The sequence below is a fragment of the Paramormyrops kingsleyae genome, chromosome 18 (assembly GCF_048594095.1).
Source record: "Paramormyrops kingsleyae isolate MSU_618 chromosome 18, PKINGS_0.4, whole genome shotgun sequence".
NCBI lineage: Eukaryota > Metazoa > Chordata > Actinopteri > Osteoglossiformes > Mormyridae > Paramormyrops > Paramormyrops kingsleyae.
Genome location: NC_132814.1, coordinates 22,501,376 through 22,645,554, shown reverse-complemented (window position 1 = coordinate 22,645,554; position 144,179 = coordinate 22,501,376). Strand labels below are relative to the sequence as shown.

At 43.7% G+C, this 144,179-nt stretch overlaps 6 protein-coding genes and 1 long non-coding RNA gene across 10 annotated transcripts; 5 read left to right on the top strand and 2 right to left on the bottom strand.

Moving 5' to 3' along the window:
• Positions 1-27,998: 27,998 nt before the first annotated feature.
• Positions 27,999-34,478, top strand: LOC111855219 (uncharacterized). The gene is made up of 3 exons (XR_002840828.2): positions 27,999-28,044; positions 28,682-28,770; positions 34,052-34,478. It is a non-coding gene; the product is annotated as an uncharacterized lncRNA (long non-coding RNA).
• Positions 34,479-37,761: 3,283 nt separating this feature from the next.
• On the top strand, positions 37,762-61,669 carry LOC111855300 (monocarboxylate transporter 1-like). 2 transcript variants are annotated; one of them, XM_023834190.2, is made up of 5 exons: positions 37,762-37,900; positions 52,654-52,910; positions 57,163-57,306; positions 57,504-58,310; positions 58,765-61,669. In XM_023834190.2, exons 2-5 carry the CDS (start codon positions 52,694-52,696, stop codon positions 59,022-59,024), a joined length of 1,428 nt encoding a protein of 475 aa, XP_023689958.1. In that variant the 5' UTR covers positions 37,762-37,900; positions 52,654-52,693; the 3' UTR covers positions 59,025-61,669. The 2 variants fall into 2 exon arrangements, with proteins under 2 accessions (XP_023689958.1, XP_023689960.1); XM_023834192.2 differs by lacking the exon at positions 37,762-37,900 and adding an exon at positions 48,867-49,095.
• Positions 61,670-62,842: 1,173 nt separating this feature from the next.
• ap4b1 (adaptor related protein complex 4 subunit beta 1) lies at positions 62,843-71,639 on the top strand. 3 transcript variants are annotated; one of them, XM_023834017.2, is made up of 11 exons: positions 62,843-62,994; positions 63,305-63,436; positions 64,493-64,717; positions 65,256-65,386; positions 66,422-66,569; positions 67,227-67,723; positions 69,114-69,197; positions 69,289-69,392; positions 69,921-70,128; positions 70,369-70,665; positions 70,815-71,639. In XM_023834017.2, exons 2-11 carry the CDS (start codon positions 63,324-63,326, stop codon positions 71,240-71,242), a joined length of 2,235 nt encoding a protein of 744 aa, XP_023689785.2. In that variant the 5' UTR covers positions 62,843-62,994; positions 63,305-63,323; the 3' UTR covers positions 71,243-71,639. The 3 variants fall into 3 exon arrangements, with proteins under 3 accessions (XP_023689785.2, XP_023689784.2, XP_023689786.2); XM_023834016.2 differs by having other exon boundaries at positions 62,856-62,906; XM_023834018.2 differs by lacking the exons at positions 62,843-62,994; positions 63,305-63,436 and having other exon boundaries at positions 64,540-64,679.
• A 3,952-nt stretch (positions 71,640-75,591) lies between these two features.
• On the top strand, positions 75,592-90,361 carry LOC111855285 (alpha-1,3-mannosyl-glycoprotein 4-beta-N-acetylglucosaminyltransferase C-like). The gene is made up of 5 exons (XM_023834154.2): positions 75,592-75,605; positions 84,482-84,594; positions 86,058-86,178; positions 86,591-86,744; positions 89,057-90,361. Exons 3-5 carry the CDS (start codon positions 86,077-86,079, stop codon positions 90,193-90,195), a joined length of 1,395 nt encoding a protein of 464 aa, XP_023689922.2. The 5' UTR covers positions 75,592-75,605; positions 84,482-84,594; positions 86,058-86,076; the 3' UTR covers positions 90,196-90,361.
• LOC111855286 (uncharacterized) lies at positions 83,932-105,949 on the bottom strand. Its single transcript, XM_023834155.2, has 6 exons — positions 105,845-105,949; positions 104,320-104,918; positions 103,500-103,658; positions 100,823-100,978; positions 91,535-91,670; positions 83,932-84,569 (listed from the first exon to the last, which is right to left on the bottom strand). The coding sequence occupies exons 1-6, from the start codon at positions 105,847-105,849 to the stop codon at positions 84,512-84,514; spliced, it is 1,113 nt and encodes a 370-aa protein (XP_023689923.2). The 5' UTR covers positions 105,850-105,949; the 3' UTR covers positions 83,932-84,511.
• Positions 105,950-116,985: 11,036 nt separating this feature from the next.
• Positions 116,986-124,262, top strand: LOC111855209 (mitochondrial glutamate carrier 1-like). Its single transcript, XM_023834010.2, has 9 exons — positions 116,986-117,090; positions 117,558-117,683; positions 118,019-118,074; positions 119,963-120,053; positions 120,584-120,702; positions 120,789-120,981; positions 121,055-121,209; positions 121,434-121,509; positions 121,833-124,262. The coding sequence occupies exons 1-9, from the start codon at positions 117,071-117,073 to the stop codon at positions 121,990-121,992; spliced, it is 996 nt and encodes a 331-aa protein (XP_023689778.1). The 5' UTR covers positions 116,986-117,070; the 3' UTR covers positions 121,993-124,262.
• A 1,599-nt stretch (positions 124,263-125,861) lies between these two features.
• LOC111855310 (CD9 antigen-like) lies at positions 125,862-141,170 on the bottom strand. The gene is made up of 8 exons (XM_023834225.2): positions 140,954-141,170; positions 134,741-134,843; positions 131,128-131,225; positions 130,926-131,000; positions 130,615-130,665; positions 128,481-128,525; positions 127,772-127,855; positions 125,862-127,399 (listed from the first exon to the last, which is right to left on the bottom strand). Exons 1-8 carry the CDS (start codon positions 141,020-141,022, stop codon positions 127,334-127,336), a joined length of 591 nt encoding a protein of 196 aa, XP_023689993.1. The 5' UTR covers positions 141,023-141,170; the 3' UTR covers positions 125,862-127,333.
• Positions 141,171-144,179: the final 3,009 nt, after the last annotated feature.

The window sequence follows — 144,179 nt, the reverse complement described above, 5'->3', positions numbered from 1 at the left end:
GTTTAAGCAATATTCCAGTTATCTGTTTGTTCAGCTGATATGAATTATTAAGCAGCATAAACAATGAAGCCGCTCATTTACCCATCAAGTACAAAATGTTTCTTTAAAATTTAGTTTCATTGGCTTGTTTCATGAGTCCACCCACCGTAACATGAACAAAAACAATTCGGAAATATAAAAGCATATTTCCCAAAGTAACCACATAATCAGCAATTCTGTCTTGCCTGATCAGTTATGAGTTCAACTGGAAAAAACACTTCTCCTCCAGTTCTGCAACTGAGGACCATGGATGCTGATGCGGTTTTATGGGAAACAGGACTTTTTTTCATGATTGAAGCACTAAAATTACATATAACGGGAAATTTCAACAAGGGCTCAATCAAAGTTTCTCCTGAGGAATTAACGGCATGATTGTTCCTTTTATTTTTGTTTACGTTTCCAGATAGTGAATGCATTACTTTTTGTGGGGGTTGCTGATGGCATGAGGGCGTGGAAGCAGCAGCTCCCCGATTTTAATTTTCAGTTTTATCCCATTGGCCTGTTTGACCGCCTTCCTGCCAATAATATCACCCCCTGCTGGAGATACAGTGGAAGTACAACACTGCCTCTTTCATCACCCAGAGGTGAACCGATCCTGGCATCCATCATTATTTTTTCAACTTCATCTTCATCCATGTGTTCTTTGCAATGAGCCACAGCTGGGGGTGTGTGTGTGGGGGTGGGGGAGGGGGGCGGTGGGCTGCTGCCCTGACCAGCAGAGCTCCACCCACCTGCACTGGGCATATGGTCCCCTGGCAACCCTGGGGAAAAGGTGCATGCACATAAACAGTGTTGCCATGGAGACCCACACGGATGAAGGAACAGCAGGGTTGCCATAGAGATACAATACGTGCCTATATATTTACAGTATATAAACAGCAGTGGTGTCTGCAGATGCTCCACAGACGTACAGTGCAGTTGTGTCAGGACTATAACAGCGGATCGGAGATTCACACACTGCTGGGTATTTCGCGGGGGTGTTCAAACAGGGCCGGGCCTGTTAAAGCCCACTTGCGCCCCCCCTGGCTGCACCTCGCTCGCTGACACAAGCCAGCCCATACTCTGAGAAGCCCCCCGATAGCATCTACCGCAGCTAATGGATGGCAGGGTGAGGGAGGAGACGCGGGACACAGTCAGGCCTGCTGTTTATAGTGTTTGACATGGCAGGTCCTCTGTAAACCGCAGTATCGAGCGTCCGTGCCCAGCCACACCGTGGGAGACAGACTCCCTAGCCGATATGGCAGCAGAGGAGCGGCGGCGTTTAATAATGCAAGGCCCGGGGCAATCCGGAGGCGCCAAGTGGATGCATCTGACCCACTAGCTTAAGAGTAGCGCCGCTTAGCATAGAACAGCTATCGGTTTGCTTGCTAAATGCAGAGGAGTCCCCAAGACTGCTAGGGGAATGGTGTGTGGTTCATCGGACTAGCACTCTGTGACTGTGAGTGGAAGGTCACGGGTTCAAATCCTAGGCTTGCCAGACTAGTCACATCACACTTTTGCAGAGGCGATATTCCAGGAGGGTTGCGTGATGATTGTCTGAGCCTGTCCTCAGACTCCAAGTGTGTGTTTGTCTCTAAAAGTAGAGTATGATGGGATATGTGAAAAACTAACACATTCTAGTGTACCTGTACTGCAAATAAAGTGTCACCTCATTTTAGGCTACAGCAGAGTCACTTTCAGGTTACTTACAGAGATTAGCTGGAATGGCTTTCAGTCAGACTGAGGGACGTTGCCAGTCTGCTTGGGGCAACCAAGGTTTCTTTTACCTTCCCTTTTAAGTACCAGGCATTTAATTTGAGGGGCATGTAAAACTGACATGTTGTTCAAGGATTGCTAATCAACCTCAGATCTGTCAGGTTTAATGTAAGCAGGGCGGGGGCCTCACTGCCAGCGAGGAGGAGTGAGTCTCCCGGCCATTTCACTGGATGCCAAGGACATCAAAGTCATTCCAGCAGCCTCATAGCTGGCTTCATTTTCCCTTTCCGGATCTATCCGTAGCTTCGGAGTTTGCCGCTAATTGACTGCGCCGTACAGACAGGATCACAGTTATTAGTAAACCTGGGAGAGAACTCACTGGAGACAAGGCCAGGGTTCTTTAAGTTATTAATTAAGGGCATTAAAAATAACAAGACTGCATGTCTTACATTCTTATATGGCACAAAATGTCAGACATACATTTGTTGATTGCATGTTTGCTATTTGCAATAAATAGTAGTGGATTATTTGCTTCAGCTGAGAGCATGGAGTGTGTGTGTGTGTGTGTGTGTGTATGTGTTTGTGTGCGTGTGGATAAAGTTTATATTTCATTGTGGGGACCAAAGCTAAAAATCTAAAAATGCCAGACATCCTGTATTTTGCTTGGTTACGTATGGTTAAGGTTAGGGCTGGGTAGGGGTTAAGGTCTTCATGTTGTGATTAGAAATGAATGGCGAGTCCCCACAAAGAGATAATTGCAAACCTGTGTGTGTATATATGTGTGTGGTGGTGGTGGTGGTGGTGGTGGGGGCGGGGGGTTATGTATATATTACATTGTGGAAACCAAATGTCCCCCTATTTTGACATTGTGGGGACACATAATCTGTGTGTATGTTATAGGTGGCATATTTATGTTTCATATAAAATCTGAAGTCGCTTTGAGAATTCTTTGATGCATCAGATTCCTTTTTTTTTCCACTGACTCCTGTTGCTTTTTTTATTCAGGAATAAATTAATCTTTGGTGTCTTTTTATGGGCTGTGATAAAAGTGAAGAGTAGCCCTACTAAAGCCTTTACTTAATGTCAGAATGTGAAATATATATTATGTTTAACTGTTGTTCTGCTCAGACACACAGTTGTCTGAGGTGTTTTACCCAATGCGGTTGTCATGCAAGCTGCCTGTGTGTGTGTGTGTGTGTGTGTGTGTGTGTGTGTGTGTGTGTGTGGGTGTGTGTTCATTTCCTGTTTACAGCGGAGAACAAGCCGCTGATCCTGAACCTAAGTGGATCTGACAGCTACCGCTCACGTCAGACCTGAGCCATCTCCGATTCTCTCCTAGGCACAGGTGATAATTGGCAGAGGCGCATATAATGCGCCGAATCTTCTATGAGCGCAAAATGCTAAACAGCCCATAGGGCTGAAATCCTGACTTCCTTCTCAAACTCTGGAAAACGAGACACACACCGGTGGCAATTACACAAGTGACCCGGCGTCTCTAGAATGGAGGAAAGCGTTAAATCCTTCCTGCTATTGTCAGGAAACATCACCGTCAGCTGCCCGTGCTGCGTTCCCCGGGTATGACCTACAGGTCGGGGTTGGCATGCCAGCAGCATGTTTCAGAGCACAAATGTGAATGTTTTCTGTGTAGGTGAAAAAAAAAGGGAGATGGAAAAAAGATCAAAAAACACAAAAGGAGGTTAAGGTTACAGGTGACAGTGCAGGAGACTCTGCCTTACATGGCAATGCACTGATTCCATACTAATGACATCAAAGTAAGAGGGATGGATGGATAGATGGATGGATGGATGGATGGATGGAAGATTATGTGTACATCACAGTAAGGAAAACTGTGTAGTGGCAATTACTTGGCTTTAGATAGATAGATAGATAGATAGATAGATAGATAGATAGATAGATAGATTGATAGATAGATACTTCATTAACCCTGATGGAAACTTCAGGGTTCAATTAGACTGGTGGACTCAGGCCTATCATCCTGTCGGAGTGCGAGTGTGAGATATCTCACCACGCTTCCCATGGGGGGTGGCGTCTGAACCTTGTGGTCCCACTCAGGGTGACCCAGGTCCGGCCCTCGGGTGAGAAGGCGGTTCGGTGCCGTGCTGGGTGGCCGTCCTCTCCCACTTCCTCGACCTCGTTAAATTATGCAGCCGGTCTGGCGCCTTCTCAGACCCCCGAATCTCCCCCCCGGCCTCACGCAGCCACTTCAAATGGCCTTTTTTTTTTTTACCCAAAAGGCTGTGCGCTGAATCCCCGCCGGAGGTACCTGGAGAGAGGAGGCTGCACGGAAGCGAAAAGCAGCCGGGGAGGGAATGGAATGAGCAGGCAGGGGCTGGGAATGTGGTTTGCCTTTACTTAAAAAAGTTTGCATGACTTCCATTTGAGAACAACCTGAGGGGAGGGCTGGGGGGGGGGGGGGGGGGGGGCGACCCGCATAGCCACATAATCCCACCACTAGCTTATTATCTGGAAACCGGAATTTCCTGGCAATTTATTGACCATTAGCCTCCATGCAGCCCTAAAGCCCATTCACCAGGTCCGGCCAGTGCTACATTAACCTGCAATCCCTCACAATTTAAAAGCAGCCCGTTTCTGGATATTTTCGATTTTGGGTGCACTTCAGAGCATAAACATTATTTGGGCGACTTACAAAAAAAAAAAAGCTAATGATTTGTCATGGTTGTTATCCAGATAATGTATATGGATTTAGGATCTATAATTCACGGGAACCTTCCTTGACCTTTTCAGTGTGAAGGAGATCTACTCTTCCACCATGCAAAAATCATAGAGAAGAAATATTTTAAGTAACAGTTTGTCATCAGTTCCAGTTCTAAAAGTGTGGTGTCATTCTTGAGAAGGCCAGAAGTATGTCTATGTTATATTATATTGTCTGAAATTGCTGTGAGAATTCTTTGACCCCTTGATGCATCAGAATCTTTTTTTTTTTCACTGACTTGTGTTCATTTTTTTCAGGAATAAATTAATCTACGGTGTCTTTTTAGGGACCGTGATCAAAGTGAAGAGGAGACCTAGTAAAGCCTTATGGTCTCATTGTCTGAATACATATATTATGTTTAACTGTTGTTCTCCTCAGACATACTCAAGATATCAGGGATTTTTATTGATTGATAGATGGATACAAGGGGGCAGTGACGGTGTTTTCCGCCACTTAAACCATTTGCCTGATGCCCCCTATTGGCCACAAACAGTCACTACACTTGGGATGGAGCTTTAAAGAGATACATGGCACCTGAATCCACGTCGAAACGGCCAATGACACGCCTTTACGGTCCATTGTGGCAAATGAGCGCTAATCTGCATGTCTGACTTTGACGAATGAGCAAGAATCCTCCTAGGTGTTTCAGCCCTCAGAGAGGCACTGTGATATGCGATAAGGCACGGGCAATTACCAGCCCCGATTCTGCGCTGTAATTTAGACCGGATGGGCTTAGCTTAAAGAGAGCACCTTAAAACCCAGAAAGACACCAAACACCGAAGATCCGATCCTCCCTCCAGGAATAGCCTAGCACTGGGCGAGTCATGTGTAGATTTATTTTGGGAAAAGCCTTTTTTGTTTTCCCCATATGAGTCGCTTATACTGCCTAACAGGGTTAGATCTGTCAGTACAGTGAATGTGTTTAATAGTACCTCATTTGGTGTCTGGGGGTTGGTGTCTGGACTGATTGGTACCGTGAGTTCTAGGTGTTTCCAGGCTGCTGGGGGAGACCCCCAGACAGATGCTTTCCCCCCATCTCCGCACCCCAGCCCAGATGTTCCTCACTGTGCCAAGGGGACACACGGAGGAGCGCCACCTTGCTGCCCAGTGGGGAGTCGCAGTGGTGCTGCATGCGGGAGTCTAATTAAGCTATTAGTCACATAATGGAGCACAATGGTGGCACGTCGATGGCATCTGCTCACCACGGCCGATGTACACGTGCGATGCCCATTAATGCATAGCCACAATGGTGAAAATGTGTTTTATTTTATTTGCTTGTGGGATTGTCATAGTTATTTTTCCTAAAAAGATATTATTTGGTAGCTATTATGCAGATGTGATTATCTAGCGGTGAAAATGCACTTACTGTATTTACTCCCTGGACAGTAGGGGGCAGCGGTGGGATTGTGGAAAGCATGTGAGATATAGCGTACGCCGCGCCGCTAATAGTTTCCTCTCATTTTTCTTCAGGATTCCAAACAGCGAAGCTACGTCAGTCTGACCATTTATCCCCTGTTATCAGGACCCTAATATCTGTCATGTCGGGCAGCCAACGTGGGACAAATGTAATCCCAACAGGGAGGGGGCTGGGTCGTGTTCCAACATGCAGGTAATGTAGGGGCGGGGGGAGACGCCATCACACATCAGCACGAAATGCCAAAATCAGCCCATTTTCCCCTCACACTTCTGTCTCTTTATCCAGCATGTGCTTTTATCCAAAATGACGGACACTTCTGAGAAAGCCGGGTCAGACAGTCCCTGGGGCGATTGGGGGTTAGGGGCCTCACTCAAGGACCCCATGCTGAAACCACTCTGCCAACATAAGGACTTGAACCTGCAACCTTCTAACCACAGTCACAGCCCCTTTAATCACTGACCCACAAACCTTCTACAGAAATGCACCACTTTCCGATTTAATCTTCCCGCGCTAAAAGCATGAACGCCTGTGTGCAGAAGCCCTGACAGACCCCCGCTACTTCCATCCATGCAGTCATTAGCGAGCGTCTCGTTAAGGACGGCGTCTCTCATCTGCGGCTTTTGATAGCTACACAGGTTTGCTGTCTTACGCTGAGTTAAATCACAGGAGAACCTTCTCAAGCACAGGAATATTACTACCAACTGCCATATTTGATCTGTTATTGAGGGTCAGAGTTTGAAGATTTACAAATGCTACCTATTGACGTGTTGCTACTTTTTTTTTTTTTTTTGAAAAAGGTACATTTTGCCATTTGTTCAATGATGTGTAAGGCTCCTCTTTCCTGAATGGGTAGGTAGGTAAGGACAGAGAGATACATATCAATGTGAGATGACTAGAAGGATGGATGGATGGACGGACAGATGGATGGGTGTATATCACAGCAGAATTTTTTGTTTCACTCATTTCTCATTTTATAGGTGTGAGTCTGTGAATAATGTACTGTATGTATATATATATATATATATATATATATATATATATATATATATATATATATATATATATATTCAGACTGCAACCTGGTTTTTCTCTGCTTCTCATTAATGAATGGCTTCTTTTGTCATGGCGCAGGGCTGAACTGAGGGTGCAGGAACAGGATTCAGGGCAAACAAATGGGGATTATAAACTGAAGACTGGGACACAGAACATCAATGACAGAACTAACTAACACAAGACAGGGACCAAACAAGGGGCAGCTGGAGAGAACCACACGAGGTCTGGAACGAGAGGCAGGACAAACGATTAGCAGGCATGGCTCGTTAGAGCCACACCAGGGAGGAAACGGGAGGGTCAGGCAGGGCTGGGCAGGACATGACATCTTCCTTGCTTTATGGGACTTCAGTCCTGCTTCTAGGAGCCTGATATGAACTGTCCTAGCAGTGCACTTCACACCTGCACTTAATGTTTCCCGTTCCATTTGAAGGTCACTTGACGTCATCTTCTGTTTCACGAGGCACTGTCGGATAATATGACGGTCATCTCTGGCATTAGAAAGTCGCTTCCTCCCTTTACCTGGCTGGTTTCTGGTCGTTCCCAGTGTCTCCTGCTTCACTGTATTCTTATGTGCTGCTGTCTTAGAAAGTCTGAACCTGGAAGCAACCTGCTGCTCAGCGTAGCCTCTGCCAGCAGAACCAGGACTAAACCAGGATTTAAAAATGCGGATTTGTTCAAAAATAAACAGTGGTCTCTAAATTTTTACCATGACTGTAGATAGATAGATAGATAGATCTGCCAGTCCACCACAGGGCAGGGGACAGATAGAAATAGATAGATCTATTTTACAATACACACACATCTAGACAGTAAAAAAGACATTTAGATATAAATAGAGTAATAATAAATAATAAATGACAATAACAATAACAAACCCCATCAAGAAAAGTATTGCATGGAATAACTAGTATTGCACTGTGGATTGTACAGTGCAGGAATAGGGTGACTCACTGTAGAGTGTAATTGCGAAGGTAGGAGAGCCCTTATAGCCCCCTTTGGACCAGGGGTGCGCAGGGCGTCTATCACCAGACTTTCCCTCCGCAGGATTTGAAGGGGGCCTGACTGCTGCAGCGAGAGATGTTGACACGGATTTGTATTAAATGATTGATGCAGGTGCTGATGTGCGAGACGGACACAGAGCGTGACGGATGAGGGAAGCGTAGCCATGCGGAACTGCTCTCCACACATCAGAGCGTTTCCGATGAGTCCCGGGGCTCTCGGACATCCCGGCCCCCCTGAAGCACGTCGAGGAGGGTCCACGAATATATCCTGCGTTTGCCCCTCCTCTACCTCCCCCCTCCCCCCTGTGCACACATCCCGGACAGCTGAAGCTTCTCTTTGCTAAAAAATAGTAAAATAGTGATGCATGTCACCGGCAATCGAGGGCCGTGATGCTAGGCTTGTCCACAACTGCCCACATTAGAGGAGCACGAGTACCAAGTCTGGTCACGGATTCTCCTCCGGGTCTCTGTCGCCGTAGGAGATTGACGTGTAAATTTGTGAGAAAATAACAACTGCAATAGTCCCTCTGTTAGCAGAATCCATGAGCTGTCTACAGCTCACAAGCTGACTAGGATACTGTTGTCTACCCAGAAAACATGCCGCTCTGTATAAACAAAGATTCTGCTTAAATCCGGGTACTTTTCTGTTTTTCCAAGATTATTTGTTTGAATAATTATTTGTTTTATAGTCCTTCATCAGCAAGGGCTCGATTTACTCATTTCAACCACACATTTAATGATTATCATACTGAGAAAGTCATCACTGTTAATAACTCAATTGGCACTTACTCTCAGGCATTCGATAAAAAGCTTATAAACCAATGATTACATTCTATTATGCTTATTATGTTCCAGACAACCAATCAGCAAGCCCTTCAAAGAAACACAGAAAACAGTTATTCTGAGTCAAGTACATTTTAAGTTAAAGAATAATTGCCCTGTACCCTTAAAACTAATAAAATAAGCAGAAGTGACAGATGAAAAAGGCTGGAAAAACGAAGAAAGGCCAGGAAATTAAGGTCAGAGTTGGAAGTCTTTGACAATGATGTTTGACGGTGATAAGACTGTAAACTTTTAAAAATGATTAGTCTGTAACAGGGTTATTCAAATCACGGTCCTCGAGGTCCGAGCACTGCTGGTTTTCCAGCCTTCCTTTACCTGTCAGTCAGGTGTGAAGCCTCTGACCAATCAGAATCAGTAATTATTAAACTAACTACCTCGTAGAACTGAAAACAAGGCCTGGATTTGGAATGGAGGTCCAGATTTGAAGAACCCTGGTCTATAAACTACCGCTTAGATGATTCTCCAACCACCTTACTGGGAAAATCTTCATAACAAACCCACTAATGGCCATGGTTTGTACTGGGAGGAAACACACATACACAGACCTGTACTCATATCTGTCTGAGTCATTTCTATGGTCCTTAACCATAAGTAACCAAACCAAATTTTGCAACTTTTAGTTTTTTTATTGCAGTCAAAGATTTTTATAAAATTGTATTTCCACTTCTGAAAATATGATCCCCACAATGTCAAAAAAGCAGGTTTTTATCACAATGTCATATAAACCTAATCCACACACACACACACAAAGAGCAAGATCAGAATCTTCCATTTCATTTTGAATCCAAGCCAACACAAGAAGATTACTTGACGTTCAAACCAGTTGCCTGTCTACCATTTGAATATTAGTGATTCTGTGATATCTTTGGACCAGCCTAAATGTTGATTTGCAGCATCTCCATGGGATCCAAAGATATGCATTCATACACCACCACCACCCCCCCCCCCCTCCCCCCCTCCTCCTCGTGAAGAAATCCCCAAAAAAAAATCATCAGAAGAAGAAGGGGGGAAATACACAACAAAACAACAACAACAATAAAGAAACGCTCACCGTGAAAAAATAATTTCAAACGGCAGCCTAAGCCCTCTGTCCCACTGGGTATAGGAATTACGGAGATAAAGTTCTGAAGAAAATCATCTGAGGATTCAAGGGGGAGAAACTGCAAGACGGCAGAGAGGAGCTTGAAATGTAGTCAGCAGAGAAGCTATAGCAGAGAGAGGGTACACATGTATCTGGGCAAGCGACACCTGCGGTCACAGCTCTGAGGAATAGGAACTCCATTTGCCATTTGGAGCATGAGCACAGGTACATTGGAATGTGCTCATTTTCACATATCCCATCATGCTCTGCTTTTTGAAGAAACACACACATATATATAGAGATGAGAGTGAAGCTTGGGGTCTGAGCACAGGGGCAAGCTGTCCATCCAGCCCCCAGAGCATTTTTCTGAGGTTAAGGGTGTCCCCTACCCTGTACCCTGTGATGGACTGGCATCCTCTCCCCTGTGCCCTGTGATGGACTGGCATCCTCTCCCCTGTGCCTGGGTATTGGACTGGCATCCTGTCCAGGGTGTCCCCTGCCCTCTGCCCTGTGATGGACTGGCATCCTCTCCTCTGTGCCTTGTGGTGGACTGGCATCCTGTCCAGGGTGTCCCCTGCCCTCTTGCCCTGTGATGGACTGGCATCCTCTCCCCTGTGCCCTGTATTGGACTGGCATCCTGTCCAGGGTTTCCCCTGCCCTCTGCCCTGTGATGGACTGGCATCCTCTCCCCTGTGCCCTGTGATTGACTGGCATCCTGTCCAGGGTGTCCCCTGCCCTCTTGCCCTGTGATGGACTGGCATCCTCTCCCCTGTGCCCTGTAATGGACTGGCATCCTGTCCAGGGTGTCCCCTGCCCTCTGCCCTGTGATGGACTGGCATCCTCTCCTCTGTGCCCTGTAATGGACTGGCATCCTGTCCAGGGTGTCCCCTGCCCTCTGCCCTGTGATGGACTGGCATCCTCTCCTCTGTGCCCTGTGATGGACTGGCATCCTGTCCAGGGTGTCCCCTGCCCTCTGCCCTGTGATGGACTGGCATCCTCTCCTCTGTGCCCTGTGATGGACTGGCATCCTGTCCAGGGTGTCCCCTGCCCTCTGCCCTGTGATGGACTGGCATCCTCTCCCCTGTGCCCTGTGATGGACTGGCATCCTGTCCAGGGTGTCCCCTCCCTTGTGCCCTGTACCACCTGGGTTTGGACTCCAAGTAAATTGAACAATATCTGCCAGAGTAATCTAACATGGGCATCAGTTTCCACACCCCTGATGAGGTATGTCGCTGCGGTTAAGTCTCACTCAATTGCATATTAAAAAGGTAAATAAATAAAGATCCAGAGCGGGAGCGGTTTAATTCGAGAAGAATGGCCGATAATAAGGTCCAAACTTTTTCATTAGCACCAGGGCCCCTCTGAATATTAAATACCGCAAAATAAATTTGTGCAACACCGTGCGTCATTGAGGTTATTGGTTTTCATTCCCTGGGTCCAAGCCCAGCTGGCCCGGGTGGGGGGCTGAAGGGGGGGAAGCGATGGCGAGGAGGAGTGCGTCTCCTTCATTAGAGCAACTCCCTCTGCTGTTTCCACGGCGACGGGGGCGGCTTTCATTAGCAGAATGATTAATCTGGACGCCACCGGAGTGCAAAGGAATTATTATGTTGTAGACAATGGGATCCGGGCCTGCCGGAATCTCACCAGTGCTGAGGGAATTTTCCAGAAGGATGACCGCAGGACTGGGGTGGGGGGGGGTGTGGTTTTGAGGACTGCACAGGAGATGGCCAGCTTAATGAGGGATAGCAAGTTTGGGGGAGGGGGGTGTGGCCATTTGTCAGAGGCATTGCCCCCCATCTGCACTGCCCACACACACATGTGTTCATTGAGCATGCATACACACACACACACATACAGGTTTGTAATTATATCTTAGTGGGGACTCTCCATTAATTTCTAGGGGAAAACTCTACATGACAACCCTACCCCTACCCAGCCATAACCTTAACCATAAGTCACCAAATAAAATACGAGACATTTTTTTGTTTTTTGATTGCATTCACAGATCTTTGTGGGGACCCCCCACGACATCTAAATAACAAACTTTTATCACATTGTGGAGGCCAGACACCCCTCACACACACACAGCTTTTGTTTAATGTATGAGAAGCCAGTCTCTTGCTCCTGACACTTCCTGTCACTCCTGCATGGTTTCAACCCCCCCCCCCCGTCAGTCCCTTTGGCCCCACTCAGCTCCCCCGTGACAGCAGAGGTGCCGTCAGCAGGGGCTGATGGGAGATTACACATCCCCATGCCGGTATTGCCGCAGTCAAGCTCACCTGTGTGTCCGCCTTCAGATGGGAGCAGGTCGATTCGCATCTCCATGCCAGCTGGACCTTCGTTCCTCCTGCTTCCCTAAGCCTTTTCTCCTTCCGTATCTTCCCCCTCCCTCTTCTGAGCCCCTCGGAACAGCTTAACGCAGAGATAAACCCAAAGGCATAATAAATGCACCCAAAGTTTGATAGAAAATGGCAGATCTTTCAGAGGTCGGAGCTTGACCCACCTTGGAGGGGAAGGTGAGGCCTCATCTGGGGACGTACATGCCCAATATTTAGAAGAATGGAAGATCTGCTAACTGGCTAGCTAGCTACCAGCTTCTGACTGTACTCGCTAGCTATTTATTTAGTTTTGGAAACATCAGAAGTGACTTTCTGATTGGAGCCCCAGAACGAACAAGTCCACTGATAGACATAGGGCAGATTTCATTCAATGTTAGGCAGTCCACCCGCCCCTATGGATCCACCTCATCTCAGCAACCTCCATTACATCTCCAAAGTTCCCTCAGGAGAGACGCAGACATTGACGACTTCATTTCGCCTGTGTGTTCCAGATGATTACGTTCCCGGACATCGGTTTGACACGGGTGTAAAATTATACAGCGTAAAGCAGGCAGGATGCAAAGTGAGGCAATCCAGGCTGGAGATAAAAAGCACATCAGGATCCTTGCATGCCAGAGGTCTGTTTTCATTATCGCCTGATTGCAGCCATTAATCTAGTTAATCACAGAGAATGAGGCGCAGAGAATCGCATTTATCAACGCAGCGACACAGTGAGGGGCCACTACCTCCTGTCCAGACATGAATCACTCACTGTCACTGGGACTCAGAGGATGTGGCATGGCAAACATCCGAATTCGATTCTTCCGGAGCAAACAAAGAAATGCTTCACGAGGCAATTATTGATGATGGCCATGAAGAACGGTTTTCTCGATAAGGAGTCTAACAAAAACACACCGGAATGGGAGTGTGTCCTGAAAACACACCGGAGTGGGAGTGTGTCCTGAAAACACACCGGAGTGGGAATGTGTCCTGAACACACACCGGAGTGGGAATGTGTCCCAATCGCAGACACCGGAGTGGGAGTGTGTCCTGAAAACACACCAGAGTGGGAATGTGTCTGAAGACACAACGGAGTGGGAATGTGTCCTGAAGACACACCGGAGTGGGAGTGTGCCCTGAAAACACACCGGAGTGGGAATGTGTCCTGAAGACACACCGGAGTGGGAGTGTGTCCTGAAAACACACCAGAGTGGGAATGTGTCTGAAGACACAACGGAGTGGGAATGTGTCCTGAAGACACACCGGAGTGGGAGTGTGCCCTGAAAACACACCGGAGTGGGAATGTGTCTGAAGACACACCGGAGTGGGAGTGTGTCTGAAGACACACCGGAGTGGGAATGTGTCCTGAAGACACACCGGAGTGGGAATGTGTCCTGAAGACACACCGGAGTGGGAGTGTGTCCTGAAAACACACCGGAGTGGGAATGTGTCCTGAAAACACACCGGAGTGGGAGTGTGTCCTGAAAACAAACCGGAGTGGGAGTCTGAAGACACACTGGAGTGGGAGTGTGTCCCAATCGCAGACACCGGAGTGGGAGTGTGTCCAGCTTTGCTATTTTAATTTGAGTAAATTAAGGATTTTAATAGAAACTCAGTCATCCTGAAACACCAAATTAGATGCGGACATTTCGACCATCTTTTTATGGTGTTTATTTAATTCTTTTTTTCTTTTTGTAATTAACATGTCATCTTTTGTGGGTTACTCCATGAGCACAATGTTTGTCACTGGACAGTGTCAAGGTTTTCCTCACTGCTGTGAATTGTTTTTAATACATTTCCCATGATTAAGATGGCAGAGCAACGAAGCACTTCAAATAATCATTATTTGTTTTAACCACAGCAAAATTCCTGTAGTAACAGTATGGAAATGATATATACACACTGTGTCCTTCTAGGGGTTTTGTCTAAAGTGTTCATATCATCACTGTGAAGTCTTTCATGGAGAAATCAAGTCCTCCACGATACTGCCACTGGGAAGATAATGCATGTTTTTACAACCAATTGTATTATTACCTTTAATTATACATAAAATGATCTCTCTATCTATCTATCTATCTATCTATCTATCTATCTATCTATCTAAAGTGAAATAACTCTATTGAGACTTATCCTGCCTCCCAGTTGTTGGAGGAGTTAAATTACTCTCACACTTATTTGGCCGATTCCAATTACCTTGTTCATCTAACCATTTATATCCTGCGTACAGGCTAATTATCCCACAGACATCTTTGCACAGTCTACGCCATTATCAATCAATGGCTAGGATCCTGGGGCATGACAGGTGGAGTCGAAGCCAAATATCACGAGAGTCACTCTGTCGTTGGCTTTGAAAGGTCGCTACGCTACCCCTTTGGAAGCTAATTTGCCGCTTTCATGCAAAATGCTAATTTATATGTAGCATCAATTTTTTTTACCGCAAGCATTTTAGAAGTGCAACTTAATGTTCGACCCGTGAAATGCATGTGGTTGAACATGTCTGGTAAATACCAAGTGCTTCTTTCGCGGGTAGACACACCTGGTGGTACCATTTTGCACTATGTCTGCTTTTTCAGGGCAAAACTCAGTTTCGTTAAAGGTTAAGGGAATCTGGGGTCCGTCATACAGCCTCACTTAAACAGAGACTTCAGCCATTATTTTACTTTATGCAGCCCGATGCTTAAACACATCCCAAGTTCATAACATTAATGCTCATTTTGTTAGCAATCCAGCAGCACACGGAATGCATAAAGAAAGGCTCTTTTAATAAAGTCCCCGCAGTGTTGGGTCTTCCTCAGTGTAGTCGATTTTTCAATAGCTTCAAAAGCGATGTTGTTAGCTTTCATTGTCTGCCCTCATTCGCTACTGGAGAATTAGTTCTTCTTCTTGAATATTCCGGGTTTTTTCTTCAATCCCTGAAGGACTAGCGATTCTTAAAGGCATTGTTACATCGTAATCACATTGATTATATTTCCCACAGTTTCAGTTTCAGCACACGGAGCGGCTGTGGGATATCTGTGCATTGTGATTTAATCCTCACAAAACATCTGCTCCTGATCTTATTCCATCCGATTTGCATTTTCAAATCTCATTCATTATTGAATATCCATCTAGGTACAGTGTGTGTATAGTGTGTGCTATAGTGGGTCGGGGCACTTGTGTCTGTGATCGGAAGGTCATTGGTTCAAATCCTAGATGCGGCAGAGTGAGGTCACTACTGGGCCCCTGAGCAAGGTCCTTAACCCCCAGTTGCTCCAAGGACCGTCTAACCCTGCTTTTCCGAAAACAAGCATGTTGCTCTGGATGAAGGTTTCCGCTGAATAAATAAAACGTAATTGGCATCAGAGCCTCCTGCAGCAGGACAAAACAGTTAGCGCTCGGCAAGGCCATGAGTCGATGGAGCGATGAAGTAGAAACGACTCCATGATGGAGGGCAGACCTGGAGCCCGATGGCTGAAGCAGAAGACGAGCTCCGTTTATCTCGAGGAGCACCTGCTTCATCGATCGCTGGGTGGGACAGATATATTCAGAGTCACCTGTAGGCACAACACTCTTAGCTTTGGATTCCCTTTCCATTCATCTTAAAATTAAAAATCTCTAACTAACAATACTTAGGGATTGTTCATGGATTCAGAGATTAACAAGGCATAGGCACAGAGGTGTGGGATTGTATAGGTTTGAGTATTACTTAGTAAGAAAAATTACAAAGTGGGTCAATCCAAATTATTTCAGTAGCGTTGGTCTGAGTGGGTGTTGTGTGGCGGAATGGAATTCAATGAAGGGTGTTCCCTGCCTTCATTTATTTATCTAGCAAACGGGCTAGGACATTGTGCCTGTGATCAGAAGGTCAGCAGTTATATATTCCAGGGTCAGCAGAGTTATGTCACTGTTGGGCCCTTGAGCGAGGCCCTTAAATCCTGGCTGTTCCAGGGACTGTCTGACGCTGCGTAGAGTCACATAGCATGGTTATGGGAGGAATGAATGGGGTTAGCCTTGTGGACAGGTTATTTTTCCTTTCATTCTCTGTTGTCCTGTCTAGTTTTTATTTTGTTGCTCATTTGCACAGCTTCAAACTACTATTTTCACAAGAAATCTTCTGGATGATTCTGTTGCCTGCCATATTTAGTGCTGTTATCCTGTGTTTCTTCGGTGCTCTTGCTTGTACGTTTTTAATTTCCTCTCAGGAAAACACACCAGAGTGGGAATGCATCCTGAAACGTACCCGCGACAATAAATCTGACTCTGATTCTGCTCTTAGACGGTCCTGTGGTAGCCATGCCAAAATGCACACGCCATCCCATCCTGAAAGCTGGACCTGTTCGGCACAGAGGTGGAAAGTTCAGGTCCAGAAAGTAAAAATCCAAACCAGGATCTTGTTTCAACCAACCAGTTGAGTACCGTGTGACTGTGACTCTTTAAATTCAACTGGTTGGTTGAAACAAAATCTTGGTCTGGATTTATACTTTCTGAACCTGAACTTTCCACCTCCGGTTCTGGTTCTGCATTTTGCTTTGTCCATTCCTGAGCCGAGCAAGGGCAGCGGGGGGGGGTGGCTGCCTCTAAATAAGCTGACACCATCTCTCTAGGTCTCCTTAGCTCGGACGATGAACAGCACAATCGTTGTTATCCTCCCTGCTCGGACTGTAATGAAGTCTGTAATGAATACTTCATATTCCTAACGGTAAGCTTCTCACACACACATTCACGCTGAAGGTTCCTCCGTATGACACTTTAAATCTGCCCCGATAGCCCGGCCTCAGCAGAGGACTCCTTTAAAGGTCGGGTATGAAGCACACCTTCACTTTTTAATCCCTCGCTATTAAGACTACTTCAAATATGAGGACAGAATTATGCACACAGAGCTGTGGCCACAGATTGCTTAGCATGGCTAATTAGCTCCTTAGCATATGCATTCGTCAAAAGCGACCGCTTGCGTTTTTATTCCTGTTTATGCCGTTAACTCGTTTCAAAGAATCAGTGTCTATTTCAAAGGCACCTAAGGTAAGACCTGGTGTGACTTTATCTGTAATCACTATGATACCTTCTGACCTGGAAGTTGTACAGATTCATCTTACTGTATAAATTATACTGATAATATTTATTCATATTTGTTCATATTTTCCACGCTCATTTATCATTTTCATTATCCAACATTTCCTCATCTAACAGTGCAACTCTAAAGCAAACAAATATTTTTAGTAGCGTAATAGCATAGCACAGTGTGAAAGTTTTTTTTTTTTTTTTAAATAATCCCTTACAAACTGTGACCAAAGCAGTGCTTTAAAGTTCTTGCTTTTGTTTTAATAAAACATTTCCAACAGTTCTGAATGCTCATTTACAGGATATGGAAGACAGGAATCATAGAGCACAGCATTTCCAACCATGTGATCAGCCCACCATGCTGCTGGGGTCCGTTACCGACGGCACACGCTGTATCGCCTGGGTTTTCTTATGTAAGCTGAGCTGCTGGGGTTTCAGCCACCCATCAAGAAGCAGACAGCTGTCTATAAGGGTCCAGATGAGCACCATACACCTTACAGTACGTCAGCTTCACCTGGGTTATGTGCACCGGCCAATCAGAAGAGGTGTTGCTTAAACATCCGGGCTACATGCCCTGGCCAATCAGAGGTGTTGTTTTAACTGCATTCTATCAACACCTGCAGGTCAACTGTAGGACAAGCGCAATCAGCAGACTTGTAAAACAAGATTTAATTCATTTTTTTATAGTTGATTGTAAAGTAGCAGAAAAACCTTTTCATTTGAACTTATCTTGGTAATTACATCCTGTGAGGGGGGGCGGGGTGGCTTGGACACCCCAAGGCAGAAAGGAGTCTGGCGAAAAGCTCCTCATTCAGCTGCAGCCAAAGTCAAATAAAATACCACACAGGTCTGTCTGTCTTTCTTGTCCCAAAGCCTAGATGTCCAGACCTTGACGTCCAGTCTCAGTCCCCCTAAAAAGACCTACACCAGTCATGTTTTCCTGCTTGATCCTGCTTGATCCCCCCCAAAATAAAGAATCCATCTGCCACCCAAGCAGTACAAAGACCAGCAAAGACAGAAAGTCAAATTGGGCCCCCTCATTGTTGTGACTGTATGTGGCCCCCGAAACTTTGGGGGCCCCCTGCAAAGGGTGTGATTTAAGTGGCGGTTATTTTTGGCATGTTAAGCAGCAGCTGGGAGGTATAAATGTCCGGTATTAAATGGCGGATGAGAGTGTCTGCTCTATGTGCATTCTTCTGAAGCGGTACAGTTACATCATCTACAACCAGGCAGAAGGTGGCGTTTTACTGGCGCTGGGCGCATCCCGAAATCTCAGCGTCATTTGGCAGAGCGGCGCTCGTCCGAGTGGCTGAGCAGGGGGCAGGTGCAGCACTTGCTGAGGTCTTGCCACTAAACAGGCTGCTGTCGCCCAAGTCCGTCAGCCAAGACGCAATAAACACACCCAGTGCCCCCCCCCCGTACCGTCATACGACTTCTCAATCAGGGACGGGGGGGACGACGTAAAAAGCCTCAAACCAACCGCGTCTGTTACCGCTGATCAGCATAAACTGCAAGTCGTATTGTGAGTCACTTTGGCGCCTTCCGGAACGTTCCTGAACGATCTCCGTAATGTCGACAGGAATGTGACATTAACGGTGATGCCGCAGTGAGTCCATCGGGGACAGCCACTGATTTCATGACGTGGAGATTTAGTGCCACCGCAGAACAGGCTGGTGGCACTTAAGGACAGCAGTAGTGCTCTTCAACTAGCAGAGGATTCATTGAAGACTTACTGTACCACCCTATGACCAAGACTCTCTTGACTTCCCATGTATCTAACAATATGTTATGTAGCTGCAAGGCTGGAATTATTATTTGTAAGTGACTTACTAAGATGTAAGCTTCTCTCTTTACCCATAGACATCTCATTGATAGTTTGCAAAGCCGTTTTTTTGAACAAAAACATCACGTTTAAGGTACAAAGGCTTGTCCTTGGATCTGAAACGCTCTATAACAAAGTCAGTAGCAAGATTCGAGGTTCTTTATTTGTCTGTTACACATCAGTACCTAGGAATTATTACTACCATTACTCAGTAAGTAACGCATAACAGGATTAGACAGCACAAAACATAACAAAGGTACTCACAGGCATCAAAGTACACATGTAACTATAGGACCTGCTGTGCTTGAAGTGAGGAAAAACAGGTACTAGTGCCCCCCTTGCTATTCAGTACCAGCAGATATTCAGAAGTGCCAGTAAATGCGACATGGTACTGGTACTGCGTACTGGTACTGCGTACTGGGGAGTACCAGCCCACTTCAAGCACTGCATATTTATGGGATACATGTGAAAAAAATAGAAGAGATGCCTGAAACAGAAAATATGACTAAATAAAGTATTAGTATATGAAATAAATGAAAGACTAATAAAAGATATGGCTGAAACAGGAAGTATGGAGGAGTAAAACGCATTATCGTTCTGTCCAGTAAAGTGTTCTATGGATTTATGAAGTATCATTGCTTTGTATTGAGACTCTCTGTAAAATGGTTAGCTCTTACACAGACCAATCAGAAGCAAAATTCAAGATCCAAGATACTTTATTTGCCTTTTGTACATCACTACATGGGAATTCTTACTCACGACATCCAGTCAGTAACATGTGACTCGGGTGGGGGGGATCTTTCGCACAGGGCAAATACTGTGGCACACCGTCAGTGAATCGCACAGTCAAGGAGCCCATTGTTCATCCGGCCAATGGCAGCACTACTCTAAAACCATGTGACCTCCAGGGAAAACCTCCAACATTAAAAACCCTCTAAAGGGCGGTATTCTGAGGAGGCTTGCATTTTTATTTTTTCCCTTTAAAGCAGAACGAATTTGTATGTGTATTTTTGCATCAATCTAAATCCCCAGGCCGTTTGCGATGGGGCCCATAAGTCTCGCGTGATGAATATTGCATGGGCCACTGTGTGACTGGCCAGCCAGCCCTGGCAATTTTTTAAAAAATCCCTGGGAATCGCAAGGGTAAATTATCCAAAACAGCAGTGGCGGCGATTAATAATGTATTAGTAACTTCTTTGGCTAGGACTACATAAATATCTCCCCTGACGAAGGTCCTGTAGGCCAGCTGTTATTAGCATTTTAAAAAGCACCCCCACACACCCCCACCCCCACAGGCAGGGGAAAAATAAATGATAGGGGCCTTTTGGCATGGGAGGGGCAGTCAAAGCGAATAGGGGCCCCGTGGTAGCAATTCTCTCTCAAAACGGCCCTTGAGGATACAGGAGAGAGGGGTCCAACCGGTGCTGGAACTGCCCCATCAGCCAAGGGATGTAAATATGCCTTTGTAATGTAGGATTCATGTTATGCACACCCGCCCCCCATCACCCAGAGATGTTCATGAGTCACAAAATGCAAGTCTGAGTCAAGTCTGACGTCTCTGAGTTAGACTCCAATTCAAGTCGGAGGTCTCTGAGGGACGAGTCTGAGTACAGTGTCAAGTCTTTGAATTAGAATCCAAGTCAAGCCTCTGCTGTCTGCTGCCAACTTGATATTCATTCCAAGAGCTTTTTTCTTTTGAATTGTATCCAGTGCAGGAACTAATAAGGGCTAATAGTGTAAGAACCACAATTACAATACCATTTATGCACAATGCCTAAATTCACAATGAAGAAAACCCCCTATACAGACCTGGAAAAAAATTAAGAGACTAATCACTCTATATTTTTTTTTAAAAAGTATTTTAAAATCATGGTGTAATTGTGGTTCTGCTGGCAGAGGCTACGCTGAGCAGCAGGTTGCTTCCAGGTTCCGAATTTCTAAGACAGCAGCACATAAGAATACAGTGAAGCAGGAGACACTGGGAACGACCAGAAACCAGCCAGGTAAAGGGAGGAAGTGGCCTTCATATATATATATAAATTCACAGACGCACCCCCATAAATTGAGAGATGGATGAAACAAAAAATTGTGTTTTGGTCTTTTCAATTTGTCCAGCACTGTATGTAAGGAGAGCAGGAAAGCTTACATACTTAAGCAGATGTCGGCATCAATGCAAACACTGCCTCTCTGAGTGGCAAAGGTACAAGGGTAACAGCAACTAGTGTACAAATTAAGGCTTGAAGCTAATAACAAAATTATAAAACATAACAAAGGCACTGGAGTGGGGGCTGGGATACTGTGTGGACTTCCAGAAGGCAGTGGAGTGGGGGCTGGGATACTGTGTGGACTTCCAGAAGGCACTGGAGTGGGGGCTGGGATACTGTGTGGACTTCCAGAAGGCACTGGAGTGAGGGCTGGGATACTGTGTGGACTTCCAGAAGGCACTGGAGTGGGGGCTGGGATACTGTGTGGACTTCCAGAAGGCACTGGAGTGGGGGCTGGGATACTGTGTGGACTTCCAGAAGGCACTGGAGTGGGGGCTGGGATACTGTGTGGACTTCCAGAAGGCACTGGAGTGGGGGCTGGGATACTGTGTGGACTTCCAGAAGGCACTGGAGTGAGGGCTGGGATACTGTGTGGACTTCCAGAAGGCACTGGAGTGGGGGCTGGGATACTGTGTGGACTTCCAGAAGGCAGTGGAGTGGGGGCTGGGATACTGTGTGGACTTCCAGAAGGCACTGGAGTGGGGGCTGGGATACTGTGTGGACTTCCAGAAGGCACTGGAGTGGGGGCTGGGATACTGTGTGGACTTCCAGAAGGCACTGGAGTGGGGGTTGGGATACTGTGTGGACTTCCAGAAGGCACTGGAGTGGGGGCTGGGATACTGTGTGGACTTCCAGAAGGCACTGGAGTGGGGGCTGGGATACTGTGTGGACTTCCAGAAGGCACTGGAGTGGGGGCTGGGATACTGTGTGGACTTCCAGAAGGCACTGGAGTGGGGGCTGGGATACTGTGTGGACTTCCAGAAGGCACTGGAGTGGGGGCTGGGATACTGTGTGGACTTCCAGAAGGCACTGGAGTGGGGGCTGGGATACTGTGTGGACTTCCAGAAGGCACTGGAGTGAGGGCTGGGATACTGTGTGGACTTCCAGAAGGCACTGGAGTGAGGGCTGGGATACTGTGTGGACTTCCAGAAGGCACTGGAGTGAGGGCTGGGATACTGTGTGGACTTCCAGAAGGCACTGGAGTGGGGGCTGGGATACTGTGTGGACTTCCAGAAGGCACTGGAGTGGGGGCTGGGATACTGTGTGGACTTCCAGAAGGCACTGGAGTGAGGGCTGGGATACTGTGTGGACTTCCACAGTGCAAACAACTGAAAAAATATATAATCTGTCCAAAACTCAGCATCAGCAATAACATCTTGTAGAAATGCTGGTTTCATGACCTGAGTCGGCTTTTATGGGTCTGTCTGTCTTCTTTTTTCTGTACTTTGTTTATTTGTGCTCTTTATGAGATGCATTCGCAGTGGAGACTTGCAAAACACACATATGGATGCACAGAAAGCAGCAGGACATTTGCAAATATTGTGAATAATGTAAACTAAGCTTGCATGACTTTGCACTAATTATGGTTAAAGAATCATGGAGGGCTGTAAAAAAAAAAAAGACTTTGCTCCTGCTGAAATGTTCAGCTCCTCGTTAAATTATAAAAGACCTTTAATGTTCATGAGTCTTTACCCAGGAGTTTCAGGTCAAGTCTGACGTCAGTTAGAAACAAGTCGCGAGGTTTACAGTTTACAGTTTACAGTTAATGAAACTGGGGGGCTGTGTGTGGCTCGGCGGGTCAAAACCCTGTGTCCATGATCAGAAGGTCATCAGTTTAAATCCCAGGACTGAAAGACTCTTGCTGCTGTTGGACCCTTGAGCAAGACCCTTAACCCTAATCGCTCTAGGGATTCTGACTGACCCCGCACTGCGACCCCCCTCCCCCCCCCCCAAGCCCTCCTCTCACCTGCGTCTCCTAGAGAGCAATATGGTGTCGGTGAAAAGACAGTTTCCTCATAAGAATGAATAAGGTGTCACTATTTTATTAGAGAGAGCCAGCCTGCATGGCAGTTTGGAACTCAACCCCCTGCTGGTGCAGGTTTCCTGCTCATCCTGTCACTCCTTTAATACAGGGGGGGGGGGGGGGGCTGGTTGACTAAGTGGGTCCCCACTGGACAAAAAGGTCTGTGTTTCAGGTGAACAGCACACAACCCAGTTCAATCAGATGGCAAATGTTTGCCCATAGCAGTAGCCTTATTAAGTTAATTCCAAGGCTGTAACTTGGAAATAAAATCCACTAGTAAATACTATTAAAACAAAAGCATTTTGATAGCAATTCAATGCTATGTCACTTGCTGTGGTCAGAAAAAAAGCAGACGTGTGTCTCAGTGAGTTAAGGAACTGTGTCTGTGTGGGTTCTATTCCCATAGCTGGAAAAGTCACCATATCACAATTGGACCCCTGAGACTGGCCTCTAACCTCCCCTGCTCCAGGGACACGACAGAGTGGATAAGGAGAGGAGAACAGGACTTCAGGAGAGTGGAGGCAGGTGGATAGCAGATGTCTTTCACACGAAGAAGTCAATTTAAATGACCAGTAGATATGTACAGGTGAACCGATAGGCTCATCTCCTGATTTCACCCGTCCACCTCCCATCTTACAAATACAGCCTTGCGTCAACTGGCGTCTGCATTTGTGGCCAGGATCACCGGGCGCAAGTCAGTCTGGGCGTATCTCGATGTAGTAGCTGTCCATCACATATACATTACTGTATCCATACTGTATTACAAGTTAGATATGGATACAGCTGGCAGTGCTGCCCAGTCTCTACACCTGTTACACAAAGGGATACACTGACTACCGACCTACGTCCGCATCTCCATGCAATCGTACGTAACTTGATCAAGCATAACTCGACGTAAAACTGTACCATGTTTTTATCGAAAAACTGAAAGGTAGCGGATTAAGTCCTTCTCAGGTTTTACGTGATGATGTGCACTGCTTGCCAGCTGTTTGTTAAGTGACCAGAAGAACCACAGAAGACAAGTGCTTCAAGTAAAGGTCTTCTGAGCTGAAACACCTTTCTCCAGGGGTTAGGTGACGTGACAGACCGCATCGACCTCAGCAGCATTACATCACGGGTGTTCCCATGGAAACCGGCACACCGAATTCATCGCGTCACACCTGACTGCGCACCTGTTTCCTCCCTCTGCCAAGGTGCAGGCAATTAGTGCCTGATATTAGCTGAACAGGTACAGAGACCGAAAGTGAAGCAGCAGAGAAAACATTAAACACATAAGACGTTACGTCCCGTGCAGAGTAATATCAGGTGACCTGTGTTTGTCTTTTCTTTTTCCCCTTTTGTGTTTGTGTGTGTTTCTTTTTTGCAGGCAGACGCCTCGCGACCAGATTGGAGGATTGTTAGCCCCACTTGTCATTCCGGTCGCCCTTCTCGTTCGCGCCCTCATTTAAAAGCTCGGGGTACTAAAGGGGGCGACTTTTTGGGTCAAGCGGCGCCTTTTGTAATGTCGCTGCGAGGCTACCTGGCATCATCCAGCCACCATCCAGCCAGATGCCAGTGTGTCTACATTCTCTGTCAATGTTTTTTTTTTCCCCTTACTACTAAATGTACGAAAAGCGCTGACCTGAGCGTCTGCGTTTTGTTCTCATTTGTGTCAGTGTAGCGGACTGGTAAAACCTGATATATGCCAGTCCATGAGAGGGACGCGACAAAAGAGCATTCAGATATTTCATATTTTAATTCGATGTCGTTTGACTGGATTTTACAAAGCTTTTCTACATGCACTGCTGTGCTAACTTTTTTATGGTAACACGGAATGCACCAAAATATGAATATAAAAGTAAAACTGGACATACATTCAATAAATCTGTCCTATTCTCACGGCAACCCTGACCAGGATAAGCGGTTAGTTGAAGGATGGGTAGTTTTATCCTTATATTAAAATTTAACTGTTTGAGTTCCTGGTGTTTGCTACAAATCTGATGAAAAAAACCCTCTCAAAAAATTGTTTTGTTGTATCTAATACATAAAAATCATCCCAGGGATTTTCATTAAATTAAAGCCAAAAATAACCATATGTATCAATTTGCAAGTTATATATACATATATATATATATATATATATATATAATAAAATGCCTGAAAATGAATTCATAGTTAAAGTCCTGTTCATTCTTCTCCTCTAACATCCAATTTGAAAAAACTGAACAATTACAGTGAAAGATTAAGCTATATGCAAGGTACACATGCAATATAATACAATGGAAAATGGGTGATGAAAGGTTATATTTTAAAGAAAACATCACTGGCTAAAATAATAGTTTTTCCTCTTCCAGTCATTGAACGCCTGTTCAAGTCTATGAATAACTTGCCTGCTCACTCATTTTGCTGCATTGAAAAAGTAACATGGAAATAAAATGTTCTTTCTAAAGTTCTTGTACTCGTAACCTGGCAACCTCAAAGGGGCTTTTTTGACTTGCTATGTAAGGAGGTTTTAAAAGGTAGCTGGATTATTACTATGGAATAATGGTCCATTTCCCCGTTGCAGAAAGGAGGCGCATGAATCAATACGACCCTCATGCTGCACCTGTGGATGACTCAGGTATTTTACGAAAACTCCAGCAATTACGTAAAGGGCTACAGATGTATTTTCTTAACTATCATGCAGAAAGGGGATTGCTTAGAGACGGTTATTGCCTTTGTACAGCATTTCTTGCATACGTGCCATCAAGCAGCGAAATTAAATATGCGGCGCAAGGACTGATAGCAAAATCTTAATAAATCCCTACGTTATCTCACGTTAAAAATATCCGTAAAGACAGACAACGAGGAGCTGCAGAGGTAATGTAGACACTTATGGTAGCAAATGCCTTCACACACAGGTACTTCTAGCATGCAAAATCAGGCACTTCCTGTTGATGTCATTTCCTGTTGATGTAATTTCCTGTTGATGGTTTGGACAAGTGAGCCAGCAGTGGGAGACAAAGTGACAGCTGGCTGTGGGCTTTGGCGGTCTGCCTGGTAATCGAGACCTGCCCTGGGCCTACAGATCGTCAGTAAATCACAGCTGGTGCCTGTTAACTTTTTGCTGGGTTATTATAAGGTTAGGATTTGGGGTAGGGGGTTGGTTTGGCTTTGCCTGTGTTTGAGGGTTTCTTATTTTGGCTCTTAATTTTTCAGTTTCCTTTCTTTAAAGGGGCTATGTCCTCATTTTATGTTGTTTTGTTATGTAACAGAATCCTTTTTGTAAATTTAAACCCAGATCCCTTGACATCTTCCCCTTAACAGGTGGCAATATTTATCATTTGAATTCACCAAGAATGTGTTCACCAGGTCACCACCATTTTGGAATGACACAGGATTCTGGGAAAATAACATTTACTGCTGAAAATCCACCATGACGTAGTTTCAGCAGCCTGTGCCCCATCCCATAACCTGTTCATTTAAAACTATTCTACAGCACATAGCTTGAAGTCAGCTTTCTCTGAATCACCCAGAGGAAGATAAAAAAAATATGAGCAAATCTGTGTAACCTCACAGTAACCGTTTTCAGTATACAGCTACCCCTGTCTCCGGTGCATAACACCTGGAGGTCAAACCCGAGTATCCTCAACCAGTGTGAAGAGCTAAACTTCCCTGAGATTGGTACCCTGAACAGAGAGGCCATCACCTAACCTCTTCCTGGACTGAGGTATGTCAGGCACTTCACCCCCATGGCAAATTGACAGGTATCAGAACCAAATAATGGAATCGGCTAAAGAACAAACTGACATGAAATGATTCCCTTTTTGGCCATTTGTACAAGTACACTGGAATGGGTTAGTTTTCACATATCCCATCATGCTCTGCTTTTTAAAGTTATACACACATAGAGGTGAGACTGAAGCTTGGGGCCTTAGCATAGGATCAGCCATCCATCCAGTACCCCTGGGGCATTTTTTGGGGAGTTAAGGATTTTGCTGAAGGGCCCAACAGAGATGTAGCTACTCTGCCAAGCATGGGATGTGAACCAGTGACCTTGCGATCGCAGGCCAAACCCGCTGAGCCACACCACACTGACACAACCTGTTGATGAATTACGGACCCAACTGCCCAAAACAAGAGTATGACATCATCACCGGTTAGCTGACACAGGTGCCATATGACATCATCATCATTAGGTGACACAGGTGTCGTATGACATCATCATCATTAGGTGACACAGGTGCCGTATGACATCATCATCATTAGGTGACACAGCTGCCGTATGACATCATCACTGGTTAGTTGACAAGGTGCCAATACACCAGCACTCTGTCTGTCTCCCTCATCTGTTTACTACTACTATTTTTTTACTATAATTCATGATTTATTTAGCCACTATATTTGCAGACAGCTGATACTTGTGTTATGCCGCTGTGGCATTGTTACGGAAAATTATCAGCCGTGCAAATGCCACTGTCTGTCTCGTTCATTTATTTACTACTTTTATTTAGTACTATCATTTGCGATTTATTTAATTGCTATTTTCAGACAACTTACAACTTGTTACGCCACTGTGGCATTGTTACAGTAATTCATCAGCCATGCAAATGTCGCACACGTCAATCAGTAACACCATCCAGCACTTATGGAAAAGTATTCCTTACTCTGAGCCAGAAACACTGCGACACTGGCGCTCGCGGTAAATCAGGCTACCAGGGAAAATCCAGCTTTTAACAAAGCGCCCACTAGCCCAGCTAGACATGAATATGCATCAGCTTAAGCCTGGCTTGCTGCCAAGTGACACGTGCTCCAGAAGACGGAGAGGGCCAGGCTAGTAATTGCCTGTGTATGGCCCGGGTGTATTAGAATACATGAATAAATTAATTAGCCGACCCACCTGCACAGGCCAGGGTGCGGGGATGGGGTGGGGGGGGTGCCTCACTGTCCCCATATTTAAAGATGCAGAAGCGAGCCTGTAAGTTAATGAGGTTTCTGTGTACCTTTATTGTTGTGTACTACAGCACCTTTCATTGACTCTTACGATGGGTGTAAATACCTCACATCCCAACAAGCGCACTCAACCAATAAACCATACAAGCGTGATTCCGCGTATAATGTTCTTTAAACAAAACGTCGACATAATACACAATGCGTGTTGTCACAATGTAAAGACTGTGAAGTTTGTAGTCCGGTTCAAAGTCTAATGAGCCAATTTAATGTCGAGTAACAGGAAGGGCATTTATAACACTGGGCAAGTCGTGTTTAAAGGCGTGTCTCGTTTGGGGATAGGTTCATGCAAAACACTTTAAAAAGTTAGTTAAAATCACTGAATTTGACAAATTTAAAATTACTAGCTTTTCAATAGTTGTCTAGCACTTCTATACACAAATACTTGAAATCATTTACTCTTCCAAAATAGAATGTATAGCGATTTCTTCTAATAAAAAAAAGACCAACTTGACATTCACCCTAAAAAGGTACTGAAATAGGAGATCAGATTAACCTAATATGCCATTTGAAGATAACGTTACCAGGGTCCTCATTTAACAAACTGAGGTAAAAGGGCGCCTTGTTTGATTACTGTCCCTCTCCCTTTTCCTCCCCTTTTCCAGCAGATGAATACAGAGAGTCACTGTTATGCGGCAGAGAATAGAGCCTCTTTGCGTCACCCACCCGGGATCCTGCGCCTTGACTTAATATGGTAAATACGGCTGTGCGGCCGGTTTTTGTTTGCATTCCTGACAGCACTGTGCTATTTATATTTGCCTTTTAAAGATTTGTTTGTATGTAGTCATGGCAAAATATGGTCAAATCTTAGCGGAGCGCTCCGGCCAAATTAATCAAACGTAGATTTACCCCCCAGCACCTCATGCCCAGCAGGACGGAGTCTCCGGGCTCGCGGGGAAGCTGCGTTTTGCGATTCCTAGTATGTCCACTTGGTGGCGCCATCAAACAATAAATTACATAAAATAATATATAAACATATTTAAAAAGTCGTAAAACCTGGAGTTATCTATTAGTATTTGAAACAAACTCGACGTTTTAAGAGATAAAAGTGTGACTTTTTCAAACGAAAGGATTATAAATATATCGCTGTCACTTACTGCACTTGTTACCGCTTATAAACTATTTAGTTAAACATTCAGAATGGGTTTTGTTTTAATGAAAGTGATTAATTAGCTCGCTAGACATGAGTCAAAATTAACTTGTCACATTACATAACATGTAAACAGGAGTGGACAGGAATTCGAATGCCAAAAGACGCGGCTCGCCTCGGACTTTGCCAAGAGCGTCCCCTAGCGGCCGTGCGGGCACGTCTCCGCGAAGTGTCACGCCCTAACCGCTATGTTCCTGTCCTGAAGGCGCGATCCGAAACAAGGTGGCAATGACGGAGTAGGTCATTGGATAGCCCGGCTGGACGTGGCAAAATGTCACTAACAAACCAGGCTCTGTGGCTGCTTAGGTTTTCTGTCTGTCATTTATGTCCCCTAAGTATTAGCATGCTCTGCTCTCGATTGTCCTCATAAAGACCTTTCTGTACAAAAAAAAGAAAGGCCAGTGAGAATTACAACAAGTAGGCTACAATTATTATTATAATAAAAAAGCGTGTGAATGAAAATTCAAGCAGTCACCATTTTGGCCAATTAGATCCACATAGATGTAAGTAACACACATACTTGCATTAGGACACTGGGATAAAATTCATTCGACATTTTAGAATCTAGTTGTAGCATTTAGCTTTGAGAAGTTGTGAAGCTTTACGTAACCTACGCAAATAGGACAATAAGTGCTCCTCTTGTCGTTTTACCCCTGTGCCAGACATTTATTGCTTATGTTCTGTTTTCCATTAGCTTTGGACACCAGTGAAAGTGCTCAGCTGATAAAGATTAAGAACTTATCTACTATAGTAGATATCTCTCTTTATGGGGGTCTGGCTTCGGTCCAGGACTTTAGAGGACTCCCAGAATCCTCTCTGATTAATGGTAGGTACCGTTATTGCTGCACTCGGTTTTGTAGACTCTCGCTGCGCACATCAAGGTCAGCTGCCTCCGAGCGCGAGACAAATGGGGCCGTCGCATTCCTCTGTCAGCCACCGGCAGCCCAACAATGAAAGTCAGACGTGTGGCCGACGCCCACCACTCGCCGGCCAATCACAGCCAGGGAATCTCGTGATTGGGAGCCCCACCCCCCTGAAGAGGGTAGAGGTGGGCGGGGAATATGGTGGGATGACACGGCTTTTCCGTGTAATAGATATAGGGTTTATAAATATGGGCTTGGGTGGTGGGGAAACTGTTCTCTGTCCTCAGATAGCTCTGTGAAACGTGTGTCATGTGTGGGCCCAAGCATCCCGGGGGGAGACTGAGTGTCACGCACACATTTAAATAGCACCTTCAAAGGGATCCCAGAGTAAAGCCTGTGGTGGAAAGAGGGGCGACGGGACAGTGTGTGTGCGTGTGTGAGGGGGGGTCAGTGAGTTTAAATGCCAGGGATATGTTCACATAATCTCCTGTGGGCAGAGTAACCCAGGAACAGGTCTTCCAGGTGGATTGGGCTTGGTACCCGTGTTTTAAATAAGCACCATGTGGTCAGACTGCCCATTCACCCCCCCCCCCTTGGATATCAGGCGGCCGATCATGAGAGCCTGTCAGTCGCAAAAGTCAGAATGTCTGCATTGTTATCTGCAGCCTCGGGTCAGACACAGAGGGGGGGACATCGATATTGGTCATAATGCAAAATGAAAAGTAATAAATAGCATATAAACGTGTAAGAAAATGTTTACATTTAGTAACGAAAGTTGAAAATGGAATTTAAAGAAGACGACCTGTTGCACGGATTACTCTGTGACAATGGGCTCGGTGATGTTAGTAGATATATAGTATTTAACATCTTATTTATATAGCAGACGCTTTTATCCAAAGCGACGTACAGGTGAGAAAGCAGGGTTAGGGGCCTGGAGCAATTGGGGGTTAGGGGCCTCGCTCAGGGGCCTGACACTGACATCAGTCTGCTTAAGTAAGACGTGTCTGCTCTGTTGATAAAGGAGTCCTACATGCTTTTTGTCCGGAAGTATATTATACTGATGTTGTACTATAGCATGATCGCGTCCCCAGAGAGCTGCTTGGCCATGTGAGGGACAAAGCTGGAAGGACTGGTTTTGTCCTTCAGGAAAGGTCTTCTTCCCAGTGTTTCTGTTCGGTTGCTATTAGCTGCATGTAACATGCCACCGCCTCCGCCCCCCCCCACCAACCCCCCAACCCCCAAACCACCACGGGAGGCTTCCTGTTCCTGTCCCATAGAGACTGTTAAGCTCCTTGCAATTCAGCTCCCACACTGTACACTTAACTGCCCCCCCCCCACCACACCACCAGTAATATTGCTGATACTGGGGGGGATGAATTTTCCCCAGAGAGCCGAAGCAGAAATTCCTGAGCCATTTCATCTGCCATTTGATCCTCTGGAGCTCTGTGAGCTTCAGCGTCAGAAGGAGAGCCGGAGCCTTATTACTGATTACTATTTAATATTTCATCGCTTACCTGGTGTTTTACTCAAGACAGCCTGTTACCTGCATATATAGCTGGTTATTTCAGTGGAGCAATTCCAGTTAAGTACGTCTCACAAGGATACAGAGGGGAGGCTTCTCATGGGACATAAACCAGTAACCTTCAGGTCACAGGACCATTTGTCAGAGTTCTTGAGGCTCGCTGTCAGTTGGAAAGACTCATAAACCTTGTTTGTTGGCCCTGTTCCCCCAGGTAAGGTGAGGTCAAATCCCTCTGATGAAAACTCCAGGCTTTATGAGTTCTCGATAACTGACTGATCGACTAAAACAGCGCCGTTGCCGTCAATCTTTCCAGTTTCTCCACAATTTCTAATGTACTTCTGTAATGGCTGAGCCACGTTGGCCTGGATAACAATGTGTTCAGATTCATATCAGCTTCGTTTCCGGGCCGGTAGATATTCAGGTGTTTTTGCACTTGAACCAATGACCAAATGGAAACTGCTTTATGAATGAATGAAGTGCAGCCTGTCAAAATCAACCAAAATGACTTATGAACCACAAAAAACATATCTCACTAAACACGAGTTTCCTGACAGTGCTGGAGTCCCAAGGACTCTGCTTTGAGAGTTTGTTTAGTATGTTTGCATTTGGCTTGAGGTAATCAAATAACACTTATACTGTTGACCTAAGGCTGTCGGGGGGCATAGATACCCTGCCAGATTCAGGGGGCCACACACTTGATAAGGGCCTTTGAATCATAAAATTATAACGGAGGCCATAATTTCTAGATCCGCCCCCCCGTGTTTCTGGTCTTTCTGCTAACCTGCCTCTCTACTCCTGCTCGGGTTCTGTATCCTACCCATCCGTCTTCCATAACTATCTATCGGTAATTTTCGGCAAGTGGCCAGCAATCGGATCCCTGCGATGGCCGCAAACCGCATTTCCATAACATACATCTACAGCGCAACACTGGTTGAAAAACCCTGACATGCAGCATGCGTGTGTGGTTTGTTAAATGTAGAAAGTGCGCAAGAGTGCATGTCAGTGCAAGGAATGTTGGAATAAATGCAGTATGTATGGGACAATAATAATTTATTCTGCAGATCATCTGACCAGTAGATGAAGTTTAGTCACCGGTTTACTAGGACTGTTTTGGACCTCCTTTTTAGTCTGCTGCCAAACAGTCTCTGTGCAGTCTCTGTCACCCACTGACAGCTGACATGGCTGACATGATATCTCTCTCTTCTCCTCCTGCTCCTTCTCAGTGTATCCTAGTCTGGATGACTGACCATCACCCCCAACTCAACGTTTCAAAGATGGAGATACCTAACCCTACTACAAGTTCACATCACAAATTAAACGTAGCATCATGCTTAATTAGCTGATGTCTTAGCATTGCTGTTTATGAATAACACATAACAACCTCTAACCAGGTGAAGAGGTCCATCCACACTTAAAAGATATCATATCTCACTTTGGCTACTGCATCTCCTGGCCAGATGTCCATCAGACTTCTGCAACTCCTTCGGCAACCCCAAAATCTTGAGAATGTATTATCAAAGCTTTAGAAGGCCACGGGGGTGTCAGAAGCATTTTGAATGTGGGGGGACACACTGGCATAAAACTAATATTTTATGTTAAATGTGGGGGGGGGGTCCAAATGAATAATTATGAAACGTGAGGGGGACACGTCCCCCGCAGATTTAATGGCAGCGGCGCCCATGGGTCCAGAACACACAATGTTCTGCCTCTTTCCTGGGTTACTCTCTGAGATGTAGATTCTCCTGGTTCCCAAGTCTGCAGTTTCCCTCTCATTCTACAGAAAGGATTTCGGACATCACTCCATTTAAACTACATTTGCTTTCTGAACTACTGAACCGCTCACCCTAAACACATTTTACTGGGCAGGTCATCAGACCAGTAGATCGGATTTAGTCACCGGTTTACTAGGGCTATTTTGGGCCCCCTGTTTCATAATCTGCGGCCCGACACCCCAGGACCCTCTCATCTCCTCATATCATCGCAATGCTGATGCAAACAGATTTATGTCTCCTTTTTCCTCCTGGCACTAAATATCCCTCTAGTATCTCAACACATCTTGATATATTTGCCTGGACGGCTCACCAGACCCTCTATGATAAAGATATTCCTTGTGCTTTCCGGTGTCTTCACTTCACTACAAGTTCACCACAAATTATTATTATTAATCTTCTTAGGTTCCATCAAATCGTGGTCATCTCAGCTCCCAGCTACCATAAAGATGGCCTCCTATCAGATCATCCTGCTTTTCACTCTGCTCATCACGCTCTGCAATAGCACACTAAATGCTATAATGATTTAGTCCATCTGTCAATCCTGAGAAGGCCCAGGTCATTCAGAGTCTGCAACACCGTGTTACGGATGTGATCTGTGAGCAGCAACGTGGGGGTGGTGGATGCCAAAAGATGCTACAAACTGATCAGGAAGGCTTGTTTGGTTCTAGGGGAGGAGCTGGACATTACCAAGACTGTGGTGGAGATTAGGATGCTGTCCAGACTTCGGTCCATCTTGGACGATGCTGCTCACCCCCTTGACATTGCTGTGGCTGGACAGAAAAGCACATTTATTCCTAGAGTCCTCAACATAAAATGCTCCACTGGGCACCTCAGGAAATCATTCCTTCTAACGACCATCTGATCATACAACCAGTGAATCACTCCTGTCACAAGTGCAATATTTCTGTTAATACCTATTTATCTTTGTGCAATATTGACCAGAAAATATGTTTTGTTACCACAGTACAGAACCTAGTTTCCATATCACCTACTTAATCTATTACCATCTTTATACATTAATTAATTTATTTTTATATAGCAATTGTTGCGTGTGACATCTGGTATTTCTGTTTTTCTCTTTCATGTATCTGTGCACTGTGCCATCTGTAACTACAAACAATTTCCTCTAGGATAATAAAAGTACTTTGAGTTTGATTCTAATCTTGTTGCTTGTTGTCCCCTTCATCTTCTGCCTTCGATGCCTTGGAGGTGGCGTGTGACTCAGTGGATTAGACTGTGTTCGTGACCATGAGGTCGCGAGTTCTCATCCCAGAGTCGGCAGAGAGATTTTATTGTTGGGCCCTTGAACAAGGACCTTAACCCCCAGAGATTGGATGACCCTGCTTTCTCATCTGCACAACACTTTAGAGAAAAGCTTCTGCTAAGTAGATATTTTCCAAGCATTGTGGACTTTTCAAATCCACCCAGGTTTCCTATAAGATGCCAAAAGTTAGTGAGATGTGTATCATGACTAATCCCTGCATTATTTTTGATGAAAAACCAGACGACTAACAAGCTTTGCCTGGTAAATGCATCCACCCACCCTTCATGCCTAAGGTATTGCCTCCCTGCCCCCAACCTAACTGGAAGTATGCCGAGCATATCTTAATGGGGGGGGTGCATTAACCTGGTATTCCAGATCTAGTGATTCATCTGCAAGGACTGTGGGAGGGATTCAGAGCTAGTAGGCTGGAAGTGGAAAAAAAGGTACTGATATTTTGGGGAGATGTCATGTGATCTCCGCAGCACAGAGCTGGAGGGGGACAGGGCCACAGAACCATGGGGCTGTGAGGTAACCATGATACCCACCGAGTATCCAAGTGTGATGTAAGAGGCGCCGACGTCATGTGGAGAGGCTGGCTGCTCAGGATACTTCAATGTCCCATGACGAGAAGAGAAAGTTTTAATGCAAAAAAGTAAACGGCAGATTTTAAAATGTTTTGCTGATCTCAGATTTTAAAATGGCCGGTTGTCTGCATTTTGCATTTTCAACAAAATCTAAATCACTTTTCCCATTCCAAAAAGAATAAATGAAAATATTAATATTTTCATGAGGAACATGACATAAAGTACCAACAACTGTGATATGCAGATTATATATTTCCAGTAATTGTTCCCATTCCAGGTAAAATGGCTACCTAACCTAAATAACACAATTAAAAGAAACCTTAATAAAAACACCAGAGCGTGGGTGAAACTTAAAAATTATAACTTTTCCAGTACTTAGTCCTCCTCTGCTCACGTTGGAGGTATTTACTGAAAACACATCAGCGGGTCCGTTAACAAAACACGAACTCTATAGTTTACTCCTGTGTAGTAAAAGTTGTACCCAGTAATGTCTGTGAAATATTCTCAACAGAAGACATTGGATCAGAGATATAGAATAGAATAGAATAGAATAGAATAGAATAGGCACTTTATTGTCATTCAGAACATACATGCACATCAGTGCACATCAGAACGAAATTACGTTGCATTGATTTGGCATTGGCCTAGCATAGTGTATTAATACTAGAAAAAAACTTAAAAATATAAAGTCTAAACAGAAAATAAATAGAAAATAGCATATATAGTTAATAGTTAATATAGAGTTATATGCAGGAGTGGTGTTTAGCACCATTTAAACCATGCATTGGCATGTGGCCACAGAGGATTGAGGGCCTCAGTTGGCCACAAATAGTCATTACACTTGACAGGGTGAGGCCCCAGGAAGTGATTTTTTTTAATGGGACCCCAGAAAGAACCACCCTGCCCCTAGATATATTATATTGTTTCAGATGAAGTACTAGTCTGTTCTTCGAAGACACGCTACACCCTCTGGTTTGGTTCTATTGCAGAAGAATTGATGCTGCACCAGGATAATGACCGCAAACATTCCCCGAAGCTTTGCAGGAACAAAGAGGAGCGTGCGTAGTGCTGATTCCACAGGCACCTGACCTCAACCCCATCGAACATTTATGGAGGCAGAGAAAGCCAAGCGAGAAGTACTGTAATGTCACAGGATGATCTCTGGAACATTCTCAAGTCACACTGGGGCAGAACGGCTCATCAGGTTTTCCACAAACCTGTGGTACAGAGGAGGTGCACTGTGACGAAAATAAAAGGGAGTTGGGGAAACACACCAAAGGCTAGGAAATTCTGCAATTCATTTTTGTTTTCTACTTTTTCCAAGATTCAACTTTTCACTCAGATATAATTTGGAAATAACATTTTCGTATTAAATTAATTATACATCAATACAAAATAGAAACATTTTTACTAGCGGTCCCAGATTTTTGACGCCCACTGCAAGTATGAAAAAATAAGTTTAGGTGAAACTAAAAATCAGCCAGAAATCCCATAAACCAAAGTCCTTCAAATCCGGGGAGAAAGAATTTCGTCAGCTTCCTTCCAACAGTTAAATTATTCCTGTCATTCCTATACGTTCAAAGGCAACGTTGAACTGCTATGTCAGCACGCGCTGTACTCGCAAAAACGTTTCATCAAGTTGCCGGGCGGGTCTGAATTGTTCTGTATCATTTGAACCAACTGTATTCTTATTCTTTTTTCTTGGAATCTTATCTTATTATCAGGAGATTTCAGGAAAAGAAATAAATAAAGGAATATCAGTTGCACATAGAAAGCATGGGGTTAGGGCAGATCAGGGTGCGAAGGGTGGATGCCGCCGCACTGCTCATATCCAAGGATCCCGTTCTATGGCGCAGGAGACGGGAGATCACACCGATATCTCGTGAAAGGGGGGGGGGGGGGGTAGAACTAGTACCTGTCTGCTGGAGAAATACTACACTTTTGCAAACGGGCGCTCCAAGGATAAATACAAGGATGGAACACATATTTCCCTCCTTGAAACATAGATTGTAGGCACTCATTATATAATTCAAACTATTTAGCAGAAAAGACATCTTAATACAGCATGCTGTATGACGTTGCATTATCATAATGAAGAGGAGCTTTTCCCCCCAGGTCATAAGTCTCCTAAACCAGGACAAGTCTCAGTGCCCCTAGGTTGCGCTTATATTGCACGTCACTTTTACCTTATCACTTATGTATAGACTGTATGTACAGCTTAACATATCTCATATTTTTATTTTATATTGTTATTTTATATATTTTATTATTCTCTTATCATGCACAGCTACTCGGGTGACCAGGGTTACATTTCACTACATGTTCAGTACAACTGTATGAGTACAACTCTGTACTTGACGAATAAACCTCTTGAATCCTGAATGTGCTTCGCACGCCATGACGTGGCTCTCCCATTTTCCGTCTGTTCCGTCAACGACTTGCGAAACGGGTTGCTTGCTGTAATCGCGACCCCCTGGGGGGTCCAGAGACTGGGAAGACTCACTTAACACTGCAACCGCTCTGCGCATGCGCAGCGGCTCCGCCGAAGTTATGGTGACGCCGCTGCTGGTCGGAGCTCCACATCCGCTGGACTCTGCTGGCGTTCGGTCACGGATGTGCAGGAGACAGAAAAAGGAGCGAAAATAACCTAATTATTCTTAAGTTTAAAGGTGAGTGAATCTGCAGCTTTTCCGACGGTGTTACGGAGAACAACACTGTTAGGGTCGTTGTTAATCTCCATACACAAGGTTCTTTTACTGCATAGTTAAACCATATAGGCTTGCATACAATTCATTCGACTCCGCGAATGGTACCATAATGTCCACGTGTTCAAAATAGTATAATTTATATTGCTGGTTTAGTTATTGGTGATTTTATCAATGCAGCATTTTCCACTCAATACCACGCGTTTGGATGCAAACTTCTGATGAGGGTACTAAGTTGTAGTTCATGATGTTCTGACCCAGTTTTCGAAGTTGTGGTAAACTGGGCAGGGTTACCAAACTCGGGCACTGATGTTTTATTTCACGTTTACCCGCTCCGCGTTTCACACGTCCAGAAGCCATACACTCATAACAGGCTGCTTGTTACTGACTGATCGTTTGCAGTGCATTGTAACCCGAAGTTTACCGCCACATCTTTTGTAATCAAAGCCCGATCCTCGGTCTCGACGTGGCCGCGCAGAGGCGCGCCCCTCCTCCGTGCGCGCTTGGGCTGTGCTTGTTCCAGAGCGCACGTGGGATCTATTAAAGTCACCCCTTACACTGGCTTACGGGGAACTGCAAGAACAAAGCCGACTTTTCTCTATTAACTTTAGCCATTGAAAGTAGTTCTGTTGTTTTCTATACTTGTGCCGCAATCAGGAGCTTTTTGAAGCCACTTTATGCCTGTGAGTGATCGTAAGGTCGTAATAGTGACTTTGGAACTTTTCCAAAAAATTGTTCTGCACAGAATATTTTGGGCTTTGCATTTTAAGTGGGACTTATTTGCTTGATTCTAAGTAAGCGTTAAACCCCCAAAGCCGTCAAACACACATTAATGAAACACTGATTTAAACGGCCCGCGCTCCATCTGCAGTTGATCAAACTTTATATCTTAAATACGGACATGTCTGGATTCTTTGGATGGAGGTTTGAGTTCGACGTGTACGTGTGTTGTAATAAGTGAGACAAACTGCTGCTTTTAATTAAATGTCGGCCAGAGTTAACATATTCTAAGTTAATCTGATTCACATTATCACCCCTTATTTTATCAGGTCGAGTATGGGAAGGAGTTATCAGAATCGTACGTGCTGGCATGTTAACATAGACTGATTGTTTGAATGACCGCTTGCTTTTGGGGGTGGGCCCATGGGCGTAAATTACGGGTGGGGGGGGGGTATTCATAAAAATAAATCGCAGTTAAGTTTGGCCCTGTTGGGTTTCTGCAGCGATTTGAGTATCAAAACAGTATGACAATGATGAGGTGTGAGTGGAAAAAAACGTGTGCGGATGGGGTCTGTGGTCTCAGGGTGATCTAAAGCCTTTGCTTTTGTCCTTCCTGTTCTTGGTCTCAGTACCAGTCTTAGGTCTCAGTACCAGTCTTAGGTCTCAGTACCAGTCTTAGGTCTCAGTACCAGTCTTAGGTCTCAGTACCAGTCTTAGGTCTCAACTGCTGGCTTAGGCTTGTTGTACAATTGTAATAAGTTTAACGATGTTTAGTTTTTCGATGTAATGGGAAAACTAATGCAGTCAACCCGTCATAATCCATTGTGGTTTATCCCGGACTTATTTGATGTTTAATATCAGCTGGGTTGTTAACTTTGGTCAGCAGGCTAGAGTGATATTTTCAGTTAGAGACGAGACTGAACACGCATTCACATGTATGTGACAGTTTTGTCATGTAAATACTCTGTAGGGTTTGCAAAATATCCCAGCGCGTTTGATGTAGGTATTAAGGTTATAAAGGAATTAATATAGATTTAACGTAAGATTTCTTACATAAGCGTGCGTGTCACGGCGGATGCGTTAGAGTTGGCAACCCTGATATCAGTAAATGGGGTTCAAAGCTATTATTAATCAACACAAGGCGTCTGTTGAATGCCTTTCCGAAGACAGGGATACGCTGTCTCTGGCCTCGGTCCTGGGCAGATGCCCCCTAGTCCATGAAAGGTGTGCGGAGAGCCGGCAGCCCCGTGTCCCCGGCGCGGTGGATGACGTATTAAGCGAGGCGGCACCGGCCCATTGACTGATCCGTCCTGCGTGCGACGCCCGCATCGCGGACAATGTTGTGAAATCGAATCCCGACTCGTCAAGGTCAAATAAGTTTAGGGAAAGTCTGTCCCAATCGTGGCCAGTAGTGATTCTAAAGACAAAACGGTGTCCACTTTGCGCTTTTGTGTTAAACCCTCCTTTGTACCACCGATTCTCAGGTTCAGATTTGATCTCCTACCAATATCGCCGATATCTGTGTGTTATGCCTGAAAGGGAATGAAGCTTTATTTGCCATTTGTACAAGTCTAAGAACAGGTACATTGGAATGTTAGTTTTCAGATCCCATACTCAAATATAGATAAATTCCTTTATTTTGCAGATGTCCAAACGGAACATTTGCGCATAATATATGAATTAAAAATAAAAAGATGAAATTACTAGAGTGCAATATAGAAAACTTGATCTACGAACACTACTAGACATAAGACATCACACAAAACTTAATAAACCTATTAAACCAAGTATGGGATGTAAAGTACAATAAATAGCTGAGGTCTTGCACTGAGGGTGCTGCATAATATTGATACAGCCCAAGAAAAATAGAGGTGCGGATGAAGCTTGGTGTCGGAGTGCTGGGCCAGTTCTGAATAATCATTTTTCTCGAGTAATGGGTGGAGACCTCAACCACCACCCCCCTGCCCCCAATGTTCCAGCCAAAGTTATACCCTTATGCTGAGCCATACAGCTCCTCCCTTAAAATGTGCCTTTCTAGCTGTGTTGCAATCCCCCCCTCCCCTTTAATGTCACATCCCCCTTTAGCCCAGAGAATTTCTCGAAGTTCGGCAGTGAGTAACACCCGCTTTAACGCCCTTAATGCCACTCGCGTGGGGTTCCAGGTGTGGTTCCAGGTGTCAGCCATGGAGTTCCTGTGGAGAGAGCTTGTCGCTGGTTGGATTTGTATCCCTCCACAGGCTAAAGTCAAAAATCAGCTTTTCGTTGGTGTGTTAAGATCCTTCCTGTATAATCTGCAATACTAGCTGCATTGATGGTGCTTTTGGGTGGGTGGGTTAAAGATCATTTTCCGATGGAGCTCAGTATTGTACTTAACACTGAGAGCCTGTGGTTCAGTCCAGTTCTTGCAAGCACCCTATAGGTCATACCCAGCTGGTACATACCAGTTCTGTTCTGTGACTGCTTTCATTTAATTAGTTATTTACATGTCCACAGAGGTGGAGTTACCCTTTGAATTGACCTATCAGATCCACCCGTGTACTTACGTTTTGTTTATCTAGTAAATGCTTATCCAGAGCAACCTATGATTCAGATGGCTGGGTCAGTCAATTGGGGTTAAGGGTCTGGGGTGCCCAACAGTCTGAAGCCATGGGATCTGAACCAGCAACCTTCTGATCAGGGGTATAGAGGCTTAATAAAGGTCTTTGTCAAAGCTGGATCAAATGACACAGTAGGACCCCTTGAGTGTGAGGTGGGTGTTACTTCAAAAAGTTTGATTATTACTTCTATGTTTAAAGGGAAAATGTGTCACTGTTATGTCCATTAACCATATAGGTGAAGGGAAATTTAGTGTGGGGAGAATGTTTTTTATATGTATATATAATTTTTATTTATTTTTTTGCTTCATGATTCTCGCCTTGTCAGTGAGATCAATTGCTAGTCTGTGGGCTTCTTATGAAATCAAATGATGTAAATACTTGTTCATGATCCTTGATTTCTACCTTTAATATAAGGTAAGGAATTTAATTATCAAGGTTTAATGCGCAATAATAAAGGCGCAAATCCTAAAAATGTCCCCCAGTAAGGTGGATGTTCTCCGAGGCACAATTGCAAAGTGCTCCGCATTGGGAAGCCGTTCCGCAAGATCAGGGTGTGTGAACATCTCTACGCTCGCCTTTCATGCTGCCTGCTCCGTGTCGCACTCTGCTCTTCTAGTCGCTGTCCATTACTCCGCTTCCGGAATTGCATTGTTTCCTTTTGGGTTTGGGCAAAAAAAGTTATCAGAGGAACTGGAAAGCACCGCAATCCATTCGGGGAGAGGGTGCAATTTCCACAGTTTTTGTATGATGCAATTTGAAATTGACCCTGTACCGCTAGTGTGACTGGTCCCAGGCTGCTTCGTGCCGTGCGGTGAGACCGATCAATCAATGGTCATAAAGACAAACATTTAAAGCGTTTTAGTGCTCTCTCTCTGCGCTGTGTCTCATGGTGCTCTGATGCCGTGTGGGTGCAGAGGAAGAGAAGAGTCACTCCAACTGGGGGTGCTGCACATCCGCCGTCATCCCTTTATTGACCGGTCGACCTGGTGGATTTACCAAAACTACGATTCCCCAACAGCTCAGCTCTCCTGCCCACCTACAACATAAATCCATAACAAACGTGCACTCTATTCATTTCTTATAACCATTATGCCTAAATTTCTGTAGGCTTATTCGGAGGCTCGCGCCCATGCTCTTACCTCTTCCCTCGAACAGAACAGAAGTGAGAGGGAAGAGGCACGAGCGGCTAATATAGGAGAGGCGGCATGATGGGAAACGTAGTTTCAGCCATTGGATTTTAGTTCATAAAGTAAACACAAAATAAACTACAGAAGATTTTTTTGTGAAATTATATAAATACAAAACAACCTGTTACACTAGCAAAAGTAGAATGCTTTCTAAGACTCTTATATGCCCAGTCTGAGGTTGACCACCACAAGTCTGTAAGCTTGTCTAATACTGGAGAGGGTTGTGTGTCCCTACGCAGGTTAAGACGCTTGTTATCGGAAGGCTGCAGGTTTGAATCCCTGGGTCAGCAGAGTCATTGCATTGTGTGGACCCTTGAGTAAGACCCCTAACCCATCGATTGCTCCAGGGATGATTTGACGCTGCTTTCTCCAAGTCGAATGTCACTTTGGATAAAAGCAGTTGCTAAATGTGTATTTTCCTCCCCGCTTTAGCTGCATAGATGTATGAAGGACAGATCTGTTATCTCACATATCCCTGTAAGGCAGTTAAAACCAGATGGGGCCTTTCAGTCATTCACCTCATAACTATTCCCATGAAGTCAGTCTTTTGTAAGGTGCCTTGATTTAAATTAAGCTCAGGGGAGAGATTCCCAATGTCCAAATGATCTTCCTTACCTATTGTGTAAGTGCTGCTTACAAGTGATTGTGTGTGTGGATTTCGACAATGGTGGAAACGAAATGACCATCTGAAGCATTTAAAAAGCCGGACTATCTACCCTACATCCTCCCCATTTGCCTCACAGTGAGGCCTAAGAATATGTTGTTTCAAAATTTTAAAGTTAATTTCAAACATTGGGCACATAATATAATGCCCCTATAATTCTTAGCTGCTGTAATGTGTGGATGTAAATGGGGATCTATTTTGGATATTTGTGGACACTCTTTGAAAGACTTAGATCAGTGTTTCCCAACCCAGTTCTCGGGGAACCCCGGACAATCCACGTTTTTGCTCCCTTGCTGCTTCCAGCCAATCAGAAACACCAAATACCTGGTACAGGTGCGCTGGGAGCTGAGAGGAAGCAGAAACGTGGACTGACTTAGGTGATGAAGTTGCCTGCACATTGGTTGAGTTTAAATAGGCCTCTGTCTGTCATGCAGCCACAGTTGAGCAAACTTCAAAGTCAGTCCCAAGAACAGTTTACCATGAATGATGGCTCATTCAGTCTTTTGTCAGTGGTAGAGAATTTAGAAATTTCTATGCGCATGCAGAAGTGATTCAAGCAAGGTTTTGTGTGTGTGTGTGGGTGTGTGGGGGGGGGGGTGTTTAAATTATTAAAGAACCTAAATATTTCTTATTCATTCTCATCTGCCCTGACCCCCCCCCCCCCCCATATGCTGGAGGAGCTTGGCTCAGGTCAGGTGGACTGTCAGATCTTTGTTTGCAGGTAGCTAATGCTAAGCTAGTCTGCTAGGAGTAGCGTGGTTCTCCAGGATGAGATCAGAGGACGCGAGCGTCTTTCATGGCTGAGCCTGCATCATACTGAGTGGGAAGTTGACGTCTGGCCCCAGCTCAGCAGGGTGTGCTGCTGGCCCGCAGAACGTGACCTCCTGCTTCGTGAGGTCAGCATGCCAACGCTTTTCAACAGAGCTGCTCTTCATGGATGGCGCAGGCTGGAGGAGTTTCTTCTCACATCAAAGGCAGAAAACCATGCATGGAACAAGGGAATTAAGGCCGTCTCCAGCATTTCATGAAGCCTGAGGGGCTACTGCATAGGCCCGGCATTCTGATTTTGATTCTCCTAAGATCTCCACATCCCCTCGAACCGTCTGCTCAATGTGACTTGGAGGAAATTATTTGGGTTATCCTGCGTTAACATTTCTGAGCTGCATTTTATGTTGTTAACCTTGTACTCTGTGTATTTCACATGCAAGTAGCATAAAAGATCGTAGGCCCTAGCTACTGCTGTGTTGGGTCCCTGGGGCTCTTTACACGTTGCTTACTCATATTAGCATATGCTAGCTAAGCTTTTTGTAGATTTTAAAGCTTATTGTCTTGTGGGGCTGTCTGCCAAAATCGATTTACAAAAACGGCATGTGGCCAGTGACTGGACACGCGGAGATGCATTTCCAGGTGGTCACTTAGTCTTCCTAGCAGCCCTGGACTGTTTAGCCAGTATGTACACTGGAACCAGACTGCCCTGCTTCCAGTGCCCTTCCAAGGAAGACTCCTACTTGAATCCTACTGCAGCTGGTAATTAAAATCCCACAGCCGCGTCTTCCACAAGATGTGAGCTTTATGTGGGCAGAATAGTCAAATTGCAGTGTATTTTATGTAGTTATGTATTTGTACTATTTTAGGGATCAGTAGTTGTCAGTTTTGGAAACCTTCACCCAGCAAGGAAGTTGTAGGTATGAGGTATTTGTGGTGTTGGATCCCTTTCAGATGGAAATGGCAGCAGATTTTGTGATTAGTGGATAGATACTGGGAGTGGGTAAAAATCTTTATCGTGATCCTGTTTTTGATGATTCAATATCCATTCACAAAATGCCAAAATTCATCCCGATAAATTTAGCTTATTTTTCCTCCCATAACTTTGAAAATGTTATTGCTGAATTTTACTTGTATTGGTCCTGTTATCGCATAGGTAGCGCTACTTTTTCTGTAACCAGGGTTGCAATAGTGCGCAGTTGCCTTGCCCCGCCATCTTGGTGCATTGTCAGTCGTGGTAAGAGTATTCCAACATGTGAATGCATGCAAGTAAGTCGAGTTAAGTTGGGGCTTTGTCGTGCCGGTCATACTCAGTATCCTGCTTACAGTGATGCAAAATAATGTTTTATAAATTGTTTGCTTTTCATTTCAATGTGAAGAGAACTAATGTTATTGGATGTAGCCTACTGTCGGTTATGAGTTTTTTTTTGTTTTGTTTTGTTTTTTTCTTTCTCCCCCAAAGTCATGGGTAACACTGGCAAATGAAAGCAACAAAGTCTATAGTTTTTTTTTTTTGTGACTGGGTACAAGGACTGCAGAGGGAAAAGTGAGGAGAAAATATTTTGGTGTATTCACAGGCAAGTACAAGAATATATTTTCATGCTTGCATATTTTTGCCGTAATGGTAAGTTACATTCCTTTATTCTGCAAGGTTAACGCTACAGTGTTTGTTTCTTTTTTTTTTTTAACCACAAATCTGGTTTAATTGCACATTAGTGAATATCATTAATGTGAATTTAAAAAGAATCAAAATTGAATCCAATCGGGCAATTGTAAATCGAATTGTGAGGTCAGGGCTAGTTCCCAGTCCTAAACAAGACCTGTATGTTTCCGTTAATTCCTGTAATTCGTTTTGGCACACACCTTTACAGTAAAGTTCTTCTGAAACATGGTATGTGAGTTTAGACTTGCTTATTTTTTTTTTATCAGTTATCCTTTTCAGTCAGAAGTCATTTTTTGTGCTTTGAAAAAGATGGGTTGGTTTTGTTTTTTAAAGATTTTGGTATGAATTGAGTTTTCACAATTCCTTTCCAGTGAATTTGCCTTTCTAAACTCCAGCCGACTTTGAGACAGTCTTGCGGCTTAAAAAAATGTTTTAGATGTATGGGGGATGGTTTGGGTTACTCTCCTCCTCTGTGGGGTGCCCACCACTAAGAGCTGTCTCTATACCTTGCTTGTGAAGCACATTTTAACTGTTTATTTGAATGGACTGTTTGCCTCTTGATTCGGACAAAAATGTGTAAAATTAATTCCCTCAGTGCAAGTTGGCCCGACTTGTGCCCCTCACTTATGAATACTGGAGGGACTAACCAGCTGGGGATGTTATAAGGCTCAGTGGGACAGTGCACCGGTGACCAGAAGGTTGTAGGTTCAAATCCCCAGGTTGGCAGGGTGACTTCACCTTAACCCATAATTGTTCCAGGGACTGTCTGATCATACTTTCTCAAATGTACAAAGTTTTGGATAAAAGCTTTTTTTTTTATTTTTTTTTTTAAATAGACATGAAATATTGTGCTTCTTCCTCCCTCAGAAGTGCCTAGGCTTGGTCTGTTATGTGGAAGAACTTTGATTTGTCTTGCGAAGCTCGGCCAAGTGAGAGCATGGATGTCAAAGTTCGTGGAACCGCTTTTCCGTACCTCCCGTCCGGTCTGTCGGGAAGAGCCTCTCTAGTATGCACTCGTCCACATCCTCCCCGAAAAGGGCAAGATTGCAAAACGCACGCCGGGTGGGGGGTGGATGCTGAAAAGGGGCCCGTTGTCTGGCTTATGTTTGGACAAACACACCCCTTCTTCCTCCATCGTCAGAGGAAGTAGGATTCTCAGGATTTTGTGGATATCTGACGTGGAAGCTTCCAGATCAAAACCACCATCTGTAGTTAGGTCCTACAAAGTCTCCTGAGAGCAATGACCAAGGCCCCCTTTTGTTTTCTGGGACATGCTGTGCCGACTCACCTTGTCTGGGTTTGTCTCAGTGGGTTAGCACACCAGGAGCCCTCGGTGATGGAAGGATCGCTGGTTCGTACCCAAAATATGGCGAAACCACGCTGGCAATGAGCATGGCCCTTAACCCACAACTGTTCAAGGGACTTGCTGACCGTTCTTTCACCGTTATACTCTGCATCAGATAAATGTCTACCAAATAGATGTTTTTTGGAATTGGACTTAATTGGATATGATGATTAGATGGTTACCCCCCGGCATTTCACACCTTGCAAAGACTTGTGTGTCTCAAATTAGTTCCTTATTATGGGTGGGAAGGGGGGAGAAAAATCGATTGTGATTTATCTCAATACTAGTTTTTGATGATTCTGTATCGATTTTTCACTAAATCCAGATATCGATTTTGTCATTTTATGCCTTTTCCTTGTGACTTTGAGAATCAATTTTCACTAAATTTTCACTTAATTTGCCCCTTGTTTTGAAGTGAAATTAGTGATCTGAAGCCTGAACTTAAGTCAGGCAATATAGAAACTCTGGGGTAGTGCATGGGCTTTCCTGAGCGCTCAGCGGCTTGTCCATGAGAAGCCTGTGACCACAGTAGCTTTAAATTCCATATTCAGTTTTCCAGCTGTATTTTATTTCCATAGACCTTTGTCCGCAGACAGAGATGGACACTGGTTTCGAGACTTTCTGCAGTGTGTGCTAAGTCGTCTTCATGAATGATGAGGCGATCTCGGCTGTAATGAGGTTCAGCGCTTTAAGTTGACAGCAACTCTTGCACATTGCTGCTCTTCGAGTTCACTAGCTGTGGTTCGCTTAGTCACTGGTGCAGTGCAGTTATTAGTGAGATGTATAGAAATGCATAAGCTGGAAGTAGAGTGCATAGTCTCCATAGTCCATAAAGCAGACTTCGCTGGACATGTCTGTCATCGTTTACAGCTATTAACCTGTTTACTCTGGCCTTTTTACTCTGAATGGTGTAATTTATAAATGAACATGGATGTCGCTCTGCTAATATGCTAACACCTTTGTGTTCCCCAGCCACACGTAAGTGTGAGTAGAAGTGATGGATAAAAGAATATCTCACGGGTTTTGACAGGTTCAGGTTATTCAGTATTGTGTGAAATTAACAAAAACTGATTTGAACAAAATACGAATTATTGCAGAAAGGACTTGTTTGGAATTTCAAGGCAATTACATTTTCTTAATCGCACCTCTTTCTAAATAGCACTTTATTTCAGCACTTAAAGTACAGACAAAATGCAGGATAGGGATAATCCTCGTAGCCATTTTATAGCATGTTCTGTATGTGTACTTTTTAAGGATATATGTCTGTATTTGTTTTATTATGAACTACTTTGGAGTTGCATCTTAATTTCGCTGTACTACCAAGTACAGTGACAATAAATGTATTCTGAACATATGCATTTTCGCTGTCAGAGCTACTGCTAGCTTGGCTGTCTAGCTTTGGCGGCATCTCCTCGCCAATATTGTGTTTATGAACTCTACATATATTCCATATTTTTCTGTTCCACTGCAGTGAAATGCATAGCCCTGTAGCGATCCATGGTCATGGGACTGGCTGATCATTGCACACGCTTTTATGTGCATGTGCTAGGGGAGTGATCGTTTCAGTAAGAGAACCTGCCTCAATGTAATAGATTGTGTTGTGTTGTGATATTGCTTATCTGACTGCATCTGTTTGGTTTTGTTGAGCTGAAACTTTAGTTCTAAATGTACTGTACTGCTCTTTGTTTAAACAAACATTAACATTGTCAAACATTAGCAAAGGTCAATCTAGACAATGTATTGATTCTCAGTGTTGTTCTAAAGACATTATTTTGGCAAAATATTTGAATCGAACTGGGCACTTGAGACAACTGGATCAAAGTGTGAGGTCAGGGCTGATTCTCAGCCTTATTGGCACGAAGGGGTGTGGTCAGGAGAGGGAGGAGCCTGAAGCCAGCCAATGGCTGTCCATGTGAACTTGCGCGGTGGGCCTCTGAAGGACTGTAAAGGTGAAGCTCTGCACGCTGTTGTCATTCAGTGTGTCAGAGGGGCTCTGGTGTGGCCTGAGCTCATTATCTGAGGGTTATCTGCCATTTCTGGCCAAGGGTGGACCTGGTTGGACTTTGGCTAGAAGATTCCTTTGCTCCTGGAGGCTGTGCAGCTTCTATCTCTGGGTTTCCTGGACAGATCGCAAATCCACTGTGGCTGTGTGCGTGTTCCAGCCTCGAAGCTTGATCAAGAACAGCTGAGAGCCCTTTTTTGGGTGAATTCCAGCAAGGTAGGAGTCCTTGAGCTAAGGGCAAGCACTAGGGCCACCAGTACCTCATGCAAACAGACTTCCAGAAGGTGTCTTGTGCATTTCTTGTAAATCGCTGTTTCATTGTCGTTTCAAATCTGTACTCGAGCTTTTCTGTGCGATGGACTGTTAGTAAATTGTAAACGTTTGGTTGCTCGTCTTGCCTTTTTTGAGGTATAAGCCTGTTCTTGAACATGGAGGCCGCTATCTAGCGGGGGGGGGGGGGGGGGTCCAGGCTACCCCAGCATAAATGCATTTGATTTATGTGAAGGGCTGTCGTTTGCATTGCTCCCTTTGTTCATTTCCACACCTCCCTCTCTGTAAATGGCTCTCTGGCGTTGGCCCCCATTCCATTCCGGGCCCTGCATAGCTGCCGTACTGCACTCGCCCTGTTGCGGCTTCAAGAGCAGAGGCATGTGGACTTTATGTGGCAACCCCCCTGCTGCGGTTGCTGCTTATTCAAAATACTCCAACCTCATAAATGCACACTTTATGGGACAGCAATACTTTTCCATATTTCTTATTTCAGCCCTTTCTATTATTTATTTCATATTAGATTTAGACCAATCCTCTATTGAGCCATACAGTCAGTCCTGCTACAGCGTGTGGCATCACACTGTAAATCTATTCCGCTGTTATTGCATTGGACTTGGGTACTGATCAATGCAGAATCGCATTTTTATTTGCGTGTTTTTCAGTCGGGAGAGAAGCACTACGCAAACAACGCGATATGATCTTGGCCAGAACCACTACTCGCACGCAAAAACTACCCGAGTGGAGGATTGTGATGCCCGATTCGGTGAACGAATCGTTCTTTTCAGTGAATCTGTTGAATCCTAGTTTTCAAATGTAAAAGAATCGTGACTTTTTGTACATCCATGCATCGCACAGGTCAGTCTTAATTTGCCTGATATTTTCAGAATCTATCATAAACGGCACTGTTTTTTAAATCTGCTTTTTGTGGAGTGTCTATACCCATGTTGCTGTCAGTGCCCCTCTGCACACCGTAATCCTTTGTATTTCTGCTGTGTGCCTGCCTGCCTGCATGGTGGGTAAAGGAATATCACATGGTGTATGCGGCTCACTACTCCCGATTCATCATTATGGTCGAAATGATGACCCTTGAACCATTTGCTGTATTTTCTGAACCCACTAGATGGTGCTGTCTGTTCAAAAAGGGGCTCGAAACATGCCCCAAAGTAAACCAATAGCACCATCTAGTGGGGTCACAAAATGGGAGTAGAGATTTCCTGTAACTGTTAGCATTTGATAAGTTCGGTGAGTTTGGCACATTCGGTTGACGCAGTTACTAGGGAATTTTCATGATTCATAGGATGTATTATTAGGAGATTATTAATGAGATGCTTTTTAAATAAAATATCATACATATTTAGTCACTGGTATCACTGTTTTTTAAATCATTTTGTTTGCCATAAGTTGTCGTATACCCCTGTTCTTATTTTTCCCATTGTATATATTAGCGTGCAATTTTAGCGAAACAAGGTTTTTCTGGAATACATTAGTCGCGTTGCAGCAGGATTGACTGTTTGTTTCAGCTCTTCCTTCTGGTTCATATTTATTCCATAAATACATGCCTCTCCTGTTCCTAGTTAGGTCTACTTCTGTTTTGTGCTGTCTAACCCTGTCACATGTCACTGACTGGATGGCATGTCTTATATACTAATGTACAAAAGTAAAGGACCTTGAATCTAGGCACCCAAAGTAATGGGACTTGTGCTATGGTTTGCCAGGCATGTTTACAGCTGACTTCAGTTTTAAATAAACTGAGAAACTACACACACGTCACATGTTCAGCTTCGTCTCGCTTGGCAGAAGCTCCCTTCTGTGACTTGCTGTGGGAGATGGTCTCTGGGTGTGGGAAGCTTGCCATCTACTCCTTGGAATTTGAGCATAATTGCACCTGAAGTTAAACAGTAACTGCAGTTAAGCCGTGTAATTATGTGGCTACAAGGCTGTTTAGGAGCTTGTCTTCGGTGCATTGGTGGGTTTGTAGGTCTCTAGGGCTGTCGACCTTACTGGGATCTTGTGAGTAGCTAGAGGCTGACTGCTTTGCGTTTTACATAGGAATAGCAGGTCAAATGAGTTCATGAGGACGAAATCTGGGAATGATGGACAGAGAATCATAATGTGGTTCGTAGGTAGAGGTGGGCGATAAATCGATTTTATCGATTAATTCGAATTTGCTTATTTTACACGGGAGCGCCAAAAGCGGAACTAATGAGACGCACCGTTCTTCGCGGGTAAATTAGTGCAGCGCACCCAAACACTCTAGCGGATTCACAAACAGCACGGCAATGGTTCGGTTTTGCGCCGTCGGACACAGACCAAACAAGTCCTTGTTGCAAAGTCTGTTTAAAAACTGTTGCGACCAAAGGAAGCAGCACGACAAGTTTATTCCAGCACCTAAAGCAGAGGCACACAGCGGAGTGGGAGAAGTACAGCTCCCAGCGAAATGAAAATACCCGCAGCACCAACACAACATCCAAAGTTAAGCAAGCAACCGTCCCTGACATGTTTTCGAACTGTGTGCCATATGATAAGAATGGGGCACGATAGAAGGCGATAACACACGCTGTCGTGATGTATATTGCAAAAGACATGGTGCCCATACATACTGTGGAACAGCCGGGATTCATTAACATGCTAAAAGTTTTTACAAGTTTCTAAAAGTATTTACAATGGCGTGGTCTGCCATCTCACTCACAAGCATCTTTTTTGGCTTGTCAGATTGCACTTTAACTCTAATGTAAAAAAAAATTAATTAAGTTAAAACTTGTTTTGAAGCATTTATTTGTCATCTTTAGTTTGATTTTGAGTAGGGGAGGGGGAAATCGATTAAAATCGGAAATCGGATTTATCGTGGAAAAAATTCAGAGATTTTATTTTTAGGACATATCGCCCAGCTCTACTTGTAGGCATTTACTTTTGACCTTGAGTTTTCAGAGTTCTTGCAATGAGGTACGGTCCCTTCAGTTCTTACCTGAGCCAAACCACTAGTGCTCTGTGAAATGATACGACTACCATAGACTCCCATCAGTGCTGCTTAGTGTGCTGCCCCTCTACCTCTCGAGTAGTGTGACTGAAGCTGAGTATTATCCTGTCAAGAAAAAGTCAGCTGCAAAAGACCTGTCAGTTTGAGAAAGCTGTTTCAGTCCATTCATAGTATACAGAACAGCTGCTTGCAGAAAACCCTGGCGGTTCGGAATGGGTAATGACATGTAAATTCTGTTAGGCTAAAGGATGTAGAATGCTTGTAAGGCCACGATAATGTAGTCTATTGGATGTTCAGGCAACTCGTGGTCTGATTTCAGTGCTGTCTTATCAAGCGTCAATGGCTTTCTGCACTTGAGGATCGTCTCTGGTATAGCTGTTCGGTAATTGCAGAGTGGACTGTGGATGTCTGTACCCAGGAACTTCTCGACACCTGGAAAACCAACTGTTAACATATTTATGGCTGCCGCGCCTCTGGACAGCTTCCCTTCACGGCTCTCACTCTCTTTTTTTTTCCCCCCTTACAAGGTGGTGAGGTCCGACTGAAGAACACTCAGCCAGAGTAACCATGCCACCCGCCATTGGTGGACCTGTGGGTTACACTCCTCCTGAGGGTGGCTGGGGTTGGGCTGTCGTGGCGGGAGCCTTCATCTCCATCGGCTTCTCCTACGCCTTCCCCAAGTCCATCACGGTATTCTTCAAAGAGATTGAGGTCATCTTCGGGGCCACCAGCAGCCAGGTCTCTTGGATCTCCTCCATCATGCTGGCTGTCATGTACGCTGGGGGTAAGCAGGATAGTCGTTCTAGGGTGTAACGGCACACGTACCGAACAAATGCGGGGCTTTTTTTTGTGTGTTTTTGTGTGTTTCCCTGAGTTGCATTCGGAAAGAAGCAGGTGAAGCCGCACCACTATGCATACGTACATTGTTATGGTGAACATAGATAAACCAGTACTTGAGGACCTTCCACTGCTGCACCATAATGGATATTTCTTGTTATACTACTTCTGTATTTTTTTGAGACAATATTTGTTGCACAGTTTTAATATGAAGCTGAAATGCTGCTGATGTGAATACAGTACAGAACAGGTACAGTTAATTTTCTAAATGTGCATCTTAATGGATATTTTTATTGACAGAATATTTTGACTTACTAATAAAAGTAAAGTTTACTTAAGTTGCAGCAGTATTGAGAGACTTTAAGAAAGACGGTCATACTTTGTTCGGTAAAACTTCGATTTAATAAGAGAAAAAAGAAACAATTTTTGTTAGTTGTACTAAAAACGTACTGGACGATGACTTCAAAAGAGGTACATACTGAACTGTGCTTTTTGGGTATCATTACACATCACGTTCCTGTTGGATTTGTTGATTTTATTTATTTTTTTAAAATGCTTTAGGAAGGGGATTTAGTGGCTGTCGGCGAGCAGCAGTGGTAACCTGTGTAGTGCAGCCACCTTTTAAAAGCTGATAAATACTGTAAAATATGAGCTTAGTCAGTTGAGTGGATATAATTGTGCCAAGAATCAAAAAAGGTAAAAATTCAGCGTGTGCTTTGTGCATCCCTGAGTCCTTAAGTGCCTCAGAGAGGGACCCTGTCCCAGTTTGAGGGCGAGTTTTCCTCAAGACCTTTAGGTATGACCACTTGAAAGCAAGTCCTTCAAAATGAGAAGTGGGTAATCCATTCTGCTCTTGTCCTGGGCATAAGTCGATGTCCAGGTGGAGTAAGTCTCACCCCAGATTCATTTTTGTAGCAGATGCAACTAGCGGGTAACCTTCCAATCACAGACACGGTGTCCTAACCCTCTTAGCCACCTCCCACGCTGCCCTCTGCACTTGGTTTCCACACAGCCCCCACATCTGTGCCTAAATCACATGTTTCTGGGACGCAGACCCACGGTGAGAGAGCGGTCTGAGGTTTGAAACCCAGTAAGAGGGTAAAGCAGGAAGATAAAGTGCTCTCTCTCTCCTTTTCTGTGTGTCCAGTGCAGTGAGCAGATTAAATTTATTCAATAGCCATGCTTTGTGTCCACTGTCAACTTTACTGAGACTTTGTTCAATGTGCAGGGATTCTGTTTGGGTCTTTTGGGAATTTGCTTGCATTCAGTTCAAACTTGAATATGCTTCATACATCCTAGTTAAAAGGTGGAATGCCTGGTTAACTGTAGATTATTCCATTAGTAATTATAAAACCAATGTATATCTAGATAAAATTTCCATACCTCTACAACTGAGGTTCCCAACTCTGTAGCCAGTATTCCACTGGGAGGTCAGGGGGAGGGGTTTATTTTTTTCCCCCAGCTAAAAAAAAAAAAGCTATTTCCAGCCATGCCTTCTTTCCCTAACAAACCTTGTGGTTTGAGTTGTAGTAAACAACTAAACATGGCCAACGGGTGAAGGTTCCCTCTTGTGTCACGCCATTGTACTTCCTTGTGTAACCAAGTATGCCATCGAGGCTTCTATCAAGGTCACTGTGTCCCCCACGTCAGCAGAGGAACCGGGTATCAGTGTGACTGGGGGGCTGCTGAATCCCGAGGGTCCGGAGCATAGCGGCGCACATTAGCAGTGAAATACAGCCCGGTCAATAAGAACCTTTGTAGCCGGCCAGTGAATAAAGATCCTGTCTAGGAACATTTTATCCTGAAACTTCATCTTTTCCCAAGAGGGGCCTCGCTTGGCGGGTTTCTTACCCCCCTCCTTTAATGACTGTGTCAAGTGTGCTCTGCAAAATACTGTGGTTTAAACCCTACCCCCTGAGCACCAATCCTGTGGTGGCACTGGGTGATGTAATACAGGTCCGGCCAATGAGTCCGGTCGGGGACTGGTAGGCTGACTCCTGCCACCCCTGTTCTGTGGCAGGGCGGAGCACCGTGGCCGCCGGCACGTACAGAGTTTTTAATACACGCGTGCCTTTATGTGGATTTCGGTGTTGTGTCACCCTGGGCGGTTCCCACGTCGGAGTCTGTTCCCCTTCTTTGCTTCACGGAACTCGAGGCTGGTTAATAGGAAGCTACACAGTCTGCAGAGAGTCCAGTTGTTATCCACACTTCCCGTATTTTCCCCACACACGTGTGAAAGCAGAGTGCCAACGTTTCGCGTTCCTCTTCCTGGTAAACGTTGAGCCTTATCACGAGTTTAAACATTGGCATGCGGAGAGAAACGCTCCTTGTGCAAATACTTCCTCGTTCAGGAGCAGCATCAGTCTCACAGTTGCACTCTTGCCATAGCATGTCTTGGACACATGCTTCAAGCTCAAAGGGCAAGTCAAAAAATTGGCTGAAGATAACTAACCAAAACTCCAGCTTTGGAGATTGATTAGCTCATATGCTATTGGAAGACTACCAGATTCTCTTATCTCAGAACAAATGGTAGCTTCAGTTTAATCTTGATCTTTTTTCTGACCCTGTCATTACGTTAAAGGTGGTGCCCTTCTGCCAGTGGTATTTCGTATCTGCAAACTTTCCGAAGCAGCATCCAATACCGTTATGAGTTAATCTTAGGCTGTTGTGAAGCACCTGGATATAGACTAACACTAATGATTGTCTTAATTCACGGGTTTGGGTGCTACTGTCTGAATGAGATGGCAAAATGAATAATGACTGACATACCAGTAACAGCATATGAAACAAACTATCTAGTTTCTCGGTAATCCTGCTGTATTCTCTTTAGTCCCTGGCAGCTTCCTTAAGTCTTTCTCATTAATGTCAATCTGCTGAGTTACAGCCACTTAACCCTGTCAAAGCTCATTTTCCACCTGTTTATAGAAAACTGCCTTCTACGTACGTTTGTGTGAAACTAGTATGCAGTCTACTTGTTCAGTTGTTTGTCTTCCTTCCCTTGAGGCTTTTTGCTGTTTAAAATGGCATTTAAAGGCTGGAGCTCATGGCCTGAGATGCAAAAGGAGAGAACCTTTGGATGATTATTTAATAATGGACACTGAGAAGCTGTTTGGGGCTGCAGACCTTACGTCGGATGTAAGGTGACGTCCATCCATCCATTATAGTAACCGCTTAATCCCCACTGGGGTCTCGGGGGGCCCGGAGCCTAACCGGGAACAACGGGCGCAGGCGGGAACCAACCCTGGGCAGTCGTCCAACACACCGCAGGGCGCACAATCACACAACTACAGGGCCGATTTAGACACGCCAATCAGTCTGTCCCGCGCACTTTTGGGCTGTGGGAGGAAACCGGAGCCCCCGGCAAAGACCCACGCGAACACAGGGAGAGCGTGCGACCTCCACATGGAACGGACCCGGGAGGCGATGTGCATCAATTCCTCAAAGAACGTTTTTCCCGTCGTCATGATCACGTAGTTCTCATGTGAAAGACGAGGTTCGCCAACCTTGGTTTATGGTTTGCTAGTTGATAGTTTAATCCCCTGGATACATACAATTAAATTTAACACATTAAGCCATGGGCCTAGACCACTCTTAAGGTGAAGATCTTAGGGGGTTTTCACACGTGTAGTCTGGGTTCTTCGGTCTGAATTAGTTGAGTTCATAAACACCTTATTTGGATCATTTTAAGTTTGTAACATTTCGTAATTTTATAAAGCTTTTACATTTTTTGGTTGTTCAATCCGTTTTAATACCCATACACTTTCACCATGAATATAGCCCTATTTAGTCAAGTCAACATAAGTAACCTGTCTTAAGCCCTGGAACTGAGGTGGTCTGCCTGTTCAAAGTGATTGAGGCTATACCATATCTGCAGTGGTCTTTTGGCTGAAATGGATGATCCTGCCTCCACTATATGTCTGCACAGCATTAGCAGGGACATGCAGTTTGCAGGAGTTTCTAGGCAGTCCCATCTCTTCAGGCCGTGGCATGTTAAGCTTGGTTGGAGTGCCACCTTGTGGCCTGTCAACCTCATGACGCTGAATGCATTTTGCATTTCGATGCTGGGACAGCAGCGCAGACAAGTTTCACTATTGTTCATTAAATTTAGTTTTTATATATATATATATATCAAACTGCGAATAAAGCTTAATTGCCTTTTAAAAAGCTGTGTATTTAATGCCCCACCCCTTTCCTCTCAGGTCCAATAAGCAGTATCCTGGTGAACAAGTACGGCAGTCGTCCAATCATGATTATCGGGGGCTGTCTGGCCGGCAGCGGGCTGGTGGCTGCCTCGTTTTGCAGCACCGTGGAGGGGCTCTACTTCTGTGTTGGGGTGATTGGAGGTATGTCCATCGGTGCAATATGGCAGATCCTTCGCACTATAGAAATCAGATTCCTATGAGTTTTCTTTTATTGTGCATGTGTTTGTACAGCTTGGTTCACACGAGCAATTTATTCAATTTATTTTTTTTGAATGACTTGTCGTGCATCAGGTGACAGAAGGGCTTGCTGACATTTACTTAACTTTCAACATCTGCAGGTTTAGGGTTGGCTTTCAATCTCAATCCGGCGCTCACCATGATCGGAAAGTACTTCTACAAGCGGAGGCCCATCGCCAACGGCATCGCGATGGCGGGCAGCCCCGTCTTCCTGTCCACTCTCGCCCCCCTCAACACTTGGTTCTTCGACCAGTTCGGCTGGAGAGGAAGTTTCTTAATCCTGGGGGGGCTTCTGCTCAACTGTTGTGTGGCCGGGTCCCTCATGAGACCCATCGGACCCAAGCCGGCTCCGGAGCCGTCCCAGGACAAGGGCGACACCAGGGTGGATGGGAAGTCCGTGGAGCAGAAGACCTTAATGCAGAGGATCAACTCTGTCATCGACCTCTCCCTCTTTGCCCATCGGGGTTTCCTGCTCTACATCCTTGGGAACGTCATCATGTTCTTTGGCCTCTTTGCCCCGTTGGTCTTCCTCAGTAATTATGCCAAGAGCAAAGACATCCCCAAAGACAAGGCCGCCTTTCTGCTCTCTATTCTGGCCTTTGTGGACATGGTGGCCCGACCCTCGATGGGAATCGTGGCCAATACTCGATGGGTCCGGCCCCGCGTGCAGTACTTCTTTGCCGCCTCGATCCTGTACAACGGCGTGTGCCACATTCTGGCTCCGCTTTCTGAAGACTACACAGGCTTCGTGGTCTATTCCATCTTCTTCGGCTTCGCCTTCGGGTGGCTGAGCTCCGTGCTGTTCGAGACGCTGATGGACCTGGTCGGGGCACAGCGGTTCTCCAGTGCGGTGGGTCTGGTGACCATCGTGGAGTGCGGACCCGTGCTGCTGGGCCCTCCTGTCCTGGGTGAGTGACGTTGCGTCGGCCCATAAAGCGTGTAACCTTTAGACTGCGTTCTCAATAGCTTGATCAATGTTACTAAATGGCTTTGTGTTTAGAGTCAATCTGAATCTTATTCGCCAGTGCCAAAGGTACAAGGAATTTTTGGTGCAGGCGGTGGTTATTGAGTAAATAAGATGGCATATAAATAAAATATACAACAAAGATGTAAAACGTGTTGACAGAAGTAAAGATGAGACACCTAGATGCAGGTTACCGGCAGGTTTGAGGTATGTGCAAATACGTGTGGTTATTCAAGAGGGCAATGGTGTGTAGACCTACCACTCAAAGCACATTGGTCCATGGACATAGCTGAAATGTTGCTCACGCTGGACTTATAGAAGATCTAGATGACAGCACGACCTGCTTGGTTGTATAAATCACCTATAATGGCATTTGACACCTTGTTCTATTTCCACAGGCCGGTTTAATGACATCTACCATGACTACAAGTACACATACTATGGCTGTGGAATCATTCTGATGGTGGCCAGCGTTTTCCTGTTTGTGGGAATGGGCATCAACTACAGGCTCTTAGACCGGGAGAAGCGGGAGGAGGAGAGGCTGGAAAAACTGGCAGGCGAGGACGGGAACCGAGCCGAGAAGGAGAAACGGGAAGACGACGTGAACACGCCTCTCAAAGCCAGCGACCCTGACAAAATGGCTGAGGAAGCAGTGTGATGGCAAAGATTCCGCGAACATGGGGATTTGTGTGTGAATTTGAATAGGTTGTATTTCCACTTGGGTTCAGCAGATGGCAGCATTTCTTAAAGGGGAAAAAAAAAAACCTATGCTCTCCAGAATCAATGTCTATCACTGTGAGATGCATTGTAATAATATAACATTCCTGCAATATGGCAAAATGTTACGGGGGTCGGGGATAAATATTAAGCAGCCCAACCCCCCTTCACTTTATCAGTGGTCCTCAAACTACCTGCATATGTATGCAAATGAGAAGGTTATGTGTGGGTTTTCCTTTATTGGGAGGGGCAGAGGATGTCACAGAGCCTGTAGCCTTTTGACTTGTTGCACACGTGTTTATCTTGTAGCCCACATGAGATGATGTTCCATCTCAACTAACTATATGTAGATTTGCACTCCACTTACGGTGGGTCCTTTCCAGCGTCCTGTGCACACGTATGATAGTTGTCCCTACCAGCCTGCTACCTCGCAGGACCCCTAATCAGGTCCCTAGCTAAACTTTTTGTGCAGGGTTTTTATTATTTTGTATCTTTTTTTTTTTTTTTTTTTTGCATAGTGACATGTCTGGCTTTTTTCAAGTCATGATGCAAAGCTCACCATGATGCAGTTTCACTCGTAAATAAACCTAGTGGGTGGTGCATCGACACATTAATGTAAATGCACCTAGCAAAATAACTCTGCATACAAGTCGGCACCAGAGGAATTCGCAGTTACCACAGTGGCCATAATTTTAATAGGAATACACAAATTTTCTTTTCCAATGTGGCCCTGCACAGGGGTCTTTTACATTTTTAAATTTCCTTTTCATTTGTAGTTTTAAAGTGTTTCTCTTCCTCTCTTTCCCCCCCTCCCCCCAAAAAAAGTAACAGGCCACTGATTCCCTTCTTCTGTTTTCTTTGTGTCATGTACTGTTTCAGACAGTGTTACGCATTTGTTCCGATTCGTAATTCTGGACATTTTACCATTGTTAAATACTTCTGTCTATTGTGAATATTGAGTGTCTGGATTTAGGGGTTGATATCCAAAGCCTTCAACTGGCATTTGCTTGGATTGTGCTGCAATATCAGAACCATTACCGCCGTGTGTGTGTGTGTGTGTGTGTGTGTGTGTGTGTTAAAAGGTCTAAGGTATTTAAACTTGAGTTTCACTGCACAACACTTCACAGGAACACTTCTAGTGCTGTGTTTTCTGCCCTTTACCCCCCTCTCCTGTGCCAATCTTTATGAACAGGAGAGAGAAAAGTTTGCCTTGATGTCAAGTTGCAGTCTTTAGCAGTTGGCACTATGCTCAGTAGTGCATCATGGTGTAAACGAAGACTTTTTTGCCTTTGTGCCTTGGTATCTTATACTGTTTATCTACAAAGCCAAAGGGTTGTTGATGTCAAGTCCAAACTGCCTACTACAAGTTGTCATGCCCTGGTAACAATGACGGTAATCTTCTGGGAGCAAACGGTTTTAATTCAACCGTGTCAAACTGATGTAATTGTGCACTGACAGAGAGCGGAAATGTAAGCTAATGTAATTTAAGCCTGAACGTGTGTCCAGTGCTGCTGCCAGCAACTACTGCAAATTTTATACGTGAGAATGTTTCCAGTTCATGTCAAGGGTATTGGGGTCTCTCTTTTCTTTAAGGGTTGGTCAGAATTCCTAAATCCGGCTGCTAATTTAACGTCTGACTCTGCAGAATGGAGTTTTGATTTTAGTTGTGGATTTCTTGGAGGTAATCTGACCACTGCTTTTAATGAAGGTGTGTGTTGCAGTGCACAGAGCTGGAATCTCATTGCAGTTTGCACATATGGATTGAAGCCTCCAAAATAATCCATGTTTTAACCTTTTTGCCCCTCCCTCCAATTAGTTTTTAATAAACGTATTCCCTGACTTAACTGCATGCTCACGTCATCATTTGATGTAACTGCATGATAGTTTGTCAGTTAACATTCATTGGCTATTTAAATCCGATGTCTTATCAAAGATATCACTGAAATAGGCCAAAACATTTAACCAAAGTTTCTAATTTTACTCGACATCAAATCCAGAGTTAATGGTGACTAGAAACGTTTTGCTCTGCAGTGTTGCATTTATTAAAGAATAAGCTTAACTAAAACCTGGTCACTCCTATGCTTCAGCTTCATTTATATACAATAAGGGGTTTTCTCAATATGTGATGAATAGATTTAGAAAATAATTGGAACATTTTGTAACATTGCATGGGACTGTTTGAGCCCTTGTAACTTAAGTAGGTCTGTTCTTGGTGACAACTTGAATCAAATATTGCCTTGAATTTAATTCTGAAATGTTTTACAGGTATGTAAAATACATGTCTGGTTTCCTCACCTCTGTGTTTTTCTTAAAGTACTGATGGGTCCAGACTGGAAGGAAGGGAATTTAAGCGATGTGCATTTACTTCACGTTAGTTTTCCACACTCCCTAAAACTTAAGTACATTACTGATGGACCATATTTTAAAGTGTCCTGCCCAAGAACAATGAAACAACTATTATCCTTGCCTACAGATTTAGAACGAAGTATTAAGCCTTTTGTGTAATTCATATAGTATTTTTTTGTGAAGATCCAATGTTTAGCTGATAAAATTGTATTTTATGCAATATTAAATGAACTGACTAAATTTGGCTGTGCTTTCTTTTGTCAGTCTACCAACAAAACCATCTCTGCAACACAAACCTCATTCCCTCTAAAAGATGTCATCCATATTTCATAAGCATGTTGTTTTAGATTAATGCCCGATTGCCCTTTGGGTTATCAGTTTGATTTCATGCATACGTCTCTGTACACAGAAAATGTAGGGACCCCTCTGCAGATTCCTAGACCCAGATCATAATGTCAAACAGCATCAAAGAGAAGTGGCACTGACTGGTACATACTGGGTCAAAGTCACAACCAGGGTTGCCAACTATTGCGGATCTGGTTTGAGTGTCACGCTATCTGAAGTGCAAGTAGTCTTATGGCATCTTATGACAGCGTGTGGCTCAGTGGGCTAAGCCTGTGTGCCTGTACTTAGAAGGTCACTGGTTTAAACCCAGCCGTAGCATGTCTGTGGGTCCTTGAGCAAGGCCCTTAACCGCCAGCTCCCTGGGCACCCCAACAGGTGGCTGCCCTTCGTAGCCAGGTTACTCTACAAAGAACAAGTTGGGGGAGGCGTAAAAAGACAATTTCCCCACGAGGATCAATTAAAAAAAAGTATCAATGTTATTCCATTATAAAACTAAAATCAGCTGCATCGAAAGCTTTGTGGTAGTTTGCAAACCCTACAGACTGTTTGTATCGGCAATACAAGAATTTAGCCGCCTGTAGTCTCTTATAAGGCATTCTTTTTAAACCTACCAACCGCTTGTGCCGGTCAGAAGTTAGAGAACATCGTAGGATGCATATTCACCGTCTGGACCATCGCAGGGCATTGGCAGGTTAATTACAAACAACGGTCAACTTACACACGCCACTCGGCAAAACTGCATATCTTTGGACTTAAAGAGGAAACACACATAGTGAGAGTGGACGTGTGAGGCAAAAGAAGTACCCACCAAACCATTTTTCCAACGAAAGTAAGACGGTTCCTCTGGCCGGAAATCGCTTGTGTGTCACTTTCTTATGCATCCCCCATGAACAGCGTCCTACATTTTTTTAAATAAATGATCGATATACGTCATATTATGTTTTATGCAGCTATATGTGTATATTATAAATGATATTCGAATAAATATAACATATTTATTTAATCATACATTTAAGCATTAATAGGCATTTGCTTTTATTGTTTCCGCTGGGGGGGGAGCATTTTTCTTGCAGGACCGCTTCCGGCCAAAGATCGAAAATAGGAAAACACTCCAAGGAAACATGACATGGGGGTGCTGGTTATTTTTATTATTATTAATAAACTAATGTCCATTTTGTAAATAGTTAAAAGGCGAAGTTTATAGCGACGACTGAGGCTTTGTGAGTATCGTGTTTTAGCCGTGCTTCATGCTAAGCGTATGACAGCCTTTCTCGGTTGTCCAGAAGCATGGGACACAAACTCCAGATGTCATATATGATTTTATGCTCCTGTCTGGGACACATTGCCGTCGTTGTTGTTGCTTTATTGTTTACACCCCATTAACACTATACCTGTGAAAACTGATTTGTTGGACCAGTTAAATTGTCGGGCATGTGTTAGGAAACACAGGGATGTTTTTTAGCGTTATTAAAATTCATTTTGTGTTTGGGTATAGTGCATGTAACGGAATGCCGCTGCTCTACTTCATAGACGAGTATCAGTGGGCGAAATGCCGTATCTGGGCTCCGAGGAGACGGTGAAGGAGCTGAAGAGGGCTCTCTCCAACCCTAACGTCCAGTCTGACCGACTGCGCTACCGGAACGTGATTCTGCGCGTCATCCGGTGAGAAGGCTGCCTAAAATGTGCCGTTTGTCTGTCGTCCTGCTATAGGTGATAGGACACAGTCGTATGTGTGGCGAGGACTCCGCAGTTCTGTTATTTGAAAACTCTTCTGGCATTGTAGTTGACTGCCAAATGTCCTCACAAGCCATTATGGGACAGGAACCCGTCTACTGTGGGTAACGAATACACAACTAGAATGCAATGGTTATGAAACACTTAATGTGTTGTGAGTACATCAGAAAGATGCTTGTTTGTTATACATGGGGCACATTACATCCAGGCACAGTCGTTAACATCCATCCATACAATCATCCACACGTTTTCTGTACCGGTCATCCAGTACAGGGTCACGGTGAATCTGAATTCCATCTTAGGGTGCGCAGGCTACAAGGCAGGGCACACCCAGGGCGAAATGTCATACACAGTTCTTAGCAGCCTTTCCTAAAAACTAGAGATGCACTGCTGGTATCAGTTAACTTTCGGTATCAGCTGATACAGCAACAATTGCCCATCAGCCGATGGTTAAAAATGAGCCAATATTTACTGCTAATACCCTCCAAGATGGTGACACATATTTCTTTGCACACCTGCATACTAAACAGTTAGAAAAATGTCTGGTGTGTAGAATTATATTAATGTTAGCAAAAATGACGAGTGCATTTTGAAAACATTGCTCTGCTAAAATTTCACGAGGAGGATTTACTAATAAAGATATCGACACAACAACTTTAAGGTGAGACAGGGAAAAGTATGAAGAGTTTCTGAAACAAATCCTGCAGTACTGCTGAATAACACGAGTCTGTCAGTGATACAAGCATTTGATAGCGAAAGAAAATTCAAAGCAAACAGTGCAAAATCGGAAGATATTATTCAGAAAATTACAGTTTATTACACTTGATAATTAGCCCTTCTCTGTTATAAATAATTAAATATGTATAAGATGTATACAGTTATTCTGTTTTGATCTCCTAAGTCCTGATGTACAAAAGGCAAACCAAGAATCCTGAACCCTTTGGGTTTAAAGAGAGTGCTCCCCCCCCCCCCCACATGTGACAGGTTCATGACGCAGGGCCTGGACATGTCCCCCCTCTTCATGGAGATGGTGAAGGCCGGAGCCTCGGTGGACATCGTGCAGAAGAAGCTGGTTTATCTCTACATGTGCACCTACGCCAAGCTGAAGCCTGACCTGACCCTGCTGGCCATCAACACACTGCGCAAGGACTGTGCCGACCCCAACCCCATGGTGCGCGGCCTGGCCCTGAGGAACATGTGCAACCTTCGGTGTGTTGGCCAGCCCAGGGGCCCTGGGACCCAGGGGCCCTTGTTCAGGGGACGCATCAGATGCTCCCTAACGGACGACTACCATCTGGAATATTTCTCTCATACATCTGTATTAAAATACATCTGCTCACCTATGTTCTCTAGACATGACGACCGTCGCTAATGACCGGTTACCTTCCTTCCGTATTTTGAGATATATTTCTTTATGGAGTGTTTCATAAATGTTGTGTTAGAGTACAATATCAGTTGAGAATCCAAACAAAATAGTCCTGTTGTAGGATTTTCTCAGGTGCGATGGAGATATTTACAAATATTTCTATCTCTGCCTAAGCAGTCTGGGACACTTACGTCCACAAATGGTAGCGAAAACCCATTTTGTGAGAGTTCGACCTCCTTCATTGACTTTCATTACTGTTCCTTTGCTCTTAGCGTTGTACTGAGTGCATTTCATATCACAATAAGTAGGATTTTCATGCAGGACAGGATGTTTTCCAGGATGTCCCACCATTACAGGCTGTTGTGTTCTGTTTTGGATCAGGATGCCGGGGATCACGGAGTACATTCAGCAGCCGGTGCTGACGGGGCTGCGGGACAAGGCGTCGTACGTGCGGAGGGTGGCTGTGCTCGGCTGTGCCAAGATGCGCAACCTGCAGCCTGATGCTGAAATAGGTAATAGGTGACTTCCTGTTCGATAGACTTCCTTTTTGATGTACTTTCTGTTAGCCTCTACTCTTTGCATACTGCTGCTGTTCTTTTTTATATCCACAGCGATTGCATGGATATCTGATGCTCTAATTTGCAAGGGGGGGGGGGCAACATGTGGCTCAGTAAGTTAGGGATCTGTGCCTGTGTCCGGAAGGTTGTGGGTTCAAATCCCATTGATGTCAGAGTAATCATTTCACAGCACGGCTCTTAAACTGAACTTCTCCAGGAGCCTTGGATGTTGCGTGACCATGTGCTCTAACCCTAATAACTGTCTCCCTTAAGGATGATAGGATATACAAAAACCTAAGAATTGTTGTGTGCCTTGTGCAGATATAAATTATATCGCAATCTCACCTGTTTATACAGCTGGATTCTGGGTAGCAGCTGGAGGATAGCAGGCAGCTATATGCCCACTTGTAAGGGCAACACAGCCCGGCTGCCTTAATCGCAGTCTGAATGGCAAAACTGGCAGCTTGTGCTGAATATCAGCACTGTTCCGAGCTTGAAAACAGTCGGGCATTGTTGCTTAGGAGCCTGAGGCCTGATATGTTAGGTTGCTAAGTATCAGGGGATCTCCGGTTGCTGGCAGAGAGAAGTGCATCCCTCCACTTCTCCTCCAAGCTCTCTGGTTCATTTACTTGTAGGGTGTGGAGTCAACGTGGATGTAGTCATTCTGCTCATTTCATTGTTTTAGGTTTATCAATTATTATCACTGTATAATGCAAACAATAATAATACCCACTACAACAACAATAAGTGTATTTAAAGTTGTATTACATTCACCGTAGGTTTCTCAATCATTTTCCTGGTGCCTCCCCTACCAGAATGTTTTAATTCCAACCCAACCTTAATCAGACTCAGGTGGTGCTTAATAGGCTAATAATGAACGTGGCAGGTTGGATTCTTTCTGGTGGGGGGCGGCACCAGGAACAGGATTGAGAACTACTGTTTTTTCCCTATACTGATACCGGACCTATTTGTGTTTCCTGCCTCCTCTAGATGGCACTGTCGTCAACGAGCTGTATGGGTTGCTGAGGGATCCGGACCCAGTGGTGATGGTGAACTGCCTGCGGGCCCTGGAGGAGATCCTGAAAGCAGAGGGGGGCGTGGTCATTAACAAACCCATCGCACATCATCTGCTGAACAGGTAATGTCTTTTAGGGCATATGGTGGTATCAAGAAATGCAGAATTTTATGACGGAACACAGTAACTGTTGCAGAACTGGGGGTTAGTCCATAGCTCACCTCGAAATCTGGTATCCCGAGTGACCATCACCCTTTTTATTGGGGATTTAACCATTTTACCAGCCCATATGGATAGATATTTTTTTGCTCAAGGGCTCAAAAATGGATTGAGTCCAAACAAATGTAAGACAGAAGCACTCTTGGTTCAAGAATAATGAACCCGATATTCCCCAACTCCGCTGTGTCTACAGTGCAGTGCTTTTTGGGAAATTATCCCTTTGCCATGTTAAACTTTAGACAGTGCCTGATGAACTGTGGCCCTGCCTCAAAAGTTCCCGTCGTGATTCACACAGACTGTGGTTTTAGGAAAAGGAACTTAAAAAGTGGTAGTGTGTGGGTTTCGGTACCGTCTCTGATTGGGAGGTCACTGGTTCAAATCCCGAGGTCGGCAGTGTGGTGTCAATGTCAAGCAGGCACTGTCCCTGCTAACTCAACTGGATAAAAACACAACTGAAGTGAGAATGCAAAAAGGGGGGAGCCAAGAAAAGCAACACGGGCCGACATGTTGATGATATCATACCTGACACGCACTGCCCTTTCTGCCCCCCCCCCACGACAGGCTGAAGGACCTGGACGCGTGGGGGCAGAGCGAGACGTTGGGCTTCCTGCTGCGCTACCGGCCCCGTGACGACACCGAGCTCTTCGACATCCTCAACCTGCTGGACGGCCACCTGCAGGGCGGCGACAGCGCCGTCACGGCCGCCACACTGCGGCTTTTCCTGCAGCTGGCCTCGGGGCACCCCACCGTCCAGGCGGACGCGCTGGTGCGGGCACGGGGCCCCCTGCTGGCCACCTGCACCGCCAGCTCACGCGAGCTTCGCTTCACGGGCCTGTGCCACGTGCAGCGCGTCCTGCGCAGCCTCCCCGCGCAGTTCTCTCCCGACTACAAGAAGTTCTTCTGCAGCTACTCGGAGCCAGGCTACATCAAGTTCCGCAAGATGGAGATCCTGGTGGAGCTGGTGAACGACGACAACGTGGTGCTGGTTCTGGAGGAGCTTCAGGCGTACTGTACTGACGTCTCTCCAGAGTTGGCGCAGGCCGCCATCTTTGCCGTCGGTAAGACCTGAGTCCCAGGGGTGCGCTGGTGAGCATGGGGGGGTTAGGCCAGAATATACAAACCCCATTTCCAGAAAAGTTGGGACACTTTCTAAAAATGTACTAAAATCGCCTGAACCTTTATTTAACAGGCAAAAGGAAAAGAGAAGAAAAGATTTTCAGCACTTTCACAGACAGACTTAATTCTGTTTGTTAAACATAAACAAATTTAGAAATTGATGCCTGCAGCACAAGTTGGGACGGAGGCAAAGTAAGACTGAAAAGGTCATGCAAGTAACATTCTGGAAGGTTCCTCAAGTAGCAGGTTAACTGATAAAAGGTGTTGGGTATAAAAGGAGCTTCCAGTCTCAGTCTTTGCAGGCAAAGATGGGTCATGCTGAACTTCGTAAGAGAATTATCTGTCAATTTAAAAACGATGTTTCTCAGCGCAAGGTAGCAAAGAATTTAGGTCTGTCACCATCTACAGTTAATAACATTGTGAAAAGATTCAGGGAGTGTGGAGAAATCTCTGTGCGTGAAGACCAAGGGCAGAAACCGCCGCTGAATGTGTGTGATCTTCAAGCCCTTAGGCGCTGTTGCATTAGAGACCATCATGGGCTCTGGAGTACTTCAGGAAATCATTCTTGCTTAACACACTTAACACATTAGCCCGTTGCATCTGGAGGAAATGCTCCCTGAAAATGTATTATGCAAAGAGGAAGCCACACATCAATTTTGTGCAGAAACGCCGGCGAGTTCTTTGGGCCTGAGCTCATCTGAGATGGACCAACAGACAATGGGAACGTGTTCTGTGGTCACATGAGTCCACGTTTCGTCTTGTTTTTGGGGGAAACAGATGTTGGATTCTATGTGCCAAAGATGAAAAAGACCACCCAGACTAATCGGCAAGAGGTGCAAAAACCAGCATCTGTGACAGTATGGGGGTGCATCTGAGCCCATGGTATGGATCTGTAGAGTTGGATAATTCAGGTCCAGAGAGTAAAAGTCCAGACCAAGATTTTGTTTCAACCAGCCAGTTGAACATAAAGAGTCACAGTCACAGAGTACTCAGGAGTTTGGTTGAAACAAAATAGTTAATATTAATATTATATATAAGAATAAATACGAGAAGTGTGCAAATCAGTGTACCACTATATGCCCAACACACGCCCCATGTGGTAAATTAGGACATAGTGTCTGTGATCTAAAGGTCACCGGTTCAAATCCCAGGTTCAGCTGAGTGATGTCACCATTGGGCCCTTGAGCCAAGCCCCTAACCCCTAGTTGCTCGAGGGATTCGACCTCGCTTTCTCAAAAATGTACATGGCTTTGGATAAAAGCGTCTGCTAAATGACGAAAAGTGAATCTAATGTAAATTCTGATTTGCCGTCTCTGCCGTCGGTCCCATCAGGTCGCATCGGGCGGACGTACAGCGAGCGCGGCCTGGCCATTCTGACGGGATTGCTGGGCCTGAGGCAGGAGCACATCACCTCAGGTGGGCGGAGCCACTGGGGATTGCAGTGGCGACACGCGGTCAGTCTTCACAGTGATTACTCTCTTCTTAAAGATGTCCTCTTATCTTCCAGCTGTGGTGCAGACCTTCCGGGACCTGGTCTGGTTGTGTCCCCAGTCCACGGCATGCGTGTGTCAGGCCATTGCTGGCTGTGAGGAGATCATCCAGGACAGTGACGTGAGTCAGACTCAAATCCCATGTTGGTCACGTCGCTACACTAAATATTATATAAACTCGTTCCTTATATGCAAGATGTCGAAGCAGCATGGTCTGCTAACCAGCTGGCTAGAAAGATGTTTTGACTCTACTTGCTAGCTATTAAATTAGTTTTTGAATGTCTGGAGGAGTCGACATTTGGGGCCCCAGAAACAACAAACTTTTACGTTATTTAGCAGACGATTTTAGTGACATACAAACGAGGCAGAAAGCACATTACAAACATACAGCTGTCAGGAATCGACTAAGCGTAATGCTCAGGTACAAGTATAAGTAGTAACATCAAGAACTATATAATGCTTTTGAGATATAGGAAGAACCAAATAGGACTATATAGTCAAAAGATAAAGTACAACACTAAGAGCGTTTAAAAAGCACAAGAAGCCGACAAGGGAAGCCGGAGTGGCACAGGCTACTGGACGTCTTCCTGGAACAGATGGGTCTTGAGGTTAATATTTTTGACCAATTTCCCAACTTTTTCCTGTCCAGGGGAAACAGGCTCTGATTTGGCTGTTAGGCATGCATGGGGACCAGATCTCTGGCGCCCCCTACATCCTGGAAGACTACATTGATAGCCTCAAGACAGAACTGTCCACCCTGGTGAAGCTGGAGCTCCTGACGGCAATGACGAGGCTGTTCCTCTCTCGGCCCGCCGAGACCCAGGACATGTTGGGACGCCTGCTGCACTTCTGCATCGGTATGCCGAGCCACCGCAAAGCAGGCCGCGAAGAAGCAAGGCAGGCCGTCACATTCCTATCTGGACAACGTAGCATTTCTAAACGGCAACTCTATATAAAAATGAAAGGCAATAGTTTCTGAAAGTGACAATTTTCATTTTTGCTTAACCAAACATATCATCTGAGCTCCGTAGGTCTGGGCGTGGCCTCTTCGCATGGAAATAGGCTTCCAGATTGACTTGTCTCTTTTCACTTGGCAGAGGAAGAGACTGACATGTGTGTGCGCGACCGCGCCCTATTCTACCACCGGCTGCTGCGCTGTGGGGTTGAGGAGACGCGGCAGGTTCTGGGGGGCCCCAAGTCAGACCCGTCCCTGGGCCTGATCGCCGGCCGGCCCGAGGAGCCCATCAATAACTGGGCTGCCCATTTCAACACCCTGGAGCCGGTGTCCAGCTCGGGGTCCGTTGTGGCTGGGATTGGCTGCGACGGCGCTGCCCTGCCCACCCTCGGCGGCTCTGATGGTACGACCCACAGCGCTGCAAACTGTACCCTAGCAGGTGGGTTCTAGGTCTGGGAGCCCGGTAAAAGGATCAGGGCAGCATCCCAGGTGTCTTATGGTTTCAGCGACCGGCTGATGTGATGGGCCGGGTTTCTGTCCCAGCTTGGCTTCACAGTGCTTCTCTGCCTTTCTTCGCTGTTTCCATAGTGCAAGAAGCAAGTGAAGATCTCTGCTCAGGTTTGCCAGAGGAAGCGACGAGTTTCAGCCTCACCCTGGGGCCTGCCTTGACCCCAGAGGCCTTTGAGAAGCTCTGGTTGGAGCTGGAGACCTTCCAGACTGTGTCGCTGCCCTGCTCTGAGCCCAGCTCTCAGCCAGAAACCCTGCAGGCTGCCCTGCAGCTGGTGCAGATCCAGGCCTTGGCCTTCAGTCGACCCGGTAGTGTTCCCTGGAAGGCCTACCTGTACGCCCATGGTTCAGAAACCATCATCCTGGCCGAGCTTCTGTGTGGTCCCGGTTCTGACGAGGATAGGCTACTTGTGACCGTTAAACAGGAACCCAGAGATGAAAAGGTTCAGAGAGGGTTCCTGTCCGTGCTGGAGACTGTGCTGCAGACACTGGTCAGTGATGCCACATAATTTAACTGTTTATTCCTTCTGAAGTTGGATATTGAGCCACAAGCAGAGGTAGACAGTTCAGGTCCAGAAAGTAAAAATCCAAACCAAGATTTTGTTTCAACCAACCAGTTGAGTTCTCTGTGACTGTCACTCTTTATGCTCAACTGGGTGGTTGAAATAAAATCTTAGTCTGTATTTTTGCTTTCTGGAGCTGAACTTTCCACCTTTGGCTACAAGGCATGTACGTGGGCTGTATGGTTATGTCAATCTCAGCACCTGCAGGTAAGGATGCTTTCTCCGTGGAATCTGTGGAATTTAATTTCGTTTGTCTCATTTGTTCAAATGAGTCACATACAACTACCAGGAGTTATTGTAATATATGACGTGTTTGTGTATAATTAAAATATTTTTGCTCTAATTGCAGTGTCATTCAGATTTATTCAAGTTAGCAGACTCATGCACTTGTAATGATGAAACATACTTCCATCATGTCCTTGTTCCAGGAAGACCAATTAGTAGCCTACTTTGGTCATAAACAGGAAGTTGATAATACCAGGTATAATAAGCAATTTTATTTGTATTCATCCATCTGTTTATCCATCTTCAGAGCTCTTTTTTGTGGTGAGGGTCACTTGGCAGCAGACTGAACAGGTCAGACCAAACCATTATTTTCCTTTCTTCTGGGATTTCCCAAGAAGTTCTCAAGCCGGTTGGGAGATGTAGTCCCTCTGGCATGTCCTGGGTCTACCCTTGGGCCTCTGCCCAGCATGAAGTAACTTGAAGAGCTTCCTTGAGACCTGACTGGCTGGTATCCATAATAGAGCAGAGGACTCACCTGAGCTGAGTGCTCTCCATCTGAATGAGCAGCGACTCTAACTCAAGGTTCCTCTGGATGTGCGAACTCCTCACCCGTGTCAAGTAATGGAAACTTGTACTCGTAAATTCTCAGTCATGCAGCTCATGTCTGTAGGTGAGGACCAGTTTCCCCCTCAGTGTGGGGGTGTCTAGGGTCTAATTGACTTGTGACTTGTGCCAAGTATATAAACACACATTACTACATTCACACAAGTGTGTTACATTCCTGTGTGTTACAGGCAGACACCTTAATCAAGGTCACAAAGACATGGAGACAGTGTTAGAGTATTCCCACAGCCCCATACACAACTGTACTTAAATAAAAAAATAATAATAAATCAGAGTACTTTCCAGTGCTGCTAACTGAATTTCTCAGGAAGTGAATGCAGTACTCATGGAATATTCAGTAATAATTGAGGATTCATTGGATAAGGACCACACAATTGTTATGTAAGCACTGATAAAGACAAAGAACTGAAGGAGGGTATACTTTCTGTTTCCCATGACTGCATTGCAGTATGCAGTTCATGTAAAATGTGGACCCCTGCTCTAACTCTGGACATGGCCGTTGCAGGTTGCCTAACACGAAAGGTTGACACAAAGCTTTGTATTTTATTCCATTTATGCAGCCGGGCATTGTTCAGCTGCTTGTAAAATTGACTTAATAAATCCCCAGTGTACTTTGGCTCTTGAATGGTGCACCATTATATCCTGTTCTTAACATGGACATTCATGCTGAGCAAGTTTAGTCAGTCAACATGTCACTTAAAGTTATAGGGCTACCTTTAACACTGTCACATTATCAGATAAACCATGCATTGTTCATTATGGAAAAAGAGTCCTTAGTTTCTTTGTTTTTCTTTAATACAACATGTATTCATACATTCATACACTTAAAATGAGCAGCAGCATGAAAATTCATGTCTGAATCAAACCAAAAGAAACACTGTATACATAGTAATATTTTAATCTTTTCATCTCAGACTAGACAGTGACTTAAGGAACGCAGAGTTTATCATTGTGATGCAAACTGTGATTAAACCGTAACCATAAAAGGTAATCAAATGTAACATTTCACTTGCACTTTTACACACGCAACAGAAGGTAAACTGGCACTCGCGATTAGACACATAGTTATCCTTATTACTAACTGAATGGAAAGTCAGAATCAGAATTAGAAAAACATTATTGATCCCCGAGGGAAATTGTTTCTGCTACAACTGCACACATGGACGGAGACACCATCAGACACAATGAACACTGTATAACAAAATGAATGAAGGTATATATCTCAAACGAAAATCAAATATATAACATAAAATATATAGATTGACTAAAGGTCAAATTAACTACCATATAAACTCTTTAGGAGTGAAACTACATACTCTGTTTTCAGGGAACTACTATGTAAAACTGCGTAACTAGTTTGCTATTTGACTAGTTCACTGTGAGTTTAAATGAGCTAAATGCTGTATAGCAGAAGTGTCTGACAAGGTGCATTATATTCTCACAGTAGTCGCTCACAGAGCCAGAGGTATATTGCACGTTAATATTGATAATATTGCACATAGTGATGAAATATTCCACATTCAAAGGAGGGGCTTTGGTATGAGCCGTACAAGTCAGCAGCAGAAGTCCAGATGTTGCACATCATAGTAGAATATAAAAGATGGACTAAAGACAGAGTAAGGGAAGGAGAGAAGTAGCTTATTGTATGGGTGAGTGACTTTGGGTGTAATAGAGTCTGATGGCTGTGGGGAGGAAAGATTTCAGTGGCGTTCAGTGGAGCACTTCATGCTAGTCAGCTGGCACCTCAAGATGCTTCTTGTCCAACCACATCCCTGTGAAGTGGCTGATCTACATTTCCATCAACAGGCTGAAGTCTGGCCAACGTTCTCCGATCTGCGGCAGGTTCCCAGGTGTCCAGTTTCCCGCTGACCACAGAGCCAGCCTTCTGCATCGTTTTGTTAGGCCTCTTTGTGTTTGCCTCCTTCACACTGCTCCCCCAGCATATCACAGCGTAGAAGATGGCACTGGCCACCACAATGTCGAAGAACATCCGTTGCATGGTCTTGCAGACCCTAAATGATTAGAGTCTGCGTAGGAAAAATAGCCTACTCTGATTCTTATTACATGCAATCAGTGAGTTCTTAGACCAGTCCAGCTTACTGTCAATATGCCCCCATTAAGAACTTGTAGTCTTGAACTTTCTCTACATCTAAATTTGCGCCATGCAACGTAACGTAAGACCAATATCCAATAAACTAATGGCCTCTTTCAAATAGTGTTAGAAAAACTGAATCAATGAAAATGAACTAAATATGATGAATGGTGACCAAGTTGCTCTGGTGTTTTCCTGTCAGTTGGCCCTAATGTATGTCATTTTTTCCAGCAGCAGCATGAGAGCATTTCACTAATCCAATTGTTAAAAAATGGAGGCTTATCTGAAATAGAATTAGCCTTTGGTCCATTAGTGATGCAAAAGCTATTGCATTTGCTTGAGATGCAGAAATGGTGACCTGCGGGGGGGGGGAACACAAAGATATAGATGTATGTGAAAGATATTATAGTCTTCCTACACAAGCATGTTCATTAACAGTGCCAATACATATGGCCTACAGTAGCTGGACCTTGATCGCAACGTAAATACATTTAACTAACGTTAAGATACATTCTTGCAAATTTATCATTTGAATAGATACATTTTAGGCAACGTTGTCAGATTTTTCCTGTTCCCATGCCACTTCTGTTTTGTCCAATGACATTTTCATGCTTTACTGATATATTATGATCCCGGCTTTAACATAAAACGATATAAGTGCTGTAATGATGCAATAGCGCTGCCAACCTCGCTCTACAACTTCACACCGAGAGATCCTGAATGATATCTAACGAATTCATAGAATACCTTGAATTATTGTTCACTCAACCATTTGATTCATAATGCCACACCTACAGTACACAACATTGTTGACTAGAAATTTGTTTCAGTGCGTGAGAGCTGGCAGCCCTGAATATTATAATTTATTTTTGTAAGAATATTACTACGTATACGTACTTTTCTTTATAATATCAAACTGTTCCAAAAACGCTAAATCTAAAGCGATTTAGCGTTTTTGGAACAGTTTGATATTATAAAGAAAAGTACGTTCAGAATTTACATTCAAGATACGGCTGACTTACTTTACACATCTTAGCACATTTGCACATTTGCTACTTTTCCCATGTCATGTAGCCTATAATGATAAACAGGAAACGTCACCCGCAACCGCGAAGGTCTTCGGCCGCCTCTGATAGGTTGCCGGTCGCCCGTCGCTCCGCCCCCTGCCCGGCATTAATAAAATCACACCTTGGTCGGCAGTTATCTGCCGGGAGCTGGGGGTGCGGGTGCTGCAGCTGCAGCCGAGGCTCCGCGGGCGATGTGCAGTTCCGCTTGTCACACAGTTTCAGCTTTTACTCTTTCGCTTCTATTCACCCGGGCTGTTAATGACACCGTAAGAGCTGGGAAGCGACGTGTTTCCGCAGAAACGTGAGTCAGAATAAGGTCGTTAAATCGCACTTTGGATGTCTGCGCAGAACACGTGTCTGACAACGGAGCGATACAGGTTTCCAGCTGTGGATTTAGAGGAATGTAGTGTGTGTACCATGTCTGTTTGCACTAAATGTATGTTCGTCTTGATCTGTAATCCTTACCGCTGTATCCACAAGAATTTACCTCTTCGATCATAAAAGTTCATCTTATTTAATAAAAAGTGGTAAGTAACTCGTGTTTCTCATCTTCTCCTTTGGCGTAATTACTCTCTTTTTCCCCAAGACGACTGTTTTACAATATGGATTTAATGTAATTACCATTTTCCTACAGTTTCTATATATATCTATATCTACAGTATATATATATATAATACTACTTTAGGATTTTTTCTTACTACCATAACAATGGTGCCAGATTTGAGTAACTTTAATGGTTGTTGTAAATCGATGCCTACTGTTTTACTTTATTATGAATGAATTCCTGGTGTGTCAGACTGGGGGTTTCAGTCCCTCCCCTGTTCTGTGTCCCCGTTTCTTTGAATTTTAATTTTGTCCCATAGTACAAATACATGAAGTTAGGTGAAATAGTTTTTTTTCTGTGTTTCCCGTATCTTGTGACTGTGTGACTGCCTTACTATGGACTATGGACTCTGTATAATGTACCCCAGGCTTTGGCCTGACTCGGATATCCCAACTGCCCAGTGATCCTGTACTGGCTCAGTGGGTGAAAGATGGTTAGGTGGCCATGCACATAATTAATCACTTAGGGAAAGTACACTGTATGGATATAAGTATTGGGACACCTACAGGAACTTCTATGCCATCCCATTCTAAATCCGTAGGCATCAATATGGAGTTTGTCCCTCCTTTGCAGCTATAACAGCTTCCACTCTTCTGGGAAGGCTTTCCACAACATTTTGGAGAATGTTTGTGGGAATTTTTGCCCATTTATCAAGAATCACATTTGTCAGGTCAGGCACTGATGTTGGACGTGAAGACCTGGCTCTCAATCTCTTCTAGTTCGTCCCAAAGGTGTTTGATGGGGTTGAGGTCAGGGCTCTGTGTGGGCCAGTCAAATTCTTCCTTAACAAACTCACCCAACCATGTCTTTATGGACCTTGCTTTGTGCACTGGAGCACAGTCATACTGGAACATATGAGGTCTGAAGTAGCTAGCAACAGAGGGGAAACAAAATGGCTAATGTGAACAACTCATGCATATCATGTGAAAGAGCAGGTTTTGGTCACCACCGTCAGACGTCACCACCGTCAGGTTTATAGTCTGAGGACCTCCAAATGGTCCTCAACGGAGGCTAGAACATAATTGTTGATCACAATAAATACCAATATGACCAGCGATGCTTCATTAACCTCTTTTGTATTTTTTATTGATGTAATTCCCCTTATATTTCTTCCATGTCGTCCAACCCTAGGGGAGGGGGTGTGCCTTCCCTCTCTCTCTCAGTTCATTAAAAATCCCCCCCCCCAATCATTACACTCAACTTTCACTTTATGTTGACAAAAACAAAGTAATAACTGGAAAAAAACTCCAATTTTATGAAAAAAATACAAAATGAGGAGGCTGCACCGGTACGTTGCTGAACAGCCAAGACCTTGGTCTATAATGATATACCTTCAGATTTTGTCATTTAAGTAACTTTTTATTTTCAGAATTAAAACCTGTTTTATCCGAATTCCCAAGAATCAGTGACATATATAATTCAGATGCACACCCATAGAGAAGAAGCAGGCTGCAGTTTGCAAATACATACATGCATATATGTGTGTGTGTGTGTGTGTATAATATATATATATTTTTTTTATTTTTATTTTTTTCTTTTTCAAACTACAGCCTGGTTCTTCTCTATCTCTCATTAATGAAGGGCTTCTTCCTTGCTTTATAGGTCTTCAGTCCTGCTTCTAGGAGACCGATATGAACTCTCCTAGCAGTGCACTTCACACCTGCACTTAATGTCACCCTTTGATTCATAAGAAACTGTCTGAAAATTTGACGGTCATCTCAGCCATTAGAAAGTTGCTTCCACCCTCTACCTGGCTGGCCTTTGATCATTTCCAGAGTGTTCTGTTTCACCGTGTTCTTCTGTACTGCTGTCTTAGAAGCAGTGAGTCTGGAAGCAGTCTGCCTCGCAGTGTACCCTTCTGCCAGTAGAACCAGAACTAAACTAGGATATAAAAATGCAGATTTAAAAAAAATAAAAAAAATATGGAGTGGTCTTTTAATTCTTTTCCAGAGCTGAATATCATATATCATGATATTACCTAGACATATTTAAATATTTTTAATAGGCCCTATGTTGAAGCATTAAATGTTCACTGGCACTAAGGGGCCGAGCCCAACCCCTGAAAAATAAGCCCATGCCATTATCTCTCCTCCACCAAACTTTACAGTTGGCAGCATGCAGTCAGTCAGATAATGTTCTCCTGGCATACCCAGTGCCAAACCCAGACTCGTCCATCAGGCTGCCAGACAGATAGACAGACACGTTGTGATTCTTTCTTCCGCTGCTGGTGCACAGATTTTGTGCTGGAGTTAATGCCAGAGGAAGTTTGGTGTCAGCAGAGCGCTGCCGACTTGAACACACTATGCGCCTCAGTATTCGGCGACGCCGCTCTCTTACTTTACATGGTCCTGCCACTTAATGGCTGAATTTCTGTTGCTACTAACAGCTTCCATTTTGTAATAATACCAATTATATCTGGCAGGGAAGAAATTTTATGAACTGGCTTCCTGTGACAGCACCATGCTTGAATTCACTGATTCTGAAACACAGGATGAGATGTCACTATCCTTTGTGCAGTGATGAGGTGTTACTATCCTTTATGCAGTGATGAGGTGTTACTATCCTTTATGCAGTGATGAGATGTCACTATCCTTTGTGCAGTGATGAGGTGTTACTATCCTTTATGCAGTGATGAGGTGTTACTATCCTTTATGCAGTGATGAGATGTCACTATCCTTTATGCAGTGATGAGATGTCACTATCCTTTATGCAGTGATGAGGTGTTACTATCCTTTATGCAGTGATGAGATGTCACTATCCTTTATGCAGTGATGAGATGTCACTATCCTTTATGCAGTGATGAGGTGTTACTATCCTTTATGCAGTGATGAGATGTCACTATCCTTTATGCAGTGATGAGGTGTCACTATCCTTTATGCAGTGATGAGGTGTCACTATCCTTTATGCGGTGATGAGGTGTTACTATCCTTTATGCAGTGATGAGATGTCACTATCCTTTGTGCAGTGATGAGGTGTCACTATCCTTTATGCAGTGATGAGGTGTTACTATCCTTTATGCAGTGATGAGATGTCACTATCCTTTGTGCAGTGATGAGGTGTTACTATCCTTTATGCAGTGATGAGGTGTTACTATCCTTTATGCAGTGATGAGATGTCACTATCCTTTGTGCAGTGATGAGATGTCACTATCCTTTATGCAGTGATGAGGTGTTACTATCCTTTATGCAGTGATGAGGTATTACTATCCTTTATGCAGTGATGAGATGTCACTATCCTTTATGCAGTGATGAGATGTCACTATCCTTTATGCAGTGATGAGGTGTTACTATCCTTTATGCAGTGATGAGGTGTTACTATCCTTTGTGCAGTGATGAGGTGTTACTATCCTTTATGCAGTGATGAGGTGTTACTATCCTTTATGCAGTGATGAGATGTCACTATCCTTTGGTCAAGCATGTGCAATAGGTTCACTGTTAAGCTTGTCGGCGAATGGCGAATGTTAGACTTGGATAAGTTTGGTGTAGGTTGAAATTTTGGCATGCATCATCAGTAATGCTCCTCTGGCTCTTGTTGTGTTTCGACCTTTCACACTACACCTCCACCAAAGACGGCCAGCTCTAGGGTGATCAGCTCTTCAGGATGAACCATCCTTTCATGAATGTTTGTAAACCTAACTGTATGGCTAGGCGCTTGATTTTAAACAAGGACTCGATGAAACCTTTGAATGTGATACTGACAGGTGTGTCCCAATACCTTTGTCCACATAATGCAATTCCTGCAGTATGACACATAAAAATGTTTGTTGGCTTACAGTTTTACAGTTGCTAACAAGCATTTCGCAATGATTTTTTTTTTGTATGGATCATGTTTCATTGCCAAACAGTGGATCATATTTCATTGCTGTGACATAAAATGTGTCCATTAACCATGTCTTTCAGAATGTGTGCATTCAAACTCCAAGTACATTTTGCATTCAAAATACCTTCTAACTCCATTACTTTTTGCTACAATTTGCGACATTTCTACAGTTACAATATTCAAATATATTGAAAACCTAAACGTATGTAATATATAATGGTCAATAGTCGATAAGTGAGCTGGTGGTGAAATTTAACAAACACATGGACTGGCTGAGGTTCCCCTGAGGAGAAGGTTTGGGAACTGAAGCCGTGTTCATCTAGTCATCCAACTTCATATCAGTAAATTGTTGGAGAACAAAAGAAATTCTTGTTAGTTTGTATTGTATTACTATTAATTTCCATGTATTCTAAATGTTATTTTTTTGCAAATTTACACCTACTACCCAAATAGTATCTGTGTGAGTGGGTCATAAAAACCCGTGATTTTGACCTTGTGGGGACTTTTTTTTTTTTTCCAAATTTTACAATAATCCGTGACAACATTCCAAAAACTAAAAATGCCAAATGTATTGTATTTTGTTGGGTTATTTAAGGTTAAGGTTAGGGCTGGGTGGGGGTTCAGGTTGTCATAGTTCAGATTAGAATTATGCCCAATGAAATGAATGGAAGGTCCCCATAAAGCTAAAGATACTGTGTGTGTGTGTGTGTGTGTGTGTGGGTGTGTACAGCAAAGTTGTACATAGATCAAGTAAGACAAGTTTCTAGAGGAAGAAGAATTGTAAGAAGTTGAGGAAGAAAAATGTATTTTTGTAAAAAGACCTGTAGCAAAAAAAATGATGCTGCAGACAGGAAACAGGAGACCAATGAACACAATTTGGACTTGCAGTCCTCTTCGTTCGTATGTCTGAAAGTTCGTAAGTTGAAAGTTCGTAAGTAGAGGAGCGGCTGTACTATAAAAAAATTATTAATATATAATTTTTTTCTGGAAATGACTAATATATGCAGAAAAAAAAATAATGAAGCATATTGCAGCATTTTTAATTCATTCCTGTAATATGAACTTCAGTATATTCTGTAGAGGGAAAAGGTGTTATTCTGTAACCGATCATAAATTTGTGTGAACAATTAAACAGAATGGAATACCTTCATTGTCATTATGGTGTGTACAACAAAATTTGGTATGCAACTCAATGCAGAAAGAAAGAAGTAAAGGAAAAAAAACTGTCTGGATGAGGAGTAAAGTGCAAGGAGGCGTGACCATAAGGAAACTGTGCAATAAGTCGACAATATCAACAGGTGAGAGAATGCAGCAGGTAGTGGAAAAGAGAGTGGCACGAATAAATAGGGCGATATGATATGTGACAGTACAGCAAGCAGGACTGATTACTGCTGATTCAGCAGGGCTGTAGCTCTGGGGTAGAAACCGTTCGTCATCCTTGAGGTGCGGGCCTAGATGGCTCTGTTTCATCTGCCTGATGGAAAGAGTGAAGAGATGGTTATAGGGGTGTGTGTGGTCTCTGATGATGCTGGTTGCTCTATGGAGGGTGAAACATGTTATCCAGGGAGGGGAGCACAGATCCAGTGATCGTCTGCGCCGTATTGATGACTCACATTAGTGATTATTCTTTTATCAGCAGCAGAGCAACAACTAAAGCACACGGCGATCTGAGCTGTCTCAGCACACCGGCCTTCCTGATGGATCTCAGGATAGCCCTGGCTAATGCCTTCTTAATCAGTGAGGTAGTATTTACTGTCCACGCAAGCTCATCTAAAATGTACGACTCTAGGAATTTGAAACTGGAGACACTCGCCTCCTGGTCTCCATTTATATACAGGAGTGCATGTTTTTACTGGCTTTCATGAAGTGATGATTAGTTCTTTTGCTTTAGCTGCACCCAGATTCTGTTCTTCCTCCCTGTAGGCAGCCTTGTTATCAGAGATCAGGTCATTTTGTTAAAAAAAATGGCCGAAAGGGAAGGTGAGGGTGGGGCATCGCACGCATTCCTGAAGCGCGCGGAATGTGGCACAAAGATGTTTCTAACCAGACTGCTTGGGGACAATTAGTTAAGAAGTCTAATGTCCATTTAAAGACATGTTGACAGAGGCCCAGGCCACAGCATTTGGAAATTAGTTTCAATGTAATTACTGTGTATGACCGCTCCTTCCTAAGTTTAGTTACATTATTAGCAGCACACAAGTTCTACTGCTTCCGCCTGTTGTGACTCGCGTGCATAACCTTTGCAGTTAGGAGAACATCAAATAAGAGGGTGACGATCTGGAAGTATTTTAAACTTTTAACAGGAAGCAGTAGAACAGCGATTGTTCTGCTGTTGCCAGTGGGTGAAACGTTGTGGGTCATCTTAAGCATTCCACACTTGCGTATGCAAATGCCTCGGAAATTCTTAAAACAAGATGTACAAGATGTTTTTAGTTGCCTAATTAACGATTTTTTGTCATGCATTTTTTCTTCTGTGTTTACTAGTTTAAAGGCATTAATAATATATGAAGTATAATATGTAAATTATGTATATTTATGAGATTAAAATATTAAAGTAAAAAGAGCTCTTGTATCAGAATCAGTATCAGCAGTTGTGTATCAGAATCGGATCGGAACTGAAAAATTGTGGATCGGCCCATTCGAACTTTGTACGCATAGTGATGCTCGCCTTGAGGGATGTGGGGACAAGAGGCCGGGAGAGAGGCAGGTTGAAGATGTCTGTACGGCCTGCGACTAACTGGTCGGCAGAGTGTTTGAGGATGTGTGCTGGTATGCCGTCATGCCTTGCTGATTACCTTGCGCTGGCTTTATGGAGCTTACATTACGTTGTGTGCTTTAATGTGAGCGCTGGTGTGCGCTTGTCCAAATACTTTCATCAGAGCTTCAGTGTTGTCACTATATCAAACCGGGCAAAGAAGCAGAATAGTTCCTCAGCTAATTAGGCATCCGGAAGTTGATTATTGACTGGTGCACTGCCGTTCGTGTCGGGTGTCGTCATTATGGAAGTGATCTCGGGCCTCCAGACTGTGTCCATTGGCAAAAATGTCCTGCATCTCTGATCTTTGTATCTTTGTAACACTTTACATGAGGGAGCCTACTTTCACTTCCTCTCTGATGCTGATGCTCTCCACACTTTGACTTTCGACATGGACTGATTGTTGGTTTTGCATGTGGCTACACCAGGTTTGTTAGGTCTAAGCGAAGACGGTATTCTTAAAAAAACACTGGCATGTGTCCTTGGCTTTTGAAGCTAAGAAAGTCTTATCTCTGTGGAGGACCCCAGACAGGACTTAAAGTCACCGATACAACAGAACTCTCACCTTCTCATTTTCTTTTGTTTAATACTTCTTTGGTTTTATCTCCAGAGTTGGTCATTTTCATTGGTGTTTTCATCCAGTTTCCCTGGTTTGCCTGGACAGTTTGGTTACTGTGTACACTCTTTGTAGGGCAGTAGTCATCCCCACGGGGAAGTTCTGCTAGAGGACAAGCTTGAATGAATGGCCACTTTATTGTCAATCAGAACATACACCGGTTCGTGCACATCAGAATGAAATTACGTTGCATTGACTCGCCATCGGCCTAGCAAAGTCTGTTAATACTCGAAGAAAGTTAAACGTAAAAATATAGAGTCTAAATTGAAAATAAATAGGAAGTAGAATATATGTGGAACTAACATAACAATATATTAACCGCAGTATAGTGGCAGAAACCCGTCTACGTCACTGTTTCGGTTATAGTGCAAAAAGCTTGGGGGGGGTGGGGGGGGGGGGTGAGTGCACAGGGTCAGCCAGTGTGCAGCGCCCATGGGGCTGGGGGGTTAGGGCCCTGCTCAGGGGCTTAGCAGGTGGCATTGGTCTTTCAGCCTTGGGATTTGAACCAATGCCTTTCAGTTACATAGCACAGAGTCACACGCCCATAAAGGCTTGGAGAATGCATGCATTGATGTTTGCCGAAACTATTATTGGATTTCTGCCTCTAGGATATTGATGTCCTAATTAAGAATACAATGTGCCATTAAGTTAATTTTCCTCTGAATCACTTTCCGTTAGTGTTGGCTGGACTGAGACAGGCAGATGTTTTTTTAAAAGCAGAAAGGAACTTAAGTGGCTCTGGAAATTATAATGTACCCATTTCAGTTGGAAATTTCTGCAGATTCTGCAGGCTTAAGCTTTGTTTAAAGTCATGTTTAAGTCACCCTTCTCAGTTACAATGTTCCACTTTTTCCAGGTTTTATTCAAAGCATCACATTGCTCTTAGGATGCAGGCTGAAAGTCTACTGAATTATGCATAACCATAATTACTGAATGGATCGGGACTGATGTTGCTGAGTGATGTAGGGCAGGGATTAATGAATTATACAGTAGTTTGCTAGTCAGTGACTTTACTTCACAGAGAGGTAAATTATGTGCCTAGATGCCATAGTTGTCAAATGTTGGTAGTCACAGTACTTTAAATAAAGGTCTCGGAGCTGACAACCATCTTGACAACCATCATGTCTGATTTAGTTACATTTGTGGTGCTGGTTGTAGATCTGTAGATTCAGTTCCTGTTATATTTACTTTGGACAATAAACACAAAACCAAACCCCAATGTGTACTTGGGTAAAAGCAGGAGTACATGACCTTCAAAAGCATTTTTAAGGTGAAATCACGCCATCAGTTAACATAAATCTCCTTCGTGGAATGAAGTTCTTCGTATGGCTATGAATGTGCAAAAACTGGGCGCTGGACATCTCATCTTCTCATGTCTTCCAGGTCTCTCACATCCAATTAACACGGACGAGCTCAGCTGGAACGAACAGGACTACGGAGACGGTGGTGAGACCTTCCAGGTACTGCGGAGCTGCACAAAAGAAGGAACTTCATTTGTAACTAGACTTTCACTTTTTTTTTTATCTTAAATGGGGAATTTCTGTTGAACTTTTAGGTCATTTGGATTAGTTAAGCTGATTGCACTCTGTTCAGTATCATGTAATACACTGGTTCATGGTTTTTATATGTAAAGATTATGTATGTATGTAAAACAGCTACATTGCCCATCTACAATGACAAAGATATTCTGTTCTGTTAATATCATGGGACTGAAGTCTGGGCACACCTACTGAAAATTGTTTGTTTTTCCATGAGATAAAGACCCTAAGCGTAGCAAGAACCATCTTGTGGACCAGGAAGGTGATGTGTAAAGCCTGAGTGGAGCTTGGTAAATTGGATAACGAGGGCACTCTGATGGGGAAATTGAGTACAGGTGTCCACCGTTATATTAAGGCAAGGTGTAGGAAGGAAAGGGTCAGGTTTCTCTTGGCGTTTGACTTATGGTCTGGAGATACTGGTAGGTAGGTGGGTGTGGTGGTAACAACGTGTACTGAAGCTAGTTGGGTTTTAAGAGCTTTATGTAAGTAGGCAAGTTAAAGTTGTTAGGTTTGGAGTTTTTGGGCTCTGTAGGTGGGTGGCAAGGAAATCATTTTTGGCACCGGTATCCTGACAGTGATGTGCGTGTGATTTGTGTTGTATATCCAGACAGTCACGTGCACGTGATTTGTGTTGTGTACCCTGACATTAGTGTACCAATTATTTGTTTGGGATGTCATGCTGAAGGGGCTGTGTCCTTGAGTATGTTCTGGAGCTGGGTTTCACAGTTGGTGAAGTTTGGTGAATAGGAGGCCAGTCAGACTCTAGGCTGAGTGCCCCCCCCCCCCCCTCCCCAATTCCCAGACTGAAGCACTGTAGAGTTGATTTGGGATATGTTAGTTCAAAGAGTAAGAGCAAGGTAGTCAACTTGTGCCCAGAATCTGTAGGAACTCCTTGAGGATTGTTGGAGAATCATTCCAGGTGGCTATATCTGGAAGCTGGTTCAAAGAATAAAAATGACACTATTGATTCCCGTGGGAGACTTTTTTTCACCTACGCCACCTTGCTCTCCGTCATACGGGTGAAGGGCAGCCAGCCATAGCGGCACCCATGGAGCTGGGGGATAAGGGCCTTGCTCTTTGCTGGAGTGCACACAGATGTGACTATTTTGCCTAGGCTAGCCTCGAACAGACCAATCACGGGCACGCGCTGACCTACAATGCCTAGAGTGTGCAGTGATGTCACTGAGGTAAAAGGGTTAAACATTTCTATTGGTCGTTGCAATATTTGATATGTATCAATTCGTCGCCTCTAGGCCTCATACTATAAGGTGAATGGCATGGCAAAATAGACAAATGCATTAAAAGCAGGTGTGTCCAGGCATTTGACTGGTACTGTATTTCAGTCTCCGTGGAGAGTTTAAAAGGTCTAATAGTTACTGGCTGGATTATAATTCTTATGATTATTGCTCCTGTATCTGAAGGCACGGTCTTTGCCTGGCAATGCGGTGCTACCCAAGAAAAGCTCTGAGGAACACAGCCGTTCTCATCTCCCTCGTCGCCCTGCTCTACGTATCAGTCTACTCACCCAACACTGAGACATCTGTCAGTGAAGTTCCCCTTTTCTCTTTGTTCTCATTTGACAAATATTTTGAATACATACTGAAATGGAGGAATGCTAATTCAGTTTTTTTTTGTATTAATTTATATTTATGTAGCAGAATGTTTTGTTGGTTCTTACCCACGCGCAACCCGCTGAGTACTGAGCCAGCTGAAATTATTCACCATTTAACTGTGTTTTGGTAATTTCAGTCATTTACCTAATGGTTGTGAGAGTTGTGGCCACAATTAGTTTCAATTACTTCCGTGCTAAATGATTCTGGGCTGCATGGTCTCATGCGATCGTCAGACTAGAACTTCAATGCTGATTTTCATTTTTGTGAAATAACATCATGGGGGATGTTCAGATCTGGTGTTCAGACCTCTCCGTGTAACGCCTGTGTCTGGCCCGCTGCAGGACTACGGAGAGGTGCAGATATGGGCCCGGGAGCTTGTCTCACAGCAGTTCCACTCTGAACGGAACCTGCAGATTTTTCACCATCTCCAGAATGACACGGTGCCGTTCAACATGTCCTACAAGTTCCTGGCCGGCTTTCCTGCAGTGTCCCAGAGTGAGTACACAATGGCATTTTTGGGCATTAGAAAACACATTTAAATACATTTTATTTATATAGCACTTTTCAAAAACTCAAAGATGCATACATAGGACATATTTAAGGTAGGCTAGGCTATGATGTTTGTTAGGTTAAGTGTACTGTATTGAAATGCATTTTCGACTTCCGATATGTTTATATCCCCAGTATAATCCGTGGACGTCTGTACATATATTTGTTTATTGATGTGATCAAAAGTATTTATTCATGATAAATTTTTCCAGATTAGTTTTGTGATCTTTACATTTAGGCTGCTGTCATTTGCAGATCTTATGGATGTAAAGATACACCGATGCATCATGAGGAAGCAGTTATTAAGGCAGCGATTCAGCTGCATCGATCTGGATCGTTAGAATTGATATTTGGAGAGCAAAATCTGCCTTAAAGATGCTCCTCCTTCTGGGTTGTGCTCACATGCTGCAGGGAGACGTGCAAAATAGCAGCATCAGCACGCAGATTTCTGAAACGTAATATGGGAAAGTTCATTAATCTTTATAAAGCAAGCAACAGTTAATGATCTTTGTGCTTTGATACTTGTGGGAAATTCATCCATGTCTTGTAGCACAGAGCGCTCACTCTAATGGTTTTTGGAAACGCTCATTTTTTTGTGCATTGTTTTTGCTAATTACAGTAGCAATGGTCCATACTCTGAGGTAGCTAACTAGCTACCCGAGTAAAAAGTAATGTCAAACTTACTGATGTACAATGTATTGGTTAGCGTCAATCCGCTGATATTCATTAAAAATCAAGATCTCTGCACTGGTTTGATGTCAGTCTTGACTGACATTGCCAATCGATACTAAAACACTATCAGACTTCAAAGGTAACTGCACCAGAGTTAAAGACACAACTACAAAAATAATATAGATGATCAGATTGGATAATCAGCCATTTTCCACGAGGGACAATCAGAATCAGAATCAGCTTTTATTCGCCAAGTGTGCTGGGGCACATAAGGAATTAGTTTCTGGCAGCTTGATACTCTCTCGTACACAGACAGTAAGCAACACTATACAAACAATAAATTACACTGTACAAGAAATACAAATGTGAAAGATTATAAATATACACACGTGAGTAACACTGTGCAATTTTAAGGTGCGAGGTAGAGTGCGAACAGGGGGGGAAACTGACATAAGGCAGATGACATCTTAGCTGTTTATGAGGGTGATGGCCTGAGGGAAGAAGCTGCTCCTATGTCTGCTGGTGTTTGTGTACAGAGTTCTGTAGCTCCTGCCAGAGGGGAGGAGCTGGAAGAGATTGTGTCCAGGGTGTGACGGATCTGAAATGATTTTAACTGCTCGTTTCCTAGTCCTTGAGCAGTACAAGTCCTGGATGGAGGGCAGGGGGCAATGTCATAATACATAACTAAATCTGGCCCACAGCTCGCACTTTCATTTCACAGAATATATAACCATGTTGAGTCATTCTGCTATTCTACACGGGCAGGTTTAATCACCAGCAAATTTCTTCATTGTTCCACTACTAGTTAGCCTAGGTCTATTGTTCCTGATTTGTTTTTTTCTGTACAGTTCAGTAGTTGGCCTTCTTAACAATTTACAATGGCTTGTTCTCCCTGTATAGTAACGATAAAATGAACACATTCCGAGATTCTTTTTCTTGCATGCCATTAATAGTGTGTAAGTTTTCATGGTCGTATTTGTGGGAAGCTTGTGCATACAGCAGTACAGTAAATAAAACACAGAGGAACATACTTCTAATGCAAAGCTGGCAAGGTGCAAGGTTGGTACACACAGTGCAAACAAGTATAGGTTACCTCTGTCACATAACGCACGGAAATAATGAAATGCAATACAATGCAGTGTCTGAGGTTTTTTTCATTTTATTATTTCCATCAACATTTTCCTGATGCTTTTGGCCATCTACATGCAAATGCGGTGGAAAATGTGACGAATTTGATGTCAATGAGCCAGCTCAGGTACTCAAGTGCTGCTTGGCAGAGCTTCCTTCAGTGTCCATCAGCACATACAGGTTAGCTAACTAGCTACCCAAGTAAAAAGTAATGTCAAACGTACTACACAGCACGCAGAACCAACATCGGAAATGCTAGTAAACAAAGTAGGATGTACATTTTTTTTTTTTGTCATTTTTCTGTAAATGACAACGTACATAACAAATGCAGTACCAAAGCAATGTTCAAGAATTGTCTCTAAATTTTGGATTCTTCAAAAAAGCTACCATTTGCTATTAAAAGAAATGGGTTTCAGTGGAACTAACCTGCCTGTCTTCCGGTTTTTTCTTTTCCTCAGAATATCTTACTGTGGGCCTGTCCTCCGTCAAGAGGAAGCAAGGTTTTTACCTGTTGGACACCCTCCATTCCATCTTCACAGAGTCTTCTCAAGAGGAGCTAGAGGAGATGGTGGTCGTGGTTCTTCTGGCAGACTTCGACACGGACTGGAACAAGCGAATGCTCAAAGCGATCTACAAGAGGTTTTATGGGCCTGTCCTGAAAGGGCAGCTCCTGGTCACCCACTTGGAGCAGAAGCACTACCCACCTTTGGAGGGACTGAAGAGAAACTTCAACGACCCACCAGACCGCGTCTACTTTCGCTCTAAGCAAAACGTGGATTACGCCTTCCTCCTCAGTGTCAGTGCCAATCTATCACGTTACTACATCATGCTGGAGGATGACGTGGTCTGCGCGAGGAACTTCCTCACCTCCATCAAGAAGTTCATTCAGTCCCATGGCGATTCCCCATGGGTCACCATGGAGTTCTCCAAGCTGGGCTACATTGGCAAGTTGTATCACTCCAGCAGTCTGCCACAGTTGGCATCCTTCCTGTATCTGTTCTACCAGGAGATGCCGTGTGATTGGCTGCTGGGCCACTTCAGCAAACTTCTGGTTCAGGTCAAGCCCATTCGCTTCAAACCATCTCTCTTCCAGCATGTGGGCTTATACTCGTCCTTTAAGGGCACGCTGAACCGCTTGAAGGATGAGGACTTTGAGCAGGATCCCAAGACGGTCTCTGATAATCCTGCGGCTGATATCTTTACGGACATTACTCATTTTAAGGAGTTCACAGCCGAGAAGGCGTATGATTTAGGGACCAGCTTCTTCTGGGGAAAGAATCCCTCTGCAGGAAACCACTTCACCCTCGTCTTCCACAATCCTGTAGCTCCGAAACGCATCCTGATCAGGACAGGGGCCCCGGACTCAAAGAAGGACATTTTGGTTTCTGCGGATGTGGAGGTAGGCCATGATCCAGTACGGACAGACAAAGTGTTGCAGTGTTCAAAATACTTCAAACTTGGCTCCTTGGTTGATGGGCAGTTTGAGAAAAAGGACATCCAGGTGGATATTGATTCTGCTTTGTCTTGCCTGAGAATTTTCGTGAGTCAAAGCCAGGAGCAATGGGTTATTATTCATAGAATACAAATTTGGATTTAGTTATGGTTAAAAACAAAAACTGTCTGCTGGTATAGAATTAGATTACCCTTTGATATATATTGTGTTAAGAAAATGGTTTACTGGTTTAAGTACATTTTTGATGATGTATATTTGTTGCAAAGTAATTGTCAAAGTAATAGAACTATTAAAGATTAATATTATCTAATGATGTGTGGGGAAAAATCAGTTAATTACTGCTGATTTGTGCATAAGTGGTATTCTTTGGGTATATGTGTAATAACTTACATTCAGGTAGCATAATGACCTCTGATTGTCTTGAAGGGCTAGGCTTCAGTGCCGTTCATAATCTGCTGATGAATTTAGTGTGTGTCAAGCACTATATGCATATTTATGGATGGTGTGAATAGATCACACACGTTTGTTTATTATACCGTACTATATATATATATTTTATGGTTTTACTCGAAAGTACTCGATGTGCTGCGTGGGGAAATTGTGGGTGAGACCTAGTTTTAAGTGGTTTACGTAGCTTCTGAAATGTCTGCTCTGTTTGTGACTTTCGTGCACTTTCAGACCACCCCCCCCCCCACACTACTCTGAAGGAGCTTTTCCACAGTCACACATCTGTCATGAAACAAGCCTTGGGCACACTTTTTGTTTTTTTTTTCTCAAATAGAAGAATAGATGCACAGTTAAAATGTCTGCTGATTGTGCTAGTTGTGCTAGTACAACAGTATGACTGGAAGACCCACGTTGGACCTAGACCATATTTTCATGTGAGACCCTTTGTGTTTTATTGGGAAATATAACTGATTCAAATTAGGTTTGGCTATGGGCTCCCTGAAAGACCCGCAGGAGTTAGCCCGAGTGGGTTCTGTCCGCAATTCGAATATCATGCTTGAGTAATCTTACACCCATAAATGAGACCCAGGAGTGGTCGTCCTCTTCCAAGATGATTTCCGAAATATTAAATTAAAACACTGCCATGTGATTTTCTAAGAAACAGTTTGCACATTGCATTTCCTGTAATATTATGATATGAAACCGTGTTGTGCGAAATTTTAGCTAAATTGAAGAAAACTCTTCCCGTTTCCTAGTTCTCATTTTGAAGGAGAACCTAAACCAAATGTCATGTAGACCCAGACCAATTACCTTTTTAACAGCGAAAGAACATTAATCTGGGGTTGGGTTTGGGGGCATACTAAGTATCTGAGATTAATGGGTCATGCTGTCTTAAAAAATATATTACTCATACACCATTTAAATGCAAAATATAGTTATACATTTTAACTAACAACGGCAGTTCAAATTGCAAAATGCAAACCTTTGAAACTCAAAAAGGGCTCAATCTCAGTAGTAACACATCAACTGTACTTACATTTGCGGCCTTTTTTCTGATTGTCTAACTGCTCCTTTTCCTGCTCTGTCCCGAGCTCCAGGAAACCGTTTTGAGATGCCGAGCTCTGCTCCCTTTTTGTTTGTGCCAGCCGTCAGTCTGTTCCTCTTTACTCCATCTTGAAACGTGAAAAACATAGACGGTCCGCTTAAGGTGCAGTCAAACTTATGTTCACTTATGTTCAGTATGTTTGTATTCTGATCCAGCATATTGTGACAAAAGGCTCTATTACACACACACACACACACACACACACACACACACACACACACACACACACACACACACACAGGCCTGTACTCATATCTTTGTGGTGACCATCCGTTAATTTCTATGGAAAAAACAAAAATAATGACCTTAACCCCTACCCATCCCTCACCTTAAGCATAAGTAATCAAACAAAATACTTTTGGCATTTTTAGCTTTTTGATTGCAGAATATATATATATATAAATATAAATAAATATATATATGTGTATGTATGTATGTATGTATGAGATTAATAATGGTTATCAGCCGTGTTATGGTTATCATATAGCAGTGTGCCATTTTTTTCCTCCTAAATACAACAAAATATGACGTAGCAGAATTCCAACACTAGGTATCTGCTATATAAAATGTCAAAAAAGAACAGTGGTGGATCTGACTGATCTTGAGTGCCTGCTCATCCAGTTATTGCTAATCATAAGGCCTTCATTGCAGGTGAATTTAACAATTGTAAAATTCAGTACTGAGGTAAGAAAGGCTGATACCGCAGATTGCATGATCAATTAAGCAAAAAAAAAAAAAACAGGAAATGGTGTTAATTTTTATGCCTTTCCGACGTGTAAGAAAAGTGAAGGGCAGCAGGCAGAAGACTATGCTGAGGTTCACCAATTTTATAATTTGTCTGGATACACACAAGCCAATAAAATTCATGGCAGTACTGATGAGAACTGAAACGATGTCTGGCGCCCGCTTTCCTGCCTGCCCTTCCCCCCTCTGGCTGCTTCCGCATCTCCAACCATAGTTCTCCACTTTGCAGCCTGTTATGATATACGTCCGCAGTGAGCCTTGGGGTTAACCATTTATTGTCAATATTTTAGAGGAAACTTGGCAAATTAAACGTGCTAACCAGAAAATCAGAATGTTTCTTGCATTGAAATAATAAATAAATATGAGTCTATTTTAATAATAATAAATAAGTAGGCCTATATTTTTTTACAGTGGAGGAACCTCTTTATTTAACTGTGATGATACAGGTGTTCAAGTGTATCTGAAAAACTTATCCGTGAATTTTACAACAGTGTATTATACCATTATATTCTATGGCAGTGTATCATTGATTAAGTAAATATTATAAATCGATTAAAATAGTACAGAATGTACTAAATTTGTGTAAGGGAATGGCGATCGAAGTACCACAATAAAAAAAAAAAGTTTTTAAGACATTTTGATTAATAAGAATGCTAGCTAGAAGCATATATTCGTTATGTGTTGACTTGTGATCTGTCAGAAAATGGAATTTTAAAACAATTTGTATTTTAGTTATTGTATTTTGCACTTCTTGTAATCAGATATTCTCAGTTTGTGACAGGTCTGGACTGCAGGCAGGCCAGTCTAATACCTACAGTCTCTGCTCACACAATCATGCTCTGCTAATCCTGGCAGATCTCCGCCGCTGCTCCCTCCATCCTAAGCAGGTATGCGTGGTGAGCCCCCCCCCCCCCAAGATGGCCACATGCACCTCCTCCTCCACATAGCTGTGTCCTCACCCTCCCATCCCTTTCACTGACAAACATGCTCACATCCATACGGCCGAACCCCAACTGCAATCTATTGTATGCTGTTTCTGAGTTTAATCTGTTTAGTCATCCATGGTTAGTTAATGTTTACCATTTCATGGCTTGATACATTTCCTTTTATTGAAATCAATGGTTGTTTGTGCTCATTAAGATACGAGTTCCTGAACCTGATACGAGTTCCTGAACCTGATACGAGTTCCTGAACCTGATACCGGTGGTTCTTGTCATGTCAGATTCCTCCAGAACACGGTAAATCACCTGTACTCCCACTTTAATTAAGCCTAGTCAAAGTTAGAATGTGATGATTTAACAATTTGATACATCCCAACTTTTTGTAATTTTAATGAAAAATGAAAATTCCTAAATTTAGCTGTATTTTATGAGACTGATGCAGCGTAATTTACCCACAATGCCTACACTGTGAATGAGACTGTAAAGGGCAGGGGGCTTCAAAATGCATATATTTTTCATCTCTGGTTCTTTGATAATAAACAAGGAATATATTTTAAACTATCAAGAAAAATCTGTTATCGGTATCGCTAATACGAGAAAAAATCTGTATTGGCCAATATTTCCACTGCATTGAACTGCTATTTCTTTTTTTTTTTTTTGCTTGTATTTTATTAATATTGCACTTCAGTCATACTTATCCGAATATTTGTTTTTGAACTTTTTTGTATTGTATTTTGTTGGAGGAAAATGAAAAGAAAAATGTTCGATTCAACTTCCTGTGCAATTCAGCTTCTTTTGATTTAAATGTGTTATTTAAGCGATGATATTAGTGCTGATCCTTAGTAATCCAACTGTACATACACATCTTATGGTTGCTTTCAACCACCCAGTGTCTGATTGCTATTTGCACAGTAGAGTACTTGTACAAACACAGGTTTTTATTCATAATTAACCATTGACTGTAGAACAGGAGAGTACCTTCTGTACATCTGTACTTTTCACCTCACTGTGTTGCCTTGAACACATCAGCCTGACTGTGTTGACACAGTGACATTTTGTGAAGTGACACATTAGGTCCTTTTCTCTTAATTATCAAGTCAAATCACACATTTGCCTACAAACCCTTGTGTGCAAAGGAGACGCTCAGTCCGTCTCTCACCACTTCCAGGCTGTAACTCCGAACAGAAGGACCTGAGGTTGATTTCTGAGTGCCGAACCCTTTGATTGCTTCCAGTGACATTTGTAATCCAGGCTACTGTTTGGAGGTGTGGCCTAAAGCTCGTGACTTGCTTTTCAAGCTCAGTACAAGTTGCTGCATGTTAAAGTTGAGATGCTCTGGTTTTGCATAATGCAAGAGAATGAAATAAAAAGAAGAATCCACGTGTGATGGAAGTTTAGTCATTTCCTTTACTGTTTCAAGAAACAGGAATGTGTGTTTTTTCCCACATATCCCATACTATACTTTTTAAGAGACACACACACACACACACACACACACACACACAGAGGTGAGACTTGGGTGTGAGTGTTGGATCAGCCAACCATCCCAGGCTTCTGGAGTATTTTTCAGGGGGTCCAGGGCCCAGTGGATGTGGCTACACTGCTGTGCACTGGATTTCAACTGTGATTGTCGCAGAGGCCTAACCCACTGACCCGAACACCACCCTCATCCATGGTCAATGAGCCCTGATCACGATGATACTGATGTGTAGGAATTCCTGCCATTTCGGAAAGCCAGTCGTGTAACTTACAAATATACTCCCATCAACCTGTAGAAGAAGAAAAGGGTCCTTTTCATCAAAATAGGCAAGCTGACTTCATTTACTGAAGCCTTAGCCAGCAAAGCTATAAGTTAGGCTTCTACAGTATATGACATTATCCATCAACTGGTATATACAACCCCGGAACGCTGTGTAAAATGTAAATAAAAACTATTTACAAGTCATTGCAACCCATATTTAATTGAAAATAGAAGACAACATATCAAATGAGAAATGTTATTGTTTTAAGAGAAATATGTGCTTAATTTGAATTTGAGGCCAGCAACATATTTCAAAAAAGTTGGGACAGGGGCTTGTTTACCACTATGTTGCATCACCTCCTCTATTAACAACACTCTGTAAGTGACTGGGAACTGAGGAGACCAGTTGCTGGAGTTTCGGAAGTGAAATGTTGTCCCCTTTTTGCCTGATATAGGATTTCAACTGCTCAACAGCTCAGGGTCTCCTTTGTCGCAATTTTCGTTGCATGATGCACCAAATGTGTTGAGTGGGTGACGGGTCTGGACTCGGACTCTTCTACATCGGAGCCATGCTCTTGTAATACGGGCAGAATGTGGCTTCACATTGTCTTGCTGAATTATACAAGGGCTTCTCTGAAAAAGGCATTGTCTGGATGGCAGCATGTGTTGCTCCAGAACCTGTATATATCATTCTGCATTAATGGTGCCTTCCCAGATGTGCAAGCTACCCAAGCCATGGGCACTAATGCACCCCCACACCATCACGGATGCTGGCTTTTGAACTGTCTGCTGATAACAAGCTGGATGGTCCCTCTTTAGCCCAGAGGACATGGCGTCCATGCTTTCCAAAAAGAATCTGAAATTTTGATCCATCAGACCACAGGACATCTTAAACGAACTCAGTCCATCTTAAACGAACTCAGGCCCAGAGAAGTCGGCAGCATTTCTGGATCATGTTTAGATGGTTTCCTCTTTGTCTGGTGTCTGTTTTTAATGCAGTGCTGTCTGAAGATCAGAGCTATCCAATTTTGTTTTTTTTTTTTTACAGAGATTTCTCCAGATTCCTGGAATCTTTTAATGATATTATGTACTGTAGATGATTAAATTCCCAGATTGTTTGCAATATTACATTGCGGAACATTATTCTTAAATTGTTGCAGTATTTGCCTGCACAGTCAGAGTGGTGAACCTCTCCCCATCTTCACTGCACAGAGACTCTGCCTCTCTGGGAGAATCATTTTATATCCAGTCATCTTACTGCCCTGTTACCATTTAATGTAATATGTTGTAAGATATATGTTTTGTTATAACATTACGCAACTTTTCCAGTCTTTTGTTGCCACTGTCCCAAATTTTTGGCATGAAATTCATATTGAGCATATATTTGTCATAAAACAATGAGATTTGTTTCAACTTGGGTTTATATGATTTGCAAATCATTGCATTCTTCATGGCTGAGAAATATCTGTTTAAGGGCTGAAAAAACTGGCACAAGAAAAGACTACTTGTTTTGTTGTGTAGAAGATGTTGTTAAACAATTATTATTAAAGGATAGCTTTGGGGTTATTAATCAGGTTGTTTCCTAAAATGTTTAGCACAACCCCTACTCTGCAATTGAACTTGTAACTTGTTTAATTATGAATCATTAATTGTGGTTCAGCTTGCTTAACAATTGCTTGCTTGGCAGGGCTCAAACCTGTTTGGCTCTATTTTGGAAATAATATTTCATTTAATGCCTGTAGTTCCTGAACTTGATACCGGTGGTTCTTGTCATGTCAGATTCTTCCAGAAGACAAAGGAGCCAAAACGTTTCCTGTGACTCAGCTTTGTGGAGGAAGTACCACAAGGTATCACATGATACAGGGCTTTCGGTTACAGGCAGGCGGAGAACACACTGGGTCTGGGTTAAGGTTTAACGAGACCCTGAAACGAGGGAGAACTGGGCACATGTCAGGGACAGTAGTGGACTTTCCATTGTCATAGATTCTGTGCATTTTGATTACATGATTTGAAAAACCATTAAATAAAGCACTCAAATGGGAAAAAAACCTGAAATATTGCAAAAAAATGTTTTTTGTGGCGAGTGAAAAAAGTAGTAGTTTGCAAAACTGCAATGGAAAGAGATTGGTAGATGCATAGGATATAATAATTGGTTGTAGAGCTATTAATTTGCGGAAAGCCTGCATGATGAAGTATGAGATACAGTACATCTTAATCTTGCATGATGGTAAATGGTAAGTCTTGTCTGCATAACATGTTTTAATGGAAACACACCCTATTTGAGATTTCACTTTGTACAGAGAAAATTTGCACAAAAAAATAATGGAAACATGGCTTCTGAAATCCTCTCTTCATTCTTCAGACAGTTACCACTATCCTACGTGTGCAAAAAAAGGTAATATCTAATAGCCTGCTTTAGCATCTGAAGACGAGCTGGTGGAAATTCCTTACTGTGATAATAAATCTTGTCACTAGGTCAAGTGTTTCGTTCTTAAAGGTCTTAAAGGAACATGCACTACAGTCACTCCTCACTTGACCCAGTTCTGTTCCTACGACTAGGCAGTTAAGCAAATTTGTCGATAAGCGTCGAGCCACCCCTTACCGAAATTTCTAGCGTAAGAACAGAGGAAATCAGGTCTAATATTCATTGCTTAGGTTTGCATACTGTAAGTACAGGTAATCGTTTTTATTCTGAATAAAGATCCAAAGGAAACTCCAACTTGATAACTTTGTTATAATTTGCGTAACTCTTACATATTACAGAAAATTGTAAAAACTATCCTCCGGGTGAAGTGCTAATCCTTTTCGCTGACATCTTGTACTATGGGGTGTGAGAACGAAACTGAGACTGAGAAAGGGTGATGTGAGGTGAGATGCTTAATGCTGAGACCCTGCACTGCCATTTCCACGACCAAAGTTGTCGTGCAGTTTACGATACCGACTGTTCAGAGATCTGTTTGTAAGTCCAGGCGGTCGTTAAACAGGTATGCTTTTAAGTGAGGAATGCCTGTATTAAAATCTGTGTGCCTTGTTTCCTTTCTTGTGTACATCCATGCCAGGGTTGGGCAGACGTCTTTGTTTGCTGGTACTGTCTCACTGACATTTTGTCCACTAGTAAATAGACTCTGTTAGTATTCTTATCATTCAAAACCTTTCTTCGATGTAATGGTGTGTGCCTGTGAGTTAGGACCCTGTCTCTGTGATTGAACGGTACTTCTAAACTGCTACAATAATTTAAGAAAGACCCTTAATCCCAGTTGCTCCTGGGAATTTTTAAACTATGCAGAATTCTCCAATATTACTACTACTCTGACATTGAGTAAAATCCTTGTAGAGTTGACCCCCGTATCGGTGGGTGATATGTTCCAAGATTTTCCGTGGATGATAGCGAGCCATCCAATAACTCCATATATACGTATTTTGTGTACTTACATATGGTAAAATTTAATTGGTAAATTACTGTACGTACAATAAGACATTACCAGTGGTGGGCACATTTAACTGAATAGTAAGCTTTAATAACCACTAATCCACTAACTCCAAAGTTTAATTCAATAACACTAAACTGACAAACCTTTAAAAAACTTAGCGTAAGTTAAAGATATCCGCTAACCTCAACTGCTAACTCTGCAAGAATTTTAAGTGGAAATTAACGGGAGAACATTTTAAAATGAATTTGAGGAAGTACTACTTTACACAGCGTGTAGTTAGAGTATGGAATAGTCTTCCTGCTAGTGTAGCGCAAGCTAAAACCCTAGGTTCCTTTAAATCAGAGCTCGATAAGATTTTAACAACTCTGAGCTATTAGTTAAGTTCTCCCCAAATGAGCTTGATGGGCCGAATGGCCTCCTCTCGTTTGTAAATTTCTTATGTATTTTACTGATTTAGCGTTGGTTTGGTTTTTGGCTCTGAAACCCTTGAAAACATACCTAGGCAGCTAAAATAACCTGTTTAACGCTTAAGCCCCATCATTCGGGCTACAGTGATTACCAGGGGATGTGTAGGACTTACTCACTTGGGAATCATTGAATTATTTACAGCCTCCAGAATAAATTTGCATTGAAATTTTGTTTTTATGATATTCCATTTGCTAGATATAAGCATATTTTGTCGGAGAACCCCTATTTCACAACTGGCTGACATTTTGCCCACAATGGAGCTGCTTAGGGACTTTGTGCCATTTACCCTGTATTAGGAAGGAGGGTCTCAGTTCTTTATAGGTCTATAGCTCTGTCAATCAGAACCCTCAAAATACAGCCGGGGACCTGTATCACGAAGCAGGATTTATTGCTTTGCCGGATAACTTGTTGGATTTATGGTAGCCTAGGCTAAATTTAAGTGAACTAAAGAGGAAGTCCATTTAAACTAGGAACCTTAAATCCAACAGGTTATCCAGCTAATTCAACTTTGTGATACAAGCACCCTTTCTCCATGCAGTGTAAGGTACCCCAGTTTAAATGGACTTTATCTTTGTTCATTTACATTTATCCCAGACTACTTTAAATCTGACAAGCTATCGACCAATCACCTCTTGTGTTTACATGTAGTCAGCCAACAGCATGCGAGATAGACAAATAAGAACAATTAAGCATGATTCTAGGGTTTACAAAGGTTTTTGCCAGTTAAACTTCATTCACTTTACCTATTAAAAAAAATGTCACCGGATTTACTGTAAACGAAACTAAATTTAGCAGAAGCTAATTGGTCCGCTAGCGGTTTTCAAAGTTAGCAGAAACAGTAATCTGCTAATGAAAAAGTGAGCTTTGCTAATTAGCGGTTAGTGGATTAGCAGAACCCTGTCCACCACTGGACATTACCAACATTAAACAATGTAATAATGAAGTACATTGTACATTATTGTACAGTACTGTGTAACTGCATTCTCTCAAACGAACAAAAGGGATGTTTTCACCTAACTCAAGAGATGATAGAGCAATGAAAACGGTGTTTTTATACCCGACAAAGGACCAAGGAACAATGAACAAAACATACTGTTACACATTTTACAATTTTATTTTTCAGACAGTGGTCAACTGTGGATAACTGAAACTGCAGTTACTGCGATACATTGGGACATTCAAGGTGTGAATTGCAGGATATTCTCATTTACATTTTTTGCTGTCATTTTCATGTAACGCACTTTTCAGCAGTTCTGGACTCATTTAAGATAGTCCAAGATAAACTTCAAATTTCTTTAATACACTTTTATCCATAGGCTTAAAATATTGCAAAATATTAATATCTCTCTCAGGCAGTAGGTTGAAGGTTGAAATGTAATTCTTGTCATTCTTTGCTTATCACCTACAAAGACTGTACTTGTTTAAGACTGATGGTCCCACCCACAACACGATAAGTGTGACTGAACAAAGTTTATCCTAACAGTCACTGTAAGAATATGCATTTACAGTTACTGTTACAAACAACAAAATAATGAATGCAACCTTAATTCAAATAGTGGGTTGCTGATACGTTCTTAATTGTGTATGAATGCATCATAAAAATGATCAAATTAAAGACCACAGTTATATATTTTTTCTTCTTTCATGACACCATACGATGACAACATGATGAACACCAAGATCACTTTAGTCATCATTATAATATGTGGCACATTAGTATTTTTACATTGATATTTTTAAGTCTTGCTTTTGTTTTGTGGTAAAATGACTTCAACTTCCTTGTTTCACGTGTAACTTCCAGGAAGAGAGGTAATGGTGCTTGGGAATTTGGGAGCTACATGGTCGATTGAAAAAAGTACAGTATGGTTTCCACCGAAAGACTTCTAATACTGACCCGTATGATTGGAGCGCTGCCCTGAGTCCTCGTTAAAGAAGTCCAGCTGTAACCGGGACATCTGAGCGGGAAATTCTTCGTATTCAAAGGTTTGAGGCTCGTCGTAGAGTCCACCAGATATTACCAGAGTATCGTCGGGTGTTGAAAACCTGTCCCCTGTGACAACGGGGAAAGGACAGAAGACATGACACACTGTCCCAATCTCATGGGGACCATCAACAATCTACCATCAACAATCTAATAGTGCAGTCTACAGTTCTCCAGAAATAAACTCTAGGAATGAAACGAATGCTTATATACGCAGAACGTGGGTGGTTGGGCAAGTTTGGATGGTATTTCTGTAATCTGAAGGTCATCAGTTCAAATCCCAGGGCTGGCAGTGTGATTTCGCTGTTAGGTACTTGAATGAGGCCCTTAACCTCCACTTATCCTGACCCTCCTTTCTCAGACATGTGTAATGCTTTGGATAAAAGTGTCTACTAAATAATACATAAGGCAGCAAGTCCCAACAGCAACCAGTGATGTGGATGCGTGATGTGGTTCTGCACTGTACAGCACTGTGCAGCTCCTGCACCACAAGAAGCAGAGTGTTGTACTAGCTTGTGAGTTCAAATCACAGGCAGTGCGTGTGTGTGTGTATGTATGTGTATATATATATATATATACCAATTCATTGATGATGAACAAACATCAGATAAGTATTTGTTATTCGTTACACGTTCTTTCAGTAGTTCACAAGCATTTACAAAATTTACAGATACAGTAGCAAATCTAGTAACTGTTTGCGATAAAACATGCATCACGATTCATTAATGACAACTTACCTTGAGATCAGTATGTAATTCAGACTTAGTTTGTGGTTAATTAATACATAAGTAGTAGCATAATGAATATGATTCGTGTCCCGTCAAGTAAAGTGGTACCATGTAAACAAATAAATGCATTGCACTGCCTGAGGAATCTGACCAGATGGCCCTGCCCTGCCTTGCATGCTTGAAATGCTTATTTAGTCATGTGACAGATCTCGTTTTAAACTGAAATTGACATTGCATTGTGTCATTGTGTTATTATGTTACAACTTTGGGGGGGGGGGGAGCTAATGTTTTCCCTGGCTCATGCAACACCCAGTGCCACACTGTCAATCTACATCACAATGTCTTGGAAACATTAAACGGACAATGAATTACTTGAAGGATACAGCCTCAGTTGGGAGGGAATAATGATTGTTGTGGCGCCAGTGGGGGATGGAAAAACCTCTCCAACAAACTGAAACAGCCCAGTCATATACTGTAGAAACAAGTTATGGTGATCACGTCTGTCTGGGTGAAATTGATCACTATAAGCGGATGATAATTATAATAGATCTTTTTCTTTTCTTTATTTCTCATGCAGATTACCATCTAATTGACATTTGTATATTTATCACATGAATAAAAGGTAATAAAACGGACAGTGTCGCTATGTACTGAATTTTATTGACTTGTTCAAAATACAGTACATGTTTCAGATGCTACTGAACTATGTATAATTCAAATATGCTATTAAACAGTACTGTACTGTACATAAAATATTCCTTATTTTACTTTCGCTGCTGCAATTCATTGGCTTGTTTTTTGGCAGTTTGTCATAAACTTTGATGAGTCTTTATTTGTCATTGAGAGAAAATGACTTTATTTTTCTCGTCATGTCTTCTGTGTGCCCAGCATTAACTTCTGGTAGCTAGAAGCAGACGAGTTACCGCAAGGCAAAGTAGGGCATTCAAAGTAAAAAAAATTTAAAATACCGTAGTTTTCATTTTTTCCATATCTTGTCATATTTAAAAAGACCAAAAATGAACACTGTAAGCAGACTACTTGATTACTGTAAGCTAATTATTTAAACAGTGTCTGTGCAGGGATGATTCTGATAAACTGTTGATCACTATAACCATAATCACTATAAGCGGTTTCCACTGTATTTATGTTTATGGGATGCTGTACGTACATTTTCACCAGCACATACCAGCCTCTCATCAACCAATCCCTGTGGTTATTGCATGAGAACTGACGTCAGCCAAACCACGGAATGTTACTCTCATCTTAGGAGTTGGCTCTTTTCCTAACTAAAAGTTGCTCTCATCCTCTTTGTGAATAGATTTTTAGGAAAAAGCTCTTAGTTAAATACTTTTAGTGTGATTTAGGAGTACTCTTAGTGGTAAGATAAAATGCTTTGTGAATACAGTCCCAGGTTATTACTTTATTCGATGGAAGTCTTTCATTTGGACGCCCACAGGATATATCAGGAGGTGCTCTGTCTCCAGTATCTCCCACATCTCTCATCACATCTTTCTTTTGCACTTACTGTCTGTATTTTCTCCTGAGTATGTTTTACTTGTACTCTGTATTTATCATGTAAGCTCGAAATACTGTACTTATGTAGTTAAGAGATAGGTCACCATGCTTCACTTTGACTTGTGTTTTGTTGACACAGAAACTCTCCATTTTAGGGTGAGTATCCTCAACACATAGTTACTTTTACGATTTGTTTAGCCATACAGGAGAGAGGACACATGTATTTGAATGCATCAATATGGCTTCCCAGACTGCATGTAAACAAGCATGCAAAACATCCCAAACAACTGATTTAAAGCAGCAGCTGGAAAAGACCAGTGAGATGGAAGTTATGAAGGATGACTGACCCATTTCCTCTGCGTTGTTGTAGAGTGGTCGATGGATAAAGAGGTGCTTCTTCTGCTGGCATATGGAAATGATATATGCTGCCATCGTGAGAACGATGAGGCCGAGGACAGTGCTGATGATTGTCGTGATGATCATCTCCTCATATGTGAGCCCACTCTCTGCAACGGAGTTAAATTAACCCCCATCAGCAAGTGTGTGAGAGACCTAGTCATTATTTATCTTGTCGCTACAGGAAATGTCATCGTCAGCTACAGCACTTGTTTCCTGTTTATGGTAGCAGGGGTCTATGGGAAACTGAGTGTTAGTAACATTACAATTTAAAGAGCCTCTTCTTTCATAGAAATATCATAATATTGGGTAACGATTTACATTAAGTGCACCATCATAATGCAGTAATAGAACATTAAGTGTATCTTCATAATGCATTTATAGTCCATTCATGGAACATTAATAAGCAACGCATAAGTTTACCTTATCATGTCTTGAAGCTTTGTATTCATAACACTTTCAATGACCAAACACGACAGTGTTAACATACTGTACATCAATAACAAACATAATTGTATGTAAGGTGATGTACAGTAACAGCAAATGTAACAAGTGAAACTCTTTTACTGGTTAAAGACAGCTAGCACTTTCGAATTTATTGTCTTCTGTTAATACAATGTAGCAATAAGCTCCAGAGCTGTTCATTTGTTGCTCTTTGTAGAACAAACTGAAGTGGATTTTTGTTAAGGAGTAACCAGTGCACTGCCCCAAACAAGGTGGACATACAAGTGATCTGCAGGGTGGAGTTACAGTGGAGAGAGACAGCCTTACTCAGGCTCTGTGTGGCACAAGGTGGCGAGGAACCGGTTGTCAGGGATGATGATGTTGTTGATATCGGACCCTCAGTGGTGGTGAACGTTTTGTTTCCATCAGTCGGCTTGCTGCTGTGATTCATCGGTGCTGACGTAGAGTCAAGCGATGTTGAAGCTGAAGTCTGATTGATGGTGGTGAACCCCTCACTGGCATTGGTCGGCCTGTTGCCATGATCCGTCGGAGTAGAGTTAGGTGATGTCGAAGCTACCGTTTGATTGGTGGACGAGGGTACAGAGATAGTTGATCCAGAGGTCTGGCTTGCCGATATGCTCGATGACCCTGTTACTGCTGCATTGTGGGTCAATTTCTGTGGTGTTGAGGGAATCACATTGGTGAAAGCGCTCTGAGAGTCGGTAGAAGGTGATTCCGTAGAGACCTTCGAGCTTCTGCTGCTTGAGGTGATGGAGCTTTGATATCCCTCAGTGTTACTTTGAAGAGCCTGGTTCTGTGAGCTTGCTTGAGACAAACTCACTATGGTAATAACTAAGATTAACATAGCTGAAATTGTCATCTCGCTACAACGATGTGCAGACCTCATTTTTGTGCCCTGAGACAACCTAGGGAAAAATATAATTCAGGACATTTTTTAAATGGCATTTTGTGTTTGATGACTAAATAAATACATGAATGTATTTGCAATTAGACAATTCACTTCAATCGAAGCAAATAAAGACCAGAATCAACCTGGGTTAAATAAATATCCATTATACTACTGACGACTACAGGTAGTCCCTGGGTTAAGAACATCCAACATATGGATAACTCGTACCTATAGACGGACTGCCATAAAGCATATTAAAAAAAAAATTTGGGTTAAATACAATGGCTCGCATTACTTTGCGACACATGAAAATATTGTACAATTTCAGCGGTTTCTTGGCTCAAGATTCAGTACAGGACCTTATCTAGTTACTCTATTACTGTAAAATAATAATTATTATGTGTTACATTATTATTTTTCCGACTAAACCTACAAATTCGACTTAAAGACAGACTTATGGAACAGATCTAATTTTTAACCTGCGAGCTGCCTGTATTTACTTTTTTCTATGAAATGTAAAAATTTACAAGAAATTGTTGTCTGACATACATAGACCTTTTTCTGTTCTATTTGTAACATCAGAAAGGCCCCAATATACTGTAAAAGAATGGGTCTTATGTCGCGGTGAGACTGAAATGTTCTGGAAGGTTTTCATAGTGCCACCCTACGGAGATCTGTATAAGCCTTAAATGGCCGATCACACCTGCTTTGTGAATGCACTGCACCTCAGAGAGTTCTGTGTCTCATCAAGCTCACTTAGTTTGGCCAGAACACCTGGCTAACTGAACCCTCTTCACCAGGGCCCTTATCACGCAAGGCTACGTCTGATTTTCCTAACGACATGTTGAGGCCTCAGATCAGCGTAACATGCAAAACCCTGGACCTACACGTTGTTTACTTGTGTCTAAAACTAGAAATGTGGATTCAAGGTTTGTAACTTACCCCATTTCACTCTTTTGCTCCTGAAAGGAACCCCGCAAGACCCTTAAAAGCCCTTATTGTCCAGCTTCTCTTACTCTTAGCTGTAACTCTTATGGTAAGTGTGGGCGTGTTTGCCCTCTGTGGACTTATTTTACAACATCAACGCAACATTGTTTGATGTCTTCTAGGCTATTTGGGGGAGGAGTGTGCAAAGCCATAATTTCAAAGACATGCAAATTTAGGAGTTTATAAGCCGACGTGTAAGAGACAAACAGTCCAAAAATTAGGGGTTAGTTACAATAGTCAATAGTCATGTACTTTTAGCAAAACAATTTAAAACTTCCACATTTATTATATGATTATTATATATGATTTTTTTATAAGTGAAATAAAAAATACACACACATTATTTCATATCTATATATTTGAAATAACTCATGGAAAATAAATCAACAGGGAGTCTTCACATTTTGTGTGGTTTTTGCTCCCGGGAGGAATGTCTGATACCGAGCTCAGAGGGAGCAAAAACGCGGACCGACTATGGAACCCCAAGGACCGGATTTGGAAACAGTACAGTAGAGTATTTTCCTGGAGATGTTGTTACTAAGGGTTACTGCTAGGAAACCCATTGAAAAGGCATTTTGCATCCTGTAATAGAAATACTGTAGATTTTGCATCAAAATCCTGTGCAATGTGTTTCAGAATTGAAACTGAAATGAAAATGTTGATGCTTGGTGAGTAACTTAACTATGATGTAATTTACAAGCTTAAACTAGCACATCCAGAGTTGTCTCATTGTCGAGCATCTTTGAACTGCCCTGCAGGCAGTCAGAAAACCCTTTGCGCGTTGCAACTGGTGAGAGTCTTTGGATGAAGCCCATTTGGTTTCACAAAGTACAGGCACAGCCCATTATTTAACTCATCTAGAATTACCTTGTTCCCGTGGTTTCAGGGCGACTGGCATCCAAAAGACATAGAAATATAACTTTCTGACCAGGAACTTCCCTTTTGTTTTAACAGACCTCAGGATTGAGTGATGTGTGCTCAAGTCTCCGTTTTACCACTAGTGATCATTATGTGACTTGATTAATGATTAACACCTTTATTTTTGCCGCCACAATCATGTTACCTGGGTGAATAGACTATGGGTAAAAGTCCTTTGTGTTGCCTCGGAGAGATCAAGATATGACAGGTGCTCTGCCTTTTCTCTCTGGTCACTTTGATTGAATAACACAGGAAGACATTCTAGAATTTTCCATCTTCAGCCTGGGTTTAGGTGTACGTCATTACTGCCAGGTAGACATTGCATACTTAAAAAAAAAACAATTTAATATTTAACTTGCCTTAATGTATTGTTCTAGTTAATAATAATGATGTTAAACTATAGTGATTAGTTATTTCCACTATGTGAGCAATGCAGAATAGCCCAGGAAGCCTCATGACTCACCGATAGCCTCGTAGCTACCTGCTGGTGCACCTGACCCCAAAGGCACAGCTTTCAAAAATACCTTACAGAAGTTCTGCCCTCATGCTGTGTTAATGTAGATAACGTCAACAGAGCCACTTTCTCTGGCCTTGGGCAGGTCAGACCTCCGTCTCTGGGACCGGTAGGCTGCCTGTTGGAATCCTGTGCTTGGAGATGTAGCCATCTAGGCCTTTAACCCCCCAAAAATGATGGAACATGTGAAAATCCAACGTATTTCAATGCACCTGTACAATTGGCAGCTAAAGCTTCATTTCATCACTCTGTTTTGAGGGTGCCGTAAATGTAAAGAATATCAGGGGTGGAAAACATGCCATGACACCTGTGAAATGTGGAGGGAAGGAAGGAACTGGAACAATTTGAAAAGGCAGCCAGGAAAAACAGTGTCAGAAGGTGGCTGTGGCTGTTTCGTCATGAGAGTGTAGGAATCGGGGTTACAGGAGGGCTGCAGTAGGGAGCTGGGCTGGGTAACATGGTCTAGGTATGTTGACTGAGGCAGTGAAAATAAAATTCAATCTTATACAACAAATGGCAAGGCTGAGATCAACTGAATGGATCAGCTCCTCCTCAGCTCACTTTGCTGCTCCCTGGGACGTCAGCCCAATCATTTTTAAATATTATGGAGTTATTACCTTAGCATATCATTCTCCTAATACAAAGGTCACGCATACAGTCTCTGCTCACAGAAATGGCTTCTTCTCCAGCTTTCAAAATAGCTAGATCTGAGTGTTTCTTCATCCTTTGTAATAACCCAGGAGCCAGTGGGCTGTTTATTGTTCTCGTCAGAAGAGGACAAAAAAAACAAGACCAATATAGCAAAGAGGTTTTTAGCGTAGTGCCGTCTGGCTCTGAGCGACATTGTTAGATGTGCTTCTGCTATAGAGTTTACAACAGTTCAGCTAAATGTCAGTTACTAATTTAATCAACGGTAAGTAAATACATCCAGGCCTTCAATGGATGCTGGGTGTAATAAATAGTGAAATTGCTTGGCTGTATTCTGTTCATGTCCTCATTATTTCCCTGCGTAAACATCCAAAGGACAGCCCCAGTGGCCTAATGCATAAGGCATTGGCCTCCTAAGCCAGGGATTGTGGGTTCGAGTCCCACCTGCTATTGAATGTGAATTAGGACTCAGAATTTATATGCCAGTACCAGCAAAATGATTTCACTGTTAATTCTCAATTTCTCCAGGGACTGGCTGACCCAGCCTTGTTGCTTTGTTAAAAAGATCAAGCAAACTGAAATGTGTATAGAAAGCATGACAATAAGGCTCGCTTGACTTGACTCTCCCCATGTCTACTGATTTGCTCTGGGCTCAGTGAACAATGGCTGCGTTATGTTGTAAACGCATGGAGCCTCGCAGCTGGAGAGAGAAGGGAGTCTTCAGCTCAATGATCTCCTAGACAGACTGAAGACATTCCAAAGCGGGACGAGCTCCTTGAAGGAGGTCTATATGCTGATAACAGTGACATCCTCTCAGCTGATTGGGCGGAGTGCATCTTTGAGTGGGGTCCCAGAAAATCCGACCCTGATTGGTTGGCATGCTTTGTGCTGCTGGTTCATTTGGTTTTGATTGATTTAATGTTCATTGATTTTTGCTCCATCTTATTCCACAACCATTAGCATTCTTCATATCTATGAATGTCACAATGCTGCATTTGTTATGGCCAGAAAACAAAGCCTCCTTTTCTAAGCTGTCGATTGTTTAGTCGCAAACTAAAACAGATAGACAGACAATACAGATTGTGTTCTGCGGCCGGGGGAGTAAAGACTGGGCGGGCAGATACCTAACAGGGACAGCTATTCTCCTGGCTATACAATAGATGGACAGCTTTGCGTAAAATAACATATCAACAAGAAATTTCTACTTAAAAATCCTTTTTCTGGTTTAAGTCAAACTTCACTGTCCTTTCAAAATTTGCAGGCATACAATGAAATGAAGTAGAGTTTATCCATGGCTTTAAAAAGAGCTTCACACATGAGACAGCATAAAACACACAAGACATTAATGAATAAGTAAACATTTATGTATATAGTGCTTCTTAAGCCAGGCTGCACAAAGTGCTTCTCATCATATCGCGCAGAACCATCCATCCATTTTCTGTACCCACTTGTCCTACTGAGGGCCGCGGGGGGGGTCCAGAGCTGATCCCAGGGGTTACAGGCACAAGACAGGGAAGAATTATCCCAGGATGGGGCGTCAACCCATCGCAAACGCTGGTCCCTGAGATGTGAGGCAACAGTGTTAACCACAGCACCCCCCCCCCCCCCCCAGACAGAACCAACAGAGGAATAAAATAAAAGAAATGACTGAAATAACAAACATTGAAATAAAAGGAAAAGATTAAAACAAATATAAGAAAAATTACACAAATTAAATAAAAATTGATTAAAAAAAAACAAGAAGTGCATGATAAAAATTGTGTTTTTAAATGTGACTTTAAATGTTTAATGTTCTTAAGTCTAGGCGCCATCACTGAAAATCCTTTATCACCTTTGGTCTTTAGTCTGCAGTTTGGAATGACAAGTAAACCTTGGCCAGATGATCATTAAGGGTGTAGCTGTTTGATAAGGTACCACTAATTCAGATGCATACTCAGGAGCCAAACCATGCGAAGCCTAACTAGTGATCAATAAAATTTAAAAATAAATTCTGAATCGGTCGGGTAGCCAGTGAAGTGACGTCAAAATATGGACAATATGCTCATGAACCTTTGATCTCGTAAGTAGTCCGTCTGCAGCGCTCTGTATGAACATGAGATGAGCAATGAAAGAGCTGTTCAGTGCAGCAAATAAGGCATTACACTGGTCCAGATGAGATGTACTAATCACAGGCATGATCTTTTCAGTATCTGCAAAAGACAGAGATGCTCTAGCAATATTTCTCAGTCGATAAAAGTAGAAGTTTATTTACATGAGGCTCAAAGTTTAAGCTCGAGTTTAACATCAACTGCCAAAACTAATTTATTGAATTAGTCACTCGTTTGGCAAAACTTTAAACAGTGCTCACCTAATTAGACACAATTTGCACATCTGAATCACCCTTTTATTTTTAGACTTTTGTACTTTCATTTTAACATCAGTGTTGTGCATTGCTGGATACAGATGGTACATGGAAAGTATTGTTAGAAAACGTTTCTTTCATTTTGTATGATAAAAGCTTTTTCTTTTGGGTGTGCATCCTCTGTCCATATGAGTGTTTCCCATCTATCCAATTTTCCTAAGTCATCATCATTATCACCTTCATCATCATCAGCATCATCACCTTCATCCTCTGCTGAGGATGGGCCTACTGAGCATGGGCCTGCTGAGGATGGGCCTACTGAGCATAGGCCTGCTGAGCTACAATGTTTTGTCTCGTCTCTTCCAGAGAGTGATGGAGCTAGAGGCAAATGCCATGGCTCTTGAAATGATTTTTGTGGATGAGGCAGGTTTCAACCTTACAAAACAAAGGAGACGTAGTAGGAACATTATTGGACACGGTGCCATCATCAGTGTCCAAGGACGCTGTTTAAAGTTTCACCAAACGAGTGAGTGATTCAATAAATACGTTTTGGCAATTGGCAGTTTTGTTCCATGAATGAGGTAGAGTGTTTTAGCAATTCAGAAAAACTGTGAATTTCATGTGTTTGTAAAGGCAGGTTCCAGTTCAGATCAGCTGAACAGTTTCTGATTGGACAAAAACGAAATCCCCTGTATGATGTCCCTGAAGGTTTCCTCATTTTACAAAGAGCCAAAACGAGATCTTTGGAATCTTATTGTCGACAGGTACTAATCAGGAGGAAATTATAAAATGATTTAAATTTCCTTAAATATATAGTAGGACACAAAGGGTATCAAAATCAAAGAGTGGAGGAAATATGTAAGCAGGTCATCTGACATGAATGATATACATTATATACAATCAAGGCAGCTTGGAGCTGCGTAACTCTGAGGCTACCAAGGGACCATAGAAACCTTCAAGGAGCTGCAGGAATTTAAGGCAGAAGCTGAGCTACTGACATTCTTTCTTTAGGAGAATCTTCTGATAAGGGTCATTGAGGCTGAGGTCAGAGAATTATGGAATTTTGGGATGCCAGACTGCAAAGAAAAGAACGTGAGAAATGAAACAGATGTGAAACCACTCAGCCGGGAGCCTTTTGCTAAGAGGAAACAGTTATGGTTTCCTAGATATTTTGAGTTTAGGGTTTATAGCGCCGCCTGGTGCCTAGGATTATGAATTTATAATACTTTTTTTGAATTTATAGCGCCATCTACTGTCAACGTGAGGTGATGTAGATATTTATGCGAAAAAGGACGGATTTTATATGACCACTTATCCAGTGGAGTCTCTCTCAGGATGCACTGGGAATGTCATCCTCTCTGACCATTACAGGAAACACACAACCACATACTGTTTTGTTGTAAGACTTTATAAGATAGAAACTTGACTCCAACTTGTACGACACCCTGTAATTAAGCACAATATACTGCCCTACAAAGGCAAAACACAGTAACTGCTTATTACATCAAAACTGAGTTATGGCCAGAATTGGGTTTCCGAAGCACTGTTTTATCTCGTGACAAAAAGTATTGAACTATGCTCGGTTTCTGAGACAAAATACTACCTTTCCTATTTCAGTGTCAGCATAGTTACTGTGTTTAGCTTTTGTAGCACAGTATGGTAAGTTAATGTTATTCTGAAAATAAGAGAACTTCTAGGCTGTGTCAAATTCACGTGTTGCATCCTGCCAAGGTTCACGCAATGAATGACTGTTACGTTTATATAGCGCCTTTCAAGACACCCAAAGCACTTTACAGAACCAATGGGGAGAAACTTCAAGCACCCCCACTGGATCCACACAGACCGCAAGATGTCCAAGTACTGACAGATCCAAACCAGCTTAATTTCAGATGGATTACCTAGTCTGAACTGCTGGTATGAACTGACATTGGCTGTTGACAATGAATCAAGGGATAAGTACGACTGCAAAAGAAGGACGTATTTCTAGGCCGCGTTTGAAGGAGCCTTTGAAATGGGACAGCCTCGTCACGCCGCTGTGACGCGTTTGGTCTTCAAATGCAGCTTTAGAAGGATGCAGCCCCTGAATATGCACACTGCCCGAGTGTCATGCAAATGACCAAATCCTTTGTGGCAGTCAAACAATACACCAGTCAAGGTGATGGAAAGACAGCCTTTAACCATAGTCACCATTTAATTGTGATTTTTTTTTACTGCCTGTGATTAGTGTCCTTTGTTTTAGAGCCGGTATAAAACTCTGCTACACTCACAGAAAGCTGGGGAGGAGGTGGAGAGAATGTGAAATATCAATCAGGAACAAACTCCCTCCCCAATGAAGGCTTCTGGGTTAGTTTGTTAACTTATGTGAAATTTCACAATGAGAAGACAGTCATCATTTAGAGGAACCAAGTCTTGCGATTCTTTAATTATCCATCCATCCATTTTCTGAAACAGCATAATCCCAACTGGGGTCGTGCAACAGTTTAATTAAACAGAATATAAGAAGTAGGTTACATTTAGACTCATTAATTATGATTATTCCGGTAACTATTTAACCAGGAGTCATTTCAAACTTCAGTGTAGTATGTGGAGGGAATTATCCGCAACGTAAAGATAATACGAAAGAAGTAGAAAACACACAATGCCGAACCAGGTCAGCACACAATTCAGTACTTTTACAAATCAGCTATATATATATATATATATATATATATATATATATATATATATATATATGTGTGTGTGTGTGCGTGTGTGTGTGTGTGCGTGTATGGTACATGACTCTTATGCGGAGTTCAGCATACACACTATGAGGGGACTGTCTGCGAAGTGTGTGCACATAGTTTGAAGGTCGATCTAGAGAACGCGCTGCGTCCTGCCCCAGGTATGAAGAAAATGCCACAGGGCCGAATGCCATAGCCGGGCAGCTCTAGACAACTCATTCACGACACCTGTGAAGAGGAGCAGTGTGGATGGACGCGACAGTTTGGATGGACGCGGCAGTTTGGATGGACGTGGCAGCCCAAAGACAGCATCATGCCTAAGAACATCGACTGCTTGGGGATAATAACCTGGGATGACAAGAAGGTCCAGAGATTAAACTGTGAGCAGTTTAGTTATTGCATAGAAAAGCTTCCTCCCCAAAATGTTTTGGAGCCCAGTAAGTCATTGTGAGAATCGTTCCTTTCCACTGGCCAACTGAAACATTTCACAAAGTTCAAAAAGAGTCTGGAAGGGCATCAGGATATGGAGAAAGAACATAACGGGTTAATTTATACCTTTCCTGATGAAGGTGCAATGAATCAGTGAGAACAACACAATCACCTGACTGCCCCAACCTCACTAAATCACACCCATCAACATAATCGGCGTCAATTCACTGGACATCAATACAGATATAAAGACCTGTTTCCCCTCCGTGTTTTAACTGCGCTTTGGGGAATCGGATCGCGAGTGGACAGCGCTAAATACATTATACAACCACAAGCAACCAGCAAGACGCCTTGAGATCCGATCACTCAAACCAGGTGGTCCGGGACGCATTTGACCACATATGTTTTGTGGTGTAAACGTTACTGCGTCCCAGGCAAAGATGTTTCAAAAACTGTGCGCAGTAACGAAATCTGAACACACGTGTTCAGCTGAACACCTTGAAAACGCATAATATAGACACATGTATAAACGGCGATGTGTCTCAGCAGTCTGCTAATGATCCGATCGGCCAAGACACATTTTTTTTAAACTGAGCATAAACAGGGCCAAACAGTTTGATAATAAGCTCATTACTAATTACTCATTAGACTAATGTAAATGCAGCCATGAAAATTTTAATTATCAAGATATAACTCTGTAATCACTGATCACCAGTCAAAGAAAAAAGGGAATATCACTACAGTTCACTCAGTCTGCCCCGTCTACTATCATTTGTAAGTATAACGGCTGTAAAACTAAATTTGCTTGACAAGGGCACGTTAATAGATAATGTGGTGCAATAAATTTTAGTGCCTACTATAAACGCAATTAATTACTAATCATTAAAGGGTAGGACATTCAAATAAAAAATAAATAAAAGGAAATGTAACCCGCCAGTAATATAAGGCGGGAAAGTATTTCTGTGATCACTGGAATTTTATTCCAATAAATCTGTCAGCAAATGGCACTCCTAAATTTATTTGAGCAGGAGCGTATTGTACCTTTAAATGTTATTAAGACTCTACAATATCTTTTACAATTCTTAGCCGTAAATAAGATTAGGTTGGCGTGCGCTCCTTTTGAATGTTTTGTACCTTCTGTGCTGTTTGTTGTCGAACACCCGTGTCAGGGGAACTGTCAGTGCAGCTGCTCCGATGGAGGAGTCGCACTTACCGAACGCACCAGTAGGTGGTGCTGTAGGACAATCCCTTAGGCGGCCAATACTTTAGCAAGGCCGGTGGTGTTCAATCCCGGCATTAATCCCATTTAAACTCCGTGTGAGCGCCGAGACGGTGACGGAGGTGTGAAATGATCGAAAGGCGCCTCTAAAAGTGCAAGAAATTGCGTGTCTACAGCTACATTCAAATCGCTTAACTTGGCAAATGAATGACAATTTGAACTTTTTATTTATAACGAAAGAAAATGACCTGCAGCTGTCCAATTTTTTTCTGTTGAAAACATTGTATTCATTATGTTTATTGGCCATTAAAACTGGTAAATTAAGATCACAGGAATGTTATGAATTGTCCTCCAATCAATGAACCATCCATCATTTACTATTTCAACACAAAGGCTGAACCCCTGTTATTATCAATGCACTGAGTGTGAGAAATGCACAAAACAAACAAAATGTATTAATCGTCATCATCATCACCATCATTATCATTATTATTCATGTTGTTGTTATTATAAATCAGCGATTGGTCAGAATTTTCTTGCGTTCAGTCTCTTTGTAAAGGAGGGACTGGCGTGGCTATCCGAGCACAACCAAGTCATTGAGTTAGACACAAACCTCATGTAGGTCTCCGATTACACAGTAATTCTGAATAAGGGCAGAGTAAACATGGGAATGTAGTCATAGTCACACCAGCATGCAAAGAATTTTTTTTAAATAAAAGGGGGGGGGGGGGGGGGGGAGTCCGACTAATTTCAATGGAGGTCAAACAAACGGGTTGTTTTATTACCTGTCTGTGCGTCTGCTCTGACGCAAAGAAAATAACAACCAAAGACTGGCTGGCTTGTCTGTTCATTCGGGTCATTTATTGGTTGTGTCATGTAAGTATTATGATGTCAAAGGATTGGCTCAAGTTCAGTTTTAGAGTAATTCTCCTGAATCAGTGTATACCGAGGCAGGGGTTTCCATGAAGCACTGACCATTTCTTTGACCTTTTGATGACTTCTCGGAGCTGCCATGACCAGGATAAGCATGATGCTCTGGTTCCGATGGCAGGACCCTGTCACTCAGGGGCTCTTGGAATCATCCCCCCCTTTATGGTTGTCATGACCTGCTCGTTCGATCCTCCTGAGTGCCACGCCCCCTTGTTTACCTCGTTTGAATTCCTGATTGTAACCAGCTGTTTCATGTTATTTCTGAGTAGTCCTGTCTATTTAAGTCCGCGTTCAAGTCTGTTTCCCCAGTCCGGTCATTGATATGGTTTACTGTGTGTATAGATCCTAGTTGTCTTATGGGATAAAACCCGTATTCCTGAATCTACGGCTTCCTGACCCCGATTCCCCGCTCCATCATCTCCCTGCTCACTCGCCCAACACGCGGTCGTTAAAACGGTGCCCCTAACACCAGCTTGTCCAATGTTTCATTATGACACTAAGGGTATTAATATGAAGCTGGGCCACCCTGTGTTGCTGTAAATATGTGAACATGACCTCATGATCACCAGCCAATAACAATCCCTACAATCATGAATGTGAACATGACATCACGATCACCAGCCAATAACGATCCCTACAATCATGAATGTGAACATGACATCACGATCACCAGCCAATAACGATCCCTACAATCATGAATGTGAACATGACCTCATGATCACCAGCCAATAACAATCCCTACAATCATGAATGTGAACATGACATCACGATCACCAGCCAATAACGATCCCTACAATCATGAATGTGAACATGACATCACGATCACCAGCCAATAACGATCCCTACAATCATGAATGTGAAAATGACATGACATTACTGCCTCGGAAAGGGTGCAACGTAGGCAAATTTTCACTCAAGGGCCCACGGATGTGTGACTGTTATTCCGAGGCCAAAGCTCGAATGGGTGACCTTCTGATCACAGCCACGTCATGCGTCATCAGATAGATAAAGAATGTTCTGTGAAGGTAGATTCAGAGGTACAGATACAACACTGAGCAGGATCTGACCTTTCGGACCCAATGCCCTAATGAGGAACCTCTCTGTCTTTTCGCTGTATCGCTCCTGCAGGTGGCTTCACTGTCGGCCTGGGTGAGTGGGGGCAGCTGGCCGGCTTTACAGTGATCACACGCTCAGAGGATCCCCTTTCATGGCTAACAGGCATGTGTTGCGATTTCATCATGCAGCACCACCATCTTGAGTTGCAAAATCTGTGCCTGCCAATCACTGGCTTTTCTGGAGCGGGATTAGTGGACTGGACACAAAGGGGGCGGGACTTTCCAGGCCCCGCCCAGGGCACAGGTATATATATGACCCTATGTCCCTCCGCTGACTCCGGCGCACGTTGTCTACGTCCAGCCGCAGCTCCTCCAGCTCCTGCCTACTGCTCCACTTGGTCCTCAGCATGTCCCAGCAGCAGATCAGGTAAGCGGATATCCCCCCCGACCCCCCCCTTCCCCATGCTGCCCGGGTCACTATGCCATGCCTTAAATGTAACTCAATGTGCAGCCAAGGACGGTGGACAGAATGTCAAAGAGGAACACAAACATGCAAACGCGATGAGCCAAAGATACAAGCGCAACGAGCCGCAAATGACAACAGGAGAACATGACAGTTAAGGGAGACATTGCTCCTAATCTCAGGAATCAGTCTGATGATGCTGTAAAATCAGTTTGGCACAATAGCTAACTAAACATGTGGCAATTAATTACAGCCTGTGTGGTAATTACAGCTTATACAGCAAATACAACCTATATGATAATTACAGTCTGTGGTAATTACGGGCTGCATGCTAATTACATTCTGTATGGTAAATATGGCTAATATACGACCTCTATGGTATTTACATGCAATTTTAGCTTGTGTGGTAATTATGGTTTTCCTTCATCCAGCCTGCCAGCCAAGCTCATCAATGGCGGCGTTGCCGGTATTGTGGGGGTCACCTGCGTCTTCCCCATCGACCTGGCCAAGACAAGGCTTCAGAACCAGAGGCACGGGCAACAGGTGTACCGGAGCATGTGAGTGCGACCTCGGGGGTCCCGGCCCCTACTGGTCCCAGCACACCCCCAGACAGAGCCGGGATTGAGTTTGAGGGTGACCACACGCCAGGGGAGGTGTCATTGTGACCATGCCGATGGTTCCGGTTCAGCTGGATCACGGAGAGTCGGTGCTCGGGGAATCGTGAAGAGGGACCCTCGCATTCCTATAGTTCCACGTTCAGCCGTGGCACTAGGCTGTCATGTCAGCTCCGTCATTTATTCCCCTGATGGCTTGGCGCTGGCTTCAAGCTACAAAAGGAACATCTCAGTGGAGAGCGCTCTTCAGTCAAGCTAATTTCTGCTCCGTGTTGCAGGGTGGATTGCCTCTTGAAAACCGTCAGGTCTGAAGGTTACCTTGGGATGTATAGAGGTGAGACGTTTCTTCAAAAATGATCATCTGTCAGTGGCATGGAAAGTGGCCATACTGCAATATATAAAGCTAACATCCACAGTCATCTTGGGACTTGGATTTTTTTGGCCAAAAACATGAGTGACTAACCTTAGCTTGGGTTATACAAATAGTGAATATTTGGTCATTCCTGCCAATTAAATACAAACACATACAACTTTCATAGCTCAGCTCTATTTTATGTGTGTACGTGTATATTTTTAGTATCTGTAGCTGTATTGTTGAATTCTATCTACCTGCAAAGAACCAACCTGACCACAGCTGAGCTGTGTTTGTGTGGAGTTTACACATCTGCCTTTTAGCCTAAGACGTCTGTAAACACAAGCGGCATGTATTTTTGTAGATCTTTCCCTCCTCTCTTCTGCCCCTGGTGGCCATTTGTTGCATGTGCACATTGTGCCATCCATGTGAGCTGAAACAGTAATGACGTTAGTTTGCTATCTCCTGCCCCGATTACTGCCTGCTTACTGGATTGTGATTGAAGATAGAGCTCAGTGGCGTTGGGCCTCAACACCCCCGCAATGTTCAACCCAAAGTTACGCCCTTGTATATATGCATATTTTTGCAAATTTTAATTACAAATATCCTACAGTAGATTTAGATGGGGCCCCTCCCAAGCTTGGGCCCCTCCCATTGTGTGTGCTGTGTGGACCCCTCGCCTGTGCCACTGATAGGGCCTCGTTGGTTATAGCACGATCACATTAGCCCCTCTCTGAAGATGCCCCTTTGTAGAGTGTTATACAGCTGATGTGATGCATTTTTCAGGACGCTGAGCATTTGGCTGAGTGTGCATTTCTGTATGACTGCTACTAGAAGGTCCAGGTCAGCTCGCAAAGCAGAATTAGCCTTTCTGATAACCTTTGTCTGCCTCACCTGTATTGATGCTCTTGCCGCAGCAAACAATGGTGATTTTAGCCACTATCATGGACTGATATAACAGCGACTGTCACACCCCAGAGACCCCAGCCTCTTCAAGAAGTCCTGGCCACTCGAGCCTTTCTTGTACAGGGTTTCTATGTTAGCTTGTCCATGCTAGCTTGTTGCAAAATCAGTCTGATGAAGTTGCCAGTTGTATTAGCCTTTTGACATCATAGGCGGCCACCTTGGGTGCCATCTTCCGTCTTGATTCAGACGAGGAGTGCTGGTTGTGAAGCTTGCCTATGGCACCAGACATTCTTTGAGCGTTACCAGTAACAGCAGCTAATGGCGGAGTGGGATCAGTGATCCCCTATATGCAAACGCGAGAGGAACTGGTTGGGCAGGTTGCTGACTCGTATGGATTCAGAAGTGGGTCACTGTGTATGCCCACCTGTGTTCTATTTCAAAGCGCCCCCCACCCCCCAGTACTGATCCTGCATTTCCTTCCTCCTCCCGTCCACTGTTGCTATCTGCTCTTCCCAGATTAGACCTTGAATGCAATGTCAACATGTGTCACTATGTTTTACTCTCACTTTAACATGTGGATTTTAAACTTTGTTCCCAGTATCATACACTTTTAAAGAAAATTGAGTTTTTTTTTTTTGCTTGAAGTGCTAAATGCGCTGGCATTTCTCTTTGCTTCACATTTTTCCCCATGCCTGGTCTTCAGATCAACTTTAGCTTGCAGCGCTGGTGCTGAGCCTCTTTCAGGGGCCTGAAGCCTCCCTGCTACGCCTACTAATCCTACCAGAGCTTGTGCTGTTCCCGTAATTCGAGACGTGGTGCAATCTTTCACCTGTGACCCATTTTGTGCTGGCCCGAGACCAGCTTGGCGCTGGACCTCCGTTGCATGGTTTCACAGTCAGGACAGGCCCTGGCATATGGGCCCAGCCTGCCCGCTCACTAATTCCGACCTCGAATTCCTTTGCAGGTGCTGCTGTCAACCTCACATTGGTTACCCCTGAAAAGGCGATCAAGCTCGCTGCCAACGACTTCTTCCGCCACCACTTTGCCAGAGACGGGTATGTTTTGTTCGCCATCAACACCAACAATTAACATTAATTTTATTCAGAAGGCACTTTTGTCCAAGGTAGCGTACAAATAAGACAAACATCATGTCACAAGCATACAGCTGTGAAGGAGTTCATTTGGCATAAGTGAACTAGGTTGAGCTTACAATGAATTCCCAGGTATAAGTGTAAGCAGGATTGGAGCAGGAACTACAAAACATCTTCCAAAAAAGCAAGAACCTAACAAGACTAAGCTATTCAAATCAGCAGGAGGTACGACATTAAGAGGATTCAGGGAACATGGACTGGTGTCAGGCTAGTAGAGGTATTGCTGGAACAGATGGGTCTTGAGGCCTTTCTTGAAGGCGAAGAGTAGTGATGGTGAAAACAACATGAACCATTTGCTGTATTTTTTGACCCTACTAGATGGTTCATGAGGTTTCGTTTGGCCATCAGTAGCCAATTCGCATTGTGATGGGTTCTTGAAACCCTGAGGACCCTGAGTACAGCAGCAGTTCAGGGGGGCTGTGTCTGTCCTACAGGAGGGGACTGACGGTCTTTCGGGAGATGTTAGCGGGCTGCGGCGCAGGGATCTGCCAAGTCATCATCACCACTCCGATGGAGATGCTCAAAATCCAGCTACAGGATGCGGGGAGGCTGAGTAAGTCACAAGGCCACCTTGGGGGAGGGAATACGCTGGAGTTGTGCCGCCTGGCCCCTATGTGACTGTCCCGCTCCTCATGACAGCGGCGCAGCAACGGAGCCCTGCCATGACACTCCCGCTGAAGCTGAGCGTGGCCGGCACTGCCGTTCCAGCCCGACAGTACAATGCCGGGGTAGCAGCTGTGAGAAGCGTGTCGGCCACAAAGATAGCGTGGGACCTCCTGCATAGCCAAGGCGTTGGGGGCCTCTACCGGGGCCTGGGGGCCACACTCCTGAGGTAAGGCCCGAATCAAGTATGCCTGGCACCTCCCATCTGCCTCCCACCTGACTCCTCCCACCTCCATCTGCAGGGACGTGCCTTTCTCTGTGATCTACTTCCCGCTGTTTGCTCACCTAAACCGGCTAGGCCAGGGGCAGCCCTCAGAGGCCCCGCCCTTCTACTGGTCCTTCCTGTCTGGCTGTGGCGCCGGCTGCATTGCCGCTGTGGCCGTCAACCCCTGCGATGGTGAGTACCGACTTTGGGGGATGCAATGGCCAGCAGGGGGCGGTGTGGAGCCTAGCAGTTTAGCTCTCCCTGCCCATGATCAGAAGGTCACTGGTTTGAATCTTATGCTCGGCAGAGTAGCAAAATCACTGTTGGGTCCTTAACCCTCCTAATAAACCTGATCTCTTACAGTACATGTTTAATTAGCCAATAAAGCTCCATCTGAAATACTTCTCTCCCCACAGTCATCAAGACAAGATTACAGTCCCTCAGCAGAGGAGCCCATGAGGAGAGCTACAGCGGCATTGTGGACTGTGCCAGGTGGGCCACCCCTCCCTGTAAACTTACGTGGGAAAACTCTCTGTGCCTCTGATCAGAAGGATACTAGTTCAAGTCCTGTGTTCAGATGAATAGCTACATCTTCATTGGACCCTTGATCCAGGCCCTTAACCCCTTGAAAAATGCCCCAGAGATACTGGATGGATGTCTGACCCTGCACTCAGACCCCAAGCTTCAGTCTCACCTCTATGTGTGTGCATGTCTTAAAATGAAGAGCAGCACGAGATATGTGAACACTAACACGTTACAATGCATCTGTACAAACGGCAAATAAAGCACCCTTTCATTTCATCTCGTCCCTGCAGAAAGATCCTGCGGAAAGAGGGTCCGTCGGCCTTCCTGAAGGGGGCCAGCTGTCGGGCCCTGCTCATCGCCCCGCTCTTCGGCATTGCCCAGGTCGTGTATGTGCTCGGAGTCGGCGAGTTTGTCCTCGATTACACGCCCAACACTCTCTTCTCCGCCTGAAGATAAGCGGTGTGCCCAGATGCATCATCAAGACCACGGCAGCTTCAAGTCTCAAGAGAGTTGCAAAGGATTAAAAACAGAAAAAAAAATTCTGAGCTGAGTGTTTCTCTCGGGAAAAATATTATTTTTGCCAAACCGAACACCCATGATTGGCTAGAATGTGTCATGTGATGCCATTCAGTTATCCCGCCCCCTTTATTTCTTACTTGATGAGATAATTGGATGGCCGTTAAACTGTTTCACTTTGGAACCACTTTGGAAGGCTGCCAGTGATGTTTTTTTCCTTCCATTTGGGAGGGACAAATCATATCTAGATGCTCGTTTGATGCAAAACATCCAAGATGGACTCTGTCTATCGTGCCCAAGCTCATCTGCTTGGTGTCTGACATGACTTCTGGTGGGTTTCACCTGTTCTGTCTCCTATTCCTCACTGTGGTGATGTTACATGGCAGTGAATTTGTAAATGATAGGGTGACCCGCTGTGAGGGCTGTGTGATTAAGCTATTCTTTAAAAATGGTACAGGTATAAAAAAAAAACCACTCCATTTGAAATGCAGCAGCCATCTTTGAGATGTGCAGCTCACTGTGTTTCCGGATTCCTAAAGGATTCCTAACTGAGATAGGACCTTCAGGACGGATTGATGGGGTGTTCCTGACCATGAACGATCACATTGTGACATCGATGTAGCTAGACTTTCAAACATCATAATGTTCTCATATGTCTTTTAATTGTGCCAACAGAGTAATTATTAGCATGCAGTATCAGTGAAAGGTTTGGACATACCTACCCATAGAAAGGTTTATTTGAACTATTCTCTACATTTTAGAATAGTTATAAAGACATCAAAACTATAAAATAACATATATGGACATATGCACTGAATTCGGCCCTCAACCCCAGTTGCTCCAGTTACTGCCTGACCCCACTTTCTCCTCATTGCTCCTTCCATGAGGAGGCCTCCTGTGATGCCTTTCCATCTCTTCTGCAGGAGGTCCCATATATATTTGCAGCACTCATTGGCCACTTATCCTTCACTCTCTGGTGAAACTCCTCCCAAACCATTTACCACTGTCCTTTGTACGCGGCTTAGTGGGTTCAAACGTTTGACTGGGAATGTTAGAACCGTTACACTTAGTGTTATATTCTGGGTAGAACTTAAGAATTTTTGCTACTACCCTACTGGGCTAGTTCAGTGAAAACGTAGTACGCCATGTTCAGTTTGTTGTACTCGCCGTTTGTCTAATTGGCTTGTCTCAGGCAAGGGGGCAGGCTCCATTTCCAGCCCTGGTTATAGCCTCGAAACATGAAAGGAGTAGCAACGAAAACATAAACTGATCCCTGCTCCTCTGTGCAAATGCATTTAAGCAAAGGTGGATAGTTCTGGTTCAAAATCCAGACCAAGATTTTGATTCAACCAACCAAATGAGTACTCTGTGACTGTAACTCAGCTGGTTGGTTGAAACAAAATCTTTCTTTATGGAACTGAACTGTCCACCTCTGGATTTATGATCAGAGACACGGGTTTTCCTGTAAACATAGTTAGGCGTATCAATCGGAGGACCCATAGTGTTTTGGAAGCGCTGTCTGGGCCAAAGTAAGACAGAAAAAGGCAAATGTGACCTGCGTTCCACAACATGAAATCATTCCTGGGAGTGAATGATAGAAGATGACAAAGGAGCAATCAAACCAACCTTTTAGGTAGATCTGAATCTTTTTCTCATTTATATTCAATAAACCACTGACCTCCCCATGACGTTGATCGTTGATAAGGACCAAACTGCATTAGTCTCGTGTGCGGTGTTGTCTCCAACAAATCGAAATAGTTCATACAAACGTTTTGGACTGCGTAACGTTTGAGGTTTCACGTGTTTTTCCGGTCAACGTTGAACATCTGAAGACAATCCAGCAATTAAAGAAAACAATAATTCACTATATATTTATTAATTCTTAAAAGGTTGGTGTTTCTGGAATTTACAATTCAAAATGAATTTTGTCAAGTTATACAAGAACAAGCCAAAGAACAGCTATGAACCCGTAGATGTTGTTAATAATGGTTCCACTGTAACCAACTCCGTTAGAAATGCAGTTGGGTAAGATGCAATGTGAGAAAATACACCTTTTTCTTCTCTTACCAGTTTAACTGGTTATTTCACGCTGCTTGGTTCTCCTGTGCGTTCAAAGAATACATGGTCCTCTAACTTTCAGTCATTGTGTCTGACTGTCTTCCTTTGTATATATCTGTTTCAATAAAATCAAAAGATATTCTCTGTTCTGGTTTAATGACGTGCTGATTGAATACAGACCAACAATGCTGTTGCCTCACAGCTGTAAGGCTGAGGGCTTGATTCCCACACCTAGATCTGTGTGCTTGGATTTTGCACGTTTGCCACGTTTGCAGGGGTGCAGCAGAGATTTTTGAAGTGTTGGGGGGGGGGGGGTTCGGGCTTATGCAGCCACGCTTGATGAGGCATTCGGTGTGATTTAATATTGTGGCATCAGGTGGTTCGAGGCATCGAGGTAGCAGAGAAAGAGACTTGCTTGTCAAGGAGATCATGCTCTTTATTGGTATCCCTGAAAGGACTACATCAGGCACCCAACGAGCACCAAACCAATTACACATGGGAAACACAAGGTTGTCAGACGCCGAACTGTAAGACACATACATGGTGGGAGATTTGCGGAAGCTAATTACACACGAGGATCAGACCGGGTACACACAAGACACAGGTAAACACATGCGCAACAATAAGGAAATATAACCATTAACAATAACAACAATACAAGGACTATTTACAACTCTATGTGGGGCATGTGCCCCGCCGGTGCTACAATATACTAAACATTTAGATTGAAATTGGCCGATATAAGTACAATGTTACAGTGCAGTCTGGTATGGGATTGCCAATGACCCACAAATGGCCTATTTATATGCTGAGAACTCAATGGCCAGTTCCAGACTTTTGACTGGTACTGTAGATATCAGCTTACGTGGTCCACTTGCAGCATCAGCTAAAGCTGGAAGCCCAGCTGTGTTTTACATGGTCAGTAGAGAACACGATTGCAACAGGGGAAGGTAAATTTAATGCTCACAGGAACTTGCTGAGTATAAATCACATGGTGGTCTGATCTGGCTCTTGGGTATCACCATTTCACAGAGAAAACCCCTTAGCATTAATCCCAAGAATACCATATTCCATACATCACACCTTTTTTAAAGAAGAGGAAACCGGATCCTTGCCGGGAACTCCACACCGACGCGGGTTACACTCATACTCTGGCATGGGCGTTCACACTTGGAAGCTTCCAGAAAGAGACCAAGACTGCAATGCAGTGCCACCCTGACACCTGATGCCAGGAGGCTACGCATGGTACGTGCAGCTACAAACCCGCGCCCAAATAACTCTACGACGACCCCTCATTTCAGGACAAGGGACCGTCTCAGGATCTTCAGACACATCACATTCTAAACTACTCCCACTGATCAGCCTCTAACTAGTGACTTCCTGTAATATCGCTCTGAAATGTTTTCATTATGGAAATCCGACCATTACTGAATTAACAACATATTTCCTGTGCTCGTTTCCTTCCCCATTCTGGCTTGCACCACATCATTGTTGACACAAAAGCAGGTGTCTATTCTGCGTCTGAAGCTTTTGGACGTCAGCGATGATCACCTCCGCTCCAGAAGGCCTCAGACTCCAGTTGCTTGGTCATCCATTTCTTGGGGGCTCCTGTGCCTGAGTCCCGAGACTGGGGGTGCTTTTAAAACCTCCAGTATGAGTCACTCCCTCCTGAGTGACGACCCACACAATGAGAGCAAAGCCCAACTGCAGAGCTACGATTAAATAAATAAATGACAAGGTTCGGGTTCAATCTTTGCACGAGTGTCTTCCTGAGAAGCTTTAATGTCCTTTAATATTCTCAAATGAAACCAGCCATTAAATAAATTAAACACAAGGTCCATCAAATCTACAATACACTTTACAGTACTACAAACTCTTAAATTTTCATTTATACAAAAAGAAGCAATCAAAGTAATCTTTAAAGCAGGAACGCTTTCACATTCAGAAGTGGAGAGCAAAGGCAGAGGGCAGCAAACACTGCACACGTGGAACCTGAAGTGCTTTTGCCTCACAGTGCTGTGACCAGGGCCCAAGATCTGCTGGTGACCAGTCCCAGTTATTGCTTAAATCCCTCCCCAGCACCTTGGTACATCCCACACCTCAGTGACGTGAAAACAGAAGCCTTAAAGCGAGGCGTGAATGCAGCCGGGGGCCACGGGGTCGGCGGAGGTACAGTCAGGAAGGTTCAGCAGGCCGCTCTGACTGCGGCGCGTCCGTCGCAGGCTGCATTCACAGCGTCCGTCCCCCACACTGGCCTTCTGCCAGTTCTCAGACACCTGAGCCTTCAGGCACAGTATTACATTTTAGTCTCCCTTTTATGACATCAGAACTCGACATTTTTTCATAAAAAAGGCACATTAAACAAATAAAAGATAAAAAATAACATTACCAAGTCTAAACATACTACCGTCTATACAGTACACTCCAGAGTTATGGCTGAATAATAATAATAATATTAATAAAAACAAATTGTGTGTGTTGGGATGAAGAGGACCAGCTCTGTGGTCTCGTTGCTACGCAAATATCAGGGCTTTGTCCTCGATCCCGAGCCTGACCAAAGCGATTGGAAGCCTGCTGGACATGCTAGCTGGAGGCAAAAAAAAACTTTTCCATGCTCGTCCCAGGTGGACACACGGGTGGGGGTGACTCTCAAGCGCCAGGCTGTGGGACAGCTGCATTCCTGAAGGGGGCGCCGGTAGGGTGGTGTGGGGCTATTACCGCGGGAATAACACAACGGCCATACTTCAGCTTAGCCAGAGCATCTGTATGAGTGCGATTCTCTGCTTACAGAGGCAGACTGAGTCTCACCACAGAACAGCTTTACACGTTTTAGCACAGATGCCTCAGGTGAACCGGCTAGAAAATGACCGGCTATGCTGAGGCGGGCAACAGGCCAGGGCTGGGGATTGGAGTAATAAGTAACAGCGAGTTACGACCCCTTTCTCAGGCTGGGAACATACTGGAGTCGACGTGGAACAGAAAAGGGATCAAGAAACCGCACTAACAGTGGCATGGAAGTCGAGGAACTGCAGAGGATAGAAATTGGGCAGGTGGTCTTCCTGCGTGGGCTTTGAAGCAGCAGGGAGCGCCCCCCCCCCCCCCCCGCAAATCCTTCATCAGGCTCCGGTGGGGCGACCCAGCTGAGAAGATGTTGTTTATGGTGGCTCTGGTGTCCGGGATCCGGGGGACGTGGGGAGGGGCAGGTGGAAGGAGATGTCTAGAAGACCTCTCTGCTGTTTCGTATCGCACAGCACAGGACCATGCTGAAGATCATGCCAATGATCTGGGGACACACACACACACAAACCTGTCAGATTCTGCTTCTGCTAAGAATAGAATTATTTTCGAGGCTGGGGGTTAAGGGTCTTGCTCAAGGGCCTGGTGGCATCATCCGGCCCCAGGATTTAAACTAGCGACCTTCTGATCCCCACGGGCCACACAGAGCCCCCAATGAAACAGGGGAGCCTGTGGGTTTTCAAAGGGCAGAAACCTTAAGAACCTGATCCTACAGCGAAGGATTTTAACCACCGCAGCCCAGGTGCTACTGGCTCACTATTTTAGTGCATTGCACACAAGTTTCTAAAGGTCTAATTACAAAGAGGTCACTTAAGGACCCTCCCCTTTTTGGGGAGGCGGCTCCCCCCAAAACCGTTACCATGACGCCAGCAATGCCGATCCCCACGTAGCCAACGATGTGCAGCTTGTTCCCGAAGAAGGTGCCGATGGCTGTTTTACAGGCCTAGAGGAACACAGAGGTTCGGAGCTCAGTTACACCTGGAGGGGACAGGACGATCCGAGAAATTCCCCTGGCCAACGGCGAAGGCCGACCTGGGAAATGTCACGGGCTGGAAGGAACAGGCACACTTTGGCCCCATTCGCGTCACCAGTAGAATATTACTGGGATTCCTATTTTTATTCTTCACAGAAACCCTTTCAGGGTTAGAATTGAAGATTTAAGATTCTTTATTTGCCTTTTGTACATCAGTACATAGGAATTCTTACTCGCATTAGCCAGTCAGTAACACGTGACACGGTTCGACAGCACAAAACATAAGACACAAACATCATAACAGACATTTAACTAAGAACTGCACAGGTACGTATTTATGGAAATTTATGGAAGAGATACTAAAGATATAGCTAAATATAAACATATGAAATTGCAAATACATCAGTGTAAAGTACAATGAGCAGAGTTTGCTTCGTCCAATACAGTGTGCTGGGTATTTATGAGATTGGAGTAATTATCATTACTCAGAGTTAGGAGTCATTATCTGCTTTAGGGGTGGGGTCAGTGGGAAGTCCCCATGATGAGGTGAATCGTGTGTGTGTGTCAGTGTAAACTTGCATGAGGGGCACTTTACCTCTTTGTCGTTGCACTCATTACTGGATATCAAACTGCAACATAACTGTAGGAGGTTGGCAGAAAAGGGGAAACCTCATTAGAATGGAAAACCCCACATGCGACGGACATTCAGTTTACTGGAACATTGAGGCTGAGACAGCTGTGAGGCTGCCTCGTAGGCTGCTCATTCTATTTATTCATACAGCAGATGCTTTTATCCAGTAGGCTCATGGGCCCAGCAGTGACATCACTCTGCCGACCCTGGGATTTAAACCAGTGACCTATCAATCACGGGCACAGCAGCCTGTCCTCTCAGCAGCATGGTGAGATGTCTGACAGGTGGAGAGGTATGTAGGATTCATCTATATGATGGGACGAGGGGTGGGACACCACATGCTGACCACCCAGGTTTGAACCCCCCTCAAAATTTGCTTTGGCCTCTGGCCCCCCAGTTGGCAAAATCTAACAAGGAGGACCCCGCCCTGGGTTTGTTATGCTGTGTTTTTCTGGAAATAATCAAGAGTACGTCAAACACACCAAAAGTAAGCTAGTGCCTTTCGTAACCGATTTAAAAGATCACCTCTAATTTTACAGCTAATGTGGGAACAAACAAGGAGGCTGACTACAGTACCAACCTTCAGGAAACATCCCAAAAACATTACTGCAACATATGCATCACACGCAAATCAGTACTCTTCCACTTCTCGATCATGTGACCGCCCTTGTGACTTCATAATCTCTGGTTACTATGGTGACCATTCAAACGTGATGGAGGAAGACAGGTGCTTGGAAATGACACTGGCAGCCCCCCCATAACTGGCAACTAAAACAACACAGCTGATCCCTGCACTGCAAATTAGGGGAATTTCAAAACGATGTGTTTACAGTTGGAGAGGCTCAGAGTGCTATTGCAGTTTCATTTCGTCCTGCGATCAGTCCAGTGTTATGAGTAATAAATGCACAACACATGGATAATAAAGGTTTTTTTAAAAACAGAACCAAACCAAACTTTACTGCACTGGCTTAAGAGTTGAATGCAGCACTGAAGCTCTTTTATTTGATTATTATTTAGCTTGAACATTAACATGAAGTTTAATGAACGTGTTGTTTCAGGCCAGATTCAAACACGTCAGACTGGGACAGGCAGCTCTAGCGCAGAGACATCTTTACAGCTCTGGATGACAAACCAACAGAAGTGTTTCAACATGTTCAACGGAATCAAAATTTAAAACCCCGAACCACAGAATTAGCAGCTGCAAAGATGCTAATTTTTGAGATTTATGGTTCTTTTAAAATCAGCAAATCAATATCTTGTCTAGAGAATGAGCAAAGTCGACACATCGATGCTTTCCCTGGAGAGAGGGCAGCGACTCGGATGGAGCACTAGGGAAGGGTTCTGGCCCGAAAGCTGCTGATGGTTTAAAATTGGCCAGTAATGTGTGTCACGGCACGCAAGCCGAGTCCGAGACGGACTTGGAAGAAGCTCCAGCGGTAAATATAGCAGCGGCGCACATGGCTAGATCAGCAACACTGCCCGGCTGTCAGCTGTATCCGCTTCCAAACTGATCTCACTCCCCTGTAGCTCGAGCCGGACCATGAACGCCGATGTTCCTACATTAACAGGACTACTTTACTGACATTATACCTATAGAAATTCACAGCTATGGGGGAGTTAATTAATATAGATCAGCGTTTCCCAATTTAGCCCTCAGGGACCCACCTACAGTTTTATGTTTTTGCTCCCACTCAGCTTACAGAAGCACTAATGTAGACTATCTGATAGGGAGCAAAAATGTGGACCATCTGAGTCCCCGAGGGCTGGGATGGGGAACAGCGATACAGATTATAAGGCTAAAAACATTCTTAAATTGCTCTACAGAAACAGGAAATAACTTGGCGCCGAGATTAAGGGTTGTGACTAAACCAGTGACTCAACTCAATTTGGTTTCATCGTTGACAAGACAATCTGATAAGCGGAGCTCGGGTTTGGGAAATGAAAGATAAACAAGCTTGTTTGAGGAGAGAGAAGGGTCGTCTTCTCTATGAATGAACATGGGTTTGATTCATGCTACCTGACAAGTTGCCAAGGGTCATGGTAAAAAAAACAAACAAACAAAAAAAAAAACAACAACAACTTGGGAGAGGACAGATACCTTCGTGGTTTCATTGTTTTTGGTGTGAAATTCCTGAATCTCCTTCACTATCTGCAGAAAACAGGAACGACAAACACAGAAAAATTCAAACCTGGAGCTGCGCAACACTGAAACTCAAAGGAAAATCGATATCGGCAAAATGCATTCAATTTGTATCACATTACATTTCAGCAGTAACAATCCACATCACACAGTGTCTTCTTACTGTATATTTTGCAGTTTATGTGAACAATTTATTCAAAAGTTGAGCGTCTCGATCAGACAGACCTACAGGGGCATTATGGGAAAAGATACACGTCTAGTGTACGTACCGTGTCCTTGTTTAAAAACCCGAACACGCCAGCGGCGATCTCCGCGCCGAAGATGACCAGGAGACAGGAGAAGAACTGTAAGGTTTAGGAGACATATGGTCAGAGGGTACCTTTGTAACCGTCACCCTTAAGCACGTAAAGACAGTATATATACACACACACACTGATAAAACCAGGATGGATGGAGAGAGTTTATACTCACAGAGCCCAGGAGGCACTGGGACTCGCGGACGGCGCCACAGCATCCAAAGAAGCCCACCAGCATCATCAGAGCCCCGGCGCCAATCAGGATATAAACGCCTTAGGGGACAGAACACAAAACTGCGCGTATCAGAATGGCTGGCTTTGTCAGGAACACCGGACGAAGCAGAAATAGTAATGATACTAATGTTTATTACTAAGGATACTAAACATTAGTAATGATACTAAACATTCGGATTAGATAACAGATGATATTAGATATGATAAGGTCAGCTTTGTTGATCCAAGGGGTATATTCTAACCCATATAGACACATCACATATAAATTTAAATCACTTTATAAACATTAAATAATAATTCATCCAATTCTTTAATGTCGTGCAAATGAATTTAAAGACATACAATTTCAAAACTTCAGCTCTGAACAGTTAAAGTTAAAAAGTTCACTTCAATAAATAATAATTCTCGTGCATCGTATGAGATAACAGGATGGATTGCATCTTCTCAGCGTATAGTTTCCTTTTTTATTTTTATTAACAATACTTTAACACTAGATGGCAACACTCTACCACTCAGTACACTGCAAGGAACCATCCTGGAAAATAACCATTTTTCACAGCACGGCTATGTATGACAAGTTATTCAGCATGTAAACTGTTTTGGTTAAAACAAAATCCATCTGCCATTTTTTGTTCACACCTGTTTTCCCAAGTACATTTTATTAGTACTGCATTTGTGTACATGGCCTTGTACTGATTTATGAAGCATAACTCAACTGATTGTACTGTGCTTGTTGTCTTTTAAGGGTTAGAACTATTTGCTTGTTCCTCTGTCCAGCCTTTTCGCTTCCCACACAGATTCCCTGAAGTATTTTCCAAAGTATTTTTTAAGTAGAGCCGTTCCCCTGAATTCTATACTCCTCCCATATCGTCCTCATCGTATCTGATGGGCGGTCAAGTGCTCCAGAAGACATACTGTACATTGGCTGGTACTTTAGAAGAGTCACAAACTGGAAAGCTGGTTCCGCCACCAAGTGCGGGAGAACCTCTGATAACCCATCAGTCTTTCGCGGACATGGGGAGGACATGAGACATAGAGTCATCGGGTCCATTTCCTGTGCCTGTGATGGCCATCAGAGGTGGGTTATTATTCATGGGCCTGGCCATGGTGCACGGTTTCTCTTCTAAAGTTCCACTTAGGAAATAAAACAGTCCATGTTTTATTATTATTATTATTATTATTATTATTATTATTATTTTGATGTGGGTGGCAACAGGGGTGGCCACATATTTACTGATGTACAACAGGCAGAGATCAGAACCCTATTTGTACATTTTGCCCTGTAAGTCCTGTGAAAACCCTCCCCTTGTCACTCGCTGTCAACGTCACACCCTGGTCCTGGGGAATGTAATGCCACCATGTACCTTTATAAGGCTGGTTGCTCAATAAAGGCCACTTATCTTGACGTCACCATACAAAATATGAAATTTAAACCTCTCTCAGTCACTGTCCACGGGGTTACCATAGGGACCAACTATACTGTGCCTGAAAAACTAAATATTTGTGTTTGTGCAAATTTTAATATAATAATAAGCAGTTAAAATATCAGTTACGAAGGAGGGCAATTGTACACAGAATTGTGAGATTATGTCTGGTGCAGGGAGCACTCAGACTGCCTGTGGTTTTAGTGACCATGACATGCTCTGGCCGCAGGGGCTACTGATATAGACAGATTAGATCTAATCCTTGGGTGCGCAAGCCAGTCTGTGGTGCGTAAGTCAGCTCATCGCTGCTGAGCTAAACGCACCAGAAGAGAAGTGCACGGTTGGTCAAGAGCGTATGGCGACATGTTTACACAGAACTCCCTGGTCACGGAGACACAGACGAACAGCATTACCCTGTGCAACTTTTTCACCAAAACTTTCGCACACGCCCTCCAAGTATCGCCACCTCAAGGAGGGAGTGGACACGTCAGGTCGCCATGGTGACCTGATCACGGCCAGCGGTGCGACCGTCTGAGTTCGGGCTGCGGAACTCTCCGTGATCCCAAGAGGAGGAAGAGCAGAGGGCACGAGGAATCCTAGGATGCCCACGGCAGTCTGGGACGTACCACCCAGACGGGAAGGGCAGGGAAATCCCAGGGGATTTTCTCCACTATGCTTATACAACCTCAAAATGGATGCCTAAGACTCGCAAGATAATTTGCTATTTCAAGTCTTATCTGTTTCCTTCCTGATGTTGAAATGACCATAGATGGTATCTTTACAAAAGTAAGCTTCACGTTGCCAGAGAGATGGTTGACCTAGCTAGTTTCGCACAAAATGTGAAAAAAGTAGAGCATTCTCACACAACAGGAAAATTAAACACTTGAAATGTGCAGCCCAGTTTCCTAAACATGTGCCAGCATAACGTTGTTGGGGAGAGGAAAGCCTTGCCCACGCAAGAAGAGACGATGCAGCAAAACCAAGAGAGGGAAAAAAAAAAAGGACTATAAAAAAAAATAAGAGCAGAGGAGGGCGACTGTAGCGTTTAGCGCCATGGCTCTGACCAGGCCAGGCGCTAACAATATTTATCCCGTCGACATGGCAACCCCAAACAGATCTTCAATCGGCAGCAGAGACTCTGGCCCGGGGCTCCTGCGGTTCCCCTTGCTGTGACATGGCATGAAAGGCCAAGCCCCGGTGCTCTTCCCATTCCTGCGGGCCAAGCCTGGAGTTCAGGGACCCTCGAGAGAGTCTGTCAGCCTATTTTTGGTATTTCCACTTCCAGAAAGAGTCGGGCAAACCCCACGCATTTGGACGTTAGCGCGTTAGCAGACTGTGCCTGCAGCACAGCCATCGAGATCCGCCACGTGACCGGCGATTAAGATGGTCGACTGGCGTTATTCGTCTCTCCAGTAAGTTTAGCGACACTTTAGCGATGCCAGTCAAGGTGTTTTATTCCAGTGTTTTTTCAAGTTTAATGCAACTGATTCGCAAAAACCGTCACAAGACAGCAGAAGTAAAATGCGTAACATTTCTCCTAGCTTTATAAATAAGTAAAAATAAAGAAAATTGACTAAATACATTTGCAAGTTAAGCAAGTTACTAAGGGTATGAAAATAAGCAACATTAATAAAAAGATACTTTCACATCTGCTGATGCATGAAACATGCTGCCTGACGCTCCATCATCACATGAAAACACAGGTGACCTCAAAGGCCACAGTCAGGCCTATAGCTCCCACTGAGCCAGCCGACCTGTAGCACTAACACAGCCATTTTCATGCACTGACATCCTTCTAGGCAGCGATCACTTGTTATGCACCCATATTAGTACGGTTGATTAAGCCTCATTTGACTGACTTATTTACCAATAGCTAACTGATTTACCATTGTCACAGTGGCAATTTATCAAAAGCATTATCACAGTGCTACTAATTTAGCAGCCAGTGTTGGGTATGGTCACAGGTAAGTAAATGTCATTTTAGGCAGACTGACCATGGGATTTGTGGACCAGATGGAATAAGGAGGCTTTATTTTGAAGGCCCTGTTGTGGCTCTTGATGGCTACAGTCCCATTAGTCCTAAAGGGCATTTCGCCCCCCCCCCCCCCAAGCCCTGCTCTTCGCACTCACCAAAGTAGAAGGTATGGGGAGCGCCCTCTATGTTCAGCAGTGAGGTGATATTCGAGTCAAACCTCAACCACAGTCCAACCGCCAACACCAGTGAGCCGATCATCTGTGGAGGAGAGGAAGTGAGGGGTGGTCACAGGAAGGCCGTAGCATGGCAGTAAGTGCTTGCACAAAACCACCTCTGCCTCTCATCTGTTATTGTTTTTCACATTTGCACAGCAAGCCATCAAAGTCTACTAGAGTCTTACATCCTCCATGCAAATGTGAGAAGTGCAACCAAACCATCAGTGATTAAACTGGCAGAACAAGAACATTACAAACCATGAAATCAGAAATAGTTAATACATATCCTCTGGTTTTAACACCAAACTTCCGAACCAGACTAAAGCAGAATTGGCAAAGCATCCCTCAGTTACCATTTGCATTGCATTTATTTATTTAGCAGGAACATTTATTCAAAGAGACCTGCAACTGAGATGACACGGTCAAAATTACTCCCCACAGAACATAACAGGGTGCATGGAGTTTCCCACCCTTGCAGGCTGCCCTTCACCTGTTCAACTTCATGGCGAGAGACAAAAACTCTCAGCTTGTTCAGAGATTACAGCCGGGGCCAGAACTCCGCCCGGTTCACCACATGGGGCCCACAGCATCACTTTAGTGCGTTGGTAAGAAATGGAAATGACTACTTGGTTTATTATTAAAAGCGAAGCCATCAGGCTTCTCTCTGGGTCCTCTTCTGTCACCCGTCCCTGCCTGCAGAGGCTCACAGAGACAAATCTCTGCTGTAATTCATCAAACGCACAGCATGCTGGGTAACAGATCCACACAGCTCTAATGGCCCCTGGACACTAATCCAAGCTAAAAGGCTCTGAGCATGGAAGACCCAGTTTGCCATATACGGTGACAGTGTACGCCACAAGGCCCAGCATTTTGCTAAATGGGCCTTTTGTTGAAGTGCATCCAAATTACATTTTATGTATTTAGCAGATGCTTTTATCCAAAGCAACATACATTTTTCAGAGAGCAGGGTCAGTCAGTCCCTGGAACATCAGCCAGTGTGTGAGGACTGGGCTGAAATATAAGGGCTTGGCTCTCCTGTGAAGGCTCGGCAGTCCTGTGAAGGCTCGGCAGTCCTGTGAAGGCCCGGCTGGCCACATTCTCTGCCTTTTTCCCCCTGTGTCTCCATGACTACCCATTACCGTGACTTTCTGAAGGGAAGCCAGACTGATCCGTTGGACACGTCACAGTACATGAAGTCCACGGCCCAGATGATGTTCTGATGAGCGGGGCCTTCCTGCTCACAACGGTTAGAAAAGACTGATGTACAAACCTAATTCAAAGACAGATTTGAGTCTTTGACCCGCCGAAGTTTCTGCTACAGGCCCCCCAGCCACAACCCCAGGGGATTTTATAACTATATATAGACCCATCTGCACATCAGCACACAGCTTTCCGAGCAGCTCTGGCTGCCTGGCTCTGTTAAATATTCAGCTGAGATGTTTTTGCAGGATGCCAGTTTGGGTAAATATCTGCCAGAGTGATGACACCTATTCCTGTGGACAGGTCCTCCAGCACCAACGCCATCACCATGAGAGAGAGCCAAAGTCAGAGAGGACTGGAGCTGTTCATATGGCACCAGCAGCATTCATGGGGTAATACTGGTAAATCTCAGCTGGGTGATACTGGTAATACTGGCACATCTCAGATGGGTGATAGTGGTTATATTGGTGTATCTCAGCTGGATGAAGCATAATCACCGTTCATTTCAGACCATTACAGGTTTTGAACACCGACTAACCTTTCTGAAGGTAGCAACTGAACAGGATGGCTCAAAGGTACAACATCACACCCCTCCAGCCCACTTAACCAGTTACTGCATTACAGTAGCGTTACTCAACACGGTGGCTGCATATGGGGCTCTTTCGCCTCACACTGCAGCTTGGGGCGAGCCGTGTAAACATTAGATATATGTACATAAACCTGCGGGCTCTCTAAGCTTACCGTCAACGAGCAGGACGGCAGATCCAGTTTCCAACGGCTGTCCTGTCACCCAAACATATCAACCAAGCTCTGGTAAAACACGGGTCTTTGCAAAATCTCAGAGTGGCTCCTTGCCTTTACCAAAAATACGTATAAATTACCAAACGATGGGTAGCAAGACCCACCTCAGTCCAGGCTCACCAAGGGGGGGGGGGGGGGGAGCAAATTCCTCGTTTCCCGGGCCTTTCTTTGACTGGAATGATTGATCCAGTTTGTTCACCATGGGTGAGGTGCGCAGCCCCCGTCTGAAACCCACCCGCCGAAAACAGCCACACTTCAGACGACATATCCCAGTTTAAGAAGCAGGGAGGCAACTGGAATGTTTTTATGAGGCCTTGGAAGGAACTTATAGGCCCGTCTGCTAGATTCATCTATGATCGCAATTGTTCCGCAGTCTAATAAAAACATTTACGGATGGGGCTCAACAGTGACCACAGGCCCCGACAGGAAACTGCTGGACCCATGTGAGCTGCGCAGGGAGGCGAGAGCAGGGCACCAGGCCGAGATAAAGGACAGTGCTCTCTGAATCCAAGGAGAGCCGGCACTGCATTCTCGACTCCCATACTGCACATGAGCAAGCTTACACGCCTGAACTGACTTACATGACTGCACTGTTAATGTTTATCCTCATTTACATACCTAGTGCAATGTGTTTGAGTATGCCGTCTTACTTCTTGTGTACATACTTACACATTGCATTTTGTATATAAACCGACATCCAGCCCCCCTCGTTTCACATTGTTCTGCGTTTTTCCTCTGTAAGTACTACGAAAACTCTCCCCTTGTTTGTTTGTCTTACCACGGTCCTGGGGGAACGTTATTTCACACCCCCTTACACCTGTCTATGCATGGTATGATTATAAAGCCCACCTGATCTGACTTAATTGTTTATCGTCTTTTTTCATGGTCTAAATATGTGTGTTGTGCTACTGCAAACCTGAAGTTTCCTTTGGAATTAATGAAGGATCCATCTGTCCATCTCTCCGTCCATCGTCTAGGCTTGGCCACTAGAGAACCGTAGGAGTGTCCAAAACAGAGAGCGGAGGGTGGTCCTACACCAGCCACATTACCGCGAACCAGCGGCGAACGATAACAGACAAAATCAAAGATGCACAAAGACACGCACTGCATTCCACCCATCTTCTCACTCTCCTTTTTCGTTAGTACAATAATGTAAATGTCCAGCAGATTTCCCCTGCAAGCTGAACATGTGGGCAATATTATTATTATTGTCCACACTCAGGCATACTTTGTAATTTTTGCAGAATGTTTCAGAGTCATTTATGTGTGTATGTAGGGCCATGTACGCTGGGAAAGTACCCTATCAAGGACTGCCCAGGGTAACGCTTCAGTTACAGGGTAAACACCCAAAGGGCCGACCCCAAAAAGCACGGAAAATGCAGACACCCAGGGCCGTGGCGTCACTTTCATTTTGAGAAGCTGCACGCAAGCTCCGCCATGCCCTCTGCACGGCGGACGGGTGTGAACTGAGGTAGGCGACACGCTGGCCTTGAGCCCCGTACGTACAGCACATTCCCGTCAGACCTGCAGGGCCACATGTTTCTGTGTGAGACCAATAGGGTCAGGTTCAAGATTCCTGAGTTCATCTTCGCGTGCACAGACAGCAGTCAGTTACATTATGCAATAAGAATCTTACTCTGAATGTTCATCCAACCAAGTTCAACAAAACCTCATGTCACAAATAAAAATGAAGGCGACGGTAAATGCAAGTACAATTATGACAAAAAATACGCAAACACAGTGGAATGCAAACATATGGAAATACTGCGGAGGAGTGGATAAGAAGGAAATAGTGGATAAGAATTCCTTTGTTTTATTCAAATCAACAGAATCAGAGAAACATGCGTTTACAGAGTGCGGGAAAAAATGCAAACTGACTCACTGATACTAGGCTTTTTTTGTTTTGTTTGCCAACGTGAGGCTAAATGTCACTTCCATGACACTGAAATCGCCCATGTAATTTAACGGGAAGCAGGACTCCCCACAAGACCTGCTAGCAGAACTCAACTCCTGCGAGAACTTCCCGACGTGTGCTTCGATGAGATCAACCTGGTGACCTCATGTGCCCCCCTGGCCCAGAGGGAGAAAATATAACATCCTAACTGGTTTCTAGCTCACAACTTCCTGTAAACCACTCATGAAGCTGAGTGCTGAAATCCCCTAGCAAAACACCCCCATCCACAAAACATTTCACTTCTCTATTCAGACAGATCAAAAAGGGATTCTACACAGCCGACGCAGCTATCTTTAGATTGTGGCGACAGGGATGATGTCACATTAATGACTAGATCCTTGCGGGAGATATAGAGATGAATTTCATGTGCTAAGGAAGAAAGGGATAGGTCACTGTCGGAATGAGTGACACGCCAGCAGATCATGGACAGAATCTGTTACCGCTTCCTTATCAGTGTGAAAACTCATCACTATACTTCACTAGTAATTTTAGTTCAGGAAGTCACAAGTAGTGGCCCTGTCAGAGCACAGGGGGAGAAGGTGTAAATCTCGTATATCGTTCGTTTCCCATTCTTCCTCCTTGAAATGCCGGAACCTTCTCTGTAATGCACGTTCTCCTCTTGCCCTGTAAACTCATTCTTTCATAGCTTTCATTCCTTCTCCTCTATCCTTCCTGCGTTCTTCTCTTCTCAATCTCCGAATGCTCATTCTTTACCTCGCCCACCTCTACCTCCATCTTCTCTGTGTCCCTAGATCTCTCCTCCTCTGTACCTCTTTTCCTCCAACTTGGAGGTCCAACCCTCTATCAGTTTTCCTTCCGCTCAAATAACCCCCCACTGTGCATCAGCCCAGTGAAACTGACTCAAACACTGTAGCTGAACCACATAAAAATTACCCTCCGTCTTAACTCCTACCTGCTGCCATTTTAAAATGTCTGCCTTTCACCTGTTCATCTTGTTGCATGCACTTCCTCATAAAACAACTATTCATTTTCTACAGAAAACCAGTGTAACCCAGCAGAAAATATCACACAGGCTGTAAACAAAGGCTGTGATAGCACATTTGTCTGAAAAAGGAACAGCTTTAAAAAAAAGACAATTAGTGATTTACCACTCCTCGATCCCTCTATTTACACGCAAACGCGATTCTGTATATTGGAAATAAATGGATAGATTGCTTAAAGAGAAGCAACACGGAAGATGAACCATGACGTTTCACATTGATATTGAACGATCCTTTGCATTTCCCTGCATAGTCCATCCACCTCTTAGGGTGATCCGGTCCCAGACTGGACAGGGCAGGGCGGCACACCCTGGAAAGGGTGCCAGTCCCCTTACACTTCACTGCATTGTGATTAAACCCTACATTTAAACCTTTCGGCAGATGAATACCCACTAGCGAGGCTGGAATAACCCGTGTGAGATACCTTAAACACGTGGGACAGAGGGCGAGTCCCCCCAGGGCACCGATGTCGCAACTCAAACGAAAACACGACCGTAATGTATCTGGCAGTTTAGATTTTCAGAGCCGATTTCGTCTGGGAAAATGAATTTTTCATGCTTAAATTGGTGATAATCCATATATAGAACGCTTAATTTCTTACTAAGATTTAAAATAAACACGGGGCATACCCCCTGTAAACGCACAATATCGTCGTGAAAAATAAAAAGTATGATAATATTAATCAGGGGCAGCGACTTCATGCGTTCTGGTTACATTTCAGTGGTTGTTTCATACATTTGCGAAGCTGCGGCGCAGGCTGTCACGCTCCCTGTTAAAAACACGCTCCGGCGGAGGGAAAAGGGGGCGGATTTTCCTCTATGGAAAATGTGATTTGAGTTTAGAGGCGAAAAAAAGGCAGCGAGCCCCGAAACGGCGCTCACACTCAGCGCTCGTTATTTTTAATGATAAATTAAAAGTCGGAGCTGGAGCTGAAAGCGAAGACAAAGGCATGCAAATGTCAGGCAAAGCGCCGCGAAGCCTTCCGGGGGGGGGGTGGCGGTATGATGGGGAAACGGTAGAGAAAGCGAGCTGACAAGGTGTCACGGGGGGCATTTTCCCAAAGCATGCACTTGCTATTTGTTTGCCTGGCGGGAAACACGGCCCTTCACATCCCACCTACATAAAACACCATACAGATAATTCGCAGTATATATAAGCTTACATAAAAAAGTTACACGTGACGGCGCTGACACTTACCCAAAATATAAAGTTGAATAAAAAGAGGAGATATTTAACGCATTTCATTCCGCCTCGAACTTTCCCCATCTTACTCGGTTTACCACTTGGTTCTTTCTTTTTAAATGAAAGATGAATAAGTTCAATATATGATAGTTTCCACTGATCTCTAACAGAGAAAACACGACTCGCAAGCAGGCTGAGCAGAGGAGAGCGACGGGCGTTTTTTAACAAAATCTTTCCAGACCGCCCCTTTAAATAGGGGCCAGCCTAGGGGGTTCCTTACACCCGCTAAAATCTCCCTGAAATACCTACATTTGAATTTTTAAAATTTCATCCATTTCCTGAACCCGTCTGTTAAATAAAGCAGCAGCGGTATTTCCCTGAGAGTTTTTCACTTGTACTTTAAATATTTTCTTATATTTTGCACAGGCGCTACATGAAGCTCATCGGCAGGGTAAATACACAACCAATGCAGCAGTAAGTGAAACAGAAAGCAGCTGTATAGTTGAGATAAACCGCATGTAACATAACATTTAAGGTGACAAAATGAATAATTCACAGAATTAGCAGGTCGTCGTTGCAGACGAAGGCACAAGATTTATTAGTCAGATTTGACAGCTGTAAGTCACGCTTACTGTAAGTTTCTCTTACAGTAAGCGTGATTCCCATAAACCGTATAACATCATATATATAACGTTATAGCGGTAATATCTCATATAATAAAATAAATGTAATCTAATTATGAGGAGTTCAAATCTGAGGTATTATTAGCATTATTATCCTTTGCCTTATAGAACAATTCAAGACTGTTAAAAGACGGTTTTCAAGTATTTTAAGAATATTTCAGAAAAGTGATTTAAACTTCATTTTTCATGTAATAAGCACAGCGTATGTTAATTTTTTTATAGCACTACATGTAGGCTAATTAACATGTAAATTAAGACGCTTATACCAATAACTATAGGTAACGCAAAAATAAAAGCAATACCGTCTAAATACAAAGTCGAACGCTGCCAAACCCCTTGTTAATTTATTGAAACACTGCGAACAGCTACCTGTGGATATTCGAAATGAATTAGAAACGCACTGCTTTTCTAATTTTGTACCAAATCAGTATTATTATTTTGATTAGTTTTGCTGTATTTTTGTAAGTACATATCGAATAGCTGCACGCGTCGCTTATTCGCGTGTGCTCGGAAACCCCTTTGTCCCCCCACCTATTATGATCAACAATTTCATCAGAAGTAGGTTTTCAATAACGTAACAGTTGTAATCATGCTAGAAAAAAATCACGGTACATATGATTTTACCTGGTCTTGGCAGAAATTTTAACTTTATGAATGCATTTTATAGCTAATGAGATCCAAATGTTGCTTTGAAAATGTGCATCTAGTTTCAAGGTTGTGAGAGTTTTGCTGATGGAAAATTCTTATCAGAGATTGGCCAGATCGCACATTACGTTACTTTCGTGAATTGGCAAAAAATGTGTTTTCTTTTAATTTCAGTTGTCCCAAGCAAGGTTATTCAGGGCAACTGAACTTATTTAGTTCTTTGAAAACGTTTCACCCTTCAATCCAGAGGGCTTTCTCAATTCTGACTGACTGGTTAGAGTAGCAGGTTTATAAATCCTGTGGAGCCCTCAAGTCATTAATACTTGATGGTCACTTGATGGTTGTTGTTTCCCCTGGCTTTCAGGTATGTCACCGTGACCACCTGGGCCAGGGTGTGAATGACTTTGAAACCGTCTGGGTAGAGTTGAAAGAACAGCATTGTAGGATCCCTGAGCTCATTCCCAGGGATCACACCCAGCCACCGGTTCAGGTATGTGGATGATACCTGGGTCAAAATAAAAACACATGAGAAGGAGAATTTCACCATACACATCAACGCTGTGGACATTAACATCAAATTCACTCGAGAAGGTGTCACAGGCAACAGCTTGACCTTCTTGGACTGTGCGGTACACATGGAGGAGGACAGGACCCTCAACATTGAAGTGTACAGGAAACCCACACGTACTGACCAGTATTTGCTCTTTGACTCTCACCACCCGCTGGAACACAAACTGGGAGTAATCAGAACCCTACACCATCGGGCAAAAAATATTCCCACTAGAACAGAGGGAAAGGAGAAGGAACACAAACATATAAAGGAGTCCCTCAAAACATGTGGATATCCAAACTGGGCTTTCTTCAAATCTGAGAAGAGTGAATATAAGAGCACAGCTACAACTGACAGGGAAGAGAACAAACGTAAGAGCGTTATCATCCCTTATGTTGCAGGGGTGGCTGAAAAGCTCAGGAGGATTTTCAACAAACATGGCATCCCCGTACATTTCAAACCAGGCAACACTCTGAGACAGCAACTGGTCCACCCTAAGGACAAAACACTCAGAGACAAACAGAGCAACGTAGTATATGCAGTTCAGCGCAGTGAGGAATGTACAGATCTGTACATAGGAGAAACCAAACAGCAGCTCCATAAACGTATGGCACAACACAAAAGGGCCAGCTCATCAGGGCAAGACTCAGCAGTTCACCTACATCTGAAAGAGAAGGGCCTCTCCTTTGAAGAACAGGACGTTAAAATTCTTGACCGGAAGGCTGACTGATTCAAATGAGGTGTGAGAGAAGCGCAGTGCACTGCAAGATTGAACGACCCTCGTGAAGCAGAGGAGGTGGAACTAAATAAGTCCATTTGCCCTGAATAACCTTTCTTGGGATAACCATGACCTGGACAACCGAGAATCTTCACAGACAATTTCAGTTGTCGTAACTCAAACACATTTCACCAAAGTATGCACCCCTAAATGTAATCAATAAAAGATGGAACTTGGCAAGACAGAGCTAATACTCAAAATATTCTATAGAATGTTCCAAACATTTGATTCATGGGGAAATCATGTACTGAACGGCTATGTGAAACTTCATTTCCAATATTTAATACCATGAAGACTCATAAGTATACTGTAATCACTCTTATTGATGGAATTAGGCTTCCAAGCAGTGTGGCTATTGTATGTTCACCATAACACCGTAACTAGGTCTTAGAAAAAGCTTTTAATGAATATGAAAGAGCTCGGATTTGGACTCCACCTGTATAAATTTCACAGACTTCAGGCATTATTGCAGTATTGTCCGTGACAAACATAGCCCATAGTATAGTAGAGCATAATTATAGTAACGTATACTACTGTGGTAATTCTGCTCCAACATTCACTAGGGCCACACTATATGAGCAAGAA

Coding starts and splice junctions, on each gene's coding strand:
- LOC111855209 (XM_023834010.2), top strand. CDS start 117,071: ATGTCCCAGCAGCAGATCAG. Junction 120,703..120,788: donor ACAGGATGCGGGGAGGCTGA/GTAAGTCACAAG, acceptor TCCTCATGACAG/CGGCGCAGCAACGGAGCCCT. Junction 120,982..121,054: donor CTGGGGGCCACACTCCTGAG/GTAAGGCCCGAA, acceptor CTCCATCTGCAG/GGACGTGCCTTTCTCTGTGA.
- LOC111855285 (XM_023834154.2), top strand. CDS start 86,077: ATGCGGTGCTACCCAAGAAAAGCTCTGAGGAACACAGCCGTTCTCATC. Junction 86,179..86,590: donor CACCCAACACTGAGACATCT/GTCAGTGAAGTT, acceptor GGCCCGCTGCAG/GACTACGGAGAGGTGCAGAT. Junction 86,745..89,056: donor CTTTCCTGCAGTGTCCCAGA/GTGAGTACACAA, acceptor TCTTTTCCTCAG/AATATCTTACTGTGGGCCTG.
- LOC111855310 (XM_023834225.2), bottom strand. CDS start 141,022: ATGGGGAAAGTTCGAGGCGGAATGAAATGCGTTAAATATCTCCTCTTT. Junction 128,526..130,614: donor AAAACAATGAAACCACGAAG/GTATCTGTCCTC, acceptor AACCTCCTACAG/TTATGTTGCAGTTTGATATC. Junction 127,856..128,480: donor ATGAGTGCAACGACAAAGAG/GTAAAGTGCCCC, acceptor GTGTTCCTCTAG/GCCTGTAAAACAGCCATCGG.
- ap4b1 (XM_023834016.2), top strand. Junction 64,718..65,255: donor AGGAACATGTGCAACCTTCG/GTGTGTTGGCCA, acceptor GTTTTGGATCAG/GATGCCGGGGATCACGGAGT. Junction 69,393..69,920: donor AGATCATCCAGGACAGTGAC/GTGAGTCAGACT, acceptor TTTCCTGTCCAG/GGGAAACAGGCTCTGATTTG.
- LOC111855286 (XM_023834155.2), bottom strand. Junction 100,979..103,499: donor CAACAACGCAGAGGAAATGG/GTCAGTCATCCT, acceptor CCGTTGTCACAG/GGGACAGGTTTTCAACACCC. Junction 84,570..91,534: donor TCAGAAAAAAGGCCGCAAAT/GTAAGTACAGTT, acceptor TCTTTTGTGCAG/CTCCGCAGTACCTGGAAGGT.
- LOC111855300 (XM_023834190.2), top strand. CDS start 52,694: ATGCCACCCGCCATTGGTGGACCTGTGGGTTACACTCCTCCTGAGGGT. Junction 57,307..57,503: donor CTGTGTTGGGGTGATTGGAG/GTATGTCCATCG, acceptor CAACATCTGCAG/GTTTAGGGTTGGCTTTCAAT. Junction 58,311..58,764: donor GCTGGGCCCTCCTGTCCTGG/GTGAGTGACGTT, acceptor CTATTTCCACAG/GCCGGTTTAATGACATCTAC.